Source organism: Takifugu flavidus, chromosome 15, assembly GCF_003711565.1.
Source record: "Takifugu flavidus isolate HTHZ2018 chromosome 15, ASM371156v2, whole genome shotgun sequence".
NCBI lineage: Eukaryota > Metazoa > Chordata > Actinopteri > Tetraodontiformes > Tetraodontidae > Takifugu > Takifugu flavidus.
The window spans coordinates 8,256,649-8,378,088 of NC_079534.1; the positions used below are offsets into that span (position 1 = coordinate 8,256,649).

Sequence of the window (121,440 nt, forward strand, 5' to 3'; positions counted from 1 at the left end):
TGTATTCACTGGCTACAAAGTCTTAGCATGATCTTGATGAGCTGACATTTCTCCTGGTGAACTCCTCCCAGACCTGAATATATGTTCCAGGACTGCTCAATCAAATTCAGGTCTCAGAAACAGGCGAACGAGTCCATAACATCACTGCCTTTGTCATTTGATGATGACACTCCAGCCACTTGACGCTGCTTTGCACCAGAAAGTACCCGGGGCCCTGCTGTATCAGCACTCTGAGGAGCTCATCGTTGTACCTAACCCACCAATGTTGTTACACTGGAGAAGGTTGCAGGCAGCAGGAGATGCGGCAGAGGTTCACGTTAACCTAATGTGATGTATTCAGACACAAGATCTGAAGCACAGAAGTAGCTCGTGAATTCGGACACTTTAAAATGTTCCACTCATACCGACCCTCCGCTGGACTGGAGTAGGGGGTTTTAGGAAACAGAACAAGGCTTTTCATCTGAAAGGATGTGAAAGTAGAAGTGGCAGTTAAAGAACTACTTAAAGGTGGGAGACTGAGTGGCGAGGAAGAGGAACAAAGACTGATGCAATTTACTCATAGAAGAAGAAAATAAGAGCCCTCTGAATGCATCCTACATGTAATGCAAGTGAGCTCATTAGCCTAAAGACCTGAGTTTTGCACAGTGAGCCTCTCCACACTCAGTTTCAGTTCTCTTCACTGAATGGCTTTAGAGATTTGAATAGAACACAGATGTAGCTCAGTCACTGAGGGTCCATTCAAGAGAGCATCTTTATAATGGCCCTTATTTGCACTCATTACAGGCAGAATCTTTTAATGTGTGATGCTGTGCTTAAGAAAGGAAAAAAGAGGATTTGTTGCAGGAGTAACTGCATTCTGGGTGAATGCTGGGCACTGAAAAGGTGCTCTCTAATCTCACTGTGTGGCCAGAAATGAATAGAATATGCATAGGGTGTTAGCAAATAATAAAGGTGATAAGTGCAGGTGTTGTCGTGCAAGAAAAAAAAACAGGCAATTTCTGTCCTGATCTGAGTTCACACTGAGCTGGTCGTTTGTTGTGTCAGTGTTCGAATGAGGCGCATGTGAAACGAAGCTGACTGTACAGTCCACAACGCACTTTTGACTCACGCACAGCATTTGGCTTTACAGTAGTCATGGCTGATAAGACCATGACCAAAACAACTTGGAAACAAATGTTATTTGACTCTTTTTTGATTTGTGATTAACCTGAAATAGCAGTTCTCTCTAGGTATGAAAATTCTACTTTAACTTTTTTCCTTACTCCTCCAGGTGGTTCTCACTGCAGTGAGTGTTGAGTTCAAAATGGACAACAAAAAAAATCCTACATCTCGATTATACATGGCTCACTGTTGCCATCAACTGTCTGTAAGTGGTATTACTGGTTGGCATCGGAGGAATAGAGGAGAGACAGGCTGGTCCTTCACCACCCTCACCACCATCCCCTTCCCCAGCTTGTGTGAAGGATGAAATGTACCTTTGCTTTGAAATGAATATTATCTTCATGAATATTATCTTCATTGAGGTGTATCTGTGTATCCGAACACCACTGCACTTTCTATCAAAGTACCATCCACCTCTCTTCAGCAGTTTTTTTCTGAACCAATCAGATTTCTGGACAATACTGGCACAACCGGCCTAATTTCCAACTACAAGGAATCTGTTTATAAGATAGGAGGGGAAAATCTCGAAGTCCAGGGTTCTGATCACAACCTCAGTCATGTTTATCATGATGACTTTGAGGGAATCCTTGTGGGTTTATGGTGGTCAGGTCAAGGCTAGGGTCATTGTGAGGATTAGAATGGTTCATCTCCTCCAGGATACTGAAAGTAAAGGTGACAGTGGAGTTCTGATTGCTCCATGCTGCTCGTGCTGCGTCGTGTGTTTCCCTGGCTAGTCTGCTGCTCTGCGCCACTCCGTTGTTTCCTGCTGCCATTGGGAGCTCAATCCCACCACCTTCCTAGCATCTCCCTGTGGGCTCTGTTTCTTCGATCCTTTCATATCTAGGCAGGCTATTCTCAGAGACTGAATAAATTGAGACAGAGCCTCACCTGCTTCTATTTTGCTAAACTGATCCTCTGCTAATTTTGTAAATAATTGTGCTAAATAAGGTTCTTGGTTTAAGCCAGAGTTGTCTGACTGGATCACAGTTTGAAGAGCTTGCACCTCTACATCATTTCCACAGCATCTACATAAACTCCAGTCAGTTCTTCAGAGGAACTTGTTCATAGTTCCACTAACTGGAGGCTTTTCCTCCAATCACCAGTGATGTTTTCCACACAGCCAGTGACTGCCTTACAATGACCATCACCTTCCAAAAAATAAATGAAGAGGAATAGTACAAGAAGGGTTTATTTTTACTCTGAGAAAAGCAGTACTGTGCAATAAATCACTGAGAGGAATGATACATACAGTGTATAATATGTATTATAAATGATACATTACCAAGTATGCTAAGGAATAGATCCTGAGATAAGCACACTGTGCAGTCATGATTCCTCTTCCCTGACATTTGTGTGGGATATAAAACTACTTGGAGGATACAGATGTGCATGCTTATGTCAGTGAGACAGGACAATGAACACAGGCTGAATTAGTATGTAGTTACACACAGTAGCTCATAGCATGCACAAGCTTGAAAAATTGAATATTAAAGCTAATTATCCTGATCACTCAACTTTAATTCTTTTAAAGTCTTTTTTTAAAAATTCTAGTCTGCTTTTGCTATCAGCGTGAAACAGAGCTAGAGACTTAACTGTATGTTTTTGTATAGTTTAAGATTTTTATTTGGTGGAATTTCAATATCTTTTAAATGTTATAGCTGATTACCATCGAGGCAATGAGTGAAGAAGAAGAGCAGTGGTCTGTAAATACATCATAGATGACCTGTCAGGACTAAGAGATGTTGCTGTGTGTGTGTGTGTGTGTGTGTGTGTGTGTGCGTGCGTGCGTGCACACGTGCGAAATAAGAAATAAAGCATGTTGTAAACCCCGTGTCACATGAATTTCTTTGCATGATTTAGTCCAGACATCAGCATGCAATAGGAAAGGCAGACACAACCACACACACACACACAAATTCCTCCAATCAACCTGTCGTACTGTGCATTGTTGAGTGTGCACATGCATTTTATACTCTATATAAAATGTTCATACTACTCATTCGCAAAATCTATTTTTATTCAGACTAATGAAAATGGATTTTAGTTTACGAGTCAATGACTTCTTTGGAACCTAACTTTTTTTTCCCGAAATTTCTGAATTGTAATTTATTTTTCACATCTACCATCAGCAACATTCAATATCAGCACTATTTAAAACATTCTACATGGGGCTTTTCATTCTCTTCTTCAAATGCTTGTTTAAATAAATAAGGTTCACCATCGTAATTTTTATTAGCAATTTTACATTACACAAAATTATAAAGAGGCCACATTACTGTAACATATTAAGCCTAAAATAATGTAAGTGCACGACAACATTGCTACACTTTCAATACCACCTACAACTGAAAACCAAAAATCTCTATATTGACTCTCCTCAGGGTGACCTCTATATTAATCTCTGCATGTGATTGGGATTAAAGGGACAGCACTAGACTGGTTTAGATCATATTTATCTGATAGATACCAGTTTGCTCATGTCCATGGGGTTCCCTCTTCATACAGTTACTATCATAGATAGACAAATTATCATACTTAGGGGGTCGTCTAATCGTTAGGTCACATCTTAGCTATGCTGTTATAGGCCAAGGCTCCCGGGGTCCGGAAACATGATCACCTGACAGGCCTCTGTCACCCCACTGGGTCATGGTTTCCTCTCCTCTCCTATCCTCTCCTTTCCTCCTCCTCATCAAGCAGACTAGTTATGCTGATTCCTGTGTAGTTTTTCTGCTTCCCCCCTATTCATTTACAGGTATCGCCACCTTCGGAGCTGCATTATGACCTCCGGTGTTGTGACTCCTACTCTGGCCCCACCTCCTCCTGGGCAATCAGCTCAACCACCACCACCTGGGCCCTCTCCTTCAGCTGCACCCAATCCGCCCAAACGACTCTGCACCCATAAAAGGCCCCTATGCACTCAGGCCAGTGCTTGATCTTACTGATGTTTTTGGCAACACTTCCCGTCGACCCAGCATCTCTCCAGGCTCCCCAGCGACCCCCAGCGCCTCCCTGTGTCTCCCTGCGTCTCCCTGCGTCTCCCTGCGTCTTCCAGCGACTCCCAGTGTTCTCCAGCGTCTCCCCCGGCTCCTCTGCAACCTTCCTAGCCCCTCTTCCTCTGACCTCTTCCTCTTCCCCTTCCTCGGACAGATTTCCCCTGGCCTCTGGACACTTGGACTCCCCCACGGACTCTCGCCCCTGGATCTCGGACTTGGTTCGTCTGCCGCATCACGCACCTATAGTTTGTCTCGGCCTCTCTCATCATTTAGTTTCTTCTCTCCTGTTTTTTTGCTTCATTAAACCTTCTGAGTTTACTTTTAATTCCCGTGTCTGTCTGCCTTCTTTGGGGTTCCGCCACACTTGACCGCCAGTCCTCTCGAGCTTAACAGAAAGATCAAGCCAAGATGAGTCAAGGTGGAACCCCGGGGCAGCCGGGCGGCCCTAGGACCCCCACGTTACCCTCCCCCCTCGAAAGAAGAGTGGAGGCCCACTGCCCAGCTCTCCTCCCTTCAGTCGGAGCTAACCAAGGCCTTCCCCACAATCCAAGGGGAGATTTCCGAGCTCCAGAGCTCCTCCCAGACCACCTCCAGTACCCTGTCCGCCCTCTCCAACCAGATGTCCGCCATGGCAACCGTTTTGGCTTCCATTCTGCAGAAGCTAGGCAGCGACCCCGGCGGGGCTGCTCCATCAGAACCATCTCTCCCGCTTTCTCCCCGAGCCGAGCCCAACCTTGCCAGCCCCCGTGTGTTCGGCGGGGATTTCGACCTGGGCAAGGGGTTCCTCCACCAATGTGAGCTGCTCTTCTGCCATCAGCCCTCCAGATTTGTTTCCGACGAGGCCAAGGTTGGATTTATAACCTCCCTCCTGGCCGACAAGGCATTGAGCTGGGCCATAGCTGCCGTCGACCTGGACCCCCGCCTCTCCTCAGACTACAGCGCCTTTCGACGGGAGTTCAAGGCTGTGTTCGAGCACCCCACCTACGGTGAAGACGCCGCGAGTCGTCTGCTCGCTCTCCAGCAGGGGTCACGGTCAGTTGCAGAGTACACCCTTGAGTTCCGCATCCTGGCTGCAGAGAGCCGCTGGGGCGAGACCGCGCTCCGTAGCGCCTATCGACGGGGCCTGAGTGAGGCAATCAAGGACCTGATTGTGAGGGACCGCCCCTCGTCACTCAACTGCGGAAACAACGGCCACTTCATCCAAGCCTGCCCCGTCCGACCAAAAGGGCCTGCTCACCAGTAGGGGGAGTACTGGTGAGCCGAGCTGTGATTCCCCAACCCACCGAGCAACACAACCGCCTCTTCCCCGCAACCCTCTCCTGGGATAAGGAGTCTATTCCGGTGAGTGTTCTCATTGACTCTGGGGCTGATGAGTCCCTGATGGACTTTTCTCTCGCGCGTCAAGCTGGCATTCCCCTGGTTCCTCTCGATCGCTCCCTGTCCCCCCAGGCGATCGATGGCCGCTCTCTGGGTAACATCACGCATCGCACCATCCCACTCACCCTAACACTCTTGGGTAATCACATAGAGAGTACACGTTTCCTGGTTTTGCACGCCCCCACCGCTCCACTCGTGTTAGGAAGACCGTGGTTGGAAAGGCACGACCCCCACATCTCATGGGCTTCGGGTCGGATCCTGGGGTGGAGCGTGGCCTGTCACGCCAACTGCCTTCGCTCCGCCCCCTCTCCATCCAGTAATCCCAGGCCCGCGCTCACTCCCCCGGATCTCACTGGTGTTCCCCCTATCTACCATGATTTAGCCCCAGTGTTCAGTAAGGACAATGCTCTGTCCCTTCCCCCCTACCGGCCCTATGATTGCCCCATCGACCTCCTCCCCGGGGCTCCCTACCCCACGGGTCGACTTTACAATCTCTCCGTCCCAGAGAAGGAGGTGATGCGCAATTACATCACAGAATCCCTTGCCTCTGGTATCATAAGACCATCTTCATCCCCCTTAGCAGCAGGTTTCTTCTTTGTAGCCAAGAAGGATGGTGGCCTGAGGCCCTGCATCGACTTCCGCAAACTTAACAACATCACCGTTAAGAATAAGTACCCTCTTCCCCTTATGAGTTCCACGTTCGAGCCTCTCACTCATGCCCGGGTGTTCACCAAGTTAGACCTCCGCAACGCTTACCACTTGGTGCGGATCAGGAAAGGGGACGAATGGAAGACCGCCTTCAACACTCACCTCGGGCACTTCGAATACCTGGTCATGCCCTTCGGCCTCTCCAACGCCCCCGCCGTCTTCCAGGAGTTGGTCAACGATGTGCTCCGAGACATGATCAACGTCTTTGTGGTGGTCTACTTGGACGACATCTTGATCTTCTCCCGCACCATGGAGGAGCACCACCAGCATGTTCGCCTGGTCCTCCAACGGCTTTTGGAGAACCGACTCTTCATCAAAGCCGAGAAGTGCGTCTTCCACTCCGCCTCAGTGGGGTACCTCGGCTACATCGTGGAGGAGGGGCAGGTGCGCGCAGATCCGGCCAAGATCCAGGCTGTGGTGGAGTGGCCACGCCCCACCGACCGCACTCAGCTTTGCCGGTTCCTTGGGTTCGCCGGGTTCATCCGGCGGTTCATCAAAGGGTTCAGCCAAGTGGCTGCCCCTCTCTCCGCTCTCACCTCCACCTCGCCCCTTTCACCTGGACACCGGAGGCTGAGACCGCCTTCTCGGCCCTCAAGGACAGGTTCACGACAGCTCCGGTGCTCGCCCATCCAGACCCAGCTCGGCAGTTCATCGTCGAGGTCGATGCTTCGGATGCGGGCATCGGGGCAGTCCTCTCCCAGCGGTCCGAGGCAGACCAGAAGATTCACCCATGTGCCTACTTTTCCCGCCGTTTTGATCCGGCTGAACGAAATTACGATGTGGGCAACAGGGAACTTCTGGCGGTCTATGGAGCCTTGGTGGAGTGGAGACACTGGCTGGAGGGAGCAAGACACCCGTTCCTTGTGTGGTCGGACCATAAGAACTTGACCTATGTGAGAACGGCCAAGAGACTCAATCCCAGACAGGGCCGCTGGGCTCTCTTCAGTCGGTTTGACTTCACCCTCACTTTCCGTCCAGGTTCCAAGAATATCCGGGCTGATGCCCTCTCCCGCCAGTTTCCGGAGGAATTCCCCGGCGCCCCCAGGGACCCTGACACCATCGTTCCCCTGGCCCGGGTCATAGGGGTCATCTCCTGGCCGATCGAGACGGCCGTCGAGCAAGCCCAGAGAGACGAGCCAGATCCTGGGAACGGGCCTCAGGATCGAATGTTCGTGCCTTCCTCCGTCCGGCCGCAGGTGCTAGAGTGGGGCCACTCCAGTTGTTTCGCCTGCCATCCTGGCGTGTGTCGGACGGCGGAGTTTGTGCAGCGGCGCTTCTGGTGGCCCAACCTCCAAGAGGATGTTCGGGAGTTTGTGGGCGCCTGCACGGTCTGTGCCCGCAGCAAGGCCTCCCATCGCTCGCCAGCAGGCCTTCTGCACCCCCTTCCCGTCCCCAGTCGACCCTGGTCTCACATAGCCCTGGATTTTGTGACGGGCCTCCCCGTCTCGCAGGGGAAGGACACCATCCTGACCATTGTGGACCGCTTCTCCAAGGGGGTCCACTTTGTCGCTCTCCCCAAACTCCCTTCTGCTGCAGAAACTGCTGAACTCCTGGTCTCCCACATCGTACGTCTCCACGGGATCCCCCTTGACGTGGTCTCTGACCGTGGCCCCCAATTCACTTCTAGGGTGTGGCAGGCCTTCTGCAAGGGGATTGGGGCCACGGTCAGCCTGTCCTCTGGGTACCACCCCCAGTCCAACGGACAAGCCGAACGGGCCAACCAGGCTTTGGAGGCAGCCCTGCGCTGCGTGACCACCAGCAATCCTGCCTCCTGGTCCAAGTTCCTGCCGTGGGTGGAATACTCCCTCAACGCCATGGAGAGCTCTGCTACTGGTATGTCCCCCTTTCAATGTTTCCTGGGCTACCAACCCCCTCTGTTCCCCCAGCAGGAGCTGGAGATCGCAGTGCCGTCTACCAGGGCCCATCTCCGCCGATGTCGGCGCATCTGGAAGACTGCCCGCAAAGCCATCTTGCAGGCCACTGAGCAGTACCGGCGTTCGGCCAACCGGCGAAGGAGGCCGGCCCCTGCTTACCGACCTGGCCAGAAGGTCTGGCTGTTGGCCCGGGACCTCCCCCTCCAGACCTCGCAGACTTCCTCCAGAAAACTGAACCCCCGCTACATCGGTCCCTACACCATCTGCAGCATCATCAACCCCTCTGCAGTCCGTTTGGATCTCCCTGCCGCCCTCAAGGTTCACCCGGTCTTCCACGTCTCGCTCATTAAACCCTTCTCCACCAGCCCCCTGTCCCCTCCTGCTCCGACTCCACCTCCCCCACCACTCCTCGGTCCTGTCGGAGAGCCGGTGTGGAGCGTTAACAAGCTGCTGGCGGTCCGCCGACGGGGAAGGGGCTTCCAGTACCTGGTGGATTGGGTGGGTTACGGCCCCGAAGACCGGAGCTGGGTGCCCCCATCCTATCTCGCTGACCCCTCCCTCCTCGAAGACTTCTACCGAGACCACCCGGATGCTCCTGGGCGGTCGTCCGGTGCCTCCCGTAAGGGGGGGGGGGTACTGTTGTGACTCCTACTCTGGCCCCACCTCCTCCTGGGCAATCAGCTCAACCACCACCACCTGGGCCCTCTCCTTCAGCTGCACCCAATCCGCCCAAACGACTCTGCACCCATAAAAGGCCCCTATGCACTCAGGCCAGTGCTTGATCTTACTGATGTTTTTGGCAACACTTCCCGTCGACCCAGCATCTCTCCAGGCTCCCCAGCGACCCCCAGCGCCTCCCTGTGTCTCCCTGCGTCTCCCTGCGTCTTCCTGCGACTCCCAGTGTTCTCCAGCGTCTCCCCCGGCTCCTCTGCAACCTTCCTAGCCCCTCTTCCTCTGACCTCTTCCTCTTCCCCTTCCTCGGACGGATTTCCCCTGGCCTCTGGACACTTGGACTCCCCCACGGACTCTCGCCCCTGGATCTCGGACTTGGTTCGTCTGCCGCATCACGCACCTATAGTTTGTCTCGGCCTCTCTCATCATTTAGTTTCTTCTCTCCTGTTTTTTTGCTTCATTAAACCTTCTGAGTTTACTTTTAATTCCCGTGTCTGTCTGCCTTCTTTGGGGTTCCGCCACACTTGACCGCCAGTCCTCTCGAGCTTAACATCCGGCCCCGCTGACCCATTGTATAGTGTATTTTTGTGTGTGTTTCTGTGTTCTGTGCCTCGCCTCTCCTCTCCTCTCCTCTCCTCTCCTCTCCTCTCCTCTCCTCTCCTCTCCTCTCCTCTCCCCCTCCTTCTCCTCTCCTCTCCCCCTCCCCCTCCTTCTCCTCTCCCAATCCCTCTCCTCTCCTCTCCTCTCCTCCTCTCCTCTCCTCCTCTCCTCTCCTCTCCTCTCCCCCTCCCTTTCCTTCTCTTCTCTTCTTCTCTCCTCTCTTCTCCTCTCCTGTCCCTGTCCCTCTCCTCTCCTCTCCTCTCCTCTCCCCCTCCCTTTCCTTCTCTTCTCTTCTTCTCTCCTCTCTTCTCCTCTCCTGTCCCTGTCCCTGTCCCTGTCCCTGTCCCTCTCCTCTCCTCTCCTCTCCTCCTCTCCTCTCCTCTCCTCTCCTCTCTCTCTTTACCCAGCCGGCCATTAGCAGGAGGGTCCCCCTACATGAGCTGCTCAAGGTTTCTTCCTGTTAAAGGGGAGTTTTTCCTTGCCACTGTTGCTTGTCTGGGGTTAGATCCTGTGATTCTCGAAAGCGCCTTGAAACAATTTTGATTGTATAAGACGCTATATAAATAAAGATTGATTTGATTTGTATATTTTGGCAGGAAACATCAAGAAAAAGCTAATGCAAGATGCTGAGTGCCATCATGAAAGAGGAAACTGGGGGGAAAAAAAGTGCTTTTCTGTTTCTTTTTAAAGATTGCTGCAATCTTTGATGTGGTTTATGTGGGGAGGATCAAAGAAAACAAATCAATACAAATATTTCTGCAATTTGGTCCCTGTCTGACTTTCAGTGCTCAGCCATCACTTTTTCCCTTGACAACAGCTGTTTAACGCTTTGTTGGTGTAACTGACCACACAGTTATCGTGTGTTGTCCATGTGTGGTCACCACACACTGACAACCATTTATTAAAGGTTAATAAAACATTTTTAAAAAGCATTGTTTAAATACATGCTTAAAGAAATAGTTTGCCTGTTCTGCACATGAAATGTCTGTGAAGGTGACATTTAAATGCTGTTAATGTTGCACTTACTACCAATTACACCCTTGGGTGGGCACCAAACTATTTCCTTAGCCTTTACGTGTCTATGTCTGAAGGCAGTAAAGTTGAATCTAATCTAATAAAAGAGAGCAAAGCAAAACTGCAAGACTAAAAGTGTTTACCATTCAGAATACATCCGACATTGTGTGTGTGTTGCCTCAATGCTGTTTTATGTTGATTCTATACCTGCTTGGGAAGCTGTTTGCTTACTAGCAGATGCTACCAATAAAAAGCACAAATTATTTTATAATAAAATTGCACATAGATTCACACATCAAGAGGTGAACTTTAACAGCTATATGTTAGCATTCCAACGTGAATATGGTATAAGTGCGAGTTTCATAAAGGCTTGAGGTATTTGACATTTGCTGGTCTTCCTCTTTATTTAAAATTAAAATATAACTTTCAACAGGTATTTGCCTGTCATAGTTCTCACATTAGTTTCTTGTCTGCGGTGCAGGGATTCTAACCTTCACCCTCATCTTGTGATCTCCCTTCCTTTTGTGGTGACATGAGAAATATTGGAGTTTCACCCCAGCTGATCTCCAGCTTCCCCAGCTGTTCCCAGTTTCCCCAGCTGACCCAAGTTTCTCTTTCCTGGTATGGATTTTACTTTCATAAATTAAAATGTACAGATTTTCATGATAAAGTCAAAGGTCGAAACCCATCATCAAATATAATTTGTAAATCATTTTTAAAAGCAGGCATATCACTTTTATTTTCTGACTGCTTTACCAACCCTTAAAACTAGTGCTGTTCTGCGGGCGAATAGCTCCATCTAGTGGCAGCTGAGAAGAGCCAAACCGCCGCTCTACAGCGTTTCCTTGATGGGGTTGGGGTTCAATTTAGAGTCAGCAGTGCTCCATCCATCTTAGATGGTGAAACTCATACAAATACGGGAAGAAAATAAAGATGCGAACTCCACACTGAAAAGCTTTTTCTAGGAGTAAAATGTGCCCCTCCACGTCTTTTTCGTACGTACTACCAGGACACTCGTTGAACAGTAGGCACCGTCACTTTTTAAATGTAAAAGTTAAAATATGCAATAGAATAAGGACATTTGCAACAGGACAGAACTTAAAGAACTTAAACCAATTAATACATATAAAATATAGCCTAAATAGAATTAAAGTCTATATTGTAATTAATTTCTAACTGCAAATGTCGCTGTCTGGACTGGAAGCGTTCCTGAAAAATTATTTTGCCTCAATAGTCAATACAAGAGCAGCTCTTGTTTTGAAAAGTAAGAGCGGAGGCAGATGGTTACTTGATAGTGGTGAGTTGAGAGCGGAGCTGGGGTGTTCGGGGCAGTCAGCAGCGGAAAGGCTGGCAGCTGTGGCAGACCAGGCGCTGCTCATGCCCCGGGCCAAAAGCTCTCTCTGTCCCCGCACAGCTCAGCTTCTCTTCGGGGCTTCCGAGCTTCTGAAATCAGCCGCTCGGGTCTGGATTTTACCTTAATACAACCAACAGGTTACTTTTTACCCTCCGTTCCTGGATGACGGGTGGTCGTTTTGACTTTGACGATGGTGGCACCTACTGTGGAGGCTGGGAGGACGGCAAAGCCCACGGCCATGGCGTGTGCACCGGACCCAAAGGCCAGGGCGAGTACTCCGGTTCGTGGTCCAGTGGCTTCGAGGTAGTCGGCGTCTACACCTGGCCCAGTGGGAACTTGTATCAGGGCTACTGGGCGCAGGGAAAACGACACGGACTCGGTGTAGAAACCAAAGGGCGGTGGATTTACCGAGGAGAGTGGACCCACGGGTTCAAAGGTCGGTATGGAGTCCGCCAGAGCCAGAACACTCCTGCCAGGTACGAGGGCACCTGGAGTAACGGGCTGCAGGACGGCTATGGCGTCGAGACGTACGGTGATGGAGGTAAGAAGGACGACGACAGACAGAGTGGGACGTTGACTTGGATTTAAAAAGAAATCTGTTTGGATCAGTATTGTGTCGACTTCTCTAGAAAAAAGTTGTGGTGCGTCAGATTCGGGTCGGTTGTGAGACTGTGGATCATGTTCAGTGTGTGAGACTTGGCAGGGCTATTAATAACTGCATGTCAGCCAACCAACCTGGGTTTATTGACAGCTTCTCTCATAAATTTAGTTTAATAAAGCACAACTGACACACACAAAGATGGGTACAGTGGACTGATAAAATGGACTGAAACTAAATGGGTCAGTACCAAACTCCCAGTACACTCTGGGAAATACGGTGATGATCTAAAGTGGTCAGCAGCGTGCGAGCACGCGCATGTGTGTGCGTGTTTCGGTGCGTGTGTGTGTTTAAGTGTAACTAATCCCAGTGCACTTGCACATTGAATGTCTTTCCTCCCTCCACTTCATTTCCAGTAGAACAGAAGTGTTTGTGTTATACATTCAGGGCACAAACACACCGTGTGTGAGTATAAATATTTGTTCCATGTGGGGCCACCTCAGAAAGCTAAATCTACCTTGATGGTGTTGAGGGTGACTTCAAAACCTTTTTACTGCACTCCGGCAATGACGTTGCCCACCCGATTCTCTGTGATGACAACTGCTGTCATGGTGAAATGGCCTCACCATTAAAAGCTGTGGCTCAGAGGACGCCACCTTTAACTCTGCACACTTCGCTAATAAATGTGTTAACTAGTGAGTTCTGTTGCTGCAGCAGAGGAATGACAGAATCTGTGTTTTGTACAGTATCTGTTGAAATATGCCAAGAGGCTGAATCTGAGGGGATTTTATTGGTGTCACTCGAACCTTGGCGGGTTCTCGACCTGTTCATCACTGCCAGACCTGCTTGATAACTCATCTGCCTGAAATCATTTACTCTACATGTATAAATGGTAAACAGGGGTAAAAAGGGCACTTTTTCCAGCTTGCAAGCAACTTTTAAAATGACAAGGTCAAAAGGAGCTACCCACATTTAAAAGATGCTCAATCTATATCTATTTATAGAGACACCAAGTATTCTTAATATGTATAATGTAAGTGGGTATGCTGTGGTCTTTATGAAGAGTTTGAAAGCACCCCATCCTTTCCTTAGAGCAGCAACAGTTAGATCAACTGACCAGACAAACATACTATAAAAATGACATTATGATAAAATAATCCTCATTTTACTGAATGGACGTGTTTGGTTTTTTACTTGGTCCAGCTCCCCCACTCATTTAATGTCCCTTCTATAGGAGACAAAAATAGCTGGCATAAGATGGACAACATCCATCCACCCATCCATTCATCCATCCAAACTTCTTAGTCTTAATCAGCAATAATACTGAAATCTTTTTTCTGTGAGTTACTGGTCAATAGTCATTGGCCATTTGGGCCATTTTCATGTAAAGGCTCTTTTATATTTACACTTCTGTACATTGTAAACACTAATGAGTTTTTTTCCTGTAAGCATTCCTGACAGGTTCAAACAGGGAAATGCTGTCATTTCCTGGCCAATTTATGGTGACTTTGGCACTTTGGAGAAATGTGCAACTCATTTCTAAGGAGACAGTTTTACCAGTTTTTATGATTGTCTTGTCTGGGTTGGTTTCCCTATACATGGAGGTTGTCTCTGCTGAGTGTTGTAATGTAGTTTTATAGTCAATGGCAGAAATCAATAGTTTACACTGACTGAAGCGCACACTGCCAAGACCACCAAAACCTGTAGCATCAGCATCAGATAAATTTGATGTGTTTATGTATGAATCTGAAGCTGTGAAGCTTTCTAAAACACTGATATTATCTATAATCCCATTACTATGACCAGCATAATAATTATTATGTGATATGTTGGAGGTGCATGGTGAACTCACCTATATGTAGCAGCCTGGTGCTGGCACCTCAGGGATTGTTTTAGCACTGATTTTACACACAATCATAAAGCTTAAAATGGAAAAGCTCTAAATAACAAAGTTACTTGGGCTTTAATTACTGATGTGATAGCATATGTGTTTGCACAGCAGTCTAAATATGTCGCTCTGCTCGCCTTGTTAACGTTGTAGCTGTTCATGTGTACTTTTGCTTCGACACCTTCATTTTCAGTGTTGGTGAGACGTTCAAATGTTTGTGATGATCCACTCTCTGAATTATGTTTCCCTGTTTCATTTCAAGGATTGAATGGACGGTAAGCAGCACAATTGGAGATTGCAGGTTTAACATACATGCAAGGTCATTAAATCCTTTCAAAAACTATTAAAGTTATTAAACCAAAAACAAGTTTTGTTTTTCAACTTTTTTTTTAACCCAGGACATTTTCTGTTTCTGTGCATGCGTTGTTATTCTGATTGTGGTTATCCAGTGTTTGATTGGCTGACACGCATGTGCAGCCTGTGGATCCCTGAACACCATCAGAATCTGTGTGTCTGTGAATCTCATTATCTGTGGCAAAGGCCATGGTAGGGATTTATTTTAATAAGAGACAAGGCTTGACTAATGCGTAGAGGCAACATGCTGCAGACATGAAACGAGCTGGGAGACTAAGAAGGAGTTGGAACAACAAGACCATTTGACCAATTCTAAATGATTTTAATATCATTTCTGCGGCAAGCAATGAGCCAACGAAGCAGCCAAGAACACTCCTGCTGATGTGCTGATGTGCTCCTTAAAGGACACCGCTCCACAAACCAGGACTGTGATCAAGCCCATCATGATGTTCTGGAGTAATCCAGAGGAGAATTTACCTGCATGCCTGCCTCAACTGAAGCCAGATTTGGGTTTATTAGGATCCTTCACTCATCCTCTCAACAGGTCCTTAATACATGACACAAGCCACATCGTTTTTGTTTATGGCGAATATAAAAAAGTAAGATTCCCTACTTTATATGGACTTTTTTTGTCTCGTGTCTGCTATTAGTATAGTCCACATAGGAAGATGTTTGCCCAGTTATATTTGGCCAACCAACAGACTTCTCAGTGTCTCAAGTTACCTCCATCTTTTAAAATAGCACATTCTCCTGCTGAAGCTGTGGAATCATGCACCCAGGCTCTCCAAACCAGTCTACCAAGGAAGCTGTTTTATTACTTAATGACGCACACGGGTTGCTTTTCATCATCTCTACCTTCGCTTCAGCCTGCGTAGTAAATGTCAGCATTTAAACTTTTTGAATTGTTTTAAATTGGGATGAAAGCAAAACACACAGAGCACATCTGAGATATCAGTCAGTTGTCGAAAAAGGAGTGTGTGGACGAGCTATATTCAGAGTGAGAAAAAACTGTTTATCCCTACCCATGTAAGATCATTACCTCATCTTTTTCGCCCCAACTCAAATCAAATCAAAATCAATCTATTTATATAGCGTCTTTTACAATCAAAATTGTTTCAAGGCGCTTTCCAGAATCCCAGGGCCTAACCCCAGACAAGCAGCAGTGGCAAGGAAAAACTCCCCTTTAACAGGAAGAAACCTTGAGCAGGACCAGGCTCATGTAGGGGGACCCTCCTGCTGATGGCCGGCTGGGAAGAGAAGAGAAGAGAAGAGAAGAGAAGAGGAGAGGAGAGGAGAGGAGAGGAGAGGAGAGGAGAGGAGAGGAGAGAGAGGAGAGGAGAGGAGAGAGAGGAGAGGAGAGGAGAGAGAGGAGAGGAGAGGGGAGGGGAGGGGAGGGGAGGGGAGGGGAGGGGAGGGGCACAGACTCTCCAACCACATATAATTAGACACAGGCTACACATGTTCTGTAAGACGCCAGCATTATTCCAAGATGTGTTGCATTGATGCTGATCGCTTGTGCTCCAAGAGTTTTATGTTGGATTATTATTCCATTCACACTTAACTAAAATTCTGAGAGAGTTGTTTCACTATTATCTTTATCATTTCTCAGAGGAGTGATTTCTCTTCATTATGCTATTAAGATATCAATTATATATCGGTCTTATAAACAGTGCAGACCTGCTTCCTGCAAAGATTCTTCTATATGACCACTGTATTATTTTTGTGTCCTAACCAGATACATTTATAGTACTACAGCCGAAATAAATATGTCAAATAAAAGGTTTTTTTTTAAAATAAGATTTTAAATAAACTTTAAATTTCATACATTCATACATTGTTACCACTTTAGGAATAAAAATGGGGTGGCAGGGAAGACCTGGAGCCTATCCTAGCTGCCTTCGGGTGGGAGGTCCACCTTATACAAGATGCCAAAAGTTCCCATTCACACCTATGGTCAATATAAAGTCACTAATTTACCAGGCTGCCAAATTTAGTCTTTGGACTGCAGGAGGAAGGTTTTTGTTGTGACAGTGCTAGCCCCTGCACCATCATGGTGTCCCCAAACTTTTAAACAGCACTGCAGATGTCATTGTGATATCCTCAGACATTTTATTGTGTTGGCTTTTCACTGAGAAACACCTAACACATACTTGGTTCAATTCAACTCTTATTTAGATGCATTACTGTCAAAAGTAATGACTTCAAGCACATTGCAAAAACCCAGAACGTGATCATGAACAAGCACCAGTGGCAACAGAGTTGGATCAGACCCCTATGGTGGACCAGATGGGCAGAGGAGAGGGAGAAATGGGGCACCATGGAGGTTTAGAGAGAGGAGGGGAACAGACACATACATCATAAATTAAGATATAGTATACATACAGAATGTATGAAACTGTATAGATGAAATATGAGTTTAAAAAGTTCAATACAATTGCTGGCAACTCAGCCAGGGTCTATCCTGCCTCTCATCCCAAGACAGCCCCCAGTTAGAAGCTGGATGAATGGATCCATTTATTAGTCATTAAACTGACATGTGGAGGAGTAGTCCAGCTGTCTTTTGTCTTGAACCTGCTCATGTGGCCTCTGTGTCTGTGTCTAATGAAGCCAGCCGACTGGTGTGGAACGGCGGTCGCGTTTGTAAAAAGTCCCTTTTGAGTTTTGAGGATGTCGCCTATCATTCAATCATTTAAACGCTTCGAATTGTGCATTTAGATTCCACATGTCTTGTTTCATTGCTCACTTTGATTTATACCTCACTGTGTTCTGGATGGTTCTGTGTTTGCTTGTAGGTACATACCAAGGTCAGTGGACTGGCGGGATGCGTCACGGCTATGGTGTACGTCAAAGTGTCCCCTATGGCATGGCCTCTGTCATTCGTTCACCACTGCGAACCTCGCTAGCGTCTCTTCGCAGTGAGCAAAGCAATGGGACAATTCTGCGTGACAGTCTGTCCGACAGCCCCGCTGGCACACGCGGTGGCTTTGTTCTCAACTTCCACTCAGACGGAGAAGGCTTAGAAAAGAAGAAGGGACTTTTTCGACGGGGCTCCATCTTCGGCAGCCTGCAACGACTCCGCAAGTCTGACTCACGCTCATCCATTTCCAGTAAACGCAGCTCGGCACACAGTGACACGACCATGAGCCGCATCAGTTCAAGCGATGCCAACTCCACCATTAGCTTTGGAGACGGAGACCCAGGGGATGACTACCTGACTTTAGAAGACAATGTAGATGCCACAACCACCGAGTCCTACATGGGAGAGTGGAAGAATGATAAGCGCAGTGGCTTCGGGGTTTCGGAGCGCTCCAACGGCATGAAGTATGAGGGTGAATGGTTGAATAACAAGCGCCATGGCTATGGTTGCACCATATTCCCTGATGGCACCAAGGAAGAGGGCAAGTACAAAAACAATGTGCTCGCACGAGGCATCAGGAAGCAGCTGATCCCACTGAAGAATGCCAAGACAAAGCAGAAAGTGGACAGAGCTATTGAGGGAGCGGTGAGAGCAGCAGCTATTGCTAGAACTAAGGTGGAAATCGCCATCTCCAGGTGAGGTGTCACCTATGAAAGGCATCTGTTTTGGCAATAAAATCCAGCAATCGTGCAAATGCGAACACAGCTGAGTCACAGCATGAACTGAAGTGATGTAATTATTTATAATCACATCCTGGTGTGTGTGTGTGTGTGTGTGTGTGTGTGTGTGTGTGTGTGTGTGTGAGAGAGAGCTGTACTCTGATACTGCACACTTTGTGATGCGCATTCACCGTGCACTCTGATATTTACAGAAATCTTTTCCATAAATACGCAGCTATGTGATTTGTAATTCTATAATGAAGAAGTCCTTAATGAAATTGTTCATGTTAATAATGTTCCACTCTATCACACCTGCTCACTTGTGTTATATTACTTATACTGTAAATCACTGTTGTGTAGTGACGAGTTCTCTACTGATAAGTTAGGTTTAGATAATGAAATGGGAGTGTTAAGTCGAACATAAGCATTTATTGTGAGAATATTGGGCCTGATGGCTGTAATATCCATTCCGTGTGTTCTCTGTGCACATGTTTTCAGGACCTCCCACGCACGTGCCAAAGCAGAGGCTGCAGATCAGGCTGCACACTCAGCAAATCAGGACTCAGATATTGGCAGGACTGTTGCCAGAGAGCTCTCACCTTCCTTCCACCAGCCAGGTGCTAAACATATCTAAAAATTGATAATGACTGTTTGGGGGGGGGTTAAAAATACACAACTTTAAAGTTTCAAAATGTAAAGTTTGTAAAATCTAAAATAGAATAAATGTTTCTTTTTTTTTAGGATTTTCTGTTTTATAAATGTTTGTTTTATAGGATGTTTGTTGTTTAAAAATTATTGTGTCTCTGAATTTTAGGAAACTGTAAAAATGTCTGAACCTGTTTGCAATCCTCCAGAAATTCAGCTGTTTTAAGGTATTTGTCATTTCAGGGCCCGACTACATTCAGCAGAAGTACAATGAGCCAGTGGAAGTGAAGGAGGTTCCTTTGGAGGAGAAAAATAACAAGTCAGCTACCGGGAGTCCTCATTTCTACAGAAAAGGGACAACTCCCACCCAGTCTCCCTCAGGCAGCCCATGTCCAAGCCCCAGAGCATCACCCACCACAGTCAAAAACACTTTCAACAAGATTCCTGCCAGTGTTGCTGCTCCCGAAAAAGAGAACAAAACTCCCACCCGAGAAACTTTATCAGCAGGTAAAGAACTTCTCTTGGGCCTATTTTACCACCTTCCTGTTGTGTAGCTGCAGAAATCACAAATTCACAAATTTATTATGACCCCAACCTGAGGTCAGACCCGTATTTGGCTGTAGCTGGACTTTGTCTGGTTACTCCATCCAAGTCTGGATTAAAGATTGTGGTTTATTTTGATGTTTTAAAGGATAAAGAAAAGATTCAAGTAAGATTCAGGGATATCTATAAGTCAGGTGTGAGAATGATTCAAAGGTTATTTGTTTGATCTCAGGCCCTTATGGTCTACATTTTCCAGTGCCTCACTCTTGATGCGGCAGCTTTGGTGTACAAATGTGATCAGTTCTTTCATAACAGATGGCTCCCTGATAATGTGGCATAGGGATATGAATGTGAGTATGTGTGTGATAGGAAAACAGACTTTATCTGGAAAGTTTATTGATACCCAAACGTGTGTCACCATTTATGATTGACACGTTACATTTTTGGGAGCTGCCATGCTGTAACCTCTTACGGAATGTCCTCTAAGGTACAAGTACACACCAACTTCTTAAGTGTTTGTTAATGACAAATTACTGCAGTGGTGTTGGTCAGAGATAAACACATTCACATTTCCATCCTTATAATTACATTCACTTTATCTTTATTTGTGAGGCATTTGTTGCAATCAAGTTGCTCTCTTTCCTCCTTTTTAGTTATCGTGTAGTTAATCTTGCTCTTCATCTACTTGACAGGAATACCAAAGGCAGCATCAAAACTCAATCAGAGTCAGGAGGTGAAGCAAGCGCAATATCCCCATTCTGTTAAACCAACACTCAGCAGTTACCCCAGTAATGGGCAGATTCACTCCCAGTACCATGGTTACTATGTCAAAGCAGAGGTTAAGGTTCCACCACCCGAGGACCCGCTGAGTGTGGAGGATGACTTTCACCCATCAAGCCTGGTGCGTTCATCCCCACTTGCAAAAGAGAACCGAGCAGCGCCACTGAAATCCCTGCCAAATTCCAGCCCTTCTCCTGTTCCTCCAAAAAACAGCAGTAAACCACCAGAGCCTCCCAGGCTGAAAAGACTGGAGTCGAGCAAACCAAAGAGCCTTGCAGAAACCAAAAAAGCGAGCATGGAAATAGTGTCTGAAATCAAAGAAGAAGAAACGGTGAGCCTGATCACATCACCTGCAGGATGCATGTGCCATGTGTAGCCTCTAGACTCTCCCCAGTATCTGAATAAAGTCAGGAGACCTTTCTGTGATCATTTCTGATGATGGAAAGATTCCACTCTGATTAGTTCTCTCTCTCCATACTGATACTTGCTACAATAATAAAAACAGGCAGTTATGAAAGGCTGTATTTTGCAGTTTTTGGCAGCTTCCTGCTGATATCCTAGTGGGACCCACCCCAAAATGTGTGTATGTCTTGTGTTTCCGCAGGGCCCTAACCCCATCTTGGTGGCTCTAGTGATGCTCCTTAATGTAGGTCTAGCAATCATTTTTGTGCATTTCCTCACCTGACCAAATCTGAACACAGGTAAGATTTTATTTACATAGGGTACATTTCCATACAATACAAGAATGAAAATAAGCAGTTCTTTAATGGCTTTTCTTTTCAGTCACTAGCTGAGGTAATATTTAAACAGTAATGTGGGTTCTAGGTAGAGCATGTTCTGCTTACAGAGCCAACACTGAAGAGGATGGTCTGGTTTTGACCAAATGTGGGAGAAAGCTATCCCACATCTGACTCTCATCTGTTAAATAGTGTCATTGGGGTCAGCTTGGTTCAGAAAATATGTGCAGTTGATATAAAACAGCTGAGATTTGATTATTATTTTTATATGATGTATATTACACCCATCTTCAGTCAAAAGAACATGAACCTTTCAATATAATTTAAACAGCTTGTCTCTCCTTAATCCTTACATGTTTCTTCCCAACAGTGGACTTCCAAATTAGACACCTGAGTGGCTAACGCTCCATCAGCCAACGGGGGCCTTTTAAAAATGGCACCAGTCAGAACAGCCAACGCCGCAGAACGGAGGACTTAAAATAGAACGAAGGAGAAAACCTAGGAGAGAAGAAATATGGGAAGCAGAAAGAGGAAACCTCCATCCTGATCACCCACCCTCAACACTTGGTGTCTGCATCCAACACGATTGGATTGGTGATGATTGGTGACTCCACTCAGAGTGCAGAGACAGCTGAGGCAGGCTGTCCCTGGTTGGAAGGAGGACCGTGTGGCCCTCTGTCAGGGTTTGAAATAAGAGGAGGTTGCAAGAGAGTGAATGTTAGTGAGATCCACATCAACATTACATTGCCTGTAGTGTCGATGTGTGTGCATGTGTGTGTGTGTCTTTGTCTTGCTATATAGTGAGTTTCATAATACTCATTCTACAAGCAAAGTGAGGACAGTTTTATGAAGTTGGGCCATTTTACTGGTCCCCACAACTTCAATGGACAGTTTGAAGGTTAAGACAGGGTTTCAAGGTTTAGGTGAGAATTTGGTTAAGGTCAGGGTAGGGTAAGGTTTAGGTTTAGGGGGTTAGTTGGGATGGTTATGGTAGGGAGCTGGGTAATGGTTTATATCTATGAATGCCCTCACAAAGATACAAATATGAGACTGTGTGTATGCGTATGTGTTTGGTGGGTGGTTAGTGTATGTGTATATATACTGTATGTGTGCATATTTGGTGCGTGTGTTTAGTGTGTGCGTGCATGTGTGGGTGGTGGACCGGCTACATTCAGAGAGCCTCGGGGCTGATGGAAACCAGCAGCTGCCTGTCTGTTTTCAGAGCTGACGTGCTGCTGGTTGAGGAGGGCCTAGGCAGGCATGCAAGGCACTCGGCTCATTCTCCATCTGCCACGTCCTGAGATAGAGGCTCTATTTATATCAGTTTGTCTGTCCATTTGTTTTTGAAGTTCTCACACTCTTCTATAAATCCATCAGGTTCACATCAGACAATCAGGCGTTCTCCTCCAAAATGGTCGACCTGATCTCATGAGAACATGTGTTGACTTTCGCAGATGCTAGCTGCAGATATTAGAGTGTTATATTTGTTAGCTTTGCTGAATCTCTTTTTGAACCACTGCTTGTATCTGCTCCACTAACACCACCAGACCTGGCAGACTTGTTATTGTTTGGAGCGATCAAAAAAATCTATCCCAATACAGCGTAGTACTGATGTTATAAAATGAAGCGGTCATATTGTATACTATGCAACACACGGCCTGGCATGCAACTGCATCAGCAAGTTCAGAAGAAGAAAAAAGGCCTACAGTCTTATCTAAAACTCTATGCCCAAAGGGAGCTGTGTTAGCAGATAAGTTCTCCCAGACTGGCTGTTTTATTTGTGAAGATTCAAACATCGTTCCATAAATCAGCTGTTGACAGCAAAACTCAGTCAGACATCGTGGGCTGAGAATATAAACTGAGTCAGCAGAAGTGCCATCCTGATTTCTTAACATTTACTCGAGATTTTGGGGCTTCCCCTCAGTTTTTATGTGATGTTTGTGATCATATGTTTTCCCTCTGTTTTTCCTTTTTTAGAGAAAGTTTCGACGCAAAGAAAATCCCTTTGTTGCCCTTCCTGACTGAGAAACTCCATCTTCTTCTCTTTTTTTTTTCTTTTGGCAGTCTGTCCAAGGGGTCGATGCTTTTCTGCAACAGTGTTTAGTTGATCAGTAGTTTGATTTATCACTTTTTTCTGTAAAAGTGATCCAGACTTCCCCTCAGTTTGTCCGATTCAGTGATGGTGGGGAAGGATTGCAGCACCGGTGTCTATGTTGCTATTTTAATTTGTTCTGCTAGTTTAACATGACCATGTATTTCCTGATGCTGTGCAGAAAGACAGCCCTCTTTTGTCGTAGTTCCCCGCACCGAACATTTGTGCGACTGTTTTTACTGATGCTCTGGGAATTTGCCAGTTGCGCAAAGACAATTTAAAAAAGAGTGCTCTTGTTGGTAGTTATGATATTTTAGTTTCCAGCACGCTCTGGCCCTGTTATATTTATAATAGAGGATAAGCCAAATTTTAGCATAAGCTAAATGTAATATTTATTTGTATTTATGAAGAGAGGTGATGGATCTGTAGTTTTTTTTTAAATTCAGTTTACATGAAAAGGAGGGGGAAAAAAACTTGTCTTAAATACGTGTCCACCCCCGATTAACATATTTATTATGGCTTGCTTAGGCATGCAGAAATTGGCTAGTTTTAGTTTAAATGTTAGAGCAAATTATAGTATATATAATAGAGTTGATAGCACCATAACATTCAGTAGTGGTATCATGGTTACACATCTGATGAAGAAACATGTTTTCTGCCACCTGAACAGCAGCAGCTTGTGTAGAGTCTTAAGACTTTTAAGAACATTCGATCAAGGTCAAACAACATCGGTTGGGATATGTGGAGCTGCCTCTCTTTTTGGTGAGCTCAGACAATGATGATGATAATGATGATGATAATGATGGGTGGACAGGTCAATCCCAGTCAGTGCGTCTGGATATCCTAGTGTCCAACCTTCGAGTGTGTGGAAACCATTCAGCTAAAACAGATGTTAAAGGGGAACCATCAGCTGGTTCCACAGGGAACAGCAGCAGATCTCTTTGCTTCCTTCCCTTGGCGTCCACATCAGTTACTTACCGGTAGTTGCACATTATTGTTGCAACATTTCTGTCAAACATGAATTGCTGCTTTATTCCTCACTCCGCCAACTTCTGCTCTGTCCTGTTGGCAGTGATGACACTTTCTCATTGTTTTAATTTGTTTGTTTCCCTTCTGAGTTTTTTCCCCACTGACTGCAGGAGGCCCATTTTATTTTACTTACATTATTGTATCTATCATGGGAGATATACACCATCGCCATACATTAGCAGTTATTACAAATGGCTTTTTTTTAAAAACGCCTTCGGTGTGGCCCTGTGCTCGGACGTTCCCCACCTGGTTTGGACCAGGCGAGCAACTAAGAAATGTCAGAAAAATTACACCAAGGAAAGTTTTTCAATTGTTATTTATATTTTTCTGTTTCTTCCATTGATGCTACGAGGGTATTGCTATATGTAGAAATTTAGGATTATAACGAGGTTTTAACTGTAGTAAAACATGAGCGCAGCGGTGGTGTCAAGAACAGTTGTGCAGACAGTAACAACAGCAGGAGGGTACAGTCGAAATGACAGCGGCTGCGGCCATTGCTGAAGTTGGAAGAAGTTGACAAAAAGTTCACCTCTGAACTGTAAGTAAGATTTTGATCAGCTGAGAGAGAAGAATTTATGCATCTGACTGTCTGAATGACATGACAGCAAAGAGGCATCGGGTCAGAACCTGGCTGAGCTCACAGAGCTCTAAAATAAACCCAATGATTGTCAGCAGAGGTACATGTTCTGCAGCCTTGAGTCCAGTTTACATACACATGTAAAGATCTGTACATCATGGCCATTAGAGTATTTGTTGTGCAGAGCTTATATTCACCAATCATATATTGGTGCTCTGCTAATGTGGTTCACGTGAAAACCAGAAATAAAATGCTAGTGGCAGCGTGGTAGCGGACATGGAGTTTAGCTCACATCTGAAGCCAGGTTCTTTCACAGAAGGGAAGGAGAGATGCAGGCTGGAGGAAAGAAATGTTATTGCTCCAGAAAACATAATTTAGGAGCCAGGAAGTGAATGTTTTGATTTTTAATTATTTCTCCTCGAGGTTTAAGGTCATTTTTGATGACAGATGCAATGATGTACAGAGAACTTTCTGAATCTGGTCATCCAAGAATGATCGCCTTCAGAAACGAAGATTCTTCATCACATCAAAATTCAAAACTTCATGACTATTTTCAGTTATGATTGTGTTAGAGGTCAATGTTGTTATTACTAACAATAATAACAGTATTGATTGTTTTGGTTTGGATTTTTTTTTTGGACATTTATTTTTGTGATGATTAAATTTTAAAAAAAGTTAAAAGTTTTATTTATTTTACATTGCGTCTGTGTATTCTTTGGCCCTTATTTTAATTTTTCCAGGAATAAAACCTCTGCACAATAACAGGAAACAGGTTTGGACAGAGCAACAAAAGGTTGCATAATTACAGTAAAACAAAAAGACAATTTCTAAAGCATTCATGTTTTTATTTTTCATTAACTCAAACCTCTTGAAACACAACAGTGAGCTCAAACATGATGGTGATGGTTCAAATGAAGATTCTACAAAAACATTACTGTACTGCTTTTTCAAATACATAATTAAAAGAAACATATATTATAATGAGAGGAAATGTGCTCATCACATTGAGATGATCAAGGATAAGTAAACTTTGAAATTCTTTGTGCAGCATAAATATCATGGATCATACACACTTTTCACTTATCGTTCACCTCTAGAGAATCTCAGGTTGTGGCTCATACTTAGTTGTTTGTCGCTCACAAATATAGCAATGGCATTATGACTATCTTTTGGAAATGGATAAATCCTTTTTTTAAAAAGGCCGATTTGGACATTCCTCACATCAGATGGGTTATTCTGTAATCTCCTCCTGACAGAACCTCAAAGTCAACCAAGTCTCGTTTGACTGCAAGGATTTTAGAAGGACCATCAAGGTCATAAGGCATGGGTTTCAGGGCATCACGGTGTCAACCCTCCTCCATCTCCTGTTTCACTGGTCTTTGCTCCTCTGAGGTGACAGTTCACACCACACCAGATAGAATGAAATAAATACACACATTTCAAAGAAGGATGCCCAGGTTTTTTCTTCACAACTTTAGATATTTTTGCTCATCAACATAAGAAAATGAATTCAAAAAGAAAAATGGAAACAGACAAAACTAGAGCAACAACTTGCACAAACACTGCCGTTTACCACAAGAAGCAAAGATATGTATATGGCATTAAGCGTTCCTATGTCTATATGCCATTTAGAATAACTATGCTTTGAAAGACTGTTAGCATAGAATGTGTGGATTTGAGACTTGGGTGGTGTCACATTAGGTGTCTCTTTAAAGTGAGAACAGAATCTAATTTAATTTGGGAGTAAATTTTACTCTGGTGAAATTCATATTATCCTAATTTCTTACAACTGTTGATATTAACTTTGGTAGTAGCATAATTAATTATAACTTATGTTCTTAAGCCCAATATCATGCTCAATGGCCATGTTAAAGCCAAGGTTTAACTTTGGCAAAGTTCTTGTATTCTCTCTGCTAGCTCCAGACAGTGGAGGACCCGGAGTTTCTCCTTCTGGATTTCTTCTGGACTCACTTGTCCCAGCAGCTTGGCAGAGAACTGCACCAAATCCTGCATGAAGAGCCCAACTGTCCCTCTAGGTGCTGCTGGGATACGGGTCAGAGTGCACGAGTCGAATTGAAAGTTGATGTTTTTGGCCCGGGGAAAAGCCGGTCCTCGTTCCTCGATCCATGTGAGAGTTCTGGACAGAAAACTCTATTTATATAGATGCTGAAACACTTTATTCCAATCGATACTTCTGTCTCCAGGAATGCCTTTGCTATAGTTGATCGGACTGTCTTCCTCCAGTTGAACAAGCTAATGCCGAAGGGTGTGTTCACATTTTTCTGCTCCTGTCTTACTTTAGGACGAAATCTAACAATTCTTGAAAGAGCAGTAGCCACTAGTTTTAGTCGTTCCTGTCATAATTCCTTCCCAGAAGTATACTGTTATCCTTTTTGAGTGCATATACTCTTATGTCACAGTCTTTTTCCTTCCTTCCAGAAAAGGACCGCAATCAAGGTTCTGCATGAGCAAATTTGCTGAGTTCTGAGATCAAAACTGATCTTTGCTTTAAATCTCATACTGCGCGCAAGTGAGTTTTAGCAATAAAAGCATTCCGGGTGTAAAGAGCAGCTTAACCCTCATATCTTAGAGTCTCTGGTGATTTATTAAATGTAATGACAAGTCCCAAATAGAATAATAACTACTGACATGTCAAAAAACAGCCATTACTATTATATTTGCCTGCAGAATATCTCAGGTCATATTTAGCAAGAGTAATGCTCGATGTCCTTATGTTTCCTCTGCCAAATGTTTCCTCTAATTGTAAACAAATGAGTAAACGGCATTTATGAAATTTCAATATACAACAGGCAGCGAGTGATATCATTAAACACCAAATCTTCCATATGTGACTGTAAGATATAAACTAGAAGCACCCATGTATGACACTTTCCACTGAATGAAATACAGTTTTGAGTTCCAGAGCATTTTCTGAGGAGTTAAATGGCAGTGTGATGTTCAAAATGGTCTGGCCAAATTAACAGACAGAGACCTTGTCCCTCACCTGTCAGAAGAGGTTTTCAGCTTTGCAGTCATCTTAAAGTAGTTTTTATCAGGGTCTGCCTCCAGGGTTGCTCCTGTCACAGAAAGATTTCCAAACAACTCAACCAACCACGTGAGGCGAGCGATGCCACTGAATGCTGGGAAACCAAAGTTGAGCTTCAGAGGTCCACCTTAAACAGAACATAAACATTGATATTTTTTTACCCTCAGGTCCAGTCACAATCAGTCACAAACCTTTCATATAGACTGAAAAGAAAATATCTGAAATTTGTTGTTATTTTGATATGATGACAGTGAAGATGCAGATAAAAAGAACACAGCTAAAAAGTTAAAACTCTTGTACATCTCTCTATGACAGGCCTCACTTCGGTCTTGATGACACAAATAAGGGAATACCAGCACATCACTGACATATCATACAGTATAGTCTTTGTGACGTGTGCGCATATCTGATGCTGCACTACACAGGCAGGAAATCTGTTTCCTTACCTGTGAAATGCAGGGTTCCTTCCTGAAGGACTTTACCCTTCACCTCCCTCTTTAGTGCCTTAAAATCTTCTGAGAGCAGCTCAATATGCTCCTCGTGGAGAATCAGGCCTGATACGCACAAGCACAATGGCAGGACAGTGGAGAGACGAATAACTTACAGCTATGACATCTTAATATAAAAGATATCTTTAATATGACCATGTTGAAACAAGCATGCACCACTATTGAGAATCATGACAGTTGCTACACTGAATAACACAACGCATTAAACACATTTATCCAAAGTAAGCACATAATAAAGTTCTACCTTTTTTTTTGGCTAAATCCCAGAGCTCCATTGCAGCCCTGTAGCTCAGGGCCATGGGGTACTCCACACAGACATGTTTCCCTGCCTGCAGAAAAGCTCTGATGAGACAGGGTGAAGAAGTGATGTTTAAAATGTCTTTAAACCAACCCACATATTTGGAATATTCTCCTCTGATATGTTTTTGGATGCTAAAGCTTTCAGTCAGGTTTAACAGTAGGACCACCTGCTTATTACTACCAGTAGTAGTCCAAAAGGTTCTGTAAGATGAGAGATGGGGCCTTTATGGATGCTCGATTGGACTGAGATCTAGATCATTTGAAGACCTACTCACCTCACACTTGTTATTGAGCTCCTAAAATATAGCTAACCCTTTTTAGCTTTGTGGCAGGGAGCATTATCCTGCCGAGAGAGGCCACAGTCTTTAGGGAATACTGTTTTCATGAAAGGAATCTGTAACACTGTTTCCAAAGTAACATGAATGGCAGGAGCTGGGTTTTCTCAAAGCACCACACTAATTCCATTGGCTTCTTCCCACAATGCATCCTGTCATGTATTCCCAGGTAAGTGAGGCACAAGCCCCCCTGAAAATCACTTGATGCAAAGAAAAATGGCATTCATCAGAGACAGCCATCTTCCATTGATCTGTGCTACAGTTCTGATGCTCATGTGTCCATTGTTGGTGCTTTTGATGATGTACAGGGCATTTGCCAACATGCATCAGAGATCCTTGACCATCCGTGACTCTGTTGCTAGTTTACAACAAAGTGCTTACATTAAGGAACAAGTTCATTAGTTTCCTAATATATCCCAGGTATCACGATAAAAAGGTAATCAGTGTTGCCCCCTCTTCAATGTCACATTAAAATCCAGTCTGTCAAACAAAAATATCAAGAATTCTATCAACCGGTAGCAAGAGACCATAAGGAGGTCCAGTTGACCTGTTTCAAGCTGTTCATCAACCAAGATAACTGAGAAAATCAGCCGGAACATTTCTCACTGCCTGCATATGTAATAAGTTCAGGTAGGTGAACAAAGATATTCTGGACTGGGTACCTACTTGTCTATCATCTGAACAATACTCAATGCATCCAAAAATAAGTCTTTAGGAGTCACAAAATGATTAAATATACATTTTAAAAGTACAAGTGTAACACGTTACCTGATATTATCCTCATGTGAAAGGTTCTCTGTACAGATGAAAGCCACATGAATATCTTCTCTCTGCACAGCTTCTTCAACTGAAATCTGACTCACTTCCTGTTGTTGGTCCAATTTTCTCCTGTTTCAAAATCAAATCATCTTTCAGGCAGTTGGACAAGTTTTCCCTCGCATGTCATTGCAACAATAAAGACTGAATTCCATTACAGTGCAGTGATAAACACGGACAATGAAAAAGCAATGTCAGAAACATCCACGGAGGCAACTGATGTTATAAAATGATGGGGGATCAGAATGTGGACATAATGTGCATGTGCATGAGCAGAGTCCCCACTGCAGCTGACCCAGGTTTGAATCCAGTTCGGGACAGGTGCTGCATGTCATTGTTATTATATTAAAACCCGTACTTAATCCTAACTTTAACACCACAGCCAAACCCTGACCCTAACACACCCACCCATTGAAACTCTGAACTCATTTGTCACATGTATTCATCTCTTTTGTTAATCATGCTAAGAAGCTTCATTAAAAATGCAGCAATTCTTTCTTCATCCAACTAATTTCAGCCTGCTGTAGGTAATAAATGCTCAAGGGACATAATGAGTAATTATTTATTGCATTACATATTCAATAACCCACATAAATAAATAACATGTTTGTACCTGGATACGAATCCTTTGACGGCCACTTTCTCTGCAGGGCTGCCAGCCATTGGAGCCAACATGTCCCGGATTCTCACTGAACCGGCTGTGCCAACACCAACAACTACAGCTCCAAACATACTGAAACAACAGGTCTGGAGTTCAGTCACATGACCAAGTTACAATGTAATACTCTACATGTCCCTCTACATGAGCCTGGTCCTGCTCAGGGTTTCTTCCTGTTAAAGGGGAGTTTTTCCTTGCCACTGTTGCTTGTTGGGGGTCAGGCCCTGGGATTCTGTAAAGTGCCTAGAAACAATGTTGATTGTAACAGATGCTATGTCTGTGTAGATTCTCAATCATCCAGGTCATCGTATCCAAGGTAGTTTTCTCTGTCAACTGGACTGGGTTTCTTCTCTTTGAAAGGCAGAGAAACAGAACAGATGCTATATAAATAAAGATTGATTGATTGATTGATTGAATTGGGTCATAAACTGGAGTGTTCTTCAGAGATCATAATCCAAATACATATTAACATATTGAAATCACTGTATACATTTTGTGTCTAGATGATGCCGTTAACAACCTAAAGTTCCTCCACGTTGCTCACTATAGTCTTTTTCAAATGTTTGGGTGGTTGGAGCTCAACTTTTATTTACATTGCTAAGGAACAATTTTATGGAGAATAAATGGAGTTAGGACTATGGAGTTAAAGCTATGTAAACTGGGTGAGGCAAAGATGTGTTCAAAATCAGACATGTGACGTACACATCATGTCCACATGCTAACCTGAGCCTCCTGCCAGGCACGGTGTCATGATCGGACATCGTTGATATCTTATTTTCAGTGCATGCACTTGTTGATGAAATACGATAGAAAGTAAATCAAATGGAAAATATTCAACTCGAGTACACATAGAAAACGCTTCTCTGGCGTACAGCAGTGACCCCCGCGAGGTTGTTTTGTTGTTGCTTTGTGTGTGGTATGAAAGGATGGTGGACATTGAAATCAATCAATAATAACATTGAAACGTAGCCTTACCTTGTTTTTGTTCTTAAAATGCCGAAAATGTTGAACTCTTCTGCTTCCTTTTTCTTCTTCTTCGCAATCGTCACTAACACTGCCACCTGCTGGCCTGGACTGTGAACTGCAACCTTGCGCCGATTGTCAAAATATGGGGAAAAGAATCAGAAAAGAGAATTCTCCATTTCTTGGTGAAGGTTAATGCCCATAGTCTGGATTTTTATTTGTTTTTATTGAATAGTGAGCAGAAGATTTTATTTTATAGAAGGACATGGAAACGTTTCGGTGTCAAAATAATAGACGTGATAAACAAACGAGAGCTCGGTCCGGGCCACGCCTCTGACTGCAATAACCCGATAAGAGGAACTGGCAAACATTTTTTAACGTTCATCTTTGGTTTAGTATGGCTGTTGCCGTCGGACGTCTTTTCCTTCAGCGTTAATTTCAATTCCTTAATCAAGATTCCCTTCACCTTTTTCAGCACGCCCATGGTCTTTCCAAACTCCAGCAGGATCACAATGACCAGAAGCTTCACAGATTTGTCCTTTCCACCATCACCTGATGTCAGAAACTGACTTCGTTCCCACCAGAATTCAAACCCTTTAAACTGGAACAACCAAGTTTTCATACAGCATAGCAAAATGTGCGCAGTCAACAACGTCCACACAAAGCTATCACAATGTAAACATGTTTCACAAGATTCAATAAGTCTGTTAAATTCTTCATGATGGATGGATAAAAAGATATCAAGTAACAGACATCGGAATATAGGACAGGACTGTGCAAATTCCACTTTATACTTTACAGTCCAGTAAAACAGCATATAAACATTATATTATCCATCAGAGGGGAGGTTGCTGTTTCAGCACACAGTCATTACGCCTCCTGGTGTGTGTTAATATTTAAGCTCTGATTAAATCACTTCTCAAGCATAGACATTGGGTTTCTCTGAAGTGTGATCATTTACTAATTCACTTTTTATTTTATTCTGATAAATCAAAATAGGTAACGTTAAGGAGTACACCCCCCCCCCCCTTTTTTTTTTTTTTTCTTTTTTTTAAACAAAAGTACGGAGCCTCAGTTAAAACAGGACTGGTCAATGTCAAATCAGGACTTTGGTCAGGACCAGTAGCCTTTGTCCAGCTCCTTTTGGGCATCTGTCTCCTGGACTTGTGCAACAGCTGCTGGAGGATCCAGCAGGTTGATGGTCGCTCCTTCTCGGATCTTCAGAACTGCCTGTTTTAGTCGCCATCTACAGGCAGGCATGGACACAGAAATGAATGGGCAGTCATTAACCCAGCACATAAAAAATGTTTGAATCATTAAATCATTTTTTAAAAATAAACAATAATTAATAGATCAAAATTTGAATCTATTTTAATTTTTTGAATTATACTTTTTTGTTTCATGATTTTATGGCTTCAGTAATGAACACAAGTGGCCCAAAGTCAATGTTTTGAGTCCTTAAAGGAAAGATAAAAAGTTAACGGTGGGAGTTATTGGCCATTTTTTTTTATGTATGAGGTACATGTGGGCATCTTTTTACAGCACATTTGATCAGTGGAATCTGAAGCATCACTGTGTGGACAAAGTGATCCTAATGTGTCTATTCGAAGCAGTGTGCATGTACTCACGCATTGGCATCAGGGTCTCTAACTGAAGACATATACAGATAACCTCCAGTTTTTGACCCACTCACGGGGATCTTTAGCTGCAACACATGTTACAGCGGTCAGCACTCAGCTGGAAATATGGCAGCTTCAATTCATCTGTTGCCACATTAAAATAGTCTCTAGAAGTGCCTTTTTTCACCTGAGAAACATTGCAAAGATCAGGCAACTACTGACATGGCATGATGCTGAAAAGTTAGCCCATGTATTTGTTAATTCCAGGCTGGACTATTGTAATTCTTTATTATCAGGGAGTCCAAACATATATTTAAGAAGCCTCCAGTTGATCCAAAATGCTGCAGCTAGAGTTCCAACAGGTATTGACAAAGGATCATATAACTCCTGTACCGGTGTCTCTTCATTGGCTGCCCATTAAATTTAGAATATTTTTTTAAATTCTTCTTCTGAGATACAAGGTCCTCAGAGGCTTAGCTCCATCCTACCTGGAGGAGCTAGTGACACCTTTTCATCCCAATAGACCGTTCCATTGCTGGTTTACTTGTGATCCCCAGAGTCTCTAAAGGTAGAATGGGGGGCGAAGCATTTAGCTACCAGGCCCCCCTGCTGTGGAAGCCCGTCCAGGTGCCTCCATCTCCACTTTTAAGATTAGACTTAAGACCTTCATCTTTGAAAAAGCTTAGAGTACTGTGATTGTGTAGTTACATTCATTATTGTAGTTTAAATATTATGCTTAGAGGGTCAGGGTTGTCTAATTATTAGTTACGCTGCTATAGGCCGAGGCTGCAGGGGTCCAGAAACATGATCACCTGAGGGGCCTCTGGAGCGGAGAGGAGATCAGTGATGATGTTATTTCTTGTGTAGTTTTTCTGCTTCTCTTCCCCTCTCTATGTATCCATTTACAGGTATCGCCACCTTCAGAGCTGTAAGCTGACCTACTGACCTCCAACCCCGCTGACCCACTCAACTTCTATATCAGCAGTTTGTTATAATTAATGTATTTCAATGATCTATGCCTTATTTGCATTATCTATACCTATTCTCTGTTCTACCTGTCCTCCTCCTTCTCCTCTCTCTCTACCCAGCTGGCCATCAGCAGGAGGGTCTAACTATATGAGCCTGGTCCTGCTCAAGGTTTCTTCCTGTTAAAGGGGAGTTTTTCCTTGCCACTGTTGCTTGTTGGGGGTCAGGCCCTGGGATTCTGTAAAGCGCCTAGAAACAATTTTGATTGTAATAGACTCTACATAAATAAAGATTTATGGATTGCCGCACTTCTCCAACACAAAAGCCTATTTTGATAACATGTACCTGTGCTGTTTGTCCATCTATGCGGTTGGTCCTGTCATTCAGATGAATGTTATGGACTTTAAGAGGTGGACATCCCAACCATTCCATTGCAACAGGACATGCTTCCAATTTCTGCAGTGCCAGTTTGTAGAAATCTGCTTTAGAAAACTGTTCTAATGGAGCATCAGAAAAGCACAAATTATTCATATTATAAATAACCGAAATTGATTATGCAAGGTTCCAAATGAGATGAAATGGTGATTTGATCACAGAGAATCAGCTCAGACAATCCATTTATGGTTCATTCTTTCATTATTCTCTTTCAAACAAAATTATAAAATCAAAAGAATGGTGTGGGTTTTTTTGGATTTTGTGGTTTAAAACCAGAACAGAAAAACAGAATTACAGAGAAGCCAAAAAAAGAGAAATTTTTTGTCTTGGAAATAAAAGTATGCAGAGTTTTATTTACATGCTCTGTAGATTAAAGATTACAAAGATTAAAAGATTACATCTTTTTCCTACTCAGTGTCACAGATTTGATTTTTTCTTCTTCGTCATAATGTAGCGCTGTGGAGCACTGAAACGCCGCAGGCTGGTGCCAGCATGTGTTTCGCTGCTTTCAAAAAGTTCTGAGTAACAAGTGCAGCCACATTACTTAAAACCTATGCTTGAAACTGTGGCAGATTGGCAGATTGAAATGAAAGTAAGTGTTAGGGTTCTAGTTCTGTGTTACATTCAATAAGAGAATATCGCTCAAACAAATTACAAAAACAATTTTTTCCATTTTCTGATTTTGTTTTGAAACGGAACAATAATAGAATGGCTTTTTAGTCAATGAAACCATTTTATCCCTTAGAGAGAAATAATTAAAGAGAAATTAAAGACAAGAATTAAAGAAATAATTAAGGAAAATTACAGATGAAATAGAAGAATTCCACAAAACACAACAGACACTGAGGACAAAGAAAAATAAAGTAGGTACACTCACTCTGCATGAGATAATACATGGTGCCGATCCCTCCGCCAGTCAAAACGGTGGTGAAAATGGCGAGATGCTGTAGTTTACTAGTGGGAATCCTCATCTTTGCATCCTTATTAGGTACAAATTAAAGAACAGATTTGTTGAGAGTAAACCAGCATTTAGCCACAGGAGGACCAACACTGAGGAATGACATCAAAGTTGGAATGTTGTTCCTGAAGAAATGGTTTTGCTTGCATCCTCCTCCATAATATAGCAGCTATGGTATGTTTTAGCTCAGGTTTAATGTTTGTGTGTAGACTTGTGTTGTATGTTTGTGTGTATCTGAAAATTCTATGGCTGTGAAGACATGTCATCTTCATTATCATGTCTGTAATGCTTACACAGGAGCCATTAAAAGTCAGGATAAAGACGGTCAGCACACAACTGCTGGGCTGAACAGATTATTTACACAGCACCTCCAAATGTCAGCTATTTCTGTCACAGCTTTATTGGACTTTATTTTCTGGCTGGCTGAACAGCAAAGGAAAATGTAGAGAAGGTCTCAAAGGTACACTGGTAATTTTGAAACTTGGAACCTGTCAGTATAAGGATCCATGCTCATATCATGTCATAGCCACAATTTTATATAATTTTTAATTTTTTTTAGTTATGAATGTCAGCATTTTTTTTGTCATTGACATATTCTAACCCACATCATAGCATAATCTAAAAACTAATTTTCTCGTAAATCTGGAATGTTAAATATAAAGAAGCATGTGCTGTCAACATGCACTTTTTCTTAAAGTGACTTTATTAGTCTGTCTGGGTAAATGAAGGGTACAGGAGACCCAATTATGGCTACATTTATGCGTTAAAAACAATCATATTATATACCAATAAAAATAGATGGAAATTAAAGTTACAATTTTCTTTCAATGAAAACCACAATAAACTGGACAAAAGCACACTTAAACCTACTTAGTGTAATATCATGAAATACATGAGATAAATAAATTGAATTAGGTCAAATAGTTGATTGTCAACAAATCCGTGTAGGTTCTCATTCTTGCAGGTCAAAGGCACCAATTAAGATCTAGCAGGACTGGGGTGTCCAGCTGGCAGACAGCCCATAGACAAGAATGAAATATCAATTTAAGAAAGCACAATTTTGAAGACTGAAGAAGGGCATTAGGAATAAAAATCTGATGGCACCAACGAAAACTGGGATACAATATGTCGCAAAATTCACATTAAATGCAATATTCGTGAATTAATTTATCATTTCCATCTTTTGTGATACAGACGCTTGCAGGTTCATTATTAGTATAACTTCCCTACTAAAAACATTACACTGGGTCAGTCAGGTGGACATAGGCTTCCACCATCATCATCGTAATCATGTGCCAGAGCAAGGTAAAATAATAAATATAAATTAATAAACTCTCAGACGTCTTTCCTACATTCAACTACGCGGACATAGGCAACAGCTGGTGGATTAAAAACTGGAGAGACGATCCTGAACTCACCTTGTGCAGTCAAACCATTGTTAACTTCCGCAAACGTCACACAGGCTTCAGCCAATGGTGAAAGAGAATGTCCCACTGACACTCGACAGGGGGCGCTCCTACTCTCGCTTTGGGGTTTTTAACAGTTGCTGTCAAACGCAGCAAAATTTTAGACATACATTGTAAAATATATCAGTTACACATACTTGGAAGTGTATACAATTCAATGTAATACGGAAGGAAATGCCAGCATCTCTACTGAGACCAGCCCTGGCTAAATAAAGGAACACCTTGCACACTGACTTGTAGAAATGGAATCCTTAATTTGAGATCCTCCTCTCTTTTAAAGCAGATTGAATTAGATATGATTAGTTGATTTGTTAGTGTTGGGTGGGGACTAGAGTACACTGATTTGACAGATTAGCAGGATTCAGGATGAATTCATTTGACTTAAAACTGGTGACAATTGTGTTAATCCAAAACACGTGTATATTCTATTTCTGCTTATGGTTTCTTTCTGTTATTTTAATTTGTAACAGTAGTATAGAGGGCATTTGCTCTTTGAAAGATCAAGTGTCAAAGCCTATTTATCATTAGACTAGTCATTTGATCTTATTTTCACGTGAGACCAGGCCTAGGGATAAATCAACATCCCTTTCATACAATTAGTTCCATATGCTAATGACCTCATATGGAAATGTTGGGAGCGGATCATTTCCATTCACCTGTTTAATTATGGACATGTGCTAGCTTCTGTGGAAAGAGAGAATCTACCTATTTTTCTGATACATCACTGGGACCGAAAACATGAAACCTACCTCATGTAAAATGTGTTCTACAACCTAAATCTTAGCTGCTTTACTACCTCAGAGAAGCCTGCAGGCCCAGATTGCCTGCTCATGCATGACTCATTTACATTTCTAATTGTGTTAATTTAATGCTCAAATTGTGCATGTGTGAAATCAGATGTATTTTTCTCTTTGAGTTGCTTCCATAATTTGATGTAATGAGCAGTGACACCTGTGCTGCATTACAGACAACACCAATGACAAACATTCAAACTGACAGGGAACGTCAAAATCCCCAATCTCCAAAAACAAAGGCTTTAATGCATCTGAAGTCTTCCAGAGGATCAATTCAGATTAACTAAAATAACCATAAAAACTATTACTATTCAGTCATCCCCATAAGAAAAAAAGGCCAGTTACTCTAGATCGTTATCGTTCGAGTATCATTTTTTAAAAATCTGTTTTTCCTATGGCACACTGCTTAGTCTGCCATGTTCATACACATTACAGCCCTTAAAAATAGCTGTGAGTTAGGAGACTGAGGGGAAGAGGTTCTGCTGTGTGACGTGAGCTTTGGGGGTTTCAACAGCAGCAACTAAAGACCTTCAAAAAAAAAACTTTTATTCAAAACAAGAGTGTACAACCTTTGTACCTTTACACACTGCATTTTGTACAGTAAGGTCAAGATCCTCCAAAATTTAAATGCCAATTTCACAAAAATAACTATTCTCAAACAGGTAATAAAACTATAAAATGACTAGAGGTATATGCCCAAAATTAAAAGGGAGAAATTAATATGGCAGTTCTGTACACAGGCAGCGTTATTGGTTCCTCATCTTCTTCCCGATGACATTGCTGCTTCTGTCAAGTGAATTTGTATGTGTGGCAGTCAAGGACATAGACTACAGCTGGCAGCAAGTATGATAGAAGCATTAGAAACAATATTTAATGTATTATAGCACGCAGAAACATGCAACCAGTAGAAGCTCCGCAGACCTAAATGTCAACTCACATTCTTGTGCACAGATTAAAGAAAGCATCTAAAGAAACAGGGAGTGTGACTGTAAAGGATATGAGTCATAGTTGAGTTTCTGAGTAAGAACTCCCGTCAGGATGAATTCTGCATTGTGAACATCTGGACAATAAAAAAACAGTACACAATTAAAACTGCATATTTAAACTCATATTTATACAATAAAAGTGCTTGTTTGATTGATTTGAGCTCAACAACGGCTGTGCAAAATATAAACTGGAAATAAAGAAAATGTTTATGTCTAGCTTACCGATGTTCTTCAAGAAGTATTCTCTGCAGAGGTGAAGGTCATTATCACAGGAAATTAAAATGATTTCTGGGAGGTTCTGTAATAAAATCACACATTTACAACTTCATAATCAGAGGCCATTATTCAGTTTACTGGAATATTCATACTTATAATCTATAGCTCATTAAAAGTCAAATTTAAATGGACATACTGTACTTTTAAACTACAGAGTGAAGTGTTTAACCTTGTTTTGTTTGTGTTCAATGATCTTTCTGTAGGAGGGTTGTTTGGCCAACAGCTTTCCTCCAGCACTCTCCAGGATAGACTTCAAGGTGCTGAGACTAGGGCAGACCCCAGGGGTGAGGTAGAAGTACTTCCCCTGTAACACACGCACACACACCACACATTCATCACTTCTAGCCAGGTGAGGAGAGAGCTGGAGAGGCTCAACCAGAGAAAGGCTGCCAGACCGGACGGCATCAGCCCACGAGTGCTGAAGAACTGCTCCAGGCAGCTGTGTGGAATACTGCAGCACCTGTTCAACTAGACTCGCAGGCATGTCAAACTCAGTCCTCAGGGCCACGATCCTGACGGGTTTTCTATCCCACTGAATGCATTTTCAGCCTGGTAGGACAGAAAACCCGGCAGGATCGTGGCCCTCGAGGACTGAGTTTGACACATGTGAACTAGAGCCTTCATCTTCAGAGGATCCCAGTGCTTTGTAAAACATCCTGCCTGGTCCCGGTGCCGAAGAAGACCCATCCTGTGGCACCGAGTGATTACAGGCCAATAGCACTGACCTCCCATGTTGTGTAGGTCATGGATCGGCTGGTGCTGTCACACCTCAGATCTCTGGTGAGCCCTTTCCAAGATCCTCTGCAGTTTGCAAATCAGCCCAAGGTGGGGGTTGATGACGCAGAGATATACTTGCTACAGAGGGCTTACTCCTCCTTGGACAGATTAAACATCACAGTGCAGGTCATGTTCTTTGACTTCTCTTCTGCCTTCAACACCACCCAGCCAAGACTGCTGAGAGCTAAGTTGGAGAACATGCAGATGGATGCTCCCTTTGTTTCTTGGATTGAGGACTACCTGGGCAGGTCAACCAGTTTGAGATTGCAGAGCTGTGTGTCTGACCCCCTGATCAACAGAGGGGCTCCTCAAGGAACTGTGCTGTCCCCTTTCTGTTCACCACCTATGCAGCTGACTTTCAGTACCACTCTGAGTCATGTCACCTCCAGAAGTACTCGGATGAGAGAATGGACAAGAGGATGAATACAGGGACCTTGTGGAGAGTTTTGTCAGGAGGTGCAGGGGGAACCACCTGCAGCTCAATGTGACCAAGACAAAGGAGATGGTGGTGGATTTCAGTAAAAGTAAATCCCCACCCTCCCCAGTCTGCATTAGTGGGAAAGATGTGGATATAGTCCCATCTTACAAGTTCCTGGGTGTTCAGCTGGACAATAAATTGAGTGGTCCTCAAACACTTCCTCAGGAGACTCAGGTCCTTCAGTGTTTGCAGCAGGATGCTCCACATGTTTTATCAGTCTGTCATGGCTAGTACCACCTTCTTTGCTGTGGCGTGCTTTGGAGCAGGCATTAAAGCAAAGGATGCCAATAGTCTCAAAAAACTCATTAAAAAGGCAGGGTCTGTTGTTGGCTATAAACTTGCAAACTTGGATGAGGTGGTGAGGGACAGGATGGTGTCAAAAGTGTGGACAATCATGGACAATCCCTCCCACCCCCTCCACAGTGAACAAACTGAGAAGCAGCTTCAGCAACAGACTCCTGCAGCCTCGCAGCTCTAAGGAACGGTACAGGAAGTCATTCCTGCCGTCTGCCATTAGACTCTATAATTCATCCTTTTCTGTCAGAGCTGTGCTCTCTTGATTGGATTTATGCATCAGCTCATGTGCCCTCCAACCCATTCAATTACATTGTTTAATGTTTATGTTCTAATCTTATTTCTATATTATTTTATACCTATGTAAATATGTTTATAATTTAATCTTGTTTTTATCTCTATGCCTACGTTCTAATCTTATTTCTTATCTTATTTTTATTCTATTTCTATGCTTTGTAAATATATCTGCTGCTATTTGTGTCTACATATACTAGTTATATTCCTTCATGTCTAGGCTGCTGTTACAATTCAATTTCCCTACAGGGATGAATAAAGTGAATCTTAATCTTAACATACACAAACAAACACAGGTGGGACACAGCACAACACAGTATGAACAGGGACTTATACTCTGCAGTTAATCTAACCGCTATCACTTAAGAAAGACTGTTATGATCGAGTTGATGTGTAAAACTTGATATATTACTTTGAATAGTGGTTCACTGTTTGCTCTCTTCAGTGATTCTTCCAGACTGAAGCCAAACATCTCCTCTGCCTCTGCGTCCCGCAGTGCGTGGCTTTGCTCATCTGTAACAGATTTAATTCAGTATTTATAGGCTGTTGGTCATCGTGACTTTCCCCCGTGACTTCAAATTTTGAACATCTCAAACAGGTACATACCTACAAACCTCTGGGTCCTCCAGCTTTCCTCCAGCCACTCTGGTTTGACAATGTGTTTGACCACAGACATGGCAGTGAGGAACTTGACAGTACGAGTCACCTTAGTGGCTACCAAGTGAGTGATTTTCTGAGTGCTTTCTGCTATTTCACCTCCCAAAGCATGAATCCACTGTGATAGAGGAACATACACACCATCAAACATGAAGCTGTAACCATGGAGAAGTCAGGCACCTGCACATATCAGTTTTAGTAGAAATAGAATCAAAAATTACCTTTGTGTACTGCTGCACCTGTATGGGCTCAAAACCTGTGAACATCACTTGAGGGGTGGACTCTGGAGGGAGCTTCTGGGTAGGAGAGTGGGTCTCATCCAGTCTGCCCATTTGACCAACAGCAGTGTTACATGAGAACTTGAATAACTGATTTACCAGTGTTCTTGCAGTCAGAACTTTGCTATACTGACCTGGGCTTCTTGTTGGCAGGCTGGCTGTTTGAGTCTGACATCTTTTGCTTCTGTAGTAGCTGGAAACTCTTAACAGTAGAAAAAGAAAGCGAAATTTGGTACGCTTAATGAAAATCCCAAGTGACAGCCAAGAATAGGACACAGTTTAGGTAATGAAATATCCATTTGATGTTGATATTAGGATAAAACAAAATACAGTGATCCCTCGTTTATCGCGGGAGTTGCGTTCCAAAAATAACACGCAAAAAGTGAAATCCGTGAAGTAGTCATCTTTATTTTTTTTTATTATTTTACAATGCAATACTGAACTATAGAATGAAACCAAAAATCAAAACCTGTTTTAAAGCCCAAAATTTGTTTAAAACAATAATTTTAATCTAGTAATACAAGGTTGGAAACATTGTCACTGGCATATTTCACAGTCCCAGCTGTGCCTCTTCGTCCTGACTCCGCTCCGCTGTAGCGTCTGTTTCTACTGAAGGCGCAGGAGTCTTTCTCCGAGAGAAGAACATTGTTATGGGTAGTTGTTGGCGCTCTTTCTTTTTCTGAGCAAGAAGATTTTTAGAAACGGATATGCCACCTTCGATTATATTTGAGAACTGCAATGAACTCGCAAAAAAAATCCGTGAAGCAGCGAAGCCGTGAAAGATGAAACGCGATATAGCGAGGGATCACTGTATAGAAAATAAATCTGATTTGTCATTGAAAGAGCATGAAAGATTAGAAGATTTACCACAACCTTTAAATCCAGAACTTTATTAGAGGGGATTTTTCCTCAGTAAAACTACAGGTAAGGTGGTACATTTCCTTAAGAGTTATGAGTATACCAGAGTATATGGACTCTACTGTAGTGAATTGTTTCAGTTCCATTTTGCCTAACAAAATACATCATTCTTGTTTTAACGGTAATCCAAATGACATCACAATTGTTCTTTGGTAAACTGATGAAGTGTGAGGGCAAGTTATAACAAACTTACATTAATAGCTTCAGGAGTTACTTTGACTGGCATCTTCCAGGCAGCTACAGGGATCAAACATACATTTGGTCATGTATTCATATCTACACAAAAGATTGTCTTGTGTGACCATGTTTAACTATACATTTTCCATGTATGAACCAGTCAAGTGATTAAGTAAGGCATATGATGCTATACATACCCATCAGATTCTGGACCAGCTGTGGGTTCGGCATGAGGGATTCAGAGTGTGTGTATATGGAGTATCTGCTGTGCTGTATCTGTCTCAGTGCTTCAAAGTTGCCCAGCAATACATCACATAGCCACTGGGCATTTACACATGGGATCTTCCACTCTTTTGCCTTTTCATATTTAAGCCCAACAGGTCTAAAAGAGAAGATACAAAACAAAATCCTTATTCCACACAAGCCAATATGGTTTAGTAGTAAAGACTTAGAGCTAGAGGTGAAAATGTGTCTATTCATGTTGTAAAATAATTCCATTGTTTAAACTGTTTTGTTACTATACAGTGTGTTAGTATTAGCAATTATCACCTAAAAAATAAAATCAGCAACGTGTGGTTAACTAATACCTGTAAAATTTGTAAGCATTTGACAGCCTCACTTTGACAACAAAGAACAAATTAATTTAAAAGAGATACTAATCAACAACCCAACCCTTTTTAAGTACACTGTGTATATACAGTATATATGTAGGCTATTTTCTGCTGCTATAATCTTTATAATTCTAAAACTTTATATTAAAGGACACCTGAGACCTAAGCTCCTTTTCAACCACATGAATTTTTATTATTTACCAGAGATTTTGAAAAATCTTAGCACACTTTCACAAAAAATATCCAAGGATTAAAAACCTGCCCCAGGCTCCAACTTGGGGCTGAATGTTCAGGAATGACTATTGGAACACACTTACAACCAAATTCTTTAAAATGTTCATTTGGAAAATGGAGCAAAAAAAAAATTGGAGGGACAACAAAGTCCAGGCTCTTATAAGTGTATTTGTACCAAAAGTTCCTGGAAATGATACTGGAAACAGGGGTTCTTCACTTTGTTATTTTAACACCAATAACACAAACTGTCCTCATATCACAATAACAGAGTAACCCTGTTTATCCTGTTCTGGAAAATTAAAAAGGGTTTGGCAGTCCAGATCTAAGAGTGGATTTTTTCTGATCCTTTTGCCCTTACTCTTTACAGATCAGGACAGTGTTGCTGCGACACAGATATCCAGTGTATCTGGCACCAGTCAGGTAGGCCATCAACTTTAGGTCATCCCTGTCAGCGTCCACAAAACCTGTCACCGATATAATCTGAAAAGAGAAAAGAATAATTCAGACACTCTTCTTTATATTTGAAGTTTTGGATTCGATTATTTCACAGTTAAATAATTATTCTCGAATACGTCGAGAAAAGATGTTTGATATATTCCATTAACCGCTGCTCATTCCTATTCAAGGCCGTGGGTTTAATATCCCAGCCATCACTAGGTGACAGATTGAACAAATCAACACATTGGTGTGTGTTCCCTGTTATGGGGAATTTAATTCAGTATTTGAGGAAATCCAATTTTGAAGTCAATTATAAAAATGAAATTCCTTTACTTTCCACCCCATTATGATACAGAAATCAAATATATCGCTCCCGCAGAAAACATATACCGGTATACTGTGTATATGGACGAATGTAGGCTTTGTTCTGTGTAACAAACCTGAGGTGAAAAAGGTGCATCATGAACATCACTTTCATTAAGAACAGTGAAAACAACAGACGCCAAATTATCTGTTTAGTATCGACAGAGAGAGCCATGTCAAATTAAGTCAGCTGGATGGCGCAATTATATAGATGTGTTTTACATTTAAGGCAGCATCGAAGAATTCTTTAAAATTAAACACTATGTGAAGTCTACAGTAAATTTCTTAGGTTACAGTGTAGCAGTAATTTTACTACAGTAGATTTGATGACGTGAAATTTTTAAGGGAAATCAGTAATCTTTTTGTAATGCCTGTGAAATTTTAATTTACAGTACTTGTAGTTCTATACCGTAGTCATCATATTACAACATTTATAGTTGACTTTCTTTTTTCCTTTTGGATTTGAAATTGTTCATACATGTCTGAAATTAATACTAACATAACAGAATATCAACAAATGTGTAAATGTAAACACAATTCAAAAGATGAATGTTAGACCTACATGCTGAGAACAAGGCTTGGCTCCAGGAGGAAATGCAAAGGGCAGATGTAATGTCCTATGAGGAGGAACCATCTTCTTCCTCTTTAGTACAGTGTTGAGCCAATGAGCTGTTACACATCTCTTCCCCTCTCTGAGAGCCTTAAAGACAACATGCCAAGCAGCTAGAGTGATAAAGAGCATTTCCCATTTTGATTTTCATGTTTTCTGTATTATTATTCTATCATTGTGTAGAAGGTAGTAATGACATCACACTTAGTATACTTATAACAGCAGAGTCCACATCTGTTTATACATCATATATGCTTACCTGTACATACATGTTGCTGACTTGACTCTCACACAGCAGATGCGTGCTACGGCCTGTTAGGGTGGAGTCCACAGAACCTCCACATGCTTGGATGACCTGAGGAGAAAATAGAAGAAAAAAAAAATAAAATTTGGAATCTTTGGGCTATTGTTTATGAATTTAGGGGTGCGTGCACATGCAAGAGGGAAAGGCATTGCAACTTACCCTTTTCCATGTGGCCAAGAGCTGCTTGTCAGCCATCTGTTCTGGGTAGTCTGCAATAGCAAACACACAACCCAGAAGGAAGCCATCAGCTGGAACTGTAAAAAAGAATGTCAATATAGATTTGAGTGGTGTGTTTGTACCAATTTCAAATTTCCTTCTAGAAAAAAAAATGTCTAAACAAATCTTCCGGATTTCTTCTAATCATCTTGCCAATTATGCTGTAAGAATTCACAAAGATGTATGTACTTTCTTGTCCAGGCTCATGTCCAAAAAGTTGAGTGATGTGAGGTGTCTGCTGGAGGTGAGGCTGCACTGCTGTTTGCTGTTGATGCTGCAGGACCTGCTGGTTCTGATGCTGCTGAACTTGCTGCTGCTGCTGCTGACTCTGCAGGTGCTGCTGGTGCATGTGCTGCTGCTGCAGGAAATGTTGCTGCTGTTGATGCAGTTGTTGATTTTGTTGCTGCTGTTGTTGTTGCTGCTGCTGCTGTAACATTTGCATCCTTTGCTGCTGTTGGAACTGTTGGAGCTGTTGCTGAAGCACCTGTTGCTGCTGCAACTGCTGCAGACCTGGCCGGAGGAGTTGCTGGGGCCTCAGCTGCTGATGAGGAAAGGCATTCTGCTGCTGATGGGAAAATATCTGCTGTTGGTGCATATGCTGCTGCTGTTGTTGCTGCTGCTGCTGCTGCTGCTGCTGCTGCAAAAACTGCTGTTGCTGCTGCTGTTGTGTCAACTGCGGGAACCCTTGCGGTGACACCTGTGACTGTTGCTGTTGGTGATGAAGCTGGATCATGGGGTGCTGTTGTTGGAGGTGCATTATTGGATGTTGTGGTTGCTGTGGTAACTGTTGGTGTTGCTGGGTACCCTGGTATGGCTGTTGTTGCTCTCCTATGGCAGGCTGTCCAGCCATTTTGGACTGATGGAATAGAAGAGGATTGATACTATTTTGGGCGTGAGTATTGCTCTGACTGTTCAGATGTTCAGTTGGTTTTGCCTGATTTGCTGTCATATTCTGGATTATCTGCAACAAGGAAAACATTTTTTTTGCATTTCCCTCATTAATATTTCAAAATGCTGCTTACTACATACATTACAGAAGAAATAGCATTAACATTGCCATGGAGTTGAAGAGAGAAGTCAAATGTCTTACATGTCCTGAGTTAACGGGTCGATTAACAGGCTGCATGTCTGAGTTGTTTGTAATGTTACGAAGGGTTCGATTAGTCAGGCTCCACCCAGAAATGCCCTCAGGAACTGAAACTCCTAGAAAGAAGAAAGGGGTATAAACTCAAGTCACGTACACACAATGACACCATAAAATATTCACAAGATGGCAAACTTGCTCATTTTTTGAAGATTTAATTCTGAACAAATAGGTTTTTCTCCCCAGATTTTTGTGTATTTATAGCAGTGTGCTTACTAATAAAACAGTCCAACAAATGGGTGGTATTAATGACATGATTGTTCACCATCATTTCCTTTGATCTGTTCATTTTACACTTGTAGTCATGGATCTCAAGGCCCAACTCGCACAGCTGGTGCATCATGGGGCTTAATGACAACTAGGGGCTGTAAAAGTACAGCATTGTTGGTATGCAAGAGAAATTCAGTATTTTGGAAGAAAGCACAGCTGACAAAAGTACAAAGTTACAAACTGACTAAAGGGTTCAACTCTACGGGAACATTCGGCAGAATGGCTGCAATTCTATGCAATATATGTACTGTATATATTAAAAAAAAAACAGAACTCAGAAATGCCACAGAAAAAAGCAACTGTGGCACTTTTTTCTTGAGTTTGCTCACAGATCTGGACTTCACACTGTTGTTTCTTTGGTTTTTCGTATCAGGGAACTGTTGTGTTATACATGGGCAACGGTGAATCATGTTATTAGGCTTTTGTGGTTATGCATCATGCTTAAAGAACATTAATATCACATTCAAGGAGGAGTTTGACAGCTTACAACATATTTTTGTTGCCCTGCAATCTTCAGGAATATTTACCTTCCTGTGTGGTGTGACTGATGCCAGCTGAAGAAGGCGGAATGGCTGATCCACCTCCAGGTACAGGAGGCACAGTAGCACACAGGTTGATGAGCACACTGCCCGACACCGAGACTTTACTTCCAGGCGGTCCACTCTGCCGTTTGGCTGTGCCACTTGGCAAAGAGGGAGCAGTTGCAGGGACTTCAGCTAGTGTCCAGTTGAGATTGGTGCCCTCCTTCTCTGTGGAGGAGTCGTCATCAGAGTCATCAAACATGCGCTCATGTTCAGGCTTGCGGGGAGATGATGGAGAAAGGGATCTCAATTTTTTGGGTCCTGGTCGTCTCCTGGGGCTTGATTCCTCGCCAGATGATGCTCCACTTGATAGTCGTGACCTCTGGGGGCTGTAACTACCATCCGAACGAGACTGTTGGTCATAGAACTCAGCTTCACTTGCCTCTTCCTCTTCCTCAGGCTCCACATATGTGAGTCTGGGGTGATAGTGCACCTCATCCTTCCTGCTTTTGTCTGCAAAATGTGAACAACAGTTGTTAACAACCCTTCAATCTGTTCTTCCCCTTTGTATTTGGTTATATATATAAGAGGAAAAAAAGAAATATAGAGGATTTCAAAGCATGTATGCAAAAGCTGTCATTTATTTTGTGGTTTAAATGCTGCATAGACAAATGGATGATTGAATGGACGTTTAGCTTTTAAAAAAGGTTATTTTATACTTCTATAATTATTCAACTTTATTTTATTCTTTGAAATCTCAATCAAATTAAATTTAAGACTTTTATGACCAGTTCGAGTAGTAACATTCATGTAATATAATATTATACAAAATAAAGATGTAAACATCACAACTGTGGAATTGTGTCTAAATATGTTTAGGTTGGAATAACATAACTCATTATATAAAGTTTTAATTGACAACTCAGATTCAAAGATGGTATTCTGACCTCTGATAACCATTATTACACAAAGAAAGGATTTTAAATGCTGTTTTAAATTTATTTTTTTGATAAAATTCTGAAACCTTTGAGTACCATAAATTATCTTCAGTCACAAATTATGGTTTGTAAAGAAACATCAGCTGTATCTTTGGAGCAGAAAAAAATACCCTTAACAGAATCCGTTATCCAGTCTGGAGTGACAATCTTAATGCCTGGGTGTCTCAAAGCGCACTCAAACTTGGCCTGAAAGGAAAAAGCATTTAAAGCAAAATGAGGTACAAACTTTAAACCACTGTGTAAAAAAATTAATCTGGATATCTGACATTGAAATTCCACATTATTTTATTTTTATTGCATCCCGATGCTTAATTTCTTACAATTGTAGCCACGTAGACCAATATAAATAATCAGTGTTTTACACAATGGCTTATAAAGGATCTCTAGATTTCTGTACATTCAGTCTCAAGTTATGTTACACAAATACCGTAAAAGTTCTGGTTTCCAAAAATAAGTATTTGAAAATAACCAAATAGTGACTAACTGAGGGAGACTTGGATGTCAAGCACTTACCCCCTTTGGTTCCTTCACTACTAAGTGGGTCACCTTCTTGTTGAGATTAAGCTGGCATTCCCCTCCATAAAAGGTAACATAGGCCCATAAAGCATTAAGATCCTCTGGAAGCTGTTTATGCACAAATTGAAAAATGAGAAATAATAATCCAATATCTAATTTATGGAGATCGAAATGCTGACATTCTCAACAGGCACTATGCTTAATACAAGTCAGTCACATCGGCCTGTAGATGTATAATCAATTATGCATTGACATGTTAATTCTCTAGATAACTGAGGTACACTAGGACAAAAAAACACACTTACCCTGGGAAGACAAACTGTCACCCCAAAGAATATCTGTCCAGATTCTGGGGAAAATCCAGTCACTCTAGAGTGCACATGGTTAAAGAAATATTTAGATACTAAGAAAGTCTTTACTAAGTCTTTAATATTAGTTAATTAATAATTGTACATTTTGTAATTCAAAACCTTATTGTTTCTCTAAAATAACTATTGTTCTTGTTCAAATATTGCAGTTTTATTACATCGGATTATCATGTTTTGGACAGTATTGTTAAAGGATACGGTAAGAGGACTCCACATCTGACTGACAGAATCACCCACGATGGCTAGAAAATATAAGGACAACAAGTTATTGTTAATGAGCTATTAACTGTTAAAGCCTTTTCACAATCCACTGACTGAATATTTTGCTTTGCGCTATTGAAATATTAGCTTGCTGTGCCCACAGCTGTATGAGATGAGGTAGATACTTTGAGAATCAACAGGCCCGATACTGGACAATTTGGAAAGTTTGTTCAACAACATACAGCTTCTACAGTTATGGACAACTCCACTAGTTGCTTCAGTTTGGATAATGTGCATTGACATTTAGTGACAACAATATATGAGAAAATGCTCTTGAATAAATGCATGTAAGCATAATAGAGTTTCTACTTAGAAAATGTAATAATTTACAATGATACCAGAAAAAAAATACCAGACCTTCAGATACATGCTAACCCCTAAAATACACTGGATGCAGTTGCATTCCAGCTCCACTCTGAAACGCCAGCAAAGCTAATATGTTTCTATTAAAATAAATGTGCGTGGGGACACCAGCTGCAGCTCTGTTCCAATCCGACTCCAGCCCAGCTCTGCTATTTTGGAGCCCTTTGAAAAAATGTGCACGGCTTCTGTTTTTGCTAGATTGCGGAACATGCTTCACCAATCTGGAACAGTGCAGCGTGTGCTGGACAGGAAGTCAGGTGTGCAGAGAAACTAAAACATTCAGAAATTGTTCAAAATCAATACCTTGCATTTTTGGGGGACCCGTACGTTCTAAATATATTTGTAAGAAAAATAAACCTGACACACAATAAATGATCTACAATTTCACTATTTTAGTGGGATAAAATTGAATTACATATTACAAGGAATAACACATATTAGGCAGACAAATCTGAATTAAAACCAATGTGTAGCCTTCTACGCCTCTTGATGGAGGAAATATTTTAAATAACGTCTTTCGTGGCTCATTTTTTACCCTTCAAATTCCTTTGTAAATTCCCTTGTCAAGGCTGCACCTGAAGACGCAACTGGACAGAGTGGACATGCAGCAAAACCGGTCCAGACCACCACCAAATCAAGAGGATTATCGGTGGAAGAGAACTATTGTGGTTCAAATGGGTGCCATTAAAAAACAGCAGGTTAACTGCTGAATGTTTTTCACACAGTGACTCAAGATATAAGAGCTCATCTGTGACATTTTCACAAACACTAAATGTAAAACAATGTCCTTACAGCTTGCACTGTTATGACTAAGCACATTCATTGTCATAAAATTAAAGAACTAAAAACATAATAATGAATTAAGCCAAATGGAAAAAAAATACTGTTATAATGTTGTGAGTTGGAAAAACAAGAAATTAGGACATGTATACATCAAATTACTGATTAAATACAGGTTAAATATATCATAGGTTAAATAGTGAAGCATATGTACTGTCTTTTACCTCCTCTACATTGAATACCCTAAATGATTTGAATGATATTCTTACAGATTATTTGTTGTTTTCGCTGATACTCTTTAAATATCAATATTATAATAATATCATGATACAATTCAATCATAACCATTAACAGTAAATAAAAAATAAAATTTAACAAAGTTAGACAAAGCATGCCTTACAGACCTTGACAACAGGCAAGTCAAAAACCTCTCTGGACTCTCCCACCTCTGGGTTGTCTCCATCCTCTGCAATAATGTGAGTAGCCAGGGCATTGTAGGAAACTTCTTTCCCTTTCCCTGCTTTCAGCAGATTCACCACCTGAAAAATCAATTTTATGTGTTTTTGTCATCTTTAATCAGATTGAAATAATCCATTTATTTATATTTATTCTGGAGATGGTAAATTAAGGGAATTTTGGCAGTTCTTGTAGTGTTACAATTAGTCCAAGCACTTTCTGTATTTTTCCTGTCAGAAGGACTTACTTTTCTGCCAATTTAGACAATTTTTTAGCTTAACAATATAATTACCTTGGAAACTTATCAGAGACAAAAACTAAATGAGAGAGGCAGTGGTAAAAGGCAAAAAGATGGGAAAGAAAGTGATAACAAAATAATAATTATAAGTCCAAGTCATTTTTAAGACACGGGAATGAAAAATGTGTCTGTTGTACTTTTATTTGAATCTACTTTAACCAGAAAACTGTCTTGACTTTCTAAATAAATCTGATAAGCTCGTACTGCACACAACCTGCACTGTTTTTGTTGTTTCTAAATGTTGTTTGGCCACACCACATCACGAACATCTATATATCGTTAGATTCTGATACCAGTGAATTAAATAGCGGTGACACATCTAAAATGTCACGGTCCCATTCGTGCTAGATCAATCACAGACCGGTGCTAGATAAACTGAAACAATCAATTCTTAGCCGAAAGCAAGTTCGAACATTGACGTCTAAGGGCTGCGTTTTTATCGAGAGTTGTTAGTTCCATAAACACCAAATAAACATCGTGTCAGGAAGGAGTATATACGCTAATGGCTAACCTGAGTAACTACGAGTCTTAGCTACCGCTTAAGGGTGACCATATAAAGTGCATGACTTAATAACATTAAATCGTTGTGCACAAAACATGGTCATGCATTCAACATAAGTGCAGTGTAAGAACTACACTACATATCAAGAAAAGCAATAAGAACAAGTACAGTCTTTTCATTCCAGTCTTCGTGTTAGCCCAGCTAGTCGGGTTGCTTTCCCAACATTTCATTACATTGAATGATCCTAGCGAGTTAGCATGCCAACTTAGCTAGAAGAAGCTAAAGTCTGGTATCTTACCTTATGGTCAATATCCCCAACCACGTAGAATTTTACATCTTTGAAAAGTTCTACCGGAACTTCATTGTCCTTTTCAGACATGACTGTCCATTAAGGTTGATGATGATTGTTTAATTAGAAACAGTCAAACGCTACAGGAATAATACGAGTAGCTATGTTACAGAAAGTGATTTGCAGGGTACACCAAACCATGGAGACTCGAGCGCGAAACCGCTGAGCGCGCTTCGGACTAGTACATTATGAAACGACGAGGGGTTGTTTTCTTTTCTTTTTTTACTTTTGATTGCATTTTCAATAGGTGAAATTTTATACTATTTACATGATGTTTTTTATTTTACATTATATTAAAATTCTATTGAATAAACAATTGGAGTATGTCCAACAAGACAGTGAATAAATACTATGGAAATTAAAACGAATCCCCCTGTAATCGACAGCGATGACTGTGAACCAACGATTGTAGTGTCTCAAAGAGATGACGTAGGGCGTGAGTCGATTTACGTCACGAAAGTGATCCAACGATGTGAACAATCTGGTACAGTATAGCCTAAATGTTGTGTAATAATCTCGAGCACTATTTTTCTTCCTTTCTTGTTTGTTTGTCATTTTGTTTTTAGGGTACTTTCTACAAATGTAATTCTATTTCATCTTTGTATGTTGTAATATTGTATACTGTATATCTGTGTAGATTCTCAATCATCCAGGTCATTGTATCCAAGGTAGTTTTCTATGTCAACGCGCCGTTCACCGTGTTTGGACTAGAAGTGCCCTTGTTTGTCAGCCAAAGCCCATATTCTTTAAAAAAATAATAATAATAATTTTTTATGACTTCTAAGCTCTGTTGAAAGTATGAAAATCTGAGAACTGACAATTCTCTTTTGGTCCTCATAACATAATATTGTGGGACAGCTTTGCTTTTCGGCTCAGCTCTTATCCTGACCAGTGACAGTTGGAGATTTCAGCCTGAAGAAGACAACAGAATACATACAGAATATATATATATATATATATATTTACAAAAAGCAGCAAAGTAGCCACCAAAATGGACACTCAGGCTCCATCTAGACATTCTTTCCACAAAGGTTATGAATACAGTTGTTTACATAAGGCAGCCCTGGCCCATTCAGACTGATGACCTATACCTCCAGAACTTCTTGGCAAGAGATCAGGTATGCCAACACCTGGGGATCCTGGGGATGGAACTGCCAAGCAGGAGACATAGGGGAAGACCTAGGACTACACATATATGAAAAAAAATGAAGTTAGTTGGTGCAAGAAAACATTATATGTCAATAACCTTGACCTTTTATACCCATTTTTTTCAATAATAATCGCCCAGTCATTAATGACCTCTAAATTCTGTCGTGGTTCGGTTTCTGGACGGCATCCCGGGGCAGGCCGATCTCCGAAGAGCGCTGAGCCTCCAGCGCACCTGCAGCTGGTTACGTCCTAATCAGCGCTTACTTAAGCTCACCCCTCTTTGCTGCCGGTGCCGGATTGTTGCTTTTGTTCGCGCATCTAGCTCCAGCTCCCCGAGATCGCCCGTCCTTCGCCTCATTGTTCTCTAGTTTTGTGAGTTTTTTCGTGTGCCTGGTCACCTTTTTCAGTTGTTTTTTTTTCCCATTTTGAATGGTGATTTTTCGTTCACTCTTTCAGTTGATACTTTTCCTGAGATTTGTTACTTTGTTTGATCTTCTTGGATATTGTGCCAATAAAGAACCTTTTGTTTGCACTCTGCGTCTGGGTCCTGGCCTCCCAAACCGTTCCGTAACAGAACAATCCGGCCAACATGGACCCAGCAGAATCGGACCTTTTGAAGCAGACACTTCAGGGTCGAGCAAGCGGCGCGAGTGAACCAGGTGGAGTCGGCGGCGCCCTGCGCCAACTATCGGAGCACATGCAGCGAATCACGGCCGGCGTCTCCCAACTCAACGGACAGCTGGCGGCTCTGGACGAACGACTTCCCCATGCCCCAAACACCGCCGAGTCGCCTCTAGCCGACGGCCCACCGATCAACCCAGCTCCACAGCCACGGGAGCACTATATCCCCATACCAGGCAGGTACTCAAGCTAAAATAGCCTTCGTTATGAGTTTGCTCAACGAACAGGCCGCCGCCTGGTCCGCAGCTATTTCCACTCATCAGGAGCTAATAAACGACTACCCCAGATTCATAGAGTTGAAACTGGTTTTTGATCACCCGGTAAAGGGAAGGCAGGCTGTAAACCAGCTGCTAGACCTACGACAAGGTAACTCCTCCCCTGCCGATTACGCCGTAAATTTTCGCATTTTAGCAGCGGAGAGTGGGTGGGGGGATTCAGCTTCGCAGGCCATATTTCTCAAAGGGTTGGCCGGGGAGCTAAAGGATGAATTATTGGTTCGTGATGAGCGCAATTCTCTCAACTCTCTCATCGATTTGACCATTCGCATAGATAATAGGATCAGGGAGAGGGCTATGGAGCGGCAGAGTCGGCGGCTCCGAACCAGCACCCAGCTTTATTCAAATCAATCTTTATTTATATAGCGTCTTATACAATCAAAATTGTTTCAAGGCGCTTTCCAGAAACCCAGGGCCTAACCCCAGACAAGCAACAGTGGCAAGGAAAAACTCCCCTTTAACAGGAAGAAACCTTGAGCAGGAGGAGGATTTTTACAAAACCATTTTTATTTACAAATCACACAGGGATGCAGAAACCCCTGTCTAGAGACACATAGAATAACAATAAATACATAAATATTAAAGGAGCAGCAAGTACAATTTATCCCACAAGGGGTTGTGCAAAAAACAAGCGGTTGTCAATGACAGTGCATAAAACATTCTCGTGGCACCATATTTCCTGAAATTTGTCGAGGTCATTTTGTAGAAGTCAAACTCCCACCTCAGCCTAGACCGTACATTACAGCGCCACACAGAGGTGGCCTCCCAGTCTCCAGATTTGGCCATTTTATTCTTTCGTGATATGTAAATAGCCATCTTGGCCTCACCACAAATAAAATTTAAGAGCTGCCACTTGTTCCGAGCAGCCTTTCTGTACCCCGCACCGAAAATAAATTATCTAGATGAAAAAGTTTCATTAAAACCATTAAAAACACCTTTCATCACCTTAAAAAGCACAGTGAGTCTCTCACACTCACTGTAAGTGTGGAAAACAGTTTCCTGCCCGGGACAAAACGGGCACCGGTCCGACACAGCATTGTTCATCTTTGAGAGGAGAGCGTTCAGGGCGACGGCTCCGTGCAGGATTCTCCACTGGAGGTCCCCGGTCCTCTTCTTCAGGGGGGGTTTGTAGAGCACCCTCCAGCAGGGGCGGGCACCATCCCCTCCCAGTCGATCCGCCCACACGCTGGTGCTCCTGTTCAACAGTCCTCTCCTGTTTAGTACCCTCACACAGTTGTTGTATAGGGTCTTCTTCTCGATTGCTGCCAGGGAGAAGGCCTTTGCTGGTCTGAGGAGAGGACCGTCTAGATTCCCGAGGTGGGCAACCAGCCTGATCTCCGGGAAGGGGTCCTCGCTGTCGGGTTCAGTCCCCTGGCCGTAGTCCTCAAGAATACGTCTCTCTCTCGTGCTGAGTCTGTTCCTCCATAACCGGAGCACCCCCTCAGCTGCCTGGGTAGAGCGGATGCCTAACAGGGAACCCACTGCCCACCCGTTAGGTCTGGCCCTGCCACGGCCACTACGTGCTGGAGGAGTAGGGTCCGGGTCCGCCACAGTGCAGCCGTCAGCCTCGGCGGGGCTTCGGCCGAGACATCCAGCCTGGCTCCGTGCACCATGGGTTCCCTTAGCAGCCAATACAGAGATTCAGAGCTGGTTCTTTTCTCAAATTTAAAAAGGGCCCATGCCTTAACAACACTTTGATAAAATGGAGGTAGCCCATTTAACTTTGCAAATTTAAAGTCAGTTAAAAACAGAGCATCATCCAGCCCCAAGTTACTCACCCGTCTGAAGACACATCTGGCCACATCTCTCCACATTAGGTCCGCCGGCCCTGTTAAAAACCTCTGTACAAACTGTATTCTAAAAGCGGCGGTCCTGCTGGCCAGGTGGATGAGGCCCTGTCCTCATTCCTCTCTGGGCAAGTACAACACCCCCTGCTGGACCCAATGCATGCCGTCCCAAAAGAAGGCCAGAACTCTTGTCTGCAGTTGTGCTAGTAGCCCCGAGGGTGGCTCCATGCAACTGAGCCGGTGCCAGAGCACAGAGGCCACCAGGTTATTGAGGACAAGAGTTCTGCCTCTGTACGACATGCGGGGGAGGAGCCATTTCCATTTTTGAATTTTTCCGTCTACCTTTTCCAACGTGTCGAGCCAATTTTTCTTTTCAGTTTCTTCATCTCCAATAAAAACACCGAGGTACTTTAGGCCGTCCCTCCGCCAGGCAAGGTCCTGGGGAAGGACCGGCAGACCATTTGTCCACCTGCCAACGGCCAGGGCCTCACTCTTCTGCCAGTTGACCCTGGCCGCGGACAGGCGGTTGAATAAAACTGTTAAATTAGATAAAACAGCTACATCCCTCTGGCTGCGCACCATTACTATTAGATCATCTGCGTATGCAGATAAAACAATTTTTCTGTAAAAGGACAGTAAAAACAGGCCATCCACGTTTGCACGGACCCTAGAGAGAAGGGGTTCGAGGGAGAGAGCGTAGAGCATTCCAGAGAGGGCACAGCCCTGCCGGACGCCTCTACGCACTCTGAAGGGAGCACGCAGACTGCCATTAAACTTCAGCATACTCGCAGTGTCACAGTACAGGACGCGGATCATCGCTATAAAGCCAGGGCTGAACCCGAACCTCTCCATCACCTTCCAGAGGAACTGGTGTTCAACCCGGTCAAAAGCCTTTTCCTGGTCTAGCGAAATGAGACCAGTATCAACGTCCAATGATCTGGAGACTTCCAAAACATCTCGAATTAGGTGGACATTATCTACTATGGACCTGCCGGGCACACAGTAAGTCTGGTCCCGGTGGATGACCTGCTCCATAGCTTCCCTGAGCCTGGAGGCCAAGGCCTTGGATAGAATCCTATAATCCAGACACAGCAGAGACACAGGGCGCCAGTTCTTAATCTCCTGCAGGTTGCCCTTTTTTGGCAGGAGGGTGACCACCGCTCTCCGGCAGGACAACGGCAGGGAACCCACGGCCATGCTTTCGTTAAAGACCTCCAGCATGTCGCGGGCCACAATGTCCCAGAAGGTTCTAAAGAACTCTACCGTGAGCCCATCGACACCTGGAGCTTTCTTTCCTTTCATCCCGAGCAGTGCGGCGTGGAGCTCGTCGAGCTGCAGCGGCCTGTCCAGCAGCGAGTTTGTCTCCTCAGAGACCCGAGGGAGGCCCCCGCAGAACTCGTCGAACAGCCCATCATCGCTGCAGTACTCGGTCTCGTAGAGGGAGGAAAAGAACTCCACTGCTCGCCGTCTTATCTGGCCCGGCTCCACGAGTTCCTGCCCTGTGCTCGAAAACAGTGAATGGATCATTTGGTTCTGCCCGCGCCTTCTCTCCAGCCCAAAAAAGAAGCTAGAGGGAGCATCCATCTCCGTGATGTCCTGAATCCGGGACCTGACCAGTGCACCCTGTACCTGATTGTCCAGCAGGCTGGCCAAGGCCATTTTTTTAGATTGGAGGGTTTCAATACACCCTCGATCTCCTGTGGAGCTGCCAATCGCCTCTAGCTCCACTATCTCCATCTCCAGATCTTTGATCGACCTGCGTGTGTCTTGCGTGGCATTGAGAGTATACTGCTGGCACAGGAGCTGTATCTTCACTTTTCCACGGTCCCACCACTGTCTTAGGCACATAAAATCGGATTTTCTCTCTCGAAACCTCAACCAGAAATGCCGTAAAACATCTCTAAAACTGTTATCTTGGGCTAAACTGGAATTAAAATGCCAGTATGCACTCTTGGGTAAAATGTTCTTCATGGCGACTTTGCCTAAAACCAACGAGTGATCTGTAAAACCGACTGGCGTGATGCTACAGCCCCTATAAATACTAAAATGATGTCTAAAACAATAAAATCGTTCAAGTCTGGCCGAGGAGATTCTACCCTCACTCGAGCGGGACCATGTGTATTGCCTGCTGTCCGTGTGCATCCTCCTCCACACATCCACCAGGCCATGAGAATAGGCCAGCTGTCTCAGACAATGTTGTGAGGCTGGATGGGGCTCTGCATGGTCCCGGTCTAAAAACGACGGTGCAATTAAAATCCCCACCAAAAAATAATAAATCGTCCCCACAACCATTTTAACCATTTTCTAAAAAGCTCTTCCTCTCTGTACCGTTGGTGGGAGCATAAATATTAATAAAAACAAAAGAGTGGTTTTGGAGGCGTGCTTTCACCATCAAACACCGTCCCCTCACCACATGCTCCACCTCCAGGGACGATGGAGCGAAGCTCTTAGAGAAAAGGAGGCCCACTCCACCACTGAGGGAGGTGTTGTGGCTCAGCAACGCCTGCCCTTCCCACTCCTTCTCCCAGTCTGCTTCATTGTTCCGGTCGCTGTGGGTCTCCTGGAGGAACATGACCTCAACTCGTTTTCTTTTTGCTGTGTCGAACACTAGTGCCCGTTTCTTTGCGTCCCTGGCGCCGTTTACATTCAACGTTCCCACTCTGAAAGTCTGCATAGTGAGGGGAAGTTAAAAATCAAAGACAGTAAAAAAAACCAAGGAAACATTGCAAGCCTTTTTTATATGTTGAGCTGTTTCCTCGCTTTGCCCATATGCTTCTTAAGCCTGAAGATTTCAGGGTTGGTGAGGTCTGATGTAACCCTATGTTTGATCAAATGACTCGCCGACTGGACGAAGAGGAGCATGTCGGGGAAATGTTTTTCCAGATTAAGGCCCTTCATGCCCTTGGTCTGTCTCAGGAAGTTACTTAGCATGCTGGGAGGGTACAAATTGCTTTCATGCCCGTCTGGCATTGTGTCGGATAGCGAACTGCAGTCCGACATGGACTCGCAGTCGCTGGTGTCCGTGCCAGCGGTTGCATCCTCCAGCCGCCCGTTTTTACTATCTCCCTTATCTTTCATCGCACATTTTCACTTGTTGCGCCGCTTCGCGGGAACAAGCCACCACTCAGACACACACTAGCGCTCTCACCTGCGCTCACTACTCCCTCACCTGTGCTGACTGCTCCCCCACCTGTGCTCACTGCTCCCTCACCTGTGCTCACTGCTCCCTCACCTGTGCTCACTGCTCCCTCCCCTGTGCTCACTGCTCCCTCACCTGTGCTCACTGCTCCCTCACCTCGCTCCCCTGTGCTCACTGCTTCCTCTCCCAACTCACCTGTGCTCACTGCTTCCTCTCCCAACTCACCAGCCGCTATCCCTGGCACCCCAAAATCACCCATCACTTGACTCACTCCACCTAGCTTACCTGTTTGGATCGTGTCCCCAGTCTCTCCTGCTTCACCCATTTTTTCTGTTTCACCCATCACCTCACCATTTTTTTCCAGTTCATTCAAATCACACACACCATCAATCATCACGCCACTCAAATCACTCACCACCACAGTTAAGTCCACCTTCCCCCTTGATTCATTTCAACAATCTCGCTCCCTCCACTCACCTCACTCACTCGCGCACACTCGTCCCCTCTTCCCCCCCCCCCGCGACTCCGCGACCGCTTCGTCCGGGGCAGCGGAGCTTTCCTCCGCACTGAGCCACCACCGACGCCTTGCCGCCGGAAAGGGCCGGTGGCGCGGGGGCAGCAGGCTCCGCCGCCGGCGCATCCGGGGCCACACGGCCCGGACAAACCCTTGCCAGATGTCCCTCCTCTCTACAATTGAAACATTTGAGAGCGGAGGAGGTTGCAAAAAGGGTGTAATCGAAGTCATCTACCCTGACGATGAACCGATAGTTGAACTCCTCCGCCTTATTATTGAGGATCATATGTACCTGCCTGCGGTGAGACACTACGTGTCTCAGCAGCGGTGACTTACACCCTGATAACATTTTTCGGATGGGAGAGACCACCTTCCCATGCCGAGACAGCTCCCGTACCAGGAACTCATCACTAATAAACGGCGGCACGTTGGATAGGGTGATCCGTGCCGCCGGCTGTGTTAGCGGAGTAACCCGTACGAACTGTCCACCCACCGTGATCCCCGTCTCCACTAACATATTAACCTGTTCCACCTTACTTAGGAACAGCACTACCGCCCTATTCATACGGGCGGCAGATTTAATTGAATTGTGGCCAATTTTCTGGCCCACAGCCAGAGCCACCTCCTCCACACTAAGCACGGAGCCCGCACCCACCTTGACTCCGTGCTTCCTGCTCAAGCCGGTCAACCGGCGTTGGCCGCCATGACGGCCGCCCGCGGTCGGCCGCCACGCAAACTCTCACACACGCTCCTTAAAACAATATAAACTCGACAATCACCACAATAAATCAAACTATATATCCAGCATTCACACACATACAAGAAAAGAATAGGAAAAAAAAAAGCGCTTTCACACCGTTTTTTTTTTCACTCTCTCTCTCTTCCGCTCGCACTCCTCTCTCACGAAGAGAAGAAGAAGAAGACACAAAAATACACTATACAATGGGTCAGCGGGGCCAGAGGTCATCATGCAGCTCCAAAGGCGGTGATACCTGTAAATAAATAGGGGGGGGGGGGGGGAGAGAAGCAGAAAAATTACACAGGAATCATAACTAGTCTGCTTGATGAGGAAAGGAGAGGAGGGGAAACCATGACCCAGTGGGGTGACAGAGGCCTGTCAGGTGATCATGTTTCTGGACCCCGGCAGCCTTGGCCTATAACAGCATAGCTAAGATGTGACCTAACGATTAGACGACCCCCTAAGTATAATTTTTCTATCTATGATAGTAACTGGAACTACAGAATTAACAACAATAAGCTTTTTCAAAGAGGTAGGTTTTAAGTCTGATCTTGAAAGTAGCGATGGAGTCAGCCTCCTGTACCTGGACAGGGAGCTGGTTCCATAGCAGGGGGGCCTGGTAGCTAAATGCTCGGCCCCCCATTCTACTCCTAGAAACTCTGGGAACCACAAGTAGACCAGCATTCTGAGAGCGGAGCGGTCTATTGGGCTGATAAGGTATCACTAGCTCCTTCAGGTAGGATGGAGCTAGGCCTCTGAGGACCTTGTAGGTCAAAAGAAGGGTTTTAAAAATTATTCTAAATTTAACGGGCAGCCAATGAAGCGACGCCATTACAGGAGTTATGTGATCTCTTTTGTCAATACCTGTCAGAACTCTGGCTGCAGCATTTTGGATCAACTGGAGGCTTCTTAAAGAGTTGTTTGGACACCCTGATAATAAAGAATTACAATAGTCCAGCCTGGAAGTAACAAAAGCATGAATTAACTTTTCAGCATCATGCCACGTCAGTAGCTTCCTGATCTTTGTGATGTTCCTCAGGTGAAAAAAGGCACTTCTAGAGACTAATTTAATGTGTGAGTTGAAGGAGAGATTTTGATCAAAAGTTACTCCTAGATTCCTCACAGAGAGACTAGATACCATCTAGAGTGATCATATGATCTAATCTATCCCTGAAAGGTTCAGGACCAAACACCATGACCTCAGTTTTTCCTGAGTTAAGGAGGAGGAAATTTGAAGACATTCAGGCAAAAGCAGCACTGAGATCCAGCAGAACCAGCATAGAGACCAGTCCATGATCTGAAGCTATGAGAAGATCATTAGTAACTTTAAGATGTGCTGTTTCTGTGCTGTGAAGACTGAAACATCTCAAACTTGCTCCAGTAACTGAGTCACCACCACCTTCTCAAGAATTTTAGAGATAAAAGGAAGGTTGGATATTGGCCTATAATTTGCTAATACGTCAGGATCCAGTGATGGTTTTTTAAGCAACGGCTTAATCACTGCCACCTTGTAGGACCGGGGTACATAACCTGACACTAAAGAACCACTGATCTGATCCAGGATAGAACTGCCTATCAATGGTAAAACATCCTTCAACAGGTGTGTTGGGATGGGATCTAAAAGACGCGTGGTGGTCTTGGATTTCTGAATTAGAAAAATATATAGGGGTGAAGGAGTTTAAGGGCTCGTTGGAGAACCTGTATGTTCCCACAGTCAGCACATCTGGTGATGGTCCAGTTGTTGGGATGGCCTGGTTAGCTTTCTCTCTGATAGCTAGAACTTTATCAGTGAAGAAGCTCATGAAGTCTTCACCACTAAGGGAAGAAGGGATACGCGGATCTAAAACACTGTGACTCTTAGTTAATTTGGCCACAGTGCTAAAAAGAAACCTGGGGTTGCTCTTATTTTCCTCAATTAAAGAAGAAAAATAAGCTGTTCTAGCCTTATGGAGGGCCTTTTTGTAAACTAATAGACAGTCTTTCCAGGCTACATGATAGCTGTCTATTTTACAAGAATGCCACTTCCTTTCCAGTCTTTGCACTTTCTGCTTGAGGGTCCTGATATGTGAATTATACCAGGGGGCACACCTCCTCTGATTTACTATTTTCTTTTTCAGGGGGGCAACAGAATCAAGCGTGATTCTCAGTGAGGTTGCTGCACCTTCCACAATAGAGTCAACCTCAGCAGGGCTAAGATTATAATGATTTACCCCTGGGGAAACACACGGTGGTCCTGGGATTAGCACAGGGATCACTTCCTTAAACTTAGCTACAGCATTATCTGAAAGACATCTGCTATAGTAAGACTTTGTTCTGAGGATAGAAGAATCCTTAATCATAAATGTGAAAGTGATCAAAGAATGGTCTGACAGGAGTGGGTTCTGAGGGAACACTGACACATGTTCTACCTCAACACCATAAGTCAGAACTAAATCTAGGGTGTGGTTGAAGTTATGAGTTGGTTGGTTTATCTGCTGGAGGAGACCAACTGACTCAAGTAATGAGATGAAGCCATTTCTAAAGCTGTCATTTACAACGTCTACATGGATATTAAAGTCTCCAATGATAATGACTTTGTCCGTTCTAAGGACCAAGTCAGATAAGAAATCAGAGAACTCAGACAGGAACTCTGAATGTGGCCCAGCAGGGAGCCGATATACAACTACAAACAGAAGTAGCTTTTCTGCCTTCCAGTTCAGATAGGTGATGCCAAGAGTCAGGCTTTCAAATGAACTGGAGCCATGTTTTGGTCTAGGATTAATTAATAACTTGGAGTGATAGATTGCTGCCACTCCCCCTCCTCGACCAGTAACACGAGGAATATGATTATTAAGATGGGTAGGAGGAGTAGATTCATTTAAGCCAGGGGTGGGGAACCCCCGGCCTCCGGGCCGTATACGGCCTCCGAGACCATTTCTACCGGCCCGCAACGCAATAAGATTTTTATATTTTATATGTGCACTTATACAGTGGGACCGTTCGCTAAACTCCGCGAGCTGCGAGTAGCAGCGGTAGCATATTTTTGCCCTTCGTATCCTGAAATTTCTTTCGTAACAAGAGGAAATATTTTCCCGTTTTCTGAGATAAAACAGACGGTTATGTTATGTCCGAGTCAAGGTCAGGGTCAGTGAACACAGCATGTGATGTACGTAGTGGGCTGGACTGATTGACACGGACGAAAAATGCGTAGCGAAACACGCTAAACTCAACGAGTTGAAAGGACAGATGAGTTTGGATAAAATTAACGCTCTTCGTCGGCGTTTGGAGGCTCAACAAGCAGCGTTCACACGACCATGTACCGACAGAGAGAATATTACGCGTGCAAGTTTTGTGGTGAGTGAATTAATAGCCACGAAGCTGAAATCTCACGCCGAAGGAGAGTTCGTGAACGTGCCCCGTAGCCGCCGCTGAGGCGCTCGCGCGGAGAAAGTAAAATTGTTTCAAAGCGTGAATTTTTTTTCGTGAATAACTATTGAACTAAGACATATATTGTTATGATTCCAGTGGCTAACGGTATGTTTTTATGGTCAAGGAATCTAAATATGTAGTCAAAGTATATGTGGGACTAATATTTATGGTGGAAATCACAATATGCCAGGAATTGTTGCGCTTGGCGGAGGTCTGCGCTCTCCGAGTGCTTTCTAGTTGTTATTATTGTCTTTATCGTTCTTTCTTTTCATTTATTTTCTTGATTATCTTGTTGTATTGCAGTTTTTGTGAGTAGAGGCCTCGAACAGGCCCTTACGGGTCTCTTGCCTCAACTCTGCACCTCTTTTTTTTAAAATTGTTTTGTATGATCATGAAAACATATTTTACTTGTTTGTCATTTTATTCTATTTTTTGGTGATTTTATATGCATGGGTGCTAAATAAATAATTCAAACAGCAATCATGAGACTTAGTAACACAGTGGTTATAGACTTTTTTTGTCTTTTTTTTGCATCCCTAGGTATGTGTTCATAATAGTATGGCCCTCGGAGGACTTTATAAAAATTGAAATGGCCCTCGATATGAAAAAGGTTCCCCACCCCTGATTTAAGCTAACATACTCCTCCTCCTGAAGCCAGGTCTCAGTAAGGCAAAATAAATCAATGTGACGATCCGCTATCAGGTCGTGCACTAACAGGGATTTACACAAAAGAGATCTAATATTTAACAGTCCACACTTAATTGTGATATTAGTTTCTCCAACTTGTGCTTTAGTATTAATTTTAATAAGATTATGGTGATTGACCGCTCCCCTGCTCTGTGCTTGGTGAACTTTTAACCGTGGAACAGAGACTACCTCTATAGTGTTAAATATGTTATCGTTGGTGGATGAGGGTGCTATGGAAGCAGCAGAGAGGTGTGTAAGACTACAACTCTGCATCCTGGTCTGGACCCTGGATTGTCAGGTCACTTTGAGTCTAATAAAATTAGCCAAATTACTAGAAATGAGAGAGGCACCATCCCGTGTGGGATGGACACCATCTCTCCTAATCAGACCAGGTTTTCCCCAAAAAGTGCTCCAATTGTCTATAAAGGCCACCTGGTTTTCGGGACACCACCGTGACAGCCAGCGACGGAGTGACGACATGCGGCTAAACATCTCATCGCTGGCCAGATTGGGGCGGGGACCAGAGAATGCTACGGAGTCCGACATCGTTTTTGCGTAGTTACACACCGACTCTATGTTAATTTTGGTGACCTCCGACTGACGAAGCCGGGTGTCGTTGGCTCCGACATGAATAATAACTTTATCAAATTTACGTTTACGTCTCACCAGCAGCCGTAAATTTGCTTCTATGTCGCCCGCTCTGGCCCCCGGAATGCACTTGACTATAGTCGCTGGAGTCGGCTTCACGTAGCGCAAAACAGAGTCGCCAATTACCAGGGTCAGTTTCTCAGCGGGTGTGGCGCCGAGTGGGGAAAAACGGTTAGCCACGGGAAGCGGGTGGTGGTGCACCGTGGGCCTTTGTTTTGGGCTACGCTTCCTACGAACCGTCACCCAGCCGCCCTGGCTAGCCAGCTGCTCGGCTGCTGCCGGGGCACCGTTAGCTGAAGCTACGCTAGGCGGCTCTGCAGCAGCTAACTTCTCATGGCTACCTGACGCAACTCCAGCTAACTCCAAGCTGCGGAACCGCGTCTCAAGCTCGCTAAGTCTCGCCTCCATAGCCGTAAATAAACTACACTTTCTGCACCTATTCCCTTCACTAAGGGAGGCAGAGGAGTAACTAAACATTTCACACGCTGAACAGACAAAGACACCGGGTGAAACAGACGGTGAGGCCATGCTAGCACTAATAATCGGCGAAGCCCTGTATTTGTTTAATATGGGTTGTTTCTCAATGTTGTTATCAGGTGACTAGAATGTCCCAAGTGTTAAAATTTTAATTAAAGTGAATACAACACACAAAGTGTTCAATATTAAGTGAATACAACACCCCGTGCACAATGCAACCAACGAACGATTGAGAAGACAGGAAGTGACGCAATACGTTACCAGCTGATGCCCTCCGGGTCACCTGACTACACCCCGAGATCCCCTGAAGCGGTCCACTACGCCAAGGAGCAACGGCGGCCGCCACCAGCAGACGAACCCATGCAGTTAGGAGGACACGCCTCACGCCAGCGGAGAGACAACGCCACATGCGGGACCAGCTGTGTCTCTACTGTGCGCAGTGGGGACACTATGTTTCCCGCTGTCCCGAGGTACCCAAAAGGCGGGGTTCACCAGTTCTAGGAGGGACTAAGTTGAGCCGTATCTCTTCCTCCTCCGCATCGAGGGGTCCAAGTCCAGGGTATTCCCAGGAACGCTCAGTCCCTATTGAAGTGCTAGTTGATTCCAGTGCTGATGAAAACTTCATTGACTCAGACCTTGTTAACGCACATGGCATCCCCACCTATGAACTGTCAACCCCAAAAGAGGTGCACTCAGTGGATGGCAAGCTGCTAGTGCTAGTAACGCTAAAATCAGAACCCCTGAGATTAACCCTCTCCAGCAACCACCATGAACACCTAGAGCTGTATGTCATCACCACTCCCCTGAACCCCTTCATTCTGGGAATCCCATGGCTCAAGTTCCACAATCCGCACATAGATTGGTCCACAGCCACCATCCGCAACTGGAGTAACCATTGCCACGCCCACTGCCTTAAGTCAGCTCAGCCAGCCAGATCCACAGTCGGGTCTCCAGCACCCGAGGAGATAAATTTAACTAACGTTCCTCCCAACTACCATGACCTGCAGCAGGTTTTCAGTAAAGCCTCTGCCTCCTTGCTACCTCCCCACAGACCTTACGACTGCGCCATAGACTTGCTCCCCAGCCCCCCTCTCCCCACCAAGAGACTTTTTCACCTGGCCAAGCCGGAGCGGGAGGCCATGGAAAAATACATCAGAGTCAGTGGCAGCCGGTCTCATTCGCCCCTCCTCGTCTCCCGTAGGGGCAGGATTCTTTGTGGAAAAGAGAGACAAATCCTTACGCCTTTGCCTCCGGTGCCGGATTGTTGCTTTTGTTTGCGCATCTAGCTCCAGCTCCAGCTTACCGAGATCGCCCATCCTTTGCCTCATTGTTCTCTAGTTTTGTGAGTTTTTTTTCTGTGCCTGGTCACTTTATTCAGTTGGGTTTTTCCCGTCGTTTTTTTTCCCATTTTGAATGGTTATTTTTCGTTCGCTCTTTCAGTTGATGCTTTTCCTGAGATTTGTTGTTACTTTGTTTGATCTTCTTGGATATTGTGCCAATAAAGAACCTTTTGTTTGCACTTTGCGTCTGGGTCCTGGCCTGCCAAACCGTTCCGTAACAAAATTCTGATCTTAAAATCCTCTGCAGCTCAACAACAAAATATCCTTCTCATATTACACTTCTGATGTAAATTGACTAATAACAGAAATATGTAATTCTGTCATATCCATATAAATGTATGCTTCAGTGCTTCACACAGTCATACCTGTTGGGTTCTAATTGATGTAAAAGGCAAAATCATGAACACTGAAATACACGCATATGCATATATATAAAGCCATAACCTTATGAAACATTTGTATTAAGATTTCTCCAGATTGTGGATTTGAGCTGAATTCATTGTAAATTACCCAGAACCAAAATCCATGTGTCATATGTGTTTTTTACATTACATAAAACATTGGAACCTGAGATTATTTCCTAAAATAAGCCACAAAGGATATCTGAAAGCAATGCTTGTCAGTTAATTTTCTGTATCTTAGCACTAATCACAATGCTAATCTATTCTGAGGTGATAAACCCCATTTAAACCTGCACAAGTGTTTCAAAATTGTTCTATGGTTTATATGCTCATGTTGCAGCCATGCTTGAATCTTTTTCTGCTCTATTGTTCTAGATTGGTCTTCTGGTTTCCCCCAGTCAGAAAACACATTAGATTGAATGAAGGCGTCAAACTAAGTATTAATGATTTGTGTGCTTTATGATCACCTGACAAGCCTCTGTCACCCCACTGGGTCATGGTCTCCTCTCCTCTCTGAGTAGAGCATTGATGATGTTTCTTGAATAATTTCTCTGCTTCTCTCCCCCCTCTGCATCCATCAACAGGTCTAGCCGTCTTTATAGCTGTATGCTGGCCTGCCAACCTCCGACCCTGCTGACGCACTCTACTGTTATACCAGCAGCTTGTACTATTAATGTATCTCTATGATTTCTGCATATTCCCTCCTCTACCTCTCTTCCCCCTTCTCCTCTCTCTCTACCCAGCCGGACATCAGCAGGAGGTCCCCCTACATGAGCCCAGTCCTGCTCAAGGTTTCTTCCTGTTAAAGGGGAGTTTTTTTCTTGCCACTGTTGATTGTAACAGACGCTATATAAATAAATATTGATTTGATTTGATGATGGACGAACTGTCTAGTGTGTAATCCAGCTTCGTTTCCAGTCACTGCTGCGATAAACTTCAGCACCTTAGGACCTTGATCAGTAATGCAAAGAAGTTACAAGAAGAAGGATGGTTGGCTGGCTGGCTGGTGCACATCTAAGAGCAGGAATTTTAGATTAGATTTTAGATTAAATGTCAATGGTTTCCTTCTGAGATTATAACTTTAGCCTCTTCAATTTATACTTTGGATTTTCCAGAATACAAAATTCAAACATTCATAAATTGTCTTCCACCAATAAGAACCACCTATGTTTGTATGGCTCTTTTAAAAATTCACACATAGCAGATCTTTTATCTACAATTCCAATTATATTCCAGTTATATTAAATTATTTAACAACTGCTCAATTAATGACAGATCACAATGATCTAATAGCATTACCACATTTGTCACAGATGAGATGTGGCTATTTATCTCAGCGAAACTTTCAATTTTAATGTCTGTTTCCTAAATCTTCCAAGAAATAACTGCAATGTGTCAAAGAAACATTTCTTAGATGCAACACCAGAAATAGATCATACACTGCAACCGAAATATGAAACAGTAAACTGAGATTATCCTTTCAAATTTTACCCAAGCACCAGTACACGGGAGGAAACCTAAAAAGATAGATTCACCTGCCTGGCCGAGCAGGGCAGAGGCGTAGCCAATGATGCTTGTAGCTCATGGCTGAAAAGGCTTGCGCCCCCGGGAAATAACTCGAGCCTCACGTGACTCAGTTTCTCAATCTCAATTGGTCAAAGGCACGTGTCAGCGAAGCCTATAGTAGGACGTCATCGTCGAATGGTTCAGCCAATCAGAAATGAGAACAAAATCTGCTGCCCAAGTATTTGAGCAGCGTCTTTATGAGCACATTTTAATGCTGCTGGAACTATTGTTTGCAGGGACCTGAACATCTAAGTGGTTTTATTTTATTAAATGCTCCGATTTTTGATCTCACGATTGTTTTTTCAAATGGTGAAGGATGACTTTTCTTTTTCATAACGAGAAAGACGAAATTATAGACGAAAATTACTGAAAATAATAACAAATAAGTAATTGGTTGATAAAAAAAATCGAATATTTTAAATTTCAAAGTCACATACGCCAAAACGGGTACAGATATGGAAGAAAATCCGCAAAGAGGGTCGCAGCGCGCAGATGAGCAAGACAAGGAGTCCAACCGGGCCATGCTCCCTCTCCTCCAACTCCCCAGCAACCAGCACTCCCACAGGATCACCAACTTTTACATTGACAATATTTTACGACCAGATTTTGGAGGCAAAAGAAAAGTGAACACCTTGGTCCGGGATGGAGAGAGTCTGCGACTGACCAGAGGAAAAGAAGAGCTCAGAGGGAGAAAGTCTCCCAAAAGTAGCATCCCGCACCAAGGTGGTGCAGGATGCGAGAAAGAGGAGGATTCGAATGCATCCGAGCACCAGCGTGACGCCGCTGACGGGGCAGTGGAGGGCAGCCGTGCCCGCTGCCTCAGCACGCATGATGACTCTCCCCCCGGCTCCAAGCCCATGCTGTGGCCAGCCTGGGTGTACTGTACCCGCTACTCAGACCGACCGTCATCAGGTTGGTGCAAATTATTCAATATGTTGGCAGAAAGTGGAATACAGATTCAGAATTGAATGAAGATCAGGTTTTCTGTCAGGTTTTAAAAGTGAACCAACACCGCGTTTTGATTCAGAATGAACTATTTTCACACCTTATGCTGTTTTAAAAGCACCTTTTAGTTTACTTTAATTTTGGATTCTTTGCGTAGACCAGAACTGGACCAAGACCATAAAACTATTCAAAGAAAGAAAAGCCAGCCATCCCGCCTGTCATTCTCTTCTGGCATTATATTCACAATCAATTCGTTTTATAATTCATCGTCTTGATACTAACAGCGATTATTTTAGCGACACCAACAAGAACAATATAAAAACGTAGATTGATAATTCATTGTCTTGTGTTTGAGAATACATTTTCTGAGGTTTTATTTTGGTATACCAACGATTTAAAGGAAATTAAGAACAAAATTATTTTTTTTAAAAAGTATGGACAAAACCCTGCTAGTTAACATAAGATTAAAATATATACATCCAAGTTTAACGCCATTGTTCCCCAGCCTTCTTTGTTGATATTTCATTAGCATATTTTTTTGACAATTGGGGAGGGGGGTCGTAAAAAGTGAGGGCTGTATGTCCAAAAAGAAAAAAAGGATAACGCAAAACGCCAAACAACAAAAATTCACAAGTCATTTGGGGAAATTTAAACCAGTAGCCTTTTTGTTATATTAAATTTCGGGATTTTCATGCTTTTCAAAACCCATTTAGATAGGCTCGTGTCTAACCTTACTGAATAGGCAGCTACAACTGTTAAATTATGCAGTTTGTTGTTATTATTTGAACTCGAAACCATGTTCCAACAAGGCAAACAAAATATTTGTCTGTAGAACAATGCGAACAGTTATTATATATATTTAAAAAAGAACAGACGTCAGACACGTCCTTTGTTATTTTAGTCTCTGAAAATTTGGCCAAAGTAGTGTCAAATGTTAATAGGCAGAAGGAAAACAATAATGTTTATCAAGGAAACGATTAATATCGAAAAAAATCGAAACGAAAAAAAGTCTGGGAGAGAGAAAACGAGTAAAAACCGGAAGAAATCTTATTTTGACTGAACTATGAAAAGTTTCTGATGTTGACGATGGCTACGCTTCTAGAGAAAGAATGAATAATATGAACGAAAAAAGACAGAAGAAAAATACAGCGAACGAAAGAAATAAAGTACCAAATAACACTTCTGTATAGTAAGTTTTTAATCTCGCACGTTTCTTTTGAAGCAAAATTGATGTGGAATTGCTTTATTTGGCTTTTTGAGACGAATCCGTTTTTATGTTTTATTTGCCTTTTGAATTAATAGACAGACACATAGAAAACAGAGCGAGTTCGACTCTGAATTTTTGAAAGAGTTATGATATCTGAAAAGGAAAGAGGCGCCTAACCCCCATCCTCATTCACATTTAACCCCACCCCCAACTGCCATCTCTCCTCCTTCCTCCCATTCTCTTTAAAATCTGCACCAAGCTGATCACAAACCTATCTATCTATCTATCTATCTATCTATCTATCTATCTATCTATCTATCTATCTATCTATCTATCTATCTATCTATCTATCTATCTATCTATCTATCGATCTATCTATCTATCTATCTATCTATCTATCTATCTATCTATCTATCTATCTATCTGACTCCACACATTTATTAAATGTCTGTCTGTCTGTCTGTCTGTCTGTCTGTCTGTCTGTCTGTCTGTCTGTCTGTCTGTCTGCCTGCCTGCCTGCCTGCCTGCCTGTCTGTCGAGAACTCACAATAGAAATCTGCTTTTATTTTTATGCCAGTTCTTTTCATTGAGATGATGTTCTTCTCCAAATCACCCTAAGGGCCAAGATCACGGAAAACCAAAAAGCCATCGCTGCCAAGCAAAGAGGACAAGCGACCCCGCACAGCCTTCACCACAGAACAGCTCCAACGGTTAAAAACTGAATTTCAGGGGAACCGGTACCTGACTGAAGAGCGCAGGCAGAGCCTTGCCCAGGAGCTTGGCCTCAATGAATCGCAGATCAAGATCTGGTTTCAGAACAAAAGGGCAAAAATCAAGAAAACTTCAGGGAACAGCAACTCTTTGGCCCAGCATCTTATGGCACAGGGACTGTACAACCACTCTACGGCCAAGGACTCTAAGTCAGACAGTGATTAATGATGAATTGGGAGGAGCCCCACATGCAATAAAACCACAAATAACCAGCATTCATATTTAAAAAATTAGATGAGATTGTATCTTTTTTATTCTGTCAGTTTGTGTCAGAGTAGGCCAGGTAGGCTGTGACTGCTCAGGGCTTTAACCAATCATGTCTTCAAACAGGCCACTGTTATATTCATTCATTCCAGGAATACTAGTTCAGCACAAACCGCAACCACTGTGACTGCACCATCCAACCTTAGCTGTAACATCTGTGTTTAAACCTATAATGCCTTTGAATGTACACGCATGTTTCACAAATCTTCAGTGCAAAGCAGCAAATGACATGGTTGAGCATCATGAACAGTCTCTTTGGCAGAGGCTTGCCAAGAATGATGCTAAAACAGTTTGCTTGTTGCTAGAGTCACTGACACAAGAGGCGCTGGAGTCACTTTTAGATTCCGTTATGTTCATATTTGGGGTTTAGCCTACAGACCTTCGAGATGTTTTTGCTAGTTGTGTCTGATGAATTTCTCCCAGTAAACTCTACTAAATAAAATTCTGCAGGTATTGATATCGCAATTTGCCCGTAATTCGCATGATCCAACACGTTTTAAGCGCAAGATCTCGCCTGCATTTGGAACACGACGCTGCCGATTCGAATTCAACTCAGCACATGTTCTGAATGAATTTGAGACATATTTTGTGCTAATCAAAATTAAACTAAACAAGATCACAAAATGGACAACATAAAGAATCGTTCCAGGAAAGGGAACGTTCATGCACAGAATTTTGCCACGTCGACCATGTTTTTTACGAAGATGTGCTGAAATCCAAAGATTGATTTTATTTAAGGCTATTATGGGACCTTTAGTAATGGGAAGCGTATTTTGTGTTGTCCGTTTTTTTTAAATACTTGCCTTTTGTGTAGCCTATTTAGTCTTTTTTCCTTTTCTGTTTTCTTTCCTGAGTCTCAGTCTTAGTGAATGTTTTATTATGGGTCTGTTGTTTTCTGTCTCCAATACTGAAACTGCAAATACTTGTTACCACCGCCACTGCCTAAATTAAAGGTCTGCACAATTTATTTGGTGAATAAAACCTGTTTTTAATCGCAACAAAGGGATATGCATCAGCCTTGATTTTAGCCCATTTAGAGCATATTTCTTGTTGAAATATGATAACAGTTCATTTTTATTGGTTTAGTAGACTCGCGTAATAGATTTTGCAGTTTAACTTACCCCGATATGATTCCATGGTATTTTATGCAGCAAAATAAAATTTTGTTTATTGTGATGTAAGAGTAAGATATTCAGCAAACCACAGGCTTTCATCCCATCATTAATTTACATTTTCTTTAGACAGTGACACATAAAACGTTATTATTTTTATAGGCATTCATGGTTTTTTCGAAGTACATTTCTTACCGAACCGAATTGTAGTTTTATAGTATTATTTTAGATTAAGTGATTTGAATTTACAGTTTGGGTGTATGTTCTATTGTTCCATTAATTAAATTTCGAGCTTCTATGTTTTGAAATATTAATCCACGATCTTCGCATCCAATGAAGTTTAAAAAAAACACAACCAAACAAACAAACAACCAAACAAAAATCAAACGTAAATTTCATAGACTGTGACACAAAGACAACAGATTCAGAAATATTTTCCGCAAAATCTTAATGCAGACATGCATAGGCTACTATGTAAAAAAAACAAAAAGCTTATGGTCTGATTGAAATTTTATGGAACCCATGTGGCAATAAACAAATCAGAGCTTCAGATCAGAGTAAATCTGCATGAAGACTACTAAGATCTGAAAGTGTTTTTACATCCATAAGTAGTTTCTATTGTATGTACAGGGTGCTTTTCCACAAGGAAATTATATATATTTAAAATAAACCAAAATAACAACAAAAAACAGACAAATCCTGTATTTGTCTGTTCCTTGTTTAGGCCTTCTTTGTTGTTTTTAACCCCTTTATTAGTACCTATTATTGCAAGTACATGGGAATTTAGTTAAAAAAATCAAATTGTGGGCAGATCAAGAGCATCATCATCAGGAGAAACCAACATTTTAAGCATGTAGATATACTCTTATTCTTTATATATTGAATATCACACAACAAAAGGTATTTCCTTGTATAGATTTGATTTTGAAGCCTAAAGAGAGAAAATATAATTTCATATGTGAAAATGAACTTTAATGTGTTTCTTCCAGATCAACCATTATCACATGTCACAGGAGCGGGAAAGCCACATTGTCAAATTATGATATTGCCAACTATAACAAGATCCATTCATTTTTTTGCCCCACTTGAGAAGAAAATTAAATTGAACAAAGGAATATCTTAACTATATCCATTTATGTTTAAAGAAATATTATTAGAATTATTAACAAAATTTTACTGCTGTCAATCATTCACAAATCACAAAAAAAAACAACCCATCAGGTCCTTCAGCCCAGGTCGACTGCTCACTGCATGCTGATGATGACTAGACTCCACGAAGTCAAAATGGACCTCACCCCACCCCCACATGCTTCCCTTTCACTGCACCATCATTGTGATGGAAATCTGAGGGTTTTTACCTTCATATTGCACCTGAACATTTTAAGAATGAAGAGAAGCATCACAGAGAGGAGATGAGAGAGAAATCCACTCAGAAGAACTGGAGTTTTGAGATGTCGGCTAGCAGCAGCAGCACTGACCTGAGCTCTGTGAGTGGCAGAAGGATCCTCATCTACATTTTCTTTCTTAGCTGCCTTGGATGTAAAAGTAACGCCCAACGGTCACTGACTTGATGAACTGAGCTACTCTGACTTGGCTGAGAAAAGCAATAAGCTGTCTTTCTATACACAATGTGGTCACTTTTTCTCTCTCCCTCTCCTGAGTGTGTGTGTGTGTGTGTGTGTGTGTGTGTGTGTGTGTGTGTGTGTGTGTGTGTGTGTGATAGCTATATAGTTCCCACATTTGCCAGTTTTACAGTCAAGACTAATATCTATCTATCTATCTATCTATCTATCTATCTATCTATCTATCTATCTATCTATCTATCTATCTATCTATCTATCTATCTATCTATCTATCTATCTATCTATCTATCTATCTATCTATCTATCTATCTATCTATCTATCTATCTATCTATCCTGACCCCACACATTTATCAAGAACAATCTTATGCACCTTGTTGCCATCAGCAGCTGCTTCCTTGACACATTTAACATTTTTTTCTTTCTTAACATAAATTGGAGTGTTGTAAAGGTAGAATTAAACATTTGGTGGACTTTTGCACTTCTAAACACATTCATTTCTTAAAGTAGTGTCTGTATTAGAATTGTCATTTTTGAATTTTTGAGACCTTTTCCAATAGTTGTTGTTTAGTTAATATGTAACCAACAAATCCCAATTTATGGAAAAAAAAACATTTAAAAAAACATTTTAGCTTTGTTTTACCCCCCACCACCACCACCCCCCCCCCCCCCCCCCCCCCCAGAAACCTAACCTCTTCAAGAGGAAGAGGCAAAGTGCAGACATGTAAAGAAAAGAAAAGTACATATTAGAAAATATAGGTTCCCCCTATGTTTCCATTGAACAAAGGACAGTTCATCCAGTTCCCCTTTCTCCCACTGAGTAATTTAGCCATAGGTTTCTCAATGCTTCCCAGTCAAACTTGGAATATGGAATGAAAGGGATGGGGGCATGGTGGCGGAAATATAATTAAGGCTAGTAAAAGCTGGCGAAGGTGGGGAATGGGGGATGACATCAGACTGATTTCACACCCAGGCACTGGATGGCCAGGCCAAGCCAGGGCCTCACCGCGCTACACTGATCAAAGCCCGCTGCAGCCACTAAAGGCCAAAAAAAGTGAAAGCCTTAAGTATGCTAATCTCTAGGACAATAATATTTTAATCTTGTTATGATACAAGATAATGTTGCAGCTCAGAGACCAAAGTATGCAGCAAGTTTAAGGATACAATGTTACTAAATACACTTTGTCACAAAAGGTTTTCTGTTTCAGAAAACCAGCGAAAGTCAGTCTGAGAAAAAGATCTGCATGTTGTCTAAATACATCTGATCTACAAATGATAAACGTGAGTGGTTTGTGGAATCAATTTACCGGTACATTAAAGGTTTGTACATCGAAGATAAACACAAATATCTGTAATAGGTGTAGCAGAGGATGTTCCACTGAGGGTGTGGGTTGCTGAGAGTAGAATGGGAAAAAATGTCAGTGATTAACATTGAATTAGACATTAAACATCTTTTCAGGGCGGAAATCTAATCAGGGACTCGAACCAAAGAGCACACGTTTTCTGACCTCTGTAGCTAAGAAGAACAGCAAACACAGGAAAAGAATTTGTAATTTTGGTTGTCAACCAAAAGCAGGAGTGAGATTTGTTCTTCAAATGCCCTCATGACTCAGTGTTAGAGTTCCAAACTAAACTGACTTCTTACTTTATTTTGAAGTCAGTACTCATGTTGTTTTTGTCTTTAGCATGGCAGTGGGCATTATCATATCATAAACAATAGAAAACTATTTTTGATAGGAAGTCAGGATGAACCTAAACAAGTTAATGTTTATCAGAGTGATGATGATACATTGCTTTCAGACCTGGGATTTCAGATGTAAGTTCTGTACCAGACTGATTTTCACTTACTCGGTTTAACAGTCACTCAAATCAAGACCAGTGAATGGATTAGAAACCTGGGTGTGATGAGCTTAAGGGGTGCACAACAGGAGATGCCCGCCCAGTGGCAATCTTCAAATTAACCATGCATATATACTGCTGCTAGTGACATCCAAGTGTCCATAAACTATCAGTTTTATATTTTTGCATGAGATGTGAGCTTATTAACTTCACCATCGATCACTGCTGAGGAGCTGAATGAGTCAATTTCCAATTTGCACTGAAATTTCAAATTACAGAAAAGAACATATTCTAAGCAGTTAAGAAAAAAGTGGACAAAATGAACACAATGAAAAATCATGTGTTGTGCTGAGGATGCCATGACCCAGCCTTATTGTTGTGAATAGCAGTAAATAACACCTGGATACAACTTAAACAAGTGATAATGACAATTAGAAACATTGATTTTGCAACAGCAGAGAGATGAGGTGACATTAAAACCATACTAATGCAAACTTAATAATCTCTTTAAGTAGCAAAAGTAAAATCCAGACATGACTAGAGTCCCCACCCACCACCCAAATACTGTGAAGGTGAAAATAAGAGGATCTCATTTTTGTTTTCATTTATTTAAAAGCTTTAAATTTAAAATGTTTTTTTCTCCTTCAAAATAAAGTTAATTAGTTTTGGATTATTTTTCATAATGGGTCTATAAGAATTAGACTTATTGTGCAGCTGTACATTTATGTGATAACATTTTAATTATATATCTATAAAATATTCAATGCAATATGTTAACTTTCTTTTAAGTAAAAAACTGCAGCCAGTTGAAAACAAACACACCCTCTTTCTGAACCGTTGCCCATCATTATTCTGAATGAATGTGAGCTTCCCAGCTTTCAGAACATTGAGGGTCAGCAGGGTGACCTCTGGTTTCCGCTGTTTCCTCTCTCTCACTGACATAGCTAACCCTCCAACTCTGACTTTTAACCTACATGCATATCCTCCCCACCTCTCCAACCAAACACCACCATCCTATTCCTCTCCTCCATGAGGACAAAACAGTGAGCCAATGGTGTCTAGACAGGTCAAGGCAGGTGCAGAGCCCTGCTCCCAACTTCGCTCAAAGGTGATGGGGTGACCGGGGCAATGCCTTAGAGATGAGGGGGTGAGGATGGAATGAAGAGGGTAAAAGGGGAGGGTTGATTTGATTAGAAGGGCGAGGTTAGAGGAGGTGATGGGGGAACAGAAGCCAAGTGCAGGGTAAACAGTTGATGCTCTCAAGACCTGCAGCTTCTCCTGCTTCCTGTTGGCCCATTCATTCCCTCTCCATCCTCCAGCAATCAAAGCAGAAATCCCCTCTGGTTCCTTTGGGTCAACAGATGACAGGGCTGGGCGATAGACCAACACATGCATTTTGGGGTTATAACTTAATAGTGAAAAGAATTCAATCAGTATTTTTTTTTAACTCCACAAATTTTGGAGAAAATATCTGTATAATTTACATAAAACAAAAGTCATAATCTGAAAAAAGTTCAAAGCAAGAAATCTGAGGCGTAAAAACAAGATGGTGATTCAATTTTTGTTTTCACAGAAATATACTCTATCAGAGTTTCTTCTGATAAACTAGGATAAAACACTGGGATCATAAAATAGAAGATTTAAAATTAAATATAATTATTTAAGCAACTGCTTAAATATTCCACTAATCAAAGTAATAAATGGTTTTGAAGAAAAAATTACTTCCAATGCAATGAAGTTAATTGGCAGCCAATTATGAGAATATGTGACGGGTATATTAATCAGAAAGTAACACTAACACAAACACACACACACACACACATTCATGAATGCAGACGTGCATGCACGCACAGACCCCCCCTCGATATTGAAATAAATGCTAATCTGTGTCTTCAGCAGCAGCTCCATTCAGGTTTGTGTTGCTGTTGTGAGGAAGGAAGTTGGCCAGAATATGTTACAGCAGTGAGGCCAAAGGTTGGAGGCCAATCGCCAACGGATGTAGCTCATTCAGGTCATTCAGGTCACTATATCTTTTTTAGTTCTGATCGGGTGGTGGCATTCACCTGCTAGGACAGATGCTTGTGTGTCAAAACATGTCAAAATTTGTACTGTCCTATTTACAAAATATCTTATTTTCTAACCAGCTGTTAGTGATAAAACTCTATGTGTAAAAAAAAAGTTACATGAAATAAAATGAAGACAAGCTGTTCTGACAATGACTGAACTAGATGAACACAATGAAGTTTAGTAGTAATGCTTACTTAAAAAACAGAAAACTATTCACTTTTACTCACATCTAAGGGCACCGATATTTTAATTTTACATTTTTTTAAAAATCAAATAATGAAGCAACAATGACAACAAATAAAAGCTAAAGTGTCCTTATAACTAAATTAAATTAAACCTATTTTGAAGTCAAACTTTAACTTTAATTCAATCCAAAACTGATTTAAATCCAATAAATCTGCTGCCCTGCCTGGCTGACAATAAAGCCATGTTGGGCCATCTTTAGTCCTTGGCTTGGGTTGGAGTCATTATCATGCCATGTTTCAAAATGGTTTGGAATTAAACCCTTTCCTTGCCAGTGGGAGCCGTCTGAAAGGGAGCTGTCAGTCACAGCGTTGTTTGAAGAATAGGCTGGGGGTTGGTGGGAGGTGGTGAGGTGTCTGTGTGTGTGTTTGTGTGTGTATGTGTGTCTGTGTATGAGGGTACGAAAGAATAGGCTTCTCACGGGTGCTATCCTCCATTCAGTTCCCATTGGACAGGCCGCCATTATTGCACCTTGGACAGCAGCCTTTCAATTTCATTGTGATATGGACCAGTGAGGAGCTATACAATAACAATAAATATACCATTGATACTGCGTTACTATCAATACAAGTTAAAATAATCATACCATGATGGTAAGCATTGTAATGCAGTCAACTGTGTGTTAAAAACTGAAATATATTTTGGACCATTTGGTCATTTAATCACAGGTAATAACATAAAAACTATCATTTTTATGCTAACTGCAGGATGAACCCTCCAGGTCAGATTGCAGTAAAGTGGGTGGGTTGCTTCAATTTAACAAGCTAAACTGAATTATTGTATGCTTTTGATTTGTCATTTCAATTCATTTTGAGATTTAATGTTGCTCCAACTGATAAGCCTATTATTGTATAGAATCTATTTTTCTAAACCAATTGTTTGCTAGGATGCTAAGTGTAGGTTTATATATAAGGTCTGTTTGTGGGGAGAAGTGAAGAGTTTCACGTCACTGTCAAAAGCAAAGCAAGATTTGTTTAAAAACCTGAATGATCACCTTTATCACATGTCGAGCTTAGTTATTGTGTGACACTGTGTCATCACACCATTGTGTGTCATCTCATTCTCAATGCATGACTTCTCATTGGGTGCTATGAGATCAGCCCGAAGCTCCAACTAAGTTCAATGTCTTTGGATGCCTTAAATGTATTATTGTTAGGGCAGGCAGTTTTAACTATTGTTCCACAGAGCAGCTCTGTGGCCTCAGGAAGTCCTACTGTGAGGAGGCCAAAGAGCAGAGACTTAAAACCTGCAAATCCTTCTCCCTGATGCCATCTAAGCTGTCACATCCCTCTCTTTCCAATTCACACCAGGTCAAAAGCTGCTGAAAGGATGGAACCGTGAGGGCATGGGATCAAGGTTTGGTTTCTGTTGGGACTCAGCAACATTCGATTGGTCAAACAATGCAACAGGTGGATAGTAATGAGCAAAACAGGAGCTCACATGAACAAATTGGACTTGAGCCTAACTTAGAAACATCTGTGAAGAATCATCATATCATATCCAATCCATCAAATGTATTCCTCTCTCTGTCTCTCATGAGCAGTACTTATGTCAGGGGAGCTTTAGTGATTGCTTCACATCTATAAAGATGATAAAATCACCCTTTCTGGTACACTCAATAAAAAGCACAAGTAGGTATGAATCTGATTCTTGCTCAGACTCCGAAACAATTACACACTTGTGTGACGTGTCTCTTCATGCATTTATGAAAATACAATTGTATCTGACAGACACAAACTAGTCGGTGTCCAGGCGTGATCTTAAAATCTTGCTTGTGTTGTTTTGTCTGATCGTGAAAGAACTGACCACACGACACACAAGGATAGACTGCATGCAAGAACAGTTGTTTTACAACAAGATAGCTCGAAGTCCAATTCCTTATTAATGTCCTCCTTTTGTGGAGTTTTTGGAGATCCCTGGAAAGGGAAAAGGGAACTCCTGTTTGTAAAAGTTTAGACCAGATGTTTTTTATATATTGATGTCACTGATTTCTGTGCACAAACACACATTCATGGTGTATTTTCTGTATTTTCATATTCGTTTTCATAAATTACATTATAGTCGGTGCCAATGTTTGTTAAAAGTTATAAGCTTGGTGTTGTAGATTGTAAAGTGAATTTAGCATATGAATAGAATACTGTTTGTGAATTGCACCATCAAGAAAATACAGTTGATGACATTTTTGTTACATAACTAAATATATGAAGGGTATTATGTAACTCCCCCTCCCGAGAGCAATAAAATATGATGCACAACCCTTTTACCTGTGATTTGATTAAATGGCTGAAAAGGCTCTGATTGTGTCTGGTGGTTTGAAGTAAGATGCACATATTCTTGGTAAATTGTGATTTCCACTTCCATTTGTGATTTAAGAAAAATCTAATCCATATACCACTTTGACCTCACTGTGTTCACCTGCTCCTCAGTTATATCCATTTACACAAAGAGGTTAAACTCTGTTGACTTTCAATGAATATTCAGGATTAGAGTGAAAAACATTCCCTTTCTATCAACAGGCACTATGAGGTGAACAGAGAGGTGATAATAAGTACCGGTAAGTGATGTGTACAGAATATGCCAGACTGTCTTTTCTCTAGAACTCTCATTATTGATATTTATAATTGTTTGGCATTTTACTGCATCTTTCTCAGGCTCCTTGTATTTAAAAGTGATTCATAACAACTAAACATACTATGTAGCATCAATACACCCTAAAGGCTACCGACTGTAAAAACTAAAAAAAGAAAAGGTTTTGGTTCATGATGGATCTTGTTTGACATTTCTTCCATCAGTAAAGTGTATGTTAACATTAATCAAGCCTTTCTACCGTGACATTTAGCAACCACAGGAATTAAGCAATCAGCTGGAATTGCACACAATTCATGAATCCAAATCAGGTTTATTGGCCATATATGGTGACAGTCAAGGAATTTAACTCTGGTCCACTCTCTCTATTTACACACAAACATTCCATTGTATTCATGAAATGAACACTCAGTACAGATAATACATCAGAATTATGTAAGAGTAAGGTTCAAGGTCAAAGTAATAGGTGCAGATGGGTCATTGGGGACAAAACTCTACTTATCTCTGAAAAATAAATTCATTGAACTTCTTGAAATTTACCAAAAATGATCCTTAAATCAGGGAGTAATAAGACAGCAAGTCATTGGGAAAGGAAAAATATGAGGAAACATATGAGCCCAATGAGACCTACCAAGAGTCTGAAAGCTGCTAGATGAATCAATAAATTGGTGATATGTATAGTTTGAAATTAGACTGATTAGCGGGTTTTGGTAATTGTTATTCACAGGATAATCACTTCCTCATTTCCAACTTTTAGTTGTTTAATCAAATGAAACAATAATAAATAATGATCCTTTTTCACAGTCCATGCCTGATTTACACTGCTAAGCTAATTTAGTTTTTTCTCCCGCATTAATTTGCAGTCCTGCTGATAAATCTTTATCATAATCTGTTTGGGTGCAGTTCTCCTTTTATTTTATCAGCCTGCTATCGAGCGTGATGACCTTGTTTGTATAGGCTCTAATCTCCTCACTGGATGTTGTGACCTTGAAATTTGCCATCTGTGCAGAAATCTTCCAGATCTTTACAGGGTTCTCCTGTCTTAAATGAGACTGATTCATTCTTTAATAACTCTGTCGAATGAAATGATCCTAATCTGAATTCAAGTCTCTCATTTGTGATAGCTGATTGTTGTGTCATGACATTATGCTGTTTTAATTTCTGTCTATAAGCATAACATGTAGATGGAGAATTAAGATTATAAACAAGATAAAAATAAAATCCAAAATGTAATATTAAAGCTGAAATTAATTACATTTTCTGGGGAAAACATATGCAATGGCAATAGGCTTTAATTGCACTCTATGTAAGGGTCAGAGAGACAAAGTTCTTCACTCACAATTCACTTATAACCACCTGGGGGCACTCTGGAGCCTCCATTTAATTGTTCTTGCATCTTGAACTGCTATAGGGAGCAGGAGCACAACTGTGTGTTAATTTAAAAAAATGAGTGAACAAAAGAGCAGAGCATAACTGAATTAACAGTTGACTTCAATTCACATTATTTTATTTTATTACAGTTACAGTTGTACAATAAAAATGATTAAAAAATGAATTGCACATCAACCAAGGGAGTCCTGGTTGCATGTGTGGAAAAATGCTAGTTAATACGGCAAAATGTGTGTGTGTGTGTGTGTGTGTGTGTGTGTGTGTGTGTGTGTGTGTGTGTGTGTGTGTGTGTGTAAGGGGTGGGGAGGCAGCTATAAGTCTGAGCCAAGTTTGATCCAGAGTTATCCAAGGTAAAAGTTCTGTGTCCAGTTGACACAGAATGTTTAAAAAAAAAAAATCCAGTTTAAAAACAGTCCAGTTGACACAGAAACTTTACCTTGTATAACTATGACCTGCATGAATGAGAATCTACACAGACACCCAGAGTTATCTACAATATTTTTATGTGGTGTTTATATCACTGTTATTATAAGATTTTAACTTTAAACAGGGTCAAGGCAGACCCAGCACAACACAAAGGACACAGTAAAAGACACAGCAACTAAACTATAAATAACAGCCTTTGCATTTGCCTAAATGGCTAAAAGAATTGTGAAACCAGGTTTTGAAAACTGGTGGGACATTGATTGCAATGTGTGACACTGATTCAGAAGACAGGTCCAAGTCTCATAAGTTGATATGTTATCTTTTTTTGCAGCAGATGATGCAGATGGTTTGAATCGATTTCTAATGTTACTCAAGGCTTTCAAGGACATGTACTAATCAATAGCTGATAGTGTTGTTTACATATTGCGCCCTAGTGATTATCAGTTAGTGTCTCTGCTATCTGTTCTTCTGCATCTTTCACTTTCTGCATCCTTCACTTTCCAGGTTCACATCATAAATGCCTGTTAAACTCATTTCCACATTAAGGTCATCACTGAGTGCACCACCTGCCAAGACAGAAGTTTAAAAACTATTTAAATGTAATTTTAATATTCTTCAGTGTCAACATGTGACCTATCTAGCCGATACATGCACAGTTGACTCTGACAGCCTGATTAATTAAATAGGTGTGAACGTAAAGACAGTGGTGAAGTCTCCTAATTGTCTCCTAATTGTGGTGGTCTTCAGCATAATTCCCTTGTGTTCAAGTAAAGCCAAAATGCACACTGCACAGAATGGAAACTCCAGGAGGTAGGTGACTGAGATAGCTGTGTGTCCTGCAATGGACTAGTGACATTTCAAACACATCATGTCTTTAGGTTCCACCATGGTTATCTCATGACTACTATAAACCTCTCACATTTAAATGAAACATGACTTGGACAGTAAAGACTGCTATAAAAGACATGCAACATATTTATATGACAGGTAACAACTCAATTGTAGGGACATGACTATTGACAACATTGAAAGTTCTGTAGAAAATGATGAGGAAATAACAGATTTTTTAAACTCTTGCAGATGTCAGAGAGATTTCTGATGTACACAGAAGTCTAATATATACAGTATCTGTTATACACTATGCCACTGAGAGCAATAGTCTATATAACACTACCTCGAAACAAATGTAATTGTGTTCTATGAGTCCATGTGTAACAGACTTTATGAAGTTTTATGAGTTTTGTAATTCAAGGGTCAAGGACAGTGAGCTCCTTTAATGAGATGGGACCCATATGTATCTTCTGAAGTATAATCACAGGACTGGGTCACTTGTGGGTGCCGGAATATTTAACAGCAGAATGGGTGGCCGAGCCTTTAGCTTTATCCGTGGAACCAGCTCCCTGTCCAGGTACAGGATGACTCCCTCTCTACTTTAAGATGAAGCTGAAAACCTTCCTCTGTGAGAAAATTTGTAGTCAGTAATTTTGTAGCTACGATCACTATGCTAGCTAAGCTAATGTTCATAGTTAGAACAGGAGCAGCTAACCTTTACCATCATCTTAGCTCTGGTGCTGAAGTACTTTTTAGCAAGGTACCAAACCCGCAAATAGTCATATAGGGCCCTGAGATGAACTGGCAACTCATCCAGGGGTGGACCCTACCATTGCCCATTGTGTACCCTCACCATGACCCAAAAAGGGATACAGCAGTTTAGAAGACGAGATGAGATGAGTTGAGCTATGTTGCAACTGACCGAGGCTGTCGGGAAATCTGTCTGTCTGTCTGTCTGTCTGTCTGTCTGTCTGTCTGTCTGTCTGTCTGTCTGTCTGTCTGTCTGTCTGTCTGTCTGTCTGGTTTTTTTGCATGATGTATCGACTGTTACACTCTTTTGTTCTCCACATCCTCCTGTAGCAATAGTTCCTTTGAATGCATCAAGGTCAATGGAAATGAAAATTCATGTACATTGATTAACTCCTGCATGTAATTTCTGTGATACTTCTATGCTAATTTAATTATTATTTAATTATTTTCAATTAACATTATGTTGAATTGGACAGCATGTACCTCTCCTAATGATGTGGAGTCAAGTTGGTCCAAAACTACTGGTACTGCTATTACTAGGAAGTTGTCAGTAATCATTAGAAATACCTGAAAATAATATGACAAGCAGAAATAACACCCGAAGGATGGTGATAAACTTATGTATTGCCTTGTGCTTATTAATTTAAGGACTGAAAGAAAAGGGAGTTAGTTTATTAACAGCTGATATGAAATTATGCAGTGTTACAAGCAGAATGACACTTAATGCAATGGTACTTAAGTCAGAAATTAAATTTAAAACTGAATATAGCTCATCAGGGTATTCAATACATCTTTAACAATTAAATATTAGTTAAATATTACGAGGTTTTTGAAGCATACCTGTGGAATTTTTTTATTTAAAAAAAAAAAGCTATTAAAGTTGCCTTTATATCCTTTGTCTGTGCATTCCTGTGACTCAGATCCGTGTTACTGTTGCTCACTTTATTTTAAGCTTGGTGAGAAAAACACTGGTGGTAGTGAATAATACTCTGTGTCAGCAGTTGTCACCCCTCCACACAGAATGCTGATTGGAGAATACTGTGTATATAGGCTGCAGAGGAATGTCAGAAATTATGTCCTGCATTCATGGCCAACAGAATGACCTTTTTTATAGACCCCCCCCCCCCCCCCCAAAAAAAAAAAAGATACAGGAAGGGGAAAAACCTTGAAATCATATTTTTGGGGGTAAAATGAAATACAAAAAGCAAGAAATAATCAAAATTTGAAAGGTGCCAAACAAAACACAGCCATGAATACAGATGACGGCTACTGAGGGGAGCATTTTTTAAGACTACATGATGATTTGCAAGTTGTTTATAGGCTGGTGATTGCAGTGAAGTTAAGGTGACTGAGTTGAGGTGTCAGAACCACAATTAAATAATATCAAGAAATGCCCAAGGTGTGATGCACAAATTGTTCTCAAGGTTTACTAATTAATGGGAATTCACTGAATGAACATCTTGTTTTTGAATGACATGAAAAGCAAATTGTTAGATAAGAGAAGGAGATGAAAAACCACTTCATTTCAATTGAATTATGTTCTTCCTCTTTCTGAGCCACTGGATTGCAAAAATAAGAGTGAAATGCTCAGCCGTGAAGAGGGCGTAAAAACATGTGTGAACAGGGTCAGAGCAGCTTCAACCCTGGCTAATGTGCTTGATATGTGACAATAGCATTTAGAAGCTGAAGGAGCAACCAACGTGAATCATCTGACACAGTGAGAACTACCCTGGGATTCTACAGGTTCCAAAAGTCAATTAGGGGGAAAGATGATGATGGTGATGATGATGAGGGTGATAATCTGTCCTTCTTGTTTTAGTGATGCCCATGAGGTTCCTTCACCAGATGAGAACAGTGAATCAACAATTTTTGGAGAGTGTACTTGAGCCCTATCCATGAGATTTACATATATTCACCTAATAAATACATAAATATAGTTGCACTGCATGACTACCAATACTCATAATAATGCTGACTGTGTGGTCAGAAATCCCACAGGCAGAGAAGGAGAATCTTGTCATATGTAGGGATCAAAAGAAATTTTCTGTTTGTCTGTTTAATAATATACTCAAGAGCAACCAAATCTTTAACACTTAACTGGTGTTTTGGCAGCACCTTCAGAGCTCATTGGGTGATTTATTAGGCTTGAGCATTACTGGCCTTTGTTCTGAGCCATTCTATTGTTAGACTGTTTGGTTATGCAAATAACTGGCTGAAGTCAAATCAGTTTCACTCATATGGCCCAGTTAACAAACAACAAAGTAATAATGTTTAGAATGTAAAATAGGCCTAATTTTTTGGTTCTGACCTCATTTTGTCAGTGAAAATGCAGCAGCAGCTCTGTTCCTTAAGATAGACTGAGATCAAAACCCAAGGGAGGACATATACCATTAACCTCCCCAATTTCATCACCAACTTCCAGGTGAAGGCTTTTAAACTCGGGTGAGCTGTAGTTCATAATGTCATTGCTGAAAAGTAAAATCCACGGTCACGATTAAACCACGGTTGGTGTAGTCTCTATATGGTTGATGAAACTTACAGGACAAGGTGTATGTGAGTCTGTGTTTCTGCAGAATATAAAATTATGTCATCTGAGCCACATCCTCATATATCAGAAATGTAACGTCAGCATTCTGTCTTTAATAATGAACTGCCAGCTCTTGTGTTGGCCTTCCAAGTTAGAGAAATGCAGACTCAGTGATGAATCTTCCCATCCTCTACCCTAGGGGCCATGTATTCCATTATCATTGGTAGGCTGGACCATACACTATTCTGCAGCAATAAAATACATTTAAAAAGGCCTCCCCAGTCTTACAGTAAAAAAAAATCAACCACACATATAAGACTGGTCGGGGGTTAACTGCTGCTACAGCCTACAGGCAGGCACTATACTGTCCAAAAAACTTATAGAGTTTTAACTGGAAATTAAAGCCCTCTCAAGGACACTTCTACACTGTGCCAGTTGAACTCACTGCTGTTATCTCTGCTATTAGATAACAGTGGCTGAAATCCCTCTGGTACTTCAGACAGTCTACACCTACAGATAACGCTAGTTAGAGCCAATAGCAAGCAATATTAGCTGATATTTTTGGACCCTGTGGGGCATTATTAAATTGTATATAATGTAATTAAAATATTTAGCCACATTTCAGTAACATGCTAAACACTATCACAATATATAGTCTGTTGTTATTCATCCAACTGTCAGTATTGGCAATTATCCATAACTTTTAGTCAATATTTATGCTAAAGGTCTTTGATTGACACTTTAGTCTGGGGTAAATGAGGAGAGGAACTGAAGTGTAGTACCGGTAATCAGGTAATTGACACTCAAGGTAATCCATATAAAGAATAGACACATTAATAGAAGAGAAGAGGTTAAATGGTGAATACTTTACACATCTGTCACTGCCATTGGTCAAAGAGTTTGTGATAGAAATGATCAAGGGGCTTTTTCAGTTTATATGTCCATAGGTTTAACTGATATGGAGAGTTTTTACAATGTGTATATGCAGAATATGCATGCTGGTTGGTCATCTGCTGTAGTCTCAGTTGGTTGTTTACAGTAAGTCATTAATGAATTCATGGTTGTGTATTTAACCCTAAAAAACAACAGAGAAGATGTGCATTTTCACCACGTTTCTACCAGACAATAGTTATTTTTGAAAACGGTGTTAAGTGTCAACCATGGAGAAATGTTATTTACTATGAAAATAATCAGATTTTTAGATCCATGACAATATAGATGGGTGACTAATCAACAACAGTACCGGTATTTGAAATAAGGAATGGGTTTTCAGTTACTGTTCAAACAGTTTAACTGAAATAAAAACACTGTACTGCTGGACATTGAACACAATCAACTGTTTAAAAATTGGTCTTCATGACCAAACAAAGAGAAAGTAGTTTTATTTATCTGGTTTTACTCAAACGACCTCTGAGCCTCCAGCTTTACAAGATCTATTACATGACAACTACAAACACACGTGCACACACATCCCGCACAGCAAAGACCTTGAATCTATTTACCAACCCATATGGCGTAGTCCTTCAGGTAACACTGTTCATGGACTCCAGTCAAGGCCAACATATTCACACACACACACACACACACACACACACACACACACACACACACACGCTCTAAAGTACAGTCAGAATACACATAAAAACATTTCCTAGAGCAACCCCACTGATAACAGAACTGTTTTGCAATGTTCAGTTTTTATTTTTATTTTAAAGAAAGAAATATTTCAAAAATAACAGAAAATAAATTATTTTCTTAAAAGTGATGCAGGGTGCAGCTGTTCCAGTAGTGACATCATGTTTGTAGGTCCACCCTAAAGCTGAAGGAAGCTGGTATAAAAACCTGCCACTAGGTGCACATAACTGCTCACAACACACACACATACACACACACACGTACACACACACACACACACACACACACACACAACACACTCAGCTCAGACAGCTCCTAAACACAGTTTTCACTGTGTGAGAATCATAGATCAGTACACACTCTTTCAGGAACTGAGGTTTTTAGCTCTTTTAGAATAAACACATCATTTATTTGGGGTGTTTCTTTGCTGTTGGACTGGATCTTTTGGTACATCGACACAATGATTCTGAGCATAGCTCTGATCTGGGCAGTGGTGGTGGGATTCTGCTGCCTTCTCTGGCTTGCTGTGGGGATAAGACACAGGTAAGACATTTCTACTGACTACTGTCTCCATGAAAAAAGTAAATTTTATAGACTGTTTTTAATGTAACTGACTAAAATATGACTGGTAAAAGACATGGTTCATGTCACTGCTAACTTGTCACTTGTCCGATAAAAGCTTTTGTAAAGATGATGTAATATTCATTAGTTTATCAGTCATACTGATTAAAATATGCTGTAATGCTCTAATTTTACTTCATACTTATAATCATTATTAAAATCCCCATTGTTGAGGCGTGTGCTAAATGTTCACCTCCCTCCTATTTTTCTGCAGACATTCAAGTGAACCTCCAGTTGAGAATGGCTTGATCCCCTATCTGGGTTGTGCTCTTCAATTTGGGGCCAATCCACTTCAGTTCCTTCGTAGCCGACAGAAGAAGTACGGCCATATATTCACCTGCAAAATTGCAGGGCAGTACATCCACTTCCTCTGTGACCCATTCTCGTACCATTCAGTCATCCGACAGGGAAGACACTTGGACTGGAGGAAGTTCCACTTTGCTACATCAGTGAAGGCACGTTTGTTCGATTTAATCATTTTATTGAACAGAATATACATTACCGTGGCTTTTGGTGATGATGTTCCAATCTGCAATTCCACCATAGTTCTAAATCTAGTCTTATCTCAATTAGGCATTTGGCCACGATAGCTTCGACCCTCGTCATGGCCACACCACAGAGAACCTACACCAAACCTTTCTGAAGACCCTGCAAGGTGAAGCTCTGCCCTCCCTCATAAAAACCATGATGGGCCACCTTCAGGATGTCATGCTGAAATCAGATACACTCAGGCGCAGCAAAGATCATTGGGAAGTGGATGGCATCTTTGCATTCTGTTACAAGGTCAGTCGTGAAGCTAACTGTGGCCTGCTCAATCAGAACATACATCTCAAAATAGGGACCAGATTCATGGTAAACGGTAAACACTTACAATACTTAGTAGGTGTTTCCTTGTGTTTCTCCAGGTGATGTTTGAATCTGGCTACCTGACTCTGTTCGGTAAAGAACTGGGTGAAGATACGTGTCAGGCTCGACAGGCAGCACAGAAAGCCTTGGTGCTCAATGCACTGGAGAACTTCAAAGAGTTCGACAAGATCTTTCCTGCTTTGGTGGCTGGTCTGCCAATCCACGTCTTTAAGAGTGCTTACAGTGCCAGAGAGGTTAGTGTGTTTTGCCTTCCTTAAGAAATAATTATATTTACACAAAATTACAAAGATAATGTTGAATATAATAAACATTTTTTACCCAATGAACCATCTAGAACCTTGCAAAGACCATGCATGCTGAAAAACTGTCCAAGAGGGAGAATGTCTCTGATCTAATCTCTATGAGAATGATCCTGAATGATTCCTTATCTACATTTAATGACGTGAGCAAAGCCAGGACCCATGTTGCACTCCTGTGGGCTTCACAGGCTAACACCCTACCTGCTACCTTCTGGAGTCTCTTTTATATGATCAGGTACGCTGAATTGATCAGTCTTGTCAGTATCAAATCTGCTGACAAAACCAAATCATAAAATAATCCTGTATTAAAGAACTTGTGACATTCTTTTCAGTAACCAAATCTGACCACCATATGTGTCCTTAGGAGTCCTGATGCTATAAAAGCTGCACGTGAGGAAGCGCAGAAAGTTTTTGAAACCTTTGGTGTAAAGATTGATCCCCATAACCCCACACTGAACCTCACTAGGGATGTTTTGGACAACATGCCTGTTCTAGGTAACATTGTTAACACAAGAATGGGACTTTTGTTCTAACTGGAATTAACCTGTTGCTACCATGGCTCACATGTTGTGAAGGTCTTATTGTTAGTATGGTTTAAAAGAACCCTTCACATTGTGTTTTCTAACTTAAATTCAAAACTATTATCTTCTGTGTGCACAATCAGCACAAATGTTTCTTTACCTTCATTCTGAAGTAAAAAAAATCTTTCTTTTGACTTTGTCTGCAGATAGCATCATCAAAGAAGCAATGCGTCTTTCCAGTGCCTCTCTGAACATTCGTGTTGCCAAAGAGGACTTCCTACTGCATCTTGACAACCAAGAAGCCTACCGTATTAGAAAAGATGATGTCATTGCCCTCTACCCGCCAATGCTGCACTATGATCCAGAAATCTTTGAGGATCCATATGTAAGATCTTTTTGAAATGGCAGCAATATTGGGATGTTAGTAGGAAATGGTCATACTATGTGTGTGTAAATGATCCTTTTTCTCTCTTCCCTCTGTACACCTCAGGAGTATAAATTTGACCGTTTCCTGGATGAAAACAATCAGGAGAAAACCACCTTTACCCGTAATGGACGGAAGCTGCGTTATTTCTACATGCCTTTCGGGTCTGGTGTGACTAAATGCCCAGGCAGATTTTTTGCAGTATATGAGATTAAACAATTCCTCACTTTAGTTCTTACCTATTTTGACATGGAACTATTGGATCCTGCTATTCAAGTCCCACCTCTTGACCAGTCTCGTGCAGGTCTAGGAATCCTCCAGCCAACATATGATGTGGATTTCAGATACAAATTGAAATTAGCCTACTAGTTCCTGAAGTCATAAAAATGCATTTTGTACATACTGTACAGTTCAGTGTTGGCGAAGATGCTCCAATGTGTGTAAATAGCCTTAATCAGAGTTTTTGCTGCTTCAATTTGGTCCAAAAAAATTGTATTCTGTGGAAAAGAACCCTTCACAAAGTGTGGAAACCTTCAGTGAAGCTACCAGAGGACGTGAGCATCTCTCAAGTGACGATATGATCAGAAAAAATGATGTGGAACTTGCTCTAAAGCTGGTGCTGCAGTCACTTTTACATGTAATGTCTGGAATCTGCATCCCAGAAGCAGATGTTTGAAATGTAGTGGTCTTGTTTAGTGGCACAATAATATAGCAACCTTTAAGCTTTTTTCTTTAGTTAAGAATGCTAAACAACAAAAACTATGGTTCAGGACAGTAAAGGAATGCAGTAAAGAAATAACATCTTTTCTACCTCCGGTGAGTCAAAGTTATATTAAAAGGGCTTTCCAGTGTTACAATATCTGAAAGATTATTCACAAAATCAAATAATTTGTGCACCATTTACAATGTCTGTTTCTGAATTTTATGTGAGAAGAGAAACGTAATTTCCAAAGAAACTGACTTTACCCTCCAAAGCAGATTTTCCACAAGCTTTGAGAGCTGCTCACACAAGAATGTATATATCTAAAGTCTTATCACTTTTTCTATGTACTGTATAGATAAGCTGCCATTTACTGCTTTGAACAATTTGCAAAGTCATCACTGATAAAAAGGTCAGTGTAAACATTGTTAGAAACATACTTTAGCATAATGCTGTCTTTAGTAGCTGAAAACAGCTTGTCTAATAAAGGCATGTTTGAATTCTAACCCCAGATCATGTCTTCTTTTTTCAAGCCACAGCCAATGAATCTTGGACTTAATCAACAGTTTCAATTGATTTTGTTGATTTTGTATAGTATAGTAAAAGACAATCTGGACAAAAATGATAAAAAGAATAAAATAATAAGGACACCTCTACTCCACACCATCTCTGTGTCCCTTTTTGCTTTCATTCTCGAAGACTGACTTTCAGCGAAGACAGACGGAGTGACGCACTTTTTGGTATGTGCCACTGCCTTCCAACTCATTGGGTAACTGTTTCAGGAAGGGTAAAAAAGTTCATCCAGCCTAGAGGCTGTTCCAGCTCCAAGGGACCTGGAGACATGCAGCTTGAAGGAATGCAACATTTGCAGGCGGGCTGTGACAAAACAAAGAGAGCATTATTGCTTTAAAAAATTAAATAAATAAAAAAAGTAAAAACAAAATGCCTAAGTTGAAAAAATAATGGAACTCTTCTATCGAGGTAAATCTATAGTTACCTTAGCCATCAATCTGATGAAGGCCCCAAAGAAAAAAGAACTTGAAAAATAACTCACAACTCAGTTTTCATGGAGTTGCTACTCTAAACACTGTTCTTTCTTGTAAAACTTGTGGCTCTTCACATCAGGACAAGTTAACCAAAAAACCCAAACAAAACAAAATAAAAACATACTGTTTGGTATGCAGGTTTATCCATAAAAGCATGAGATGGGATATTTCTTCGGCTGGCAGCCTGGGAGTCTCTGTGTGTTTGAAAGAGTGAGTGCAGATTTGGGAAGTGCTTGAAGTGGTCAAAGATGAAACCTAGTGTATAAATATTGCTTGTCGTGTGTGAGGGCCTCCTTACAATGACCTAATGTTACCTGATTGGGCTATAGATAAGTGTTTGATTTTAACTTCTTAGAAGCGCATGTCATGTAGAAGTACAAAATATTAGTTCAGCTTGTGTGAGTCAGACCTTTGTGCTGCAACAGAAGACAAATGTCAGATAGCCTTAAATACATGACTGGTATAAACTTTGATAGCATATAGACTCTGACCTAAAGTAACTTGAGGGGTTACTACAGGTGAAAACCAAATGGTTTTGATTTATTTGAAGTGACTGAGTAACAGATGCATGAGACTGTTCGATGTCAGATCTGTGGATGTCAGATCTGAATTAGATGGATGAGGAAAACTGTGACGTCCCCATTTACTTGCTCATCTTAAGCAATGCACATACAGCAGTAAATCATTAATCATGTTGCTTATCATTATTCAATTTCATTTCAGTTCATCTTTAATCATATAGTGTCTGTTGTAATCATAATTGTCTCTAGGACACAGATCAAAATAGACATATTCACACCAGGTAAGGGTTTTTTTCTTTTTAATTTAAATTACCATTCGCAGGGAGGTAGTAGGTATTTATTTAGCCTCTGTGATTCTTGAATGTGTGGTTTTACTTGGCATCCCACCAAATAAACTATAATTAAGTTCTAAAGCATATGAATAACCAACATAAGAATGATGTTCCCTTAATTTAGTGATTCCCAAACAGTGCGGGGAGGATTTCAGGAGGGACACGCCAACACCTCAACTTGCTCTTCTGTTTTTGTTTCCTAAATGGCCGCAGAGATTATTAAAATGAAGCCACACATGTCAAAGCTAGATCAATATAGTGGAGCAATGCAAGCCAAGGTGAAACTGACAGAATTGCAGATGTGAAAGCCCTCCTCCCTCATCATGATGCGTGTATAAACAGTCAGGAAGGGAAAACATGTTGAGAAACATTCTGATGAACTAAAAAAGCCTCCTTTGATAACCCTGACTCTGATTAACAGCTGCTGCCTGGTTAAATATTGAACTAAACCACACTACAAGAATATTTGTTTTATTCCCATTGAAATATTCACACATAAAGCAACAACCTTGGCCTGTCTAGATTGCTAGATTCTGATATGAAGATAAATGACAAAATAGAAATGGAAATCACATGTAGACTCACATCTTTATGATAATTAGTTCAAATTAGTGCACATCAGGTATTAAAATCTTCCTTGTTGCTACTGCCCTGTTATCACTATCCACAACCCTTCACTAAATACATTTTGAATGTCCTCCTACGACTCCATAGGCTTTCTCCTCCACTAGACCCCCTCCCATGTGGACAGTGGTCAAAGGAACCATGTGAGAGTGCTTTTTGTAAACTACAGCTCAGCATTTAACATCACAGTTCTCTCCAGACTGGTGCCTATATCACACCCTGCTCCAGCCCATGGACTCAGTTCTTTTCCACTCCCCTGCTCACACCACACCCTCTGATCACACACCTGCTCTCAGTCACTGATCACACACCTGCCCTCACTCACTGATCACACACCTGCCCTCACTCATCAATCAGTTCACCTACCAGTATATATTCTCCAGCCTCACACTCACTCGGTGCCAGATTGTCTCTGCTATGCATGAACTTCCAGCGTTTACCTGCCTGTCTACCTGACCCCCGGTAAATTAACTCTGTCTTCTGTCTTGACCACGAGCTCAGCCAGTCTCCCTCTGGATTGTTTGCCTGATTCTGCCTGCCTCCCGGTTACTGACTTTTTGCCTGCCTCGACCAAGTCCACTGCCCCACCCTCGAACTGTTCTTTGTTTGCCAGATTGCAGTTAATAAACCTGTTAACTGATCATCAGTTTATTGCCTGTTTTGTACTGCACTTGGGTCCATACCATACCTATCACAGCCTAAGCTGATAGACCTCTGGAGAACAATATGCAACCTACTGTGAAATAACTACACTGAAAAACAGTAGTGTGGTTCTCCAAGGAGAGACTAATAAAAGTCTTTCATGCTGGGTTACATAGTGGAAAGACTGCACATCCACCCTGGCAGGCTCCTCCCTTTCAACATGTCAATAAGATGCTGATTTTTCTCTCATACGCAATACTGAAATGGATCCTACAAACCATTTGATGACTGAAAAATGTTGAACTGGCCAAAGAAAGTGGAAGGATTCTTGTTATCATTTAGTTAGACATTCAATTATTTTAACGTTTTATTAGTTTGGGAGTGAGGTTATTCTGACTAGACTAATTTTGTAGAAAGAAAGAAGAGGAATAGTCACCCACATAGTCCCGAATGTAGAATTATACACCATCCAAAATGTTATTTTCTCCTGCTTATGATATGATGATTTTTTCATTCTTGTTTAGAGAATTTTTAAACTACAATAAAATGTATGAGCTTCTTGGGGTTGTGGAGAGAGGACAGTATGGAAGAATTAAACCAAATTTTGGGAAGAAGCAAAATCCCATCACAACAGTAGAGTTGCAGGGAAAAAAGGTTTGAGTCAAAGCAGCCTGTCAGATGTCGGGAATGAGAATGAAAGGAATGTCTGGAGGAAACTACATGAAGATAGATGAAAGGTTTGGGGAAAAAAAATTGGAGAAAGGACAGGAAATAAAAAGTGGATCAGTAACTATATGCTGCTATTTGCAGGGTAACATTGGAAAGACAGATACAGCAAAAGTGTTTTCTGGTGGATGTTTACTGGTTGTCTGAAAAATGGAAGAACAGAGAAATGAGGTCATTGTTGTTTGAGACTTGGTATCAGTAATGGCAAACTTCAGAGTCTAACTATCTGCTATCGATCAAAATTGGATTGATGAGTAGCAATTAATGATTATATATTTCACTGCCAATGAGATGTTACAGATGTCAGAAGTATGAACACATTGTGGGTTCATGTAAAGGGAAGCAGCTGTATGGAAGTTGTGGAGGTGAGCATGAGTATGGCAGATATGCTCCAGCTGCTAACCTGAAATGCCCAAATAAGCTTGCTATGTTTAAATGATGCTTCCTCAACAAGAATCTCAAAATGCAATGAAAATAAGCATTAGACTGGACATTAGTATGGCATTCTGGACATTGGACACAAGCAGACATTGACACAACAGTTAGCAGTGATCATTATCCAATAAAATATAATATAGGAAATAATACTTTTAATATACAGGTAATAGAAAAGTCTGTGGAATGCTGAGTCGTAAGTAAAGTGGACTGGAGAATGTGGTGAATGGTGGATGTAAGTAAGCCAAAAAGAAAAAGCTGAAATGCAACTTTACAAAAAAAAAAAAAAAAAGCTTTAATAACTTTATAGAACATACAACAGAGGAGGCACAGGTAAGGAAAATCATTCAGAAATTTTAAATACATTTTTGGAAGCATTATTGTGAAATTATATGAGGGAATGAATTATGGGGAAGGATTAAAACAATGAGTGGAATTTAAAGTAATTGTAGCTATATTGTATGAAACTATCAGCGGACACTGGCTATTCGTGACAAACAAAGGCCTCATCTGATGTTAAAGTACTGGTAAAGGTTCAAATGAAGACAAAACCAGAACACTTTAGACAGTAACATAGAGCAGGAAGACAGTACAGTATAAATGGCATCAAATTATAATAGAAATTGATGGATCCAAGCAACCAGAAATAGGTATAACAGCCGCAACATTTATTGTTCCAGAATTTGAAGTGAAACAGGCAACAAGATTATCAGATGATCTTTCAGTTTTCACAACAGAATTAATAAACAAATCAATATGCCATTACAGTCAACCCAGTGTAGTGTGTACGGATTCCCTTTCAGCCCTAGCAAGTTTACAAACTTGCAAGTTTACAAACTTGCTAGTGCTGAAAGGGTGCTGACAACTCATCTACACCGTCAATCAAATAGGAACCAGAATGTTGTATGTAAAATATTAACATTGACATCTAAGATTCAATCACTAAGAACAAATGTTAAATTTGTGTGTGTATGTTGTGAGCAGTTACCTAATGGAATGACATGATGTCACTACTGGAACAGCTGCACTGTGCATCACTATCAAGAAAATCATTTATTTTCTGTTATTTTTGAAATATAAGATATTTCTTTTTTAAAAATAAAAATATTAACGGAACATTGCAAAACAGTTCCGTTATTAGTGGGATTATCATTAGCTATTATCACAGTTATCATTACAGACCACTGGGTGGTGGTGATGCACTATTGCAGTTTGCTACCGCCATTTAAACTGAGCCTAAAATATAGTGTAAGTTACTTCCTCGCCTGTCGGGGACAGTACTCTCCACTTTACTGTGCAGCCTGCCGGGGGAGGAAGTAAACGAAGAAGACGTAGCTCTAGTAGCATGTGCAACTTGATTTAAGTTATTGATAATAATGTTTTCTGTACATATGTTACGCATGTTAAGAGTGGCCGGAGAGTGTCCGTCGTTCACTTACCCGTCAGCATTGCGCATTAATGCGGCGTTAAACATTTGTCGTTTGACGAGCCAGAGGTCCTTGATGTCAGCTGCATTTAGAAGGTCGTGTCTCAAGCACAAGTATAAGGTAATTGCTAAAACATTCTAATCATCAGTTCTCAGTGGGTAGGCAGGCCCCTGTCACTGCATCGTTGTAAACGTTGCATTGCAAGTTGTGATCAATCAGTAATATTAATGTGGAAAACGCCGCTTAGTGTTATGATCAGTTGTTGAAATAACTGTCGGATGCAGAATCGAGGCTACACTTAAGAGTGATGTAAGAGTGATGTTTTGATATCCAAAAGTGATTGTTGTATTCAAAATGCAACAAACTAGATGAACAGTGACCGTGTCCTATTTTCACTTGCTGCTTGAGAAGGTCCAGCCCTGCAGTCCTTCAGTCCAGTGTTTCTCCAGCAAGGCACACTCTGAAGATGGACAACTCATCTACACCGGCAGCCTGGCAAGAGCTGTTAGAGGTCAGTCCTACACCTTTCCTCATCAATACATTGGTGCACAACAAAACACAAAACAACATTTTTATGGAAATAATTCTAAAGTTAAGAACTTTTTTTTTTTTTTTGCATCTAGACAGTTAAAACATCAAAGGGTGTTCATATCAATTAAAAGATAGATGTTATATTGATATTTCCTGGAATATCCTTCAGCTGTTTTCCCTAACTTATTGCTTCATATTAAAACTACAATTGGGAATTTGATAGATTTAAAAAATTATACTTTTATACAAACTTTTTTTTTTACACACTGCTTAATGCAGCCATTAAAGAGGAAAATCTTTCCTTTTATATGAACCTAAAGTTCCCAAGCAGTAAGTAATGGAAGGCAGCTTTCAAAGATCTGAAGGCCAAAAAAATTGGATATTGCTCACATATACAGTGGGACCTCTACTTATGAATTTAATTTGTTCTAGAAGTTGCTTCATAACCTGAAAATTACTTAAGTAGAGATGCGTTTTCCATGTAAATGCCCTAATCTGTTCCAAGCCCCCAATAATTTGGACATAATTTTTTTTATAAATCATAAAAATGCATCAAAACATGTAACAAATACATGTTACAATTAGATTACCACACAATAAATGTAAGAATTCAGTGCAAGGCTTCTCCAGGAACAAAATGAGCTTTATTACAGGCTAATCTTACATTAGCTGTCATTACTAGCAACGAACATTAACACTTGTGGTAACACCCCCATCTAATGGACAAACATACAATAAATAAAAGTTAAACGGAGGCGACGCTGGGATACACACAAACTTGTACATATTGACGTCCCTCCTAGCCATTGGGATGACGGGAAAATTCTAGGCGATAGCCAATGGCAGAGCAGCTACAAGCATGTTTCTGTTCGCTAAACTCCGCGAGCTGCTAGTAGCAGCGGTAGCATATTTTTGACCTACGTATCCTGAACTTTCCTTCATAACAGGAGGAAATATTTTCCCGTTGAGACGCTTCGTAACCTGAAAAATTCGCATGTAGAGACATTGATAAGTAGAGGTCCCATTGTACTGCTCAAAAATTAGAGGAACACTTTTTAATCAGAGTATAGCAACCTATCAGTCAAACTTTTGGGATATTGATCTGGTCGGTTAAGTAGCGGAGGGGTTTTTTAATCAGTTTCTGCTGCTTTGTTGTTAATGACATCAAAAACAGGTGCATCAGAGGGGCAACAATGAGATGACCCCCAAAACAGGAACGGCTTTCCAGGTTGAGGCCACTGATACTTTTTTTCCCCTCTTTTGGCTGTTTTTTTTTTTTTTTTACTGACTGACTTTCTACTGCTGTAGTTATTCATTTGGCTTGGATCAACATCTCTGTTGATAGCATGGTGCGGTACCTGGACGCTACAGAGGTTGCACAAGTAGTCCAACTCCTTCAGGATGGCACATCAATACGTACCGTTGCAAAAAGGTTGTGCTGTGTAGCCCAGCACAGTCTCAAGAGCATGGAGGAGATTCCAGGAGACAGGTAGTTACTCCAGGAGAGCTGGAGAGGGCCGTAGAAGGTCCTTAAACCCTCAGCAGGATCGGTATCTGCTCCTTTATGCAAGGAGGAACAGGATGAGCACTGCCAGAGCCCTACAAAATGACCTCCAGCAGGCCACTGGTGTGAATGTTTCTGACCAAACAATCAGAAACAGGCTCCATGAGGGTGGCCTGAGAGCCCGACATCCTGTAGTGGGCTCTGGGCTCACTGCCCGGCACCATACAGCTCGATTGGCGACAGACGTGAAAGGGTCTGGAGAAGCGTGGAGAACATTATGCTGCCTACATCATCATTCAGCATGACCGGTTTGGTGGTGGGTCAGTGATGGTCTGGGGAGGCATATCCCTGGAAGGACGCATAGACCTCTACAGGTTAGATAATGGCACCCTGACTGCTATTAGGTATCAGGATGAAATCCTTGGACCCATTGTCAGAACCTTCGCTGGTGCAGTGGGACCTGGGTTCCTCTTGGTCCACAACAATACCCAACCTCATGTGGCTAGAGTATGCAGGCAGTTCTTGAAGGATGAAGTAACTGATACCATTGACTGGCCCCCACGTTCACCTGACCTAAACCTAATAGAACAGTGGTCCCCAACCTTTTTATCACCGCGGACCGGTCAGTGCTTGACAATTTTACTGTGGCCCGGGGGGGTTGAACTGTCGGATAAGTGTGCCCACAAAGACTCACAAGCGCCGCTCTCTCCTACTCGCTAGGATAACGTTTAAACATCCCTTCAGAATAAGCTACAGATACGCTACAAAGACGAATATAAAGAACATTTTATTTTCATGAAAATTTTAACTCACCATAACAACAAATCAATGGGAGCCCTGCGCTTGTTTCTCTCCAACGAGACGGTCCCATTTGGGAGTGATGGGAGACAATGACACCCGAAGTGTGTTGCTTATGCCCAGTCTACTCCATTGTTTTGTTTTAGTTGCTGTCACCGCAGAAAATCCCACTTCACACAGATAGAATGTCGGAAATGGCAACCGGGTTTTCAGTGCTGTGGTGGCAATTTCAGGGTATTCTGCCATGACTTTAAGCCAGAATACTGGACCACCAGGTACGATGCTCTCATTGCGTTCACATTTACTGATGTGGTGGCCCTTCTTCTGCCCATCATGTTCCTGTTTTTTTCTTTCAAAATACTCCAGGGGCTTGTCTTTTAAACTAGGGTGCTGGGTCTCCAAGTGGTGAAATAGTTTTGAAAGCTTCATTGCCTCATTAGCAAGCCGGTCGCCGCAAATTATGCAGAGTGGGCTTGGTATGCGGGAATCACCTACCGGGTTAAATCCATATTTTCAGTAGAACTCATGATATTGTCTGTTAAAAGCTTTCTTTTTCTTGGAAGAGGTCTCTTCTCCTGTCTCTTGATTGGGGCTTTCCCAAAATGTTTTTCAAAATAAAAGATCATTCACACTCAGCTAATGCATAAAATGGAAATATTTAATTATTTCTTGTGCGGCCTGGTACCAATTGATCCACGGACCGGTACCTGCTATGGAACCAGCTCCCTGTCCAGGTACGGGAGGCTGACTCTATCTCTACTTTTAAAATTAGGCTTACCTAAACCTACCTCTTTGAAAAAGCTTATTGTTACTAATTCTGCAGTTCCAGTTACTATCATAGACAGACAAATTATCATACTTAGGGAGTTGTCTAATCATTAGGTTAACATCTTAGCTATGCTGTTATAGGCCGAGGCTGCCGGGACCCAGAAACATGATCACCCCACTGGGTCATGGTTTCCTCTCCTCTCCCCTCGCTATTCTATCCTCTACCTGTCCTCCCCCCTCTCCTCTCTCTCTACCCAGCCGGCCATCAGCAGGAGGGTCCCCCTACATGAGCCTGGTCCTGCTCAAGGTTTCTTCCTGTTAAAGGGGAGTTTTTCCTTGCCACTGTTGCTTGTCTGGGGTTAGGCTCTGGGATTCTGGAAAGTGCCTTGAAACAATTTTGATTGTAAAAGACGCTATATAAATAAAGATTGATTTGATTTGATTCGACTGGTCCTTGGCCCGGTGGTTGGGGACAACTGCAATAGAACACCTCTGGGACATTATGTTTAGGTCCATCCGGCACCGCCAGGTTGATCCTCAGACTGTCCAGGAGCTCAGTGATGCCCTGGTCCAGATCTGGGAGGAGATCCCCCATGACACCATTCGCCGTGTCATTAGGAGCATGCCCTGAAGTTGTCAGGCATGTGTACAAGCACGTGGGGCCCACACAAACTACTACATTTTGAGTTGCTACAATGACATTTTGGCAAAATGGACCAGTCTCCTGCATCATTTTTTCACTTTCATTTTTGGGGTGTCTTTGATTTTCCCCCCCTCCCTATAGGGTGATCATTTTCATTTCTATCAAATTATGTGGCATCATTTTGTTACTAATACATCTCCTACTTTTTTTTATCAGGAAAGATATTCAAGATCATTTCCCCCTATTTAGATCTAATGTGTTTTCGAAGTGTTCCTCTAATTTTTTGAGCAGTGTATATTGTTCAGATCAGTCAGCTGCTCTCAATTTCGGTAGGAAATTAAGCACAACACCAGAACCAGATGATTCTGAAGGTAGTCTCATCTCTAATTCTAGCAAAAATGCATTAAAAGCAAACCATTGTTTGAACTGTAGAGTCAGCTGGTCAGTATTGAGGTCCAAATATGCAAGTTTTAATTTTCCATATATAATAAATGTCTTCAAAAGCCCTGAGTTGCGATTTTGGATTCCAAACATACCCGATTTGTCATGCATGGAAAATGATTTCCAATAACCACCCATAAGCTAATCTATAATTTCTCTATGTTGTCTTGTTTCAGGGGTAAAGCTTTTCTCTTACAGCACCAGTGGGTTCAGTCTCCTTATTATGCCAAAAATTCTGCTTGAGACTGGACTTGGTGTCCAGAGCTTTGCCATGCAGGCTATATTTTGTGGAGTCGTGGGTTTCTTCACTCTCATCACCCCTGCAATCCTCCACTATTTCACAAAAGGCTATGTGATCCGCCTGTACCATGACGCAGACAGAGACACCTACACTGCAGTTACATACAGCGTCTTCCTCACCGAAAAAAGAAACAGGTTTCACCAGAGGCAGGTTACGATTCCAGCTGTTAGCAAGATGTTCACCAGCTTCTATGCTGACAAGATGGGGCTACTGGTGAACCCAGACCTCTTTCTCATCCCACATGACTACAACCACTTGATGGGCTATGATAAACCCTTTACATTTGAAATTGATGACAAAAACACTGCAGAAAAAAGCTGATAGCAAACTGAGTGGAACTATATCTGCCAATCCAAATCTCAGACTACCTAAATCAGTGTAGACTTTGTCAACATTTATTTAGCAATATTTTGGAAGGTACTGTCTTGTAAAGGTTATGGTCTTTGTCATTTTAAGTGTTTTATTTTGAGGAATAATGTGATACTGCTGTTGTTTTTTTCCAACATTGTGACATTAAAAGATGCACTGTATAGTTAGTGTGAAAGAATTCTTTTTTAACGCGACAGCATGGTGGTTATTCATTGAAAAGTCATCCATCCATTAAACTGAATGAATGTAACACCTCTGCTAACAGCAGGTTGTCCTCACAAATGGGCTGAAAGTGCAGGAAATAAACAAAATGGCCACTGTGAAAAAGTTAAAACTCAGCAGCCCAGACCATGTATTGAATCACTTTATAAATTAGATTTTTCTTCTACAGGGACTAAACAAGCATACATTTATCACATGCATGGGTTATGAATGACAAGGTCAAGCAATTTTGGCTGAAACAACATGACAATGCATATAAGATTAATACTGTATCCCTGATTAAAGAAACTAAACAATCACAATAAAAATCTACCCTCTAAGGAATGTGGTTCAATCTTGTTGGAATACAAAAAAGGTTATGGGAAGAAATAAAAGCCATGAAAATGTAATCTTTAACCATTTTCTTCTTTTCTAAGATTACATTCAATTACAAATAAGGATTCAGAGATCTCAGCCTTATGCTGAACAGCCTATTGTGTTGTTTTTGGGGAAAATGTATATTATATATGCTTATTGTATAACACAGATGCTGTTAAACTCTAGAAAGGACAGCTTACACACCATAGGTCATATATATAAAAGTGTGTAGAAACCAGGAATTTGATGATCTATTCATTTACATGTTTTCAGGATAACGCAATTTCAAAATATTGACTTCATTTTTTAATAAGTATTTTGTATATATCTTTTTGTATACCCAGTTATAGATGATATTTTCATAGACAGGAGGAGCAACATTGTTCTATGATGTTTTTGTTCCATTTTTGCCTCTTAATAGTGGTCACTAAGCAACATATGTGATGTTTTACAGTATTTTGTGAAAAATGACAAAAATGTGGAAAAAGATATGAATATTAAAGGCAGCAAGAGGGCTGTTTTGCAGTTCTATTCCTGTTTTTGAGGGGGCGTGGTTGGTGACAGCATTTCAGGGGGGTCAGAAACAACATGCCTGGTGGGCGGAGAGGGTGTGCTGAACATCAGTGTGCTGTAGGAAGGTGGAATAACTGGTGTATGCCTCTGCAGCAGCTGCATGATGGTCCTGATGTCTGCTGACATGCAAGTCTCCAACCTGAAAAACACAAGATGTTTTGATAAATAAAATTTTGAGAAGCTCCCGTCTTCTTTGATTTAGCTGTCAAATGGTTTATTCTGTCAATTTTTCCTCCCCTAAAACAACAAGGATGCATTAAACTTTAATAGGACGGAGATTCCCTAGATATTGTCATTTGGGATAAATTTGTCTTTTTATCATGTTTTTTTTTATTTCTAATATATATCGAATGTCTTTAAAATGCAATCGATCATCTCTGGTGATGCTTTATCCATTTTTCCTGGAGGGGAGTATAGATTGCTGATATAGAGGTAGAACACACGATCAGATGTTTGTTCAAAGGAGTCCTTACTGGCTGATTCAAAACTCTCATACACTGACAGCGCAACTCTGAATTTCCTCCTTGATGAGGGTTGAGTTATTTTGATTGAAGTAAAAAAGTACTGATCGGGTCATGTGATCTACCTCTTAATTTGTTGATGCATTGCCTCCAGCCACTTGTCGATTGACACCTTTTGTCTCCAGCAAATGGCAGAAGATGAGGCCAGTTCGGGGTGCTTTTCAAGAGGTAAAGCCTTGCTGTGTGAGGAGAACATCTCCTGGGAACTCTGCTCCCCTTGGCTCTCTGTTCCTGAGAGTGTATCTGCTCAATAGTGAGACAGAGTGAGGCAACAGTGCTGTATATTTCTGTGACTATACATCCCAGAACCACCTGAAAGAGTACAGATCCGCTGTCTTCTGTCGGGTTCTGAAGATCCACCCTCAATGACTGCAATGTGAGCAGGACTGGAACCATCCTCACTGGTGAACACAGCTCCATGTTAACCCTCAGGCCACAGGAGGAAATAAAGCAATTTTGCAAATATAGACCAAACAACTTGGTGGTGCTTGTTTCTGGACAACCCTGCGTTATCTGTTATGTTTTGTTAAAATCTATATTGGCTTTTTAGTCTTTCAGTAAGACATATTCTTTCCCTTGTACTATTGATTTTAACTTAATCTGATATTACATTATATATAACAAAGGTTGGTCTAAGTACAAATAAATATTCACCATGTTTAGGTTGTCTTCATCCTTCCCCTGCTTGGTGTGTCCCCAGGTGTGTGAAACTGTCTCCCCCTGTATTAAAACCTTGCTGTGCCATAATTAGCCTTGTTTCCATACAGTGCTCTTGTCTACATGTTCTTTCTAGATTCCTTGTGTTTTGTTTCAGTTGCTTCAGTCCTCTCTGTGTCTTGGTGATCAGGGTCTGATTTGACTGACTTGGGCTGATTTCAGCTTTGACTTTGGACAGTCAAACTTAGTACCAACTTGAGCCTTGCATATTTTAAACTCACCAGTACCTATATCTGGGCTAAACTGTTTCAAATTATACACTTTGAAGTCAAATTGAAAGTTTTATATTTTTATTATTTAAGGACGTACTTTTAAATATCAATGACTATATGAATACCAATTCTTACTTTGTGTGTCTGTGACTGTTGTTCTGGACATCACGATGCTCCCAGTTCCTGCTTCTGTTGTTGGTTCCCAATCTCTCTACAGATGACACGTCACCTGGTGGAAACGCATCCACAACTAAATGTTACAAAAGATGTAGAAAAAACAACTGTTTCTGTAACCTCCTAAGAATCCAATTAAGAGTTCCTAACTTGATGTTTTCTGTGATGACCTTCATTTCACATGATAGAATCTGAGACACGAAATGCAGCTCAAGATTTTGACATTGAAAAAAAAAACAAAGAAATCATGTTTTTCCAATGGTAACACTATTATTCATGCACAAAATCTTTCCCCTTTTTGCTTTTATTTATATTAAGAGACTTTTATGTACTTTAGAAAAGTCTAGGAAAACACAAAAAAAGTGTTTTTACAGTCCACCCTTTGTTTCCCTGTGGCGACCTTTCTGTGGCGACCAACAGTTTATGTTGTGCTAAATGTCACCTGTGTTCCCGAACAAGCGGTTGTATTTCCTCTTTGGTTTGTAAAAATCAGAGTCTGAACCAGCTTCTGCACCAGCTCCGTTGTTCAGCTGGGTGAGGGGAGGAGAAGAATGTGCATTAGTAACATTTCTCCTCATCCTTGACCACTCAAACGGCTCTACCTGACAAGTCCACATCCACATACATTCTGACAGCAGAGGCACACCTTCAGGAAGGCTTTTGGGGTTCACTGTCTTGCTAAAGGACACTCTGATGTGTAAAAGAGCCACTCAAGGGAACAAACATAAGGCACTTTGAAATAAGTTATATTTGTTTGAACTATGGTGTCTACAACAGCCAATCTCATCAAGCATGTAGCCAAATAGCACCAGCTAAACTGAGCACTGAACAGTGTAGGAATGAGACAGACTGCAGAATGAATAAAAACCCCTGGAGTATAGGTTTAAAGGTTTAGTGGGTTTGAGGAAGTAAGAGAATAGTTATTGTATTTTGTGTATAAAATTAAGTCCTACTTTTTAAATTCTGTCTCATAGATTAATGCTATGATAAACCACTCCAGATTTCAGCCTCTAACTGGCCATTAGTCTCTCTTTCCCACTATAAACAGTCCATTTATCCTCAGACCAGGTGTGATGAGTCATTTTTACTTGGTCACAATTTGTGACAGGATTTATAGACATTCATTTTTCAAAAAAGTAACACAAGTAATCATACATCATTGAGATTGAAAGTAATCTCCAAATTGGACCAAAACGTATCACAAAATTCAGGGTACATATCCAGAACCTGCAGAAACAAATACAAGAAATGAATTAGGAGCCAAACATAAAGATGTACTCAAGTTATATCATCAAATAACTCCATATACTGGAATGAGTAGTTATTTGCATGTCTTTATTGGATGGGTGTAAAGAGATAACCTCTAGCATATCCTCCCGACTTATTTTGTGCAGATCACAGTAGGTCAGGGCTCTGACATCAGCACTGGATTTTCCAGGAAGAACATAGAGATTAATTGGCTCTCCAAATATATCGTTCTTTCCTATGGCAGAAGAAGACATGTGAAGGATATGAGCAGAAATATCAATGTGTTAAACTTTTCCCAGATATACAGCCATAAAAACACATCTCGCTTGATTCACGTGTTCACTGCTCACCTAATATTCACTGCTCACCTAATATAGCGACCACCACACGCCCTTTGAGGATCTCTATAGATCCTCTGGAGATGAAGTACAGAGCTGAGATCAGGTCACCAGCATGGACCAGAGTGTCCCCTGGAGGAGCATGGGCGGTCTTAAACCTCATGGCCAGCGCTCTCAGACAACCTTTTGTAGATCCTAAACGTAATAATGATCAAACATTTTCCCAATGTTCTTTTTTATGGCACACATAAGATTTATTTTGTAAGTTTCCCCCCAATTTAATTTCTTTAAAAGATTATTTGTTTGTTAAAAAAAAGCCACAAGTTGTCTGTTATTCATATTGTTGTTTTATTTCTGTTTTTTCTGTTACTTCCTGTCTTCCCTGCTTCAATCTTCCCACCTTACTTGTCTTTCCCTACCTCCCTGTGTTTCACCTGTATCTTGTTGGCCCTTGCCAAAAAAAGTATCTAGCAAACTGCTCATGTTTTGTTATAATGGCTTGGTCATGTCTATCCTAACTAGTTCTTACATTAACTCCCACTGCTCAGAAAAACACTTCATGTCCATGTTCTTTTGCTCTTTAGTTATTTTGAAGACATTAGTAAAAGTTCAATAGTTTTCCTCCAAACTTTTCAACCTTTTTTTCTACATTTTTTAAACACGTCACTTGACTGGACTGGAGTTTTTCTGTTTGTTTTTTTAAAATTCTTTTCACGCACATTACTCACAGTTCGTCTGAAAGCTTTAGCTGCTGTTTACTAATGTTGATGTGACTGTATGTGTCATTTGGGGGTTAAATTACTGTACTGGAAATATCTTCTATCCATACAAATCATACATGACTAACTGCATCAGTGTTCTGTTGTGTTGTTTGAAATATTGTAAGAATCAGAAAGTGAGAGGACCATTTAAAGTGACATGATGCTAGCAGAAATGTCTACATATTAATTTACATTTTGATATAGCCAAATGTTTACTACTATATATTTAATATTGTTGCATGTGGCTGAATTTAAAGGCATAAAATTAATTATATGGGCAGAGGTTTAAAATTGATTACTGATCATTTCATCTGGTCTAAATAATCAGATATTGTGACAGCAACATATATCTAAATAATTCAATGGCTGCTGGTGATGTTCTACTGTGTGAATTTTAATATTTTTATGAAAACTTCTGCTGCGAATGTAAGTTGGCATTACCTTTGAATGCTTTACAGTTCTGTAGCAGAGTCCTGTTGAGGTGGAGACAAATATCTGCCTGGAGACACTCTGGAAAACCCTTTAAAACCTTAAAGAGAAATATGGATGGATAACATGAACATACAGCAGAGCTTTGGAAAACCACATGCACAAATCTCCCACAAGGCCCAACAGAGAAATGTAACAAGGATCTACTGTTGCATTTTAACCAAAACTGTTTAGTTCTGATATGGTTCTATTTTTACTACAGGTATGTGGTTGCTTCAGCTATAGGCTGGTATATACGTATAACAGCTTTATCATCCCAGTCTGACACAGCATCACTCTTACATTTACAGTACTGTTCACTGTATCTTGCTCATCCACATTTAATTAAATTAAATTAATTTAATTAAAACTTTAACAAATGAAACAAAATAAATGCTTTATTGAACCAAACCACATATCAGGAGTAGAGCAGGACTTAACAGCCATTTTGTCAGGATAAGCCTAAATAAATTTTGGTATTTGTGGTATTTTATCTTCTGACATCAATATGTTAATGTGATAATAAAGTATTTGCCTATTCTGGTCACCAGTAGTATTTGCCTATTCTGGTCACCAGAATACCAGTTAAATATGGGGACTGCTATTTGCACATTTAAAAAACTCGCAATTTTTCAAGATTTTTTAACCATTCCGCCCTGGATATTTCTTATCACGCTGGTGATAAAGTCACTCATACTTACGGCATTCATGTCAATCCCATTAGTGTATGACCACTCGTGTTGGAAGTATTCCTCAAGTCGCTGTCTCAGAGGGTTTGGAATCTGGTGGAAGCGGATGAACTCCCGAACTCTTATCATCTGAGCATGATAGCGGGCTGTGCCAGAGTACAGCCTCTGGATTATGGCTGACACATTACCAAAGATACTGGCATACATCAGAGCTGGAGACAGACGTTAACACTCTGTTACCACTAAACAGTGACGTTAAATTACTGTCGGCACAATAACATTATCAAAGCTAAAGGTCACCTCCGATAAGCATAACACAGATGGAGAAGATCTTCTCAGAGTTTGTGTTTGGGGAAACGTTTCCAAAACCTACACTGGTCAGACTGCTGAAGGTGAAGTATAGAGCGGTGACATATTTATCCCTGATAGACGGACCAGACCCAACCATGGAGTCATTGTACGGCTTCCCCAGCTGCTCCCCCAGATTGTCCAGCCAGCCGATTCCAGCTGAAGTTGAGTGCTCAACGTTACCAATGGCATACCTGTGGGAATGACAAAAACAGCAACAAAATCAAGGAAATGACGTATGACTATGACCAGATCCTAAAAGAAGTGAAACTGCTTGAACACAACATTTAATCTTGATAAAGAAAAATACAACATGAATGATTTTTTAAAAATAATTGTCAAATATTACTGCTGATTATTATCTGAATTATTAAAATAAATAATCAAAATAAGACCATATTTAAAGGTTTTTCACTAAAAGCTTCAGCAATAAGAAAATTATTTTATTTTATTTTATTCAGAATTGAAATGAAGAAAGTCATGTACCAGATACAGGCCAGCCAGTGGGCAATTAGAGCAAAGGTACACATGAGGAGAAAGAGGACAGCGGCACCATACTCTGAGTAACGATCCAACTTCCTGGCTACACGAACCAATCGCAACAGCCGAGCCGTTTTCAGCAAGCCAATCAGGGTGGTGGTCTGTCAGGAGTAGCAAAACCTTGAAAGTATGCATTTTATATACACTGCTCAAAAAAATTAGAGGAACACTTTGAAAACACATCAGATCTAAACGGGGGGAAAAATGATCTTGAATATCTTTCCTGATAAAAAAAAGTAGGAGATGTATTAGTAACAAAATGATGCCACATAATTTGATAGAAATGAAAATGATCACCCTATAGGGAGGGGGGGTGATAAAAGACACCCCAAAAATGAGAGTGAAAAAATGATGCAGGAGACTGGTCCATTTTGCCAAAATATTGTAGCAACTCAAAATGATTCTCAGTAGTTTGTGTGGCCCCCACGTGCTTGTACGCATGCCTGACAACTTTGGGGCATGCTCCTAATGAGACGACGAATGGTGTCCTGGGGGATCTCCTCCCAGATCTGGACCAGGGCATCGATGAGCTCCTGGACAGGCTGAGGATCAACCTGGCGGCGCCGGATGGACCTAAACATAATGTCCCAGAGGTGTTCTATTGGGTTTAGGTCAGGTGAACGTGAGGGCCAGTCAATGGTATCAATTCCTTCATCCTCCAGGAAATGCCTGCATACTCTAGCCACATGAGGTCGGGCATTGTCGTGGACCAGAAGGAACCCAGGTCCCACTGCACCAGCGTAGGTTCTGACAGTGGGTCCAAGGATTTCATCCCGATACCTACCGGTAATAGCAGTCAGGGTGCCATTATCTAACCTGTAGAGGTCTGTGCGTCCTTCCAGGGATATGCCTCCCCAGACCATCACTGACCCACCACCAAACCGGTCATGCTGAATGATGTTACAGGCAGCATAACGTTCTCCACAGCAGCTCCAGACCCTTTCACGTCTGGCGCAGGTGCTCATGTTGAACCAGCTCTCATCAGTGAAGAGTACAGGACACCAGTGGCGTAGTTGCCAGTTCTGGTGGTCTATGGCAAATGCCAATCGAGCTCTACGGTGCCAGGCAGTAAGCACAGGGCCCACTACAGGACGTCGGGCCCTCAGGCCACCCTCATGGAGCCTGTTTCTGATTGTTTGGTCAGAAACATTCACACCAGTGGCCTGCTGGAGGTCATTTTGTAGGGCTCTGGCAGTGCTCATCCTGTTCCTCCTTGCATAAAGGAGCAGATACCGATCCTGCTGAGGGTTTAAGGACCTTCTACGGCCCTCTCCAGCTCTCCTGGAGTAACTACCTGTCTCCTGGAATCTCCTCCATGCTCTTGAGACTGTGCTGGGCTACACAGCACAACCTTCTTGCAACGGCACATATTGATGTGCCATCCTGGAGGAGTTGGACTACTTGTGCAACCTCTGTAGCGTCCAGGTACCGCACCATGCTATCAACAGAGATGTTGATCCAAACCAAATGAATAACTACAGCAGTAGAAAGTCAGTCAGTAAAAAATCAGCCAAAAGAGACGAGGAGGGGGAAAAAAGTATCAGTGGCCACAACCTGGAAAGCCATTCCTGTTTTGGGGGCCAATGTTGATTTAATTAACAACAAAGCAGCAGAATCTGATTAACAACCCCCTCTGCTACTTAACTGACCTGATCAATATCCCAGAAGTTTGACTGATAGGTTGCTATACTCTGATTAAAAAGTGTTCCTTTTTGAGCAGTGCCTATTCCATAACAAACAAGATTTTCTCCTCTAGAGTTCAGAACTTGATGTGTAGCCCTCTCTTCTCTCTTTCCGCTCGTTCCCTCCACCTTACCTCTCCTTCTCCACCTCCCCTCAGCACTTCGTCTGCTGAACGAAAGATGAGGAGGTCAAAGGGAATGGCTGCCACCATGTCGATGAGGAACCACCCTTTAAAGTAGTGAACGGCAATAAGGGATGACTGAGTAACCACCTGAGAAAGAGAACAATATTTACTCTATCCATTCACCCATTCTGGACCATTCCATCCCAGGGCACAAATGTTTTGGCAACCAAGAGGCAACTATCCTAAACACCATCCAACTCTTGCTGCAAAGATTTCTCAAGAAACATCACTAACGCATAATTTTCTTCATCTTACCTCTCTAAATGTCAGTCAAAGTATCTAAATAATGGTGATTACACAGTTATGATTCCTGCCTAACCTAACATTTACTGCTTATAAGCAGGCATATGAGTGATCTGTTGTTAGTCTGCTCACCTCTTCATTGGAGTTAACATATGTGGTTCTGAAGTTGATGACAATATCAACAATGAACATGATGTCAACGATAAAATCCACCACATCGAGGGGAGAACAGGAGTAACCGCAGGTCTGCATGGCTGTTTCCTCCTGGTCACTAGAAACACGTTTAAGGGACTTTGTTTTCAAATGTGACAACTACTGCCAGTAACCAGAATCGACACGCTAAGAATGTATCATAAATATCATGAAAGATCCATTCTGATGCAAGAGACACAAATACATATTTAACCCAGTATGTATTCTTGACCACATGGGGGCGCCAGGGTGCATCTCTTGCCTGCCCTTCCAAGTAACCATGATGTAACGTGTGTATCTTTAACTGTGTGGTATGTATTCTTTAGTAGATTAAAAAACATGGAAAAATAAAGTACAGTTTAATGGTTTATAAACACAGCAGAAATTCAACAAACCTCAGGAGAAATGTGGCAGAGTATGGGGTAAATATGGCTGTATAAATCACGAGGAGCAGAATGACCCAGTCCCACACAGCTTTGAACGGACTGTAGTGAAGGATGGTCCACTTTTGGATCCTGGGAGTCTGTAGCTTATACTCTGGCAGCACATCATCCCCCAGAGACAGAACCTGGAGCAGACAAACGTGGCTTAATCTCTGTGTATAAGGACTGTTTAATGAACACAGGTGATGGCAGTCAGCTCAAACCAGGATCCATCCATCCATCCATCCATCCATCCATCCATCCATCCATCCATCATCACTTTTCCATTAATATGGTCTGTACATACGTGTGTGCTTAAAAAACCTTCACAGCTCCAGACAAAATGATACAACAGATGACATGAACACCAGTGAGAGACACTGAGGCTGCTGCATCCACAGACTTGCTTTAGTGCATTTTATGATGTTTGCGCTTATAGTACACCAGTAAAAAAGGGTCAGAGTCCAGTCACCTACATAAGGTTGTAAAATTACTCATCTACTTTAAGCTGCTCATCCGAAGAGAAAAGCTGTGATCAGAAACCATGATCGAGCGCGATGTCTGGACACGGCATCTAAAAATGATGAGCAGCTCTTGATTTTATTTTATCTAGTTTGGAAGAGGAAAAAGAGGTTGAGTGACCTGCGTAACTTTCTCAGTGACATGATGAGTTCTGTCTATCAGTTTGGAGGGTGGTCGTATTTCACCAGGAGGTAATGTCACAAAGGTGTTTGCCTTCGTGTCTAACAGACTTTGGGTCATCGGCCGTTTGCACTGGGGACAGAGGGACAGAAGGACATTAACTCCTTGTACACATATTACTCTGTGTGTGACACAGAGAGAGAGAGAGAGAGAGAGAGAGAGAGAGAGAGAGAGAGACATATTGTCACAATGATACAAATAAATCTGTTTCTTTTGTAAAAAATAGACGTTTTCGGGACTAGGCACACTCCTCCTGTCATTGCTTCATAATGTAGGAGGTGATTTAATGTGTTACCTGGATGTTTGGCAGGAAATGCAGATCTGTGCTGAATGGTGCAATGGATGGATTGCTTTTTTCAGCTGTTTCTATACCGGCTGAAATAGAGAAGAGAGAATCTTTGTAATGGAACAGGTATAAAAATAATTGAATAAGAAGTACTAAGTTGAAAAAAAATGTTTGCCTACTCAAGTTTGGATTGATTATAACCGTGATAAACTTAGGGGCCTCACATTACTCAATGAATCCTTCTGTCAGAACTTTGTGCTGGTTTTCTTCTAGTTGAGGTGAAGCTACAGCTTCATTTCTTTCTGCAATCACCAGTTTAAGTCTGGAAATCTTGAATGAAATCATACTATTCTCACCAGTACAGCTGTGTCTCAGCTGTAGTCTCTTTTGCCAGTACCTCTGGTCACTCTTGATATCATCCACTGAAGAGGAATGCTTCAGGCTGCATTCTACCCTGCTCAGGAGAAAATAATAAACTCTGTAAAAGACCATCATCAAAGGATTAAAACAGCATTTTTTCTGCATTTGTTCAGTTCATGACTGCAGTTAGAACCTAGTTCTGTGAATCAGTTGCTATCTCAGGGTATTTCTAAAACCATTCCAGTGACAGGATCACCGGCTGCATCCTGCCAACTGAAGAAGCCTTAAACTTGATACTGAACCTCAACTTGTCCCTGAAGGTGTGAGGTTGTCTCCATCCTCCTTCACACTTAGAATGTGTGTATGCAGTGTTTGGTCCTGAACCTCTCAGGGATAGATTAGATCACATGATCACTCTAGATGGTATCTCATTAACATCTAGTCTCTCTGTGAGGAATCTAGGAGTAACCTTTAATCAAAATCTCTCCTTCAACTCACATATTCAATTAGTCTCTAGAAGTGCCTTTTTTCACCAGAGGAACATCACAAAGATTAGGAAGCTACTGACGTGGCATGATGCTGAAAAGTTAATTCATGCTTTTGTTGTTTCCAGGCTCGACTATTGTAATTCTTTATTATCAGAGGCCTCCCTGCTATGGAACCAGCTCCCTGTCCAGGTACGGGAGGCTGACTCCATCGCTACTTTTAAGATCAGACTTAAAACCTACCTCTTTGAAAAAGCTTATTGTTACTAATTCTGTAGTTCCAGTTACTATCATAGATAGACAAATTACCATACTTAGGGGGCCGTCTAATCGTTAGGTCACATCTTAGCTATGCTGTTATAGGCCAAGGCTGCAGGGGTCCGGAAACATGATCACCTGACAGGCCTCTGTAACCCCACTGGGTCATGGTTTCCTCTCCTCTCCTTCTCCTCATCAAGCAGACTAGTTATGCTGATTCCTGTGTAGTTTTTCTCCCCCCCCCCCACATTCATTTACAGGTATTGCCGCCTTCGGAGCTGCATGATGACCTCCGGCCCCGCTGACCCGCTGTATAGTGTATTTTTGTGTGTGTTTCTGTGCTCTGTGCCTCTCCTCTCCTCTCCTCTCCCCTCCTTCTCCTCTCCTCTCTCTTTACCCAGCCGGCCATCAGCAGGAGGGTCCCCCTACATGAGCCTGGTCCTGCTCAAGGTTTCTTCCTTGCCACTGTTGCTTGTCTGGGGTTAGGCCCTTGGATTCTGGAAAGCGCCTTGAAACAATTTTGATCGTATAAGACGCTATATAAATAAAGATTGATTTGAATGCAGACACCTGCACACTCATCTGAGCCAAGATTATGGATGACAGGATCTTTATGCCGAGGATCGCCGGTCATCTGATGACTCTGTTCACCTCTGTGGGCCCTTCATGGGGGGACTTGTTTGGTTTTGTGTCAGCCTAAATGAGTATCTCATCTATCAGCGACTGCTTCATTTGGCATTTATGGAGTGCTGTTGTTTTTTCTACTCTAGCTGTGCTTCATGGCAGCCTTCGAGGCTTGTAGCTTCTTTGGCCCACACATACACTCATTTTTTGCCATTGTGACGGTTACTGCTTTGAGATCACTGTGGTCTTATCTCATCCCTCTATCTACTGAGTACTGAGGTATTGTGTTGATTTCAGTCTCAACCCCTGAGTGGAACTGGTCCTATCAAGGACCCTTCTCAGTGTCATGGGATGGTTTTTATTGTTATACTATCTACTATTTTATTGATTTACTATTTTAAACCACCGTGGTGATCTTGCTTCATGGGTGGCATTGGTCCTTGTGGCTAATGCTGTAGCCTCAATAGAGGCAAGTAACATTTATCCTAATATTGATTGTTCACTCATTTACTTACTCATTACAATGGCTAATGTTAGGTGATTATAATAATGAAATATAGACGTATAAAATAGAAACTTAAAAAAAGTAAGTATATGAAAATTACCTTGCTGGAAAACACAGAGATGGTAGTGGTGGTTTCTTGTCTTCACATCTCTCTCCAAAATCTGAACCTGTGTCTACATTTCTATCCCCCTGTATGGATTCCATTAAGTTATCCGTTTGTTGTCTCATCTCACAAACAATGATTTGCTCTTCTTCCGCCTCATTCTCTGTATTATCCCACAGCAGTAGTCCAGCTCCTGCCCCCTCTAGCTGCTGTCTCTCAGGGAGGGACAGCAGTTTGTCCAGGGCCACAGACTCATGTCCAAGGGCAGGCAGGTCAGTCCAGGAGCTCAGCTCGCTGGGCTGTGGTACGATGCCTGTCCCCAATCTGAAAGAGCTCAGGAGGACACGGAGACGCTGTCTCCAAGCTGGACAGAGAAAAGGCAGTAAAAAATATATATAAAATATGAACAGATTTTTTCTTTAAAGAGGTACATATAACTGCAAAATGTACTTGTGTGACATTTTGGATAATGGGAATGAGTTTGTTGATTTCCAACTTTTAAAAAAAAAAGTGGTATGATTCATTAAAGAACAGTTTCAAGTAAAAGTGCTTACCAACGCTGAGCCAAGGAATACGCATCATTCTGTTGAGTTCTCTGCTGGGGGAGCTACTGGAGGATCTGGTGTCATTTGGAAGCTCAAAGTTGAGGATAAACATAATGACCAGGCCGTCTTCATTCTTAACGGGAACCACATTGATCACACAGTGAAAACAAATGCCTGAAGACACACAGAGAGACATGGAAAGATTGTTTTGGATGGGCTGGCAGATTCTTCATGTAATTCCACGTGATTCCTCTAAATGGAGACAAAATAAAAATACAGTTGCTGGACTATTCTATGCTAATATTTAATAGCACAGATATAATAAATCTCTAATATAATATAATACAGATATAGTACTGTAACAATACATAATGGATTTGCCAAATGTGGCCCCATGATCCAAATTTTAAAGAGTATAAAAGTGTGTAAAGCTGACACAATTTCAGAAGCTAGCATGCAAACAGCTTAAGAGAAATTTTATTTGTAGAAAAAATGGCGCACTGTTCAATACCAATCGGATGATAGCAGAGGAATTTATCTGTGACTATCAGTCCTCAGTCTGCCCTTTGGAAACAGAAACATATTTATGAAGCTACATAGAAACTTAATAAAGTCACAATAAAATGAGACCATCTGCTCACTCTCACTGACACAGATGCCCCCCCCCCCCCCCCCCCCCCACACACACACACACACGGATATGAAGATATATAATTGACCTTGTAACAATATAGAATATCACTATGCTCATGCATCAGTATCCTTTTCCAATGGAGAGTAAATAGTTGAACATAAATCAGAAAGTAAACTATCTGAAGTTGAGCATCTAGTTTCAGCATATATTTGTACATGGCTCTTTTTTCCATTTGAACATCAATTTGTTTAAACACTGCAGACAATGGCCTACAGATCTGTTGCCCAGGCTACCACCAAAAGTGTGAGATGGCATCGATTAAATTCAAACTGCAGTACATTTGACATTAATGTTCCAAAAACACAAGTATTATTTAAAATGTACAATCAAATCACAATCAATCTGCTGAAACCTTCTAGGCACCTGCATTACTACACACACACACACGCACGCGCACGCACACACGCACACATACACACACGCACACACATACGTGTGTCCACATGTGTGTTTATGTGGTAAGGTCATTGTGAAGGATATGCTGTGTTTAGGGACCGAATTAGGATCATAGTTTTCATTAGAGAATAAATACCACACAAGTAGAAACGAGAAGATTAAAGATTAATGGAGAGGCAGAAGATTATCCATACAAACACATTCACTCTGCTCCTGACTCACACCATGCTGTTTCTGCCCTACTACACCCTCCACTCTCTTCTTCTTTGTCTTTCTTTTCTCTCTGAATAGACAATATATGCTATTTCAATTACATGTCTGCATTTCTTTGAACATTTCTTTGACTTTTCCATTTTAATATGCAAAATCAAATATACAAATACCACATACAGAAGGCAAAATACCCTGTAAAATTCATGATTAATCACATAATAATCATTTAAATCTGTTGTTCAACAATGGTATTCCATTACCTAAAATTGTTCCTGTATTGATAAGTGTGAACGTGTGAAAGGTCCATACTACCACATGTATCGTGTCACCATCATAATGCTGCTACACTTCTCTGAGACAACATAGGTTTGTTGAAAAGATAAAGGATCATTTATACTTTTGCCTTTTAATTTCCAGTTTGACTGATCATTGAATGATAAAGACTGAATATATTGTTTTAAACCACTCAAAGATACTTTTAAGATCTTCGTAAGAAGATAAGAGGACTCAAAATCTTGCTAGAGCCATTTAATGTGATCCATTTCCATGGATCATGGTTCCATGGTTAATGTGTGCTATCTAAACTGCACAACAAAAGTCAAATTCCGTGAGTCAGCTTACAATGCTGGACATCACTGACAGAAATGAACATTTGGGTTTCCCAGGTCAGTCAGTCAGACAAGCAGGCAGGCAGGCAGGCAGGCAGCCAGCCAGCCAGCCAGCCATATGTGTATTATGTTTGTTTGAAAACATGAGTAAGTTGAGGATGATACCTTCTTTGGTGTAGAGGGTCATCTCCACTCTCCTCTCCTCTGCTCCCAGTAGTGCTTTAGCCATCTGGGCCACCGCTGGTCTCTTTGTATGTGGACCATACAGGAAGCTGCAGGTACATGGCTTCTGCATCACCTCAGCTCGGGAGTAACCACACATCCCACAGAAGGCATCATTACAGAAGATGATGGCGCAGTTTTCCACTTGTGCGTTGGCGATAATAAAGTTTCGATCTTTGGGAAGAAAGAAAAGGGAGGATGAGAAAGGTAACATATGATGTAACTGTTATCATCCATGCAGTGTGACTGTCTGGTCCAGGTACAGCATTAGCCTTGGTCTGGAATAAACTGTTCATAGGTTTAAAGTGAACCACTGGCAGGAGGCAGGAAAGAGCAGAAGAAATGAATAATAGTGTGGGTGGGGGGAAGCAAAAACCTTATCAAATTAAGACAGGAATCATCATGTTTTATCATGTAAAAGAGATAAGGTACAAATGGATAGAAGAATGCAGCATGTAAGCGAACAAATACTTCACTGTACCGTGATAAAGGCATATCAACCTGAATCTGGACCATAATTTACGTAGTATAGCAATGCTGGGAACTATATAAGTTCCCAGCATTGTTATACTACGTAAATTTTACTACGTAACCCTTAAATTGATGGGGGTCACTCATAATTCTTAAATAACATAACAGGATTTACTTTACAAATAAAGTGTTAAAGTAAAAGTTACATGATTTTAGAATGTGCTAGTTAGAACATGGCCATTTTTAAAAAAATGTAAATTACTGAGCAGTTCATCCAAAGAAAACAAAGCTGTTTAAAAGCAGGAATAACATTAATGTTTGCCACATGACTATGTTCATAGTCATGTTCACGTAACTCTGTGATGAATTCAAACTTACTCTGCCCCTCGAATTTTCGGATGATGGTGTCGAGGAAAGTGTTCTGGTGCGCCACATGACCTCGTCTCACGGGCATGGTTCGGATCACGGTTCCTACAGGCTGTGCGTTATGAGGCTGCAGCGCAACAACGTCCCCAAACCGGGTTTCTAGCAGTAGATTTAAAAAAAAAAACTATCCCACTTTAGCTACTTTGACGCGGACCTCCTGGATGGTCAGACCTCTTCTTTCATCTCCACCAAATGCACGCCCATCATCGCAATCCTGCGCTCTGATTGGTCCAGGCCGCGTCCGGATTTGTGCCAATCAAAGCAGCGAAATTCAAATTCATTGGAAAAGGACGCGCAAATTGCAGCCACTTACCCTTTAGTAGTGGTAAATTTTGGTCTTATTTCAGGCAGTTTAGTAGAATTTCTACTTTTCATTCTAAAAACTGCGTTTGTAGCGAATATTAATTGTTGTAGTTACTGCCTGTTGTCTTAATTATCATCTGCTCTTCAAGTTAGGACGTTTGAATTGCCTATGTTTAACTGGTTTTATGCTGGTAGGCACCAAAAAATGTTGTTGCACAATGGCATAGATATTAAAAGAAACTATCCAGAAATATAAATGCAATCTCTCCTAACGATGCAGTTATGTGTTTGTCAGGATTGTTTTTGTTCTATTTTTGCAGCCCAACTGATATTTACCTCTGAACACCGAGAAACCACTGACAATAATTCATCTTTTTTAATATCGGTGTGGTGTTACAGCAGTCGAGGAGAATCCACGGTCAATCATATTACTGTCTGATCTGCTTGTTGAAAAGGGGAAAACTTTACTTTTGTTTACATAAATATCACTTATATCTGTCCTTCTTGGCAACATGCCTGATGGACTTAATAGTGATGATGCTTGACTTTTAATGGTTTTAGCAGCAAGTAAAAACAACATAACTAAATAATGACTTTAGAAAGCTAACCATTTGTGTATGTCTTTATAAGGGCTATTAAACTTCTCCAC

At 41.6% G+C, this 121,440-nt stretch overlaps 8 protein-coding genes and 1 long non-coding RNA gene across 16 annotated transcripts; 5 read left to right on the plus strand and 4 right to left on the minus strand.

Annotated features, from left to right (window-relative positions):
• Nucleotides 1-11,694: 11,694 nt before the first annotated feature.
• LOC130539298 (junctophilin-1-like) lies at nt 11,695-25,268 on the plus strand. 2 transcript variants are annotated; one of them, XM_057057549.1, is made up of 7 exons: nt 11,695-12,294; nt 17,386-18,145; nt 18,668-18,786; nt 19,058-19,321; nt 20,050-20,468; nt 20,742-20,838; nt 21,245-25,268. In XM_057057549.1, exons 1-6 carry the CDS (start codon nt 11,916-11,918, stop codon nt 20,820-20,822), a joined length of 2,022 nt encoding a protein of 673 aa, XP_056913529.1. In that variant the 5' UTR covers nt 11,695-11,915; the 3' UTR covers nt 20,823-20,838; nt 21,245-25,268. The 2 variants fall into 2 exon arrangements, 1 of the variants encoding a protein (XP_056913529.1); XR_008954080.1 differs by lacking the exon at nt 21,245-25,268 and having other exon boundaries at nt 11,696-12,294; nt 20,050-20,258; nt 20,351-20,468; nt 20,742-20,764.
• Nucleotides 25,269-25,396: 128 nt separating this feature from the next.
• Nucleotides 25,397-32,211, minus strand: blvra (biliverdin reductase A). The gene is made up of 8 exons (XM_057057558.1): nt 31,666-32,211; nt 31,212-31,324; nt 30,192-30,311; nt 29,531-29,650; nt 28,372-28,469; nt 28,065-28,172; nt 27,577-27,745; nt 25,397-26,709 (listed from the first exon to the last, which is right to left on the minus strand). The coding sequence occupies exons 1-8, from the start codon at nt 32,014-32,016 to the stop codon at nt 26,454-26,456; spliced, it is 1,335 nt and encodes a 444-aa protein (XP_056913538.1). The 5' UTR covers nt 32,017-32,211; the 3' UTR covers nt 25,397-26,453.
• On the minus strand, nt 31,378-36,696 carry LOC130539315 (cytochrome c oxidase assembly factor 1 homolog). The gene is made up of 5 exons (XM_057057580.1): nt 36,596-36,696; nt 35,097-35,199; nt 34,130-34,281; nt 32,828-32,904; nt 31,378-32,445 (listed from the first exon to the last, which is right to left on the minus strand). The coding sequence occupies exons 2-5, from the start codon at nt 35,188-35,190 to the stop codon at nt 32,313-32,315; spliced, it is 456 nt and encodes a 151-aa protein (XP_056913560.1). The 5' UTR covers nt 35,191-35,199; nt 36,596-36,696; the 3' UTR covers nt 31,378-32,312.
• Nucleotides 36,697-37,629: 933 nt separating this feature from the next.
• paxip1 (PAX interacting (with transcription-activation domain) protein 1) lies at nt 37,630-52,481 on the minus strand. Of its 2 annotated transcripts, none has more exons than XM_057057536.1 (23): nt 52,124-52,481; nt 51,016-51,108; nt 49,364-49,407; nt 49,103-49,166; nt 48,795-48,905; nt 48,392-48,467; nt 47,290-47,796; nt 46,439-46,551; nt 45,538-46,309; nt 45,292-45,386; nt 45,088-45,183; nt 44,781-44,918; nt 43,776-43,897; nt 42,770-42,954; nt 42,589-42,632; nt 41,612-41,679; nt 41,421-41,523; nt 41,149-41,317; nt 40,955-41,055; nt 38,869-39,003; nt 38,646-38,721; nt 38,434-38,497; nt 37,630-38,239 (listed from the first exon to the last, which is right to left on the minus strand). In XM_057057536.1, the coding sequence occupies exons 1-23, from the start codon at nt 52,202-52,204 to the stop codon at nt 38,227-38,229; spliced, it is 3,270 nt and encodes a 1,089-aa protein (XP_056913516.1). In that variant the 5' UTR covers nt 52,205-52,481; the 3' UTR covers nt 37,630-38,226. The 2 variants fall into 2 exon arrangements, with proteins under 2 accessions (XP_056913516.1, XP_056913515.1); XM_057057535.1 differs by having other exon boundaries at nt 50,974-51,108; nt 52,124-52,478.
• Nucleotides 52,482-52,615: 134 nt separating this feature from the next.
• Nucleotides 52,616-54,295, plus strand: LOC130539318 (uncharacterized). Its single transcript, XR_008954085.1, has 2 exons — nt 52,616-52,658; nt 53,898-54,295. It is a non-coding gene; the product is annotated as an uncharacterized LOC130539318 (long non-coding RNA).
• Nucleotides 54,296-68,969: 14,674 nt separating this feature from the next.
• On the plus strand, nt 68,970-73,139 carry LOC130539308 (homeobox protein engrailed-1-B-like). Its single transcript, XM_057057567.1, has 2 exons — nt 68,970-69,897; nt 71,757-73,139. Exons 1-2 carry the CDS (start codon nt 69,441-69,443, stop codon nt 72,071-72,073), a joined length of 774 nt encoding a protein of 257 aa, XP_056913547.1. The 5' UTR covers nt 68,970-69,440; the 3' UTR covers nt 72,074-73,139.
• Nucleotides 73,140-89,385: 16,246 nt separating this feature from the next.
• On the plus strand, nt 89,386-93,096 carry LOC130539300 (cytochrome P450 7A1). The gene is made up of 8 exons (XM_057057551.1): nt 89,386-89,701; nt 89,994-90,234; nt 90,353-90,562; nt 90,685-90,879; nt 90,981-91,180; nt 91,310-91,440; nt 91,673-91,851; nt 91,957-93,096. Exons 1-8 carry the CDS (start codon nt 89,619-89,621, stop codon nt 92,257-92,259), a joined length of 1,542 nt encoding a protein of 513 aa, XP_056913531.1. The 5' UTR covers nt 89,386-89,618; the 3' UTR covers nt 92,260-93,096.
• Nucleotides 93,097-98,183: 5,087 nt separating this feature from the next.
• Nucleotides 98,184-104,240, plus strand: tmem70 (transmembrane protein 70). 4 transcript variants are annotated; one of them, XM_057057571.1, is made up of 4 exons: nt 98,184-98,463; nt 98,755-98,854; nt 101,323-101,451; nt 103,205-104,240. In XM_057057571.1, exons 3-4 carry the CDS (start codon nt 101,421-101,423, stop codon nt 103,648-103,650), a joined length of 477 nt encoding a protein of 158 aa, XP_056913551.1. In that variant the 5' UTR covers nt 98,184-98,463; nt 98,755-98,854; nt 101,323-101,420; the 3' UTR covers nt 103,651-104,240. The 4 variants fall into 4 exon arrangements, with proteins under 4 accessions (XP_056913551.1, XP_056913549.1, XP_056913552.1 ...); XM_057057572.1 differs by having other exon boundaries at nt 98,192-98,463; nt 98,761-98,854; XM_057057569.1 differs by lacking the exon at nt 101,323-101,451.
• On the minus strand, nt 103,971-120,856 carry LOC130539294 (potassium voltage-gated channel subfamily H member 6-like). 3 transcript variants are annotated; one of them, XM_057057538.1, is made up of 22 exons: nt 120,441-120,851; nt 119,535-119,765; nt 117,468-117,632; nt 116,911-117,277; nt 114,935-115,056; nt 114,588-114,667; nt 114,233-114,364; nt 113,564-113,736; nt 113,109-113,247; nt 112,683-112,820; nt 110,813-110,967; nt 110,279-110,520; nt 109,991-110,190; nt 109,263-109,350; nt 108,091-108,255; nt 107,836-107,957; nt 107,630-107,701; nt 106,917-107,004; nt 106,436-106,529; nt 105,684-105,772; nt 105,437-105,614; nt 103,971-104,989 (listed from the first exon to the last, which is right to left on the minus strand). In XM_057057538.1, the coding sequence occupies exons 1-22, from the start codon at nt 120,514-120,516 to the stop codon at nt 104,806-104,808; spliced, it is 3,300 nt and encodes a 1,099-aa protein (XP_056913518.1). In that variant the 5' UTR covers nt 120,517-120,851; the 3' UTR covers nt 103,971-104,805. The 3 variants fall into 3 exon arrangements, with proteins under 3 accessions (XP_056913518.1, XP_056913519.1, XP_056913520.1); XM_057057539.1 differs by having other exon boundaries at nt 114,935-115,032; nt 120,441-120,849; XM_057057540.1 differs by lacking the exon at nt 105,437-105,614 and having other exon boundaries at nt 120,441-120,856.
• Between the last annotated feature and the right edge of the window lie 584 nt (nt 120,857-121,440).

Excerpts from the sequence above, each read along its gene's own strand:
- LOC130539298 (XM_057057549.1), top strand. The coding sequence starts at position 11,916 with ATGACGGGTGGTCGTTTTGACTTTGACGATGGTGGCACCTACTGTGGA. Across the intron at positions 18,787-19,057 it reads ACCTTCCTTCCACCAGCCAG|GGCCCGACTACATTCAGCAG; the intron begins GTGCTAAACATA and ends TTGTCATTTCAG. Across the intron at positions 19,322-20,049 it reads CCGAGAAACTTTATCAGCAG|GAATACCAAAGGCAGCATCA; the intron begins GTAAAGAACTTC and ends TCTACTTGACAG.
- blvra (XM_057057558.1), bottom strand. The coding sequence starts at position 32,016 with ATGCTGTTTTACTGGACTGTAAAGTATAAAGTGGAATTTGCACAGTCC. Across the intron at positions 31,325-31,665 it reads CCATGGGCGTGCTGAAAAAG|GTTGCAGTTCACAGTCCAGG; the intron begins GTGAAGGGAATC and ends AATCGGCGCAAG. Across the intron at positions 30,312-31,211 it reads ATTTTAAGAACAAAAACAAG|TATGTTTGGAGCTGTAGTTG; the intron begins GTAAGGCTACGT and ends CTGTTGTTTCAG.
- LOC130539315 (XM_057057580.1), bottom strand. The coding sequence starts at position 35,190 with ATGAGGATTCCCACTAGTAAACTACAGCATCTCGCCATTTTCACCACC. Across the intron at positions 34,282-35,096 it reads CATGTATTATCTCATGCAGA|AACAGTTTTCTAAAGCAGAT; the intron begins GTGAGTGTACCT and ends ATGCTCCATTAG. Across the intron at positions 32,446-32,827 it reads AGAGACCCTGATGCCAATGC|ATGGCGACTAAAACAGGCAG; the intron begins GTGAGTACATGC and ends GCCTGCCTGTAG.
- paxip1 (XM_057057535.1), bottom strand. The coding sequence starts at position 52,204 with ATGTCTGAAAAGGACAATGAAGTTCCGGTAGAACTTTTCAAAGATGTA. Across the intron at positions 48,468-48,794 it reads TAGTGAAGGAACCAAAGGGG|GCCAAGTTTGAGTGCGCTTT; the intron begins GTAAGTGCTTGA and ends TTTTCCTTTCAG. Across the intron at positions 45,387-45,537 it reads ACATGAGCCTGGACAAGAAA|TTCCAGCTGATGGCTTCCTT; the intron begins GTACATACATCT and ends TCTTTTTTACAG.
- LOC130539308 (XM_057057567.1), top strand. The coding sequence starts at position 69,441 with ATGGAAGAAAATCCGCAAAGAGGGTCGCAGCGCGCAGATGAGCAAGAC. Across the intron at positions 69,898-71,756 it reads CTCAGACCGACCGTCATCAG|GGCCAAGATCACGGAAAACC; the intron begins GTTGGTGCAAAT and ends AATCACCCTAAG.
- LOC130539300 (XM_057057551.1), top strand. The coding sequence starts at position 89,619 with ATGATTCTGAGCATAGCTCTGATCTGGGCAGTGGTGGTGGGATTCTGC. Across the intron at positions 90,235-90,352 it reads ACTTTGCTACATCAGTGAAG|GCATTTGGCCACGATAGCTT; the intron begins GCACGTTTGTTC and ends TATCTCAATTAG. Across the intron at positions 90,880-90,980 it reads GTGCTTACAGTGCCAGAGAG|AACCTTGCAAAGACCATGCA; the intron begins GTTAGTGTGTTT and ends TGAACCATCTAG.
- tmem70 (XM_057057569.1), top strand. The coding sequence starts at position 98,293 with ATGTTTTCTGTACATATGTTACGCATGTTAAGAGTGGCCGGAGAGTGT. Across the intron at positions 98,464-98,754 it reads GTCTCAAGCACAAGTATAAG|GTCCAGCCCTGCAGTCCTTC; the intron begins GTAATTGCTAAA and ends CTGCTTGAGAAG. Across the intron at positions 98,855-103,204 it reads CCTGGCAAGAGCTGTTAGAG|GGGTAAAGCTTTTCTCTTAC; the intron begins GTCAGTCCTACA and ends GTCTTGTTTCAG.
- LOC130539294 (XM_057057538.1), bottom strand. The coding sequence starts at position 120,516 with ATGCCCGTGAGACGAGGTCATGTGGCGCACCAGAACACTTTCCTCGAC. Across the intron at positions 117,278-117,467 it reads TATTCCTTGGCTCAGCGTTG|CTTGGAGACAGCGTCTCCGT; the intron begins GTAAGCACTTTT and ends TTCTCTGTCCAG. Across the intron at positions 104,990-105,436 it reads ATGCATCAACAAATTAAGAG|GTTGGAGACTTGCATGTCAG; the intron begins GTAGATCACATG and ends TGTGTTTTTCAG.